Source organism: Cygnus atratus, chromosome 3, assembly GCF_013377495.2.
Source record: "Cygnus atratus isolate AKBS03 ecotype Queensland, Australia chromosome 3, CAtr_DNAZoo_HiC_assembly, whole genome shotgun sequence".
NCBI lineage: Eukaryota > Metazoa > Chordata > Aves > Anseriformes > Anatidae > Cygnus > Cygnus atratus.
This window is the reverse complement of record NC_066364.1, coordinates 3669456-3806511: the sequence shown is the minus strand read 5'-3', so window position 1 is coordinate 3806511 and position 137056 is coordinate 3669456. Positions and strand designations below refer to the sequence as shown.

Genomic DNA, 137056 nt, shown 5'->3' with positions numbered 1-137056 from the left:
CAGCTGCTGAGTTACAGACCCTTCTGGCACAAACTCATCTCTCCTCATGCGTGTGGCTGGGATTTACACCCGCTATTCGGAGTGGGGATGCTGGAAAGCCTGGAGGCCAGCAGCCAGCTCCCTGCTCATCCCCCAGGCCCCACCGACCAGCCCACGATCTATAACCATCCACCAGCCCCAGCAGCTTTCCTCCAGGGTTTCCTCTCCCCTTGTCAGCAAAGACCCTTCCCCAGGGTCCTGATCAACTGCAAAGGGCCTGCACAGGGAGGGAGCTGACTACTAACCGTCGCAGGCCATAGGATGGGAAAATAAACCTGAGGTTTGCCTACCCTGGAGCTCCCCCTGGTGCCTTGTCCTGGGAAATACAATATTTCTCCATCTGCAGGGACAGGGAACACGAAGACCGTAAGGGATGGAGAAGGGGAGGTGGCTCTGAAAAACCACTTTCACCACATACTCTCTGCTGTGACCCACAAGGAGGAACAGCCTCCAAACTTCAGGGGAGTAGTGGGGGGATAGGAAAGAGATGAACGTAACCCCAGGCCTACAACAAGGCAACATAGGCGCAGCAGAAATCACCAGGGAACATTTTACGAGCGCTGAGGCAATTTTCCAGGAGAGAAAAGCTGGGTGGGTGTTGTAACCCTCCGTTGTGTCACAGGGAATTTGTGTACAGTGCAAAGGCTGCACAGATTGTGTTTTAATCAAGTGTGATAGCTTATACTAGAAAGATTACACAGCTAAACACCAACAGCTTCATCTCAGGCCCAGTCTCTCCCTTCCCAGATAATATGGGGACACCTCCACGGCTTGTAGGAAGCTGCATTTGTCAGGTTAAGTTTCCAAAATTCTGGATTTTTATTTTTTTCAGAGCATGCAGGTTATTTGTGGTTCCCAGTCGGGGAAATGGTGGTGTCGGTGCAGTGAATGGTTTTGGATGTCACACAGACATGGAAACACACGGCTTTGTAGCTGCCCTTTCACTTGAGCTGGAAGAGGCTCACATTTCAGGCTCTGAGGATCCTCTTGTGTTGAACAACCTGGTGATCATCACAGGCAAAAAGGAAGGAGATAACTGCATCAGGCATTGCTCAACTCAGAGAAATTCATCAGTCAGGGGACTAGCCCAGCCTTTTTGTCCTGTGTTTGGTCCCATCTATTATTCAAGGTCTGAAAAAAGCAGGACTCTTACTGTAGTGTCATATGTTTCTCATATGTCATATGTTCTCTCGTATGTCTCATATGTTCATGTCACATGGACTTCAAGATTCAGGTTCGGAGGATGCCCCAAGGGCTTAGCAGCCTCCCCAGAGTACCCAGCAAGCTTTTCCTACTGGTATACATCAAAACCAGCTTTGTAGATTTTTTTTCTTTGCTACAGCTTCCCACATGCTTAAAAACTGCTTCCCCTTTGCCTGGTCATGCTGCAGGGAGGACAAAACCACACATTTCACTTCCCTGTTTTTATTCTGGCACTGCGAGATATATATATATATTACTGGCAAAGAGATCAAAGCTGGCTGGATGCTTGCAAAGGGTGGAAACGGACACCCTTTGAAGAAAATAAGGAAAAGGAAAGCACTTTCCCCAGCACATTTCTGTGCTAGTTGTGGATTTTGGTCCCCAAAATACACGTGGAAATACGCCGCCAGTTGGTGTTTCCTCATTTTCGGTCTTTAAGAGTGTGTGTGTGTGTGTGTGTGTGTGTTGTCTTTTTTTTTTTTCCTCCAGCCTGTACACTGGAGCTTTCCTTACAGCTGTGCCATCAGGCTTTCTGGTCCATAATCCTCATGTGGATCCTGGGGCACCTGGACACCATGTACTATACCCCCACATGATGCCCACAGGGTAAGGGCTTGCATAAGCCCCAATTTTTTTTTCCCCCTTATTGAGAATAAGGCATCCCCCTTCCTTATTGCATTTGCACCCTTACTGGTGCATAAAGATGATCTTTAAGGTCCTTTTCAACCCAGGCCATTCTATGATTCTATGATAAAGCTTGAGCCCTCAAGACCTTCTTATCCAGAGCTATTTGTGAGCAGTAGGATTCCCTGGACATCAGGAGTGGCTTTTAAGGAATGAGAGGCATGCTTGGAATAAGGTCTTAAACTGTTTTTTTCAAACTGCAGCAAAGCTGATCTGCCAAATCCTGCACGAGGGAGCAGACAGTTTTGGGAGGGAGCAGACATCTTACAGAATTGCTGGCTTTGGGGATTTCCTGGAGGGTTGAGGCATGTAGATTGGATCTGTGGAACCAGGCAAAGGCTAACAGCAGATTTCTATCGTCATTTACCAAATTTTTATCTAGGAGTGCATGTTTCCTGCTGCTGAGGGTGCTCAGTTGAAAGCACATCCTCGTTCATGCACAAGTCGGTAAGAAAGCCAGATCTACCTCCAGCAAAAGGTGTCTGGGTACATTTGCTGCATTGCTCCTGGCCGGGGAATTGCAACATGGAGCCAGCATGGCCTAACCATGCAGGAGCCGAATGCCCTGGTTTAAGGGGCAAGAGGGGGTCTGCATTCATCAGCCACCCACCCCCAGGACAGCTCTGCAAGGTCCTGATCCACCAAGGTCCCTGCAGAGGCAGGGTGGTGGGGCAATGTGCCCCAACCCACCCCCGAACCCAGAGTCAGGCAGCAGCCTGAAGGCTTTTTATGGCAAATCACGTGAGAAATGGTATCTAGATGCATTTTATTATTCAAGGTGATATTTATGGTGTCACTGACACAGAAATGAAGGCACATGAACCACGCAGATGCCCTGAGAAGGGCAAAGACACCAGGAGAAGCCTATGGCGCTCAGGGCCTTCTCCAGAACTTAACATCAAATTCACCAAGACAAAGTTTAAAAAAAAAAAATTAAAAAAAAAAAGTTAAAATCCCAAACCTTCAACAGCTCTGATGACAGAGACAGGTTTGACCACGTGTTCAGCTTTTCTTGAAAGCCAGCCCTGGCCGTGAAAGCATGCTGGTTTCTAGAAATATCCCATCTCCAGGAATTAGTCACCTAGACATTCCCAGAAAATGAAACAAACAAATTGCCCAAGGGCGAGGGAAGGCTTTCACGGTTGAGTAGCTTGTGGTTCTCTTCCACGGGACTCGGGAAGGGTTGCAGCAACGCAGCCTGGGCAACATACAGGGGATGTAGGATCCTAGGCCCCAGAAATGCTTCTTAAAACCCTGACCTTTCTTAGCTACAGGTTTCCTCCTATTTTATATTCATACAGGAGCCACCCCAGACTAGAGAAGGACTGGAGACCTAATCCATATGCAGTGGGGGCACAGCTGGACAGCTCAGAGCATCCCAGGTCCTTCCCATCAATTCCGGGCTAAAAATCCCAGCAGGGCTGCAGAATCCAGCAATGGAGCTGACCCCCAGGCAGTGGAGCAGATCAGGGTGTACTTGCTCCTGCATGGCCAGAAATTGTCCTCCACAAGGCTGCTCGCTGCCACCAGGACAGGCATGAGGTGTCTGTGCTTGGGAGAGAAGCAGATCTAAGCTACGTAATTGGGGAAATAAAGGGGTGAAAAAAGTGGGGGAAAAAAGCTTCACTATTAATAGTGAGTTTCCATACTGCTTCTTACCACCACTGCTATTGTATGTTGGATTCCTAAACCCAATTTTTTTTTTTATTCAAAGGCTGAAACCATTACCACCAACTGGGGAGCTTGCACATTACACTGAGGGGGGGGGGGGGAACATTTTTTTTAATTAAATGATAAAAAAAAAAAAGGAGGTAAAAAGGCTCCTTCCAGTCTGGGAAGTTCATGGTAGAGTAAAAATATAAAAAAGGATGATTTACATGGGCAAAAGCCCATGGGAGCCCTGCACTAAACCAAACTGTCCTTGAGTAAAATCAGCCTGAGCTCCCCAGCTTGCATAACCAAGACCAAATCTAAAAACGCTTTAAAACCATCAGTAATGTGCACATAAGTTCTTCCTTTTGGCTACTTGCCAAACCAAACCTCTTTCCAAATACTCCAGCAGCTCAGAGGTGGCATGTCAGAGAGCTTTCAGATTTCCTGGCTTCTTTGGTGCCAGCAACGCACAGTGAGGAACAACTGAAGTGCACAGGCTCAAGCTCCCCAAAGTTCAGCTCAGCCAAATGAAGCATTCAGGAGAGAGATGAAGGTCAATACGAAGAGTCTTCAGGCTAAAAGTCCGCGAGAAGTCGGGTTCTTCCACCTAGAGGCTCAAATTAAGAAGATAATGTCATCGGACACCATGATCTGGTTGTCGTCTTGCATGTGGGCCAATGCCAGTTTCACTTCAGGCAGCGAGAAGGGCTCGGGGTTGTCGCGGTTGATGGACTCCATCACGCTCTTCAGGCCCACGGACTGGGCATGGGAAGCTTTGAAGACCTCCAGGAGCGCAGCCTTGAATGCTTTCAACCTAGGTGAGAGGTAATCCCCATCAGAGACCAAACACAGGCCCTTCCTCTCCCTTCCCAGCCACGGATATCGCAGCCCTCGACCATCCCAGAAGATCACCCAGTAGGAAAACCAAAGCTAGAGCTGGGAACACCCACCAGAGGTCTGCTCCAGAGACCTGGGTATGCCCCTAGAGCTGCTGCGCCCACCCCGCACATCTCCAGCCCATGGATACCAGCTCCAGGCCTAGGGCTAACCCAGCCCTGCCTCCCTCCTGCTCCCTCTCTGCACCCAGTCGTCCACATCCAGCTCCAGCGTCTGACTTGAGGCATGGTTTTATCATTCAGAGCACCCTTTAGACCAGCTGGGGTGCAAGTCCTCTGGCTGAAATCCAGCTCTCCGGGATACAAACCAACGTTTTGGACAAGAGTTTGGACCCACCAGCTCAGCTCCAAGCAGCATCAGAGTCTAAGCAGCAGCCTCGTGACTGCAGGTAAGAAGGGAGCTGACTCTGCTCGCATCCCAAACAAAAGGCAGCAGCCTTGAGAGCTGCAATTACCAGCACCTCGGGAGGTATTGAGCAGAAATCCCCTCTCCAAATCTAACTCGGGCTGCCCCGGCTTGGCTCACACAGCTGGGAAGATGCCACCATGCAACCCAACAACACGCTCACGGCTTTCTGCAGGAAAAAAACCCTCCCACACCTGAGCTCTATGGGTATCAAAGCAGGGAAGGCCCAACCAGCTCATCCCTCCATGGCCCAGGCAGGACAAACACCTCCTCCTGCTGCTTCTCCAGCCCCCACTCACCTCGGATCAGCCAGCTCTGGCTTCTTCGCTTCGTCAGAGGCCGAGGCTTCGGGCGTCTTGGGTGTATGTGCCTGGACTGGAGGAGGAAGAAGAGTTATGTTCAGCCTGCCCGGTGCCCAGACAACCAGAGAACCAAAGGACGAGCTGCAGCAACCAAACCAGGCCGTGCTCAGCCTCTTCGGATGGGGTGGGTGAACCCAAACTCCCAGGAGATACCACATGCCAACGAAACCCCACTGACTCACCCTCCGGCATCTCCTGCTCGGCGTCGCTGAAGTCATAGGGGTCATAGGACTCTTCCTGGCCCTCCGTGCGTGCCTTCTTCCTCCTGGGTGGGGGAAGAGGATGTCACCCGCGATCCAGCCCAAGCACACAGCTCAGGAGACCTCGCCCCCCAGAGCTCTTGCAGGACCACACGGGGTAGTTGTGGCCTGCGGGTAAGCCCAGGGCTCATCCACCACCCCCTAGTCACAAATGTTGAGTTTTAGGGCTGTCGCCCGTGGTTCCCCTATTACAAGTTTGGGCCAAACGATCTGCTGGGTTTAACAAAACGTGGAGTATTTCCCCAAGGCCTGCCGTAACTACCTTTGCTTCCTGCCCTCCTCCTTTGGCTGTGTCTCCTCGTCCTCCTTCTCAGTCTCCGAGTCATCCTCCACCTGTTTTTTGCGCTTCTTCTCTTTCTCCAGCACCTGCACAAGGATGACAGGCAGGACTCAGCCCCCTTTCGAGGTGGGCAGGATCCCATCCCTCTGCTCTCCAAGAGCATCACCCCGTTTGCTCCCAATGCAAACTTGCCCCCTACAAGACCCATCCTCCCGAGCTTCATCCATCCACACGGACCTGCTGTGAGTTTTGGGGCTCACCAACCTCCCACAAAGCCTTATTCCACATTGCCAAAGCCTCCTGGAGGTATTTTTGGGGTCTCTCAGCAGTGCATGCCAAGATGCATCCCTTCCAACCGGGCAGAAGGACACCAGACCCCACCAGCAGCCCCATTTGCTCAGCCTGCACTTGTTCACCGTCCAAATCTGCCCCTTCTAATGACCCCTGCGGGATCCCACAGCCACTGAGGGATGCTTTCCCCCACCTTTTTGAAGTAGGCGAACTGCACCAGCTCCAGAGCCGCCTCCGCGTCCTGCAGATCGACCGTCTTGTTCATCCTGGCCTTGGCGTGGGCCGTGGAGAGGCGGATCAGGGTCTCCAAGGTACGGGCCGTGACCGGGGAGGTCTGGGGTGAAAAAAGAGGCGGTGGTGAGACAGCAGAGCCCATGAGGCCGTGACCCCCTAACGCAGCATCTGGTTCACCCCTTTTACGACCCCAAAATGGTCGCATCCAGATGACCTTCACCAGCCCCTTCCAACCTCAACCACTCCGTGGTTCGAGGTGGAAAACACCCGTAAGGGGAGAGGTTTCCCTCCTCCTGGCACGAGTAGGAGGAGCTCACCCTGGCGATGTCCGAGCCCATCTGGTTCTGGCTGCGCAGGCGGGAGTACTCCTCCGCTATGTAGTTCGCCGACTCCTGGGTCAAGACGGGCTTAATCATCTTGGCGACGTGGATGTACTTCCTCATGAACTCCATGCTGACGATCTTCTCCCTGCGGGGGACACACACACACCCATGTTCTTCAGGGGAGCAGAGGGGACGAGCAAAGGGTGCGTGCAGAAGCAAGGCGGCACCCCAAGGAGGGCACTGCCCTTCGTGGGCATCCAGGCACGTGGAAAATTCAGCTCCAGATGTTCCCCATCACCTGCCTCACCATCATTCTGACCCCACGCCTTGCTGCGGACCACCTCCAGCACCCCTGTCCCCAGCAGTAAGCCACCAGCTGATTGCTCCAGCCAAACCCGTAGCGTTTTGGCATCAGCTTGTCACCCCCAGAGAGCTACGGGGGCACGGGACAGGGACTCACTTGCGGCGATTGGGGCCATGCAGGAGGTCATCGTGCTTCTCGTACACTTGGAGCTCCTGTTCCTCCTCCTGCGCGAAGTCGGGGTCATCCGTAGCCAGGATCTCCACGGCGCTGCCCAGGGGCATGGCTGGAGAGGGGAGGGTTCCCAAAAACAGAGTTTTAGCTTCCCGTAGCCAGAAGCCACCTAACTTGTAGCACTCAGCAAAACCACAGACACCGAACCCAAAGAGCTGCCAACAGGTGACAACGCAGAAAGGACAGCTCCAAGCCTGGGGAAGAAAAGTTCGCCAAGGACTTCCAGCAACGTGGTGCTGCTCTTCTGATCTCCCTCTCAAGACAGACTCAACCCAACAGCTCTTCTGGTGCTCCCACCCCGAGAAGCTTGGGTTGTGCCTCAGCACAAGGATTCCAACTATCTGCTCCCCCGTCACCTGAGCCACACCGCCCAGGACAGAGATGGGCACCAGCTAGAGGAACGACGGACATTCTTTACCTCAAGGTCGCAGCAAAGAAATGACCAACAGCCCACTCAGAACAAGGGTCTGGTCTCTTCTTGCCCCAAGCGAGAGAGAAGCAACCACAGGCAGAGAAACCCCCTAACTCCTGGGCTCGCAGACACCAAGGGTAACTCACCGTCCCCGTCCTGCTCGTTGGGGTTGCGGTAGCGGTGCATCCGCAGGACGTGGTCCGAGATCTCCCTGTCCTGCTCGGGGTCCATCTGGTCCAGCACGATGAAGAGCAGGTCGAAGCGGGAGAGCAAGGAGTCCTGCAGGCCGATGTTCTCCATGGGCGTCTTGTACTGGTCGTACTGCAGGAGGTTGAAGTAAGGAGATGAAATAAGGAGATCCGCGAGACTCTCACAATCCAGACAGTTGAACACTGAAGATATCATGCTAACCCCAGCCTGCTGCAGCACTAAGGCCGCTTTTCCCCATCCACGAAGATGGGCGTAGCTCTCACTTGCAAGGAAATCACCTATTTTTTGTGACCCTAGGTCAAACACCACGCCTGGATGTGACGCATGACACCGAGGCAGCACTAAGCTGGGGCGAGAAACCCCACAAGCCCCAGGAGATCCAAGCAAACAAGTCCTCTGCCCCAAGCATCCCAGTCCCACTCAGAACCACAACACCGGTCCTGGGGGACCTTTGGGGTTTCGCCAGCTGCCTCTTCCACAAAGAGGGCCCCCAGCAGCCTTCCCCACGGCGGGGGCCCAGCACTCACCCGGCCGTAGACGGGGTTGGCCGCCGCCAGGACGCTGCAGCGGGAGTTGAGGCGAGCGTGCATGCCGGCCTTGGCGATGGTGACGCGGCCCTGCTCCATCACCTCGTGTATGGCCGTGCGGTCGATGTCGGACATCTTGTCGAACTCGTCGATGCACACCACGCCCCGGTCTGCCAGCACCATGGCCCCCGCTTCCAGGCGCCGCTCACCTTGGGGTGGGGGGGGAGAAAAAAGGGGTCAGGACGCCGCGGATGAGAAGCAAGCCCCCAAGGAAGAAGAAAAGCCCCAGGCTCCTGGCTGTCAGCCAGGCCCCGCAGGGGGTACACCTGGCAGAACAGGAGACCACCACCCATCAGTGGGGAAGACACCCCTAAAAACACCATTATCCTTGCCCTCAATCATCCAGACAAAGCAGGTCCTGCATATGCCACCGCAGAGAGGACAAGTCTTACGAGGAGCGGCTGAGGGAGCTGGGATTGTTCAGCCTGGAGAAGAGGAGGCTCAGGGGCGACCTTATCGCTCTCTACAGTTACCTTAAAGGAGGCTGTAGCGAGGTGGGGGTTGGTCTGTTCTCCCACGTGCCTGGTGACAGGACGAGGGGGAATGGGCTAAAGCTGCGCCAGGGGAGGTTTAGGTTGGATATTAGGAAGAACTTCTTTACTGACAGGGTTGTTAGGCATTGGGATGGGCTGCCCAGGGAAGTGGTTGAGTCACCATCCCTGGAGGTCTTGAAAAGCCGTTTAGATGTAGAGCTCAGTGATATGGTTTAGTGGAGGGCTGGTTAGTGTTAGGTCAGAGGTTGGGCTCGGTGATCTTGGAGGTCTCTTCCAACCTAGGTGATTCTGCGATTCTGTGAAACAGCAGGCCTGGACCTTGTAGAATCCCTCCCGGGTTTTAACCAGCATCCCGCCACCAGTTCCCACTGGGAGCCAGCCCACTCCTTACCGGTTTCTTGGTCGGTGGTGATGGCAGCAGTCAGGCCAACGCCGGAGGAGCCCCTGCCGGTGGTGGCAATGGCGCGGGGCGCGGTGCTCAGCACGTAGCGCAGCAGCTGAGACTTGGCGACAGAAGGGTCTCCTGAAACAGAGAAGAAGATTTGCTAATAACCACCACCTCGATCCCATGAAACCAACCTCAGCCTCTCCTCTGCCCAGCCAGACCTATCAGCAAGATGTTGATGTCTCCTCGGATGCGGCTCCCGTTCTCCAGGATTTTCTCCACCCCTCCCAGCAGCATGCAGAGGATGGCTTTCTTGATGAACTCGTGCCCATGGATGCTGGGCGCCAGGGACCTCGCCAGCTGGTCAAAGATATCCTAAAGCAGAAGGGGTAAAGCACAGCCCGTAAGACAGACTGTAGCAAATAAGAACAGTAAGAGCAATTCTTCACAAGTGCATTTCAGCACAAAAAAAGATATTATTCCTATCACAGAGCCACACTGGAAGAATATTCCAACATTATTCTGTTAAATTATGCTTATCAATGCAGCTCTGAAGCCCTAGACCATCCAGCAAGCACCAGAAGCAGCAAACCCCATAAGAATAAGGTTTTATCCTTTCCACACTATAAAGCAAAGAGCTGAACAGAGGACCAGGCTGGGGCTGACCCCCATTCCCTCCTTAGCCCAAGGACTGGAATTTTGCTGCACTTCCTTTCAGATACCCATGCTGTCATCTCATTCCGTTCTTGGGTTTAAGGAGGGAAGATGGAATTCTTCTGCAGGGGAACTTTTCTGGCAGCCAGCTAGCAGAGTCAGGGCGCACACAACACCGCCGGATCTCCATCTCGACAGCTATGCACAGCAGAGCTGCCAGCAAGCTCTGCTACCACAGTGGAAGCAGCAACAAAAACCTAACAGGAATTGGCAAAAGCCTAAGCAGAAACGCAAAGAAAGCGAGTGGAAAATCCTAGAAGGCAGGCTCTGAAATAAGACAAATAAATACCTTGGATCGATTCTTGCTGAACCTCTTGATCTTGGCCACATCAGTAGCGGAGTAGAGAGGCCGAGCGTCTTTGCTCATCTGCTTCACGTGGCAGGCAATGAGGATAGTCCTGGGAAAGTGACACAGCCCTGACCACACACCTGCAAACCTCACCGAGCCCATGGGGGCCACAGCAACAACAAAGCAGAAACTTCCAGGGGATCATCTTTGGCTCTAGGAAGTCACGGAGAGGGATGGGAAGCTCCAAGAGCCGTAATCCCTCTGTCTGACTGCACTGCTCCATCCATGGAGCATCTTTAAGAAAACCCAGCCCACCCTGTGGGCAGCTGGAGCTCAAAACTCAACACTGACCCTAAGGAGCAAACCATTTCCAAGTGATTTCAACCAACACTTCACCCAGCTCTGTGGTGGCAACCTGCCTGCCCCGTATCTCCTCCTCCAGAGGCGCGACCCTACTAAAAAGGGATGCTCACCTGAACGTCCCCGAGGTGTAACCACCTTTCTTTCCCGGCAGGCAGCGGTACGTGCCGACCACCTGGATGCGGTCCCCAGGCTTCACCTTGTCCACCAGGTCGTCGTCCAGAATGACATCCACCGAGCGCGGCAGCTGCCCGGCTGGTGCCTTCTCAGGCATCTCCTGGATGGTGATGGTCTGGTGGTCCTTGTAGACCGAGAGGCCAAACTCCGTCTCCAGGGGGTTGTTCTCTTCATCCTTAAGGAGGAAGTAAAAAGGTTAGCAACGGTTTTTTGGGAGCACAGGGAAAAGGGACTGCATCACCCAGCACACAGAAGACCACTGCAAGGGGCTGCTTTACCAGGCCTGCCAGAGCCCGGGGTTCACCAGCTCCCCCGATCTAACGCTGCCAGCACTGCTGGTCCATTAAAAGTCCCTCCAAACCCTGTCCCTAGTGCAGGTGGTGGTAACACATCACCCACGCAGAAGGTGTGGGCAATGCGGACAATACTCAGGTCATCCTTTTCCTTCCTCCACTCCCCCTCTGCCCGAGGGTCCGCGTACACCCTCCGGGGCAGCACAGACATGCTCGCAGGTCCCAGAAGGCACAAAACTGGCTGACATCCCACCGAGAAGCCAGCTGAGCATCCTACAGCAGAACTAAGATCATAATTGGCATTTGCGAGTGAGTCTGGTGACCAGCAAAAACCTTCGTCATCTGTTCCTAGCAGTTTTCTCATGACCACCACACTTCGCATGTGATGTGTCCTCTCTGTACCCCAAGGCCACGTTAGATGAAGGAGCCCAAAGGCATCTGAGACCCTCGGCTCAGAGCAGGAATGTTCTCCCCAGAGGAACCTGCTGACACCTCCCACGAGGCCACCTCACCTTTGTGGGGTAGACAGAGCTGGACGGGAAAGCATCCAGGGACGTCAGGTCCGTGTACCGGCGCTCGATGGTCTTCTTGGTCGCGGGGCAATAGTGGACGCTGCGGACGACCTTGGGACGGACCAGAGAGCCTGGGTTGGGAAGGAAGAAGAGTTGGGGGCAGGAAAATCCCAATCCACCTGGTTGTCAGCAGGCAATGCCCAACAGGGTTGCCACCACGTGGGACACGACCTCTGGCAACCAGGGTCTGTTTTGTGACAGGATTTGCCGAATTCCTTCCACAAAGACCACCCCGACATCCAGATCTTCCGCAAGTTCCCTGTCCCCCTCGCTCAGGTTGTCCACCACTGGTGGATTCCCCATGGACAACCCTTCCAAACCTGGTGGTAGAACCCCTCCAAGCCCCTCCACAGCAAACACCTTGACCTCCTCAGCCTGCACAGCTACACCACGTGCACGCGGACAAGTCCCCGGGCTCACATTTCGTCACGATGCCCTCCACGCAGACAATGCAGCTCAGGAAGCAGGCGGTCAGCGTTCGCGGCGAGACGTGCTTGGAGCCGAAGCTGCCCTCCAGCCCGATGTAGAAGTCCTCGTACTGCTTGGCATAGGTGGCGTCGACGGAGGCCACGAAATCCTTCAGAGCACGCTGGAAGGCGACGAGCTCCTCAAAGGCGTTGTTCAAAAGCCTGCAACAGAGGGAGGGGATGACCGGGAGCTGCAGGTATGCTGGCAGCCCCTTTCTGCCCTCTTCCACAAGCAGCTCAGGCAAAGCACTCAAAGCTCTTCCAGGTGCCTCAGTGCACTCAAAGTTTACCGAGAGCGTGAGGCAAAAATAATCTGAGTTCCTAGTCACTAACAGCCAGGAGCTGAAAATGAATCAGTCCTATCTGAAAGGCTTCTGAAGAAGTATCAGTCGTATCCGAAAGACTTCACGTGTACTTAAACAGACCTGCAAGCTCACTCAAGAACACCCCAAAATTGTAGAAACAGGACGATCTGCATCATGCAGGCAACTGCTGCTCACTGCAAACACTCAAAGTCTTTCTGCCAAATGAATGAGCAGCAAGCTTGGAAGGGATAGATGCGACGGGGAAGGAGAAGGCCCTTCCAAATTTCCAAGGGCCCCCAGCTGCCCGTGGAGCACAGGACGGGGTCTGGCCCTTCTTGGCCAAACCTCAGGGACCCGCAAAGCGGCGGTGTGCCCGGCCCCACGCACCGGCTGGCCCTCTTCTCGTTCTTCCGCCGCAGGTCGTTGATGCTGACCAGGAGGCGGTACTGGTTGTCGCTGATCATGTCGCGCACCTTGCCGTGGTAAACCCCTTGATCTTCCTGCGGGAGAAAAAAAAAAAAACAAAAAAAAACACCAAAACCCCCCAAAATACAGGTTTGCATCAGCTGTGCTGAGCAGAAGATGCGGGGGGATGGAGGGGGGGGAGGGGGAAAGGAGGGGAAGGGGGGTAATCCCCACCACCGGGACGAAGGGATGCACCACCCCTTCCCCCCCCCCCCATCCCAAAGCACCCCGCTCCTCACCTCATCGTCCAAAAAATCGAGGTAATCGCGCTGCGCCTCCCGCAGCTCCGCGTCCTCCAGCCCTCCCGCCGGCGCCGCCATGCTGCTGCTGCTGCTGCTGCTGCTGGGAAAGGCCGGACGGGCGCCGGAGCCCCCGCCTCCGGTGTTGCAAGGGGAAGAAGAAGCCGGGGAAACCGGTAAAAAATGGGGAGAAATGGGTAAAAAGCGGGGGGGGCACCGGCTAGGACCCGGCCCGGCCCCAAAGCGCAGCACAGCCGCCGCGCTCCCCTCTTGGCGCCAAACCCGGGAGGTTTCCCGCCAGCTGCCGGGCGCCAGCCAATGGGAGCGCAGAGGGAGGGCGCGGGAGATGACGCGCCAAAGCGCCAGCCAATCGGCGGCGAGCAGGGGGGCGGGCGGGGGCGCGCTTTGGGCTGCGGGAGGGGGTTGCGGGGACCGGGATCGGGGGTGGGGGTTCCGGGATCTGGCACTGGGGATTTGGGATCAGGGATCCAGGATCCGGCCCTGGGGTCCCGTCCCACACAAATCGATATTTTGGGGGGAAAACACCGATTTCTTCTTTTATTACTTTTTTTTTTTTTTTCGTTGTGTCTCCGGAAAGCCCCGTTTCCGGGTGTTTTCGCCCCAAAAGGTGCCGGCTGGGCGCTTCTTTCCCCTAATTTTAGTTGTAGGTGACGTTTTCCTGGGCTGGCTGCGTCTTTTGGGAAGCGTCAGAGGCAGGGACAAACGCCGAGACCTCTCCGTGCGCAGGAACACGCTGACACCCCTTCAAAAGGAACATATGACATATATGACGTATATTACCCTCTAAGATATACTATAATATTAGCCCTCAAAAATAATTAATCCAAACCGTGATCAAAAAAATAAGAAAAAAATGGAAAAGCTGGGAAACGTCAGCAGGTCACAACAGGCGCCCCACCTGGGCTGTGTCCCCAGGTGGTGTTTTAGCCAGAACCAGCTTTTGGGGGTCTGCTGATAAATACTGACCTGGGACAGAGGCGTCCTCCGCAATTCTGTGATCTGCAGGAGATGCTGGAAACGGTTACTCCCCCATCTCTCCTTTTCCTTTCACTTACCTGCAGCAGATCCCTCTAAAATGACTGGAAAGATTATTACTAACCGATGTGGCTGGTTTAGGACACGCATAGCACAAGTCCTCCTGGAGATGTGTCCTGCTTTTGCAAGATTTTTTTTTTTTTTTCATGTTGTTTTGCGTCAGAGTGGAAGCTCAGATTTTCCTCCGCAAGTTTTTGGGCCCTCCTCTGGAGTAACTTGATGGAGTGTTATTGCATTCGGCAGGGTGGCAGGAATGAAGGATCTCATGCTCTGTTGCTGTTTTCTCTATGTTTTTCTCCACTCTCTCTCGCTGTTCTGGCTCCAAAGTTGCTCTCCACAGCAGGAGCAGCCTCCCTGCTGCCTCTCCTCAAAGCCAGCCCTTCCCACGATTTTCTGGAGATTTCTCCTCTGCATTGCAGGTGACGTGAGACAGGGCAGCAGGAGAGGAGTGACAGCGACCAGAGAAAGCCTTCGGTGTGCCCCTGTGTTAGCAAGGAAAGTCAAAGTACATAAACTGGGGAGGAATCAGTCCCAGTGTAATTCCCAAAAGGAAGCATAATGTATCCTACAGATGTCAGAACCCGGCATTAAATTGCAGCTCTGAGATGTTTTCTCTCTCCCTGCAATAGGTGGTGCATTCAATCCAGCGATGGGTGCAGCCTGCTGGCTTCGCTGCAGGTAAGAGCTGGATGGAAGGGCAGAAACCTCGCTCAGAGGGCAGTTCCTCGTGCCCCTCTGGCCACAAAACACCCGAGGAGTTCAGCTGCCAGCCAGCGCGTTCCAAGCCAGAGCAACCAGGGTCGGATTCAGACCCGTGGATCTACATCACAAATGAATCTCGCCCACGTTTTGGTTCCTTGCTCTCCAAACAAGTCCCAGCCCGAAGACGCTGAGCAGGTGGAGAAGGGAAGAGCGGAGGGGAGCCGCCAGGAACTGTCGCTCCAGGCCGCAAGGTAATGAGAATTAGGGCTAAAAATAGCTGCCCCTTGTTATTCATGACCGTGCCGTATAGCAACTGCTGCGGTGTGTGGCTCTTGTGTGAATAATTAATTGTGACAGGGCAAAGACAATGGGATGGAGAGGTGGAGGTGGCTGCAGGCGGGCTGGGACCTGGGCACGGCCACAGAACCACGGTGGGTGGGGAGGGATCGCATATTCGAAGCCCTTGTCAGCCAGGAGCCAAGCAGGACCTCGCAATTCTGATTTAACTGTACCTGTGGTTACCAAGAAGTTCCAGGTTTACGATGCAAAATATTAAAAATAAGCATTCTTGGGGGGAGGAATTAAAATAACAAAACTGAGTGCAAAAATAACGAAACTTGTGCAAATCTCTGCCCTTCAGGGTTCAGTTGGGTTCTGTCCCAGATCTCCAGGGAATCACCGCCCCGATGTCGTGCCGCATCTCAGCTGGTTCTGAGCAGGCGAAGCAGGCTCACAGAGATATTTAGGCTCCTCGCACCCACTAAAAAATAAACAGGAATTAGGCACCTGAATGCGTGGAGAGCCTGGGCTGCAGAGCTCGCAGAGAAATGAATGAAAGCCCAGAAGAATCACAGGTGAGTACAGGAATAATTTCCAGGGGTGAGTTGCACCCAAGGGGTGCTGAGCAGAATACCCCAGCTGTGCCTGTTTACAGGGTGCGTTTTCCTTACATCTCTGCACGTGCACAAGGTTTCTGAGATCCCTTTATGGGATCTCCGTGGTCCCTCCCATGCTTTGTTTTTCCCTTGGTTTAACTAAAAATCAGTTTCCACACCAGAAGTCACTTTTCAAGTTGCCACCTATTAGCTTTCCCTCATGCTGAGCACCATTATCTCACCCATATTGGGGAGAGGCTTGTGGTCCATTCACAGCTCCAAAAATGAGGAGTCAGCACCCCACATCCAGCGGAGTGTCACCTCATCATCAAGCAACGCTTTGGAGTGGAGATTTTTAATGTATTTGTAATAAAGCACAAGTGTAGTGACGTGGAATGAACGGGAAAAAATGCTTTTTATAATTGTAACCGTATGGGAAAATTAAAACTACCTGTGACATGGTTTCGTCGGTGTAAATTTTAAGTTTTCCAGGGGATGTAAGGGGTTTGTCCGCTCTGGCTGCCCTCCAGCTGCGCTTGCAGCAGCTGACCCCAAATCAGGGAATTTGCCCTTGCAAGAGGAGAGCCATCGTGACTCTCTCCCCTGCAGGACCGAATGTGGAAGGCGTAACTCGGTGCTGGAGGAACCCTTCTTAATCCTCTGATCTGACCTTCCACATAACATAGGTTGAGGAATTTCACCCGCTCGCATCTGCACCATCTGAGGCATTTCCAACGTCATTTTCTTGAAGTATTTGCTATTCCCATGCGCTCTGGTAAATCTTTAAACTGATCTGCCTCTTTTTTTTTTTTTTTTTTCCTGATGTCTGGGCAGAAAAACACTGAAAACAACTATCAGTGTAGCTGAATGGGATATCTTTACTTAAACACACCGGGAACTCCTCGTATCTCCCCCGGAGAGCGCAGCAAGTAGGTAAAAAGCTAAGGCTCTGACCTTCAGCATATTGGCACGCATCGTGGCCACCTCCTTGCTTCCAGGAGCAGGAAGCCTGGTGTGCCCAGCTCTGCTTTCCCTGCTGGGAGCAGCTAGCACAGTGTCAGCACAGCCTGTGAAATCTTGTGGTCCTGCGTCTGATGCTCAGCTACCCCAGCGCCTCCCGGATCCCGTGGGTGAATCGCTCTCTCCTGTTGTGCAGGAGGAAAATACGGCAATGAAATGAAAATTAATAATAAATAAACACATTGTAAAAAAAGCTACCCACAGGCCACGATGGAAAATGAATCCCTGAGGAAACAAAGCCGGAGGAGAGGCTGAAGCACCGGCCAGGAGCGCGTCTGCAGAATGTGGCAACCCCGCCGCCTTTCCAGGGAAGTCCGGGTGGCCCAAATATAGATCCCCGGAGGTTGTGCCTTGCTATTTCTGTCTGCTCATCTGCTGTCATGAGTTCTGCCCGTTCCTACAGACAGTGACAGCTGGCTCTTTTTATTCCTCATTTTCTTTCCTCCCCCCCCCCCCCCCCCGCCCCAAGCCTGGAATTCACCGATCTGTATGCAAAGCCACAAAGCAAGGATGCTCCCGTTTATTGCTGGTGATCTCAGGACCTGGTTCTGGCCACGAGGCAGGATCCAGTGGTCACTTCTCCAAGTGACGCCCAGTTCTGGGAGACAGGGAGCTGCAGCAGCACATGGGGCAATGGGGTTAGACCCCATTAGCAATCCTCATCTGACTGTCACGACTTATGCTCAGCCCCATCAGGCAGAAACGGCCTGACCCCGCTGGTTGTGCAATGAGGTCTGTGGCGGGGGGAACAAGGGAAGGTGGCAAAATGAACCGTGCTCAGTGCTTCCCTCTGACTGCGTGGGCTCGGTTTGGTAACCCGGGGCTTTTAGGGCTGTTTTTCGGAATTACTAGTTACAGAAAGCACAGAAACAGGATTCAAAACTATTGCAAAGGATTCATGTAGGCCAGCACCCTGAGACTTGTACATGTTCTTACAAAGGAAGAAGAAGAAAAAAGAAAAAGAAAAGGAAAAAGAAAAGGAAAAGGAAAGAAAAAGAAAAAGAAAAAGAAAAAGAAAAAGAAAAAGAAAAAGAAAAAGAAAAAGAAAAAGAAAAAGAAAACCCTCTGTAAGTTACGGACTCCTATATCAACAAAGAAATTTCCTTCCTGAGACCCATAAACTGGAGATTTTGTTTTGAGTCAAGGTTTATATCCTTTCCAAAATTGTCATTTTTTGCCATCTTTAATAATATCCATCTTGCCTAAATCCTGCCAAACGACGAGCGAAAATTCTGTGCAGAGGAAAGGCATTTGACAAAGCAAAGCCTGGTGTGTAGAAGTCTCTTTTACCCAGTTATGATTCCACACCTTGATATTATTCATTGCAACCTCATACAGGGAAAAGGTGGCTCCTTCTGCTTTCTGCATCCCATTTGGGGTGAAGATCTCAGTTGTCTCCTGTGCAAAGTTGCTGTGTTCTCCCTGATCAGCACAGTGCGGACACAACGTGTTTGGATGCATTTTGGTGAAAAGGCCTCCCTAAAATATAACAGGAGGGGTTCACACCCATTTTACTCAGGGTTTACACCCTGGAGAGATGGCTGGTGCAGTTCTACGTCCTCTGGGGCATTGCTGCTGTGCCGTCAGGTCCTAGCTTTGGGGGGATAAGTCACAGCAGCCAAAATAATGGCAGGACCGCTTTGCACCCTGCAAAAATAGGGTTCGTATTGCACGGCAGTGAGGGTGTATGTATGTTGGGGCAGGGAACGGAGGTGTACGGGGGCTGTTTGAGGGCACCAAGCCTGCTTGGATCGTATCAGATGAGCGCCAAGGGCTGGGAGAGCGCAGGCTGGCACAGCTCAGTCTAAACCTGCTGGGAACAGTCTGCTGGGCAAACACAGCCACACCTGGGCTTTGCCTTGGAATGAACCGGGTGATTCATTGCAGGGTGTGAAATACCAAAAGCAGGGGGAGCGCTGAGCAGCACCGCTGGGCAGGTCCCTGCCGCCTGGGAGCAGGTCACGGGGCAAGCAAATAAAATGCCCTGAAAGGTCTCGCTGCAAGCACCTGCCAAGCCTGGAAGATAAGTGGGGGAGAAGTCTGTTGTCGGAGCAGAAACCTGGCAGCGTCGCAATGCAAGCGTTGCAGCAGGGATGTCCTGCCCTGCTGCCCCCTTCACCCTGCCCTGCTTGGTCCTGACCACCATCTCTACCTGGACTTGTGTGAGGCGTTTGGCACTGTCCCACAGGACATCCTGGTCTCTAAATTGGAGAGACATGGATTTGACAGGGGGACAACTCAGTGGGTAAGGCATTGTCTGGATGGTTGCGCTCAAAGAGTTGTGGTCAATGGCTCAATGTCCAGGTGGAGATCAGTGATGAGTGGTGTTCCTCAGGGGTCAGTATTGGGACCGACACTGTTTAATGTCTTTTTCAGTGACACGGGCAGTGGGATTGAGTGCACCCTCAGCATATTTGCCAATGACACCAAGCTGTGTGGTGCGGTCGTCACACTGGAGGGAAGGGATGTGATCCAGAGGGACCTCGACAGGCCTGTGAGGTGGGCCTGTGTAACCTCATGAGGTTCCACAAGGCCAAGGGCAAGGTCCTGCGTCTGGGCTGGGGCAATCCCAAGCACAAATACGGGCTGGGTGCAGAATGGATGGAGAGCAGCCCTGAGGAGAAGGACCTGGGGGTGCTGGTTGATGAGGGAGGGGATTCTCCCCCTCTGCTCTGCTCTTGTGAGACCCCCCCTGCAGCCCTGCGCTCAGCTCCGGGCCCGGCACCAGGAGGACGTGGAGCTGCTGGAGAGGGCCCAGAGGAGGCCCCAAGGATGAGCAGAGGCTGGAGCCCCTCTGCTCTGGAGCCAGGCTGAGGGAGCTGGGGGTGGTGGGCCTGGGGAGGAGAAGGCTCCGGGGAGACCTCCCAGCGGCCTGCCCGGGCCTGAGGGGCTGCAGGAGGGCTGGGGAGGGACTCTGTGTCAGGGGTAGGGACAGGACAAGGGGGGGCGGCTTTAAACTCAGAGGGGAGAGCTTTAGATCAGACATTAGGGAGAAATTTGTCACTCAGGGGGCGGCGAGGCCCTGGCGCAGGCTGCCCCGAGGAGCTGTGGGTGCCCCATCCCTGGCAGTGCCCAAGGCCAGGCTGGATGGGGCTGGGGGCAGCCTGGGCTGGGGGCAGGGGTCGTGCCCATGGCAGGGGTCTGGAACAGAGGAGCTTTAAGATTTCTGTCAGCCCAAACCGTCCTGTGATTGTATGGTTCTGTGCGGGAAATGATGTAAAAATGGGTGAAAGAGAAAGAGCAGTGCCGTGACCACCACCTCCCACCCTGCGGCTTTAAAGAACAGACGGAGAGGAAGGAAGCAGCAGTAGGGGTTTTACAGTGGGAGATGACTTAGAAGGGCAGAAAACAAGCACGAGATGTCACCAAAGAAGCCAGGAGCTGCTGATCGCATCCCAGGCACATCACTGAGCGAGGTGACGAGGAGGAAAGGAGGTCACCCGCCCCGCTCCTTCACCCCGGAGATGTCCCCACCCGCACGCCCACAGCTCCCTGCCGATGGAGCAGAGCCGCCCAGCCCCGAGCGCTGTTACCAGAGCCGGGAAGCCCCATTCCGGGGCCGCCTCCCTGCCATCCTCTCCCCCATCTCCTCAGCAGAACAACCGCTCCCCCCCCCCCGTGGCCGTCAGTACCCGCAGGGAGGTGCGGAGAGGCCGGAGCCGGGCTCTGCTCAGCGGTGCCCAGGGCCAGGCCCAGAGGCCCCGGGCCCAGCCCGGAGCCCCGGCGGCTCCCCCTGCCCCGTGCCCACTCGGGGACCCCCCGGACCCCTCCCGGTCCCCCCGCCCCATGCCGTGTCCCCTCCTCCCCTGGCTGTCCCCGCCCGCTGGGGACACCCCGGGGCGGAGCCGGACGCATGCGCTCGGGGCCCGGCGGTGGCCGGGGTGGCCCCGGGGACGCGGAGCCGGCGGTGGCGGCGCGGTGAGTGCGGGCGGTGGCACCGCGGGGCCACCTCGGGGCCACCTCGGGGACAGCCCGGGGACAGCCCGGGGCTCGCAGGGGCGGGGATGGGGAGCGGGGTTTTGCCCCGGTCCGGGCTCGCCGAGGTGCTGGGGCGCGGTGCTGAGCATCCCCCCGCGGGTCACCCGCTGAGGGCAGGGGGATTCGCCGCCGGGTCCCCCGGGTTTGTCTGGTCCGAAAGGGTGCTGAGAGCTGGTGCTGCCGCTCCGCCGGCGGCTGTGGAGAGCCACGGGTGGGTTTCGCACGCTGGGGCTTCGGGACACCGAGTCCCACGGGGCCACCCAGCTTTGGTTCGTCGCCAAGCTGCCACCCACCCGTTTCCTCCGAAATGCCCCCAAAATGGCCAGCGAAGGGCTTGTTCCCTCCTCACACTCCCCAACGCTCTCCTGGCCTCACCGGTCACCTTCTTTTTATTGCCCACCTGGATTTTTCCCCCGGAGGAAAACACCGAGAGCATCTCGCCTTTGTTTTTTGCAGACCCCTTTCCCCTGCCCCTTTGGAGACCCCGCTTTGTGGGACTGCAGCTGGCCAACGATTCCCCGTAATTCCCAAATCCCTTGATCCTGCGAAATTCCCCTCCGTGCTACGGCTGCAGGTAGCGGGGGGAGTGCTGGCCCCGGGGGGGGGGGGGGGGTGAGGATGAGGATGTGGGCGCCGCCGCCCCGGCAGCGGTAGTTGAAAACGAGTGAAATCAGGGAAAGGTCACGAAAAAGGGTGAAGGGCGCAGGCGATGCTCTGCAGGAGTGAAAACCAGGCTGCTGGGTCTCCTTTTGCTCCCTTCCAGGGCAGGGAGGGGACGCTGAGCTGTGAATCGCTGCAGCACCCGCTCCCATCCCGAATCGGAGGGGGGACCGTGCACCGCAAGCAGTTCCTAGAAGGGCGCAGCCTGGCCAGGCCAAACCACACGCAGCTACACCGTTTCCTCCTGCGAAGGCATCGTTCACCCGCAGGAACCTCCTTTCTGCTTTGCTTGTCTTTATTTCCCCTCAAGCTGTGCCTGGAGGGAGGCTGCGTCCCTCTGGCGCGGGGAGATGTGTGGCCACGGGCTGAGCGAGCAGCCCCGAGCACAAAACGGGGCAGCGGCTGAGGACCCCTCACCTGCTTGTGCTCGCAGCTATTTATCCGCCTTCACTGACTCACGCACCGGCTTAATGTTTAGCTGCCGATGTACTTTATATGCTCTGCTCCAAGGGTCAGCCCGGTATTTAATCGCGGTGCTGTAAGAAAGTCCCCGAAGCAGTAAATTGCCCCAGGAGGCTGCGGTTTGTGGGGCTGCGAGCTGTGCGTGTGTGGCCGTGCCGTACGTCCCCTGCCCTTCAGGCACAGCGCTTTGATTTCTTCCCTGTAAGCCCCTGGGACGAAGCAGGGATTTTAGCATGCAGATGCCGCCCAGCATCCCGCATTTACGGGGCGAAATCTGCCCTCTGATCCTTGCTTGCCATTGCTGGGGGCTTTGTACCCCCCACCCCCACCCCGAGGGGCAGCGCTGCTCGTCCCGAGGCTCGCTCGGCCAAGCAGGAGGATGGGGACACGGACAAGGACGAGAGCTCGCAGCTCCAGGGGGCTGGCACGGAGCTGCAGGCTCTCCCCGGCAGCCCGCATGATTTATATGCATTTTTTTCTCATGACCGAAGCTCTAAAACGCGCAGCCTTCAAAATGTGTGCGGGCAACAGGCATTGGTGGATGACAGCGTGTTTGCAGCAAAGCCAGGCAGCCTCAGCCCGGAGGCTTTGGGACATCCTGGCAATGCTCCGGATCCCCAAAAACGCACGGTGGGTTTGGTTTGGGTTTCTCTGCCTCCAGGCAGAGTGGTTGTGGGGTTGTCCCACCAGCAGATGGATCTGGGCGAGGAGGGATTTGGTGGCTTGTTGAGGTTGCCACTGAAAGGTTTGTCTCGTCACTGGTGCTGGGGCTGTTACCTGGGCTCCTGGGGCTTTAGGGATCAGGGCGGTGACCCCATACGCGGGCAAACTGGCCCCAGAGATGCTGTGTGCACGGAGCTGCGCAGCGATGGAAGGGAAGCGCCCCGTATCCCACGGACATCACAGGAGGAAATTCAGGATGTGAAAGCAGGATGCAGCTGAAACAAACCCCAGCTCCCTTTTCAGTCCGTGGGGAGAGAAACGGGCATTTCTGTGGCACCATTCATCTCCTTCCAGCGTTGGCATCCGAAGCAGGGCAGGTCACTCACCCCGCTCCATCAGTGGTCCCGGCACGACCGAATGCAGCAGGCAGGGACGGATCTGGTGCTCACTGGCAGCGGACAGCTCGCAGCCACATACCTAACCCATCTTTGCCCCAAAACAGGGCGGATTTACCCCAATCCCATTCACAAAGCTGGACCAAAACCATGCTGGGAGCGTGCTAACACTTCGGCAACCTGACAGGCCAGGTCCTTGATGGGGAATGTGCCCTGGTCTTCACAAAATCGCAGAATTTTAGGGATTGGAAGGGACCTTGAGAGATCATCTAGTCCAATCCCCCTGCCGGAGCAGTCTTGTTTGCCTGCCGATGATCACCAAGCCGGTAGGGCTGGGTGCTCCACCCGGCCGCGCGCCGCACCCCGGCATCACACACCTACCCGAAAGCACCTAGCATCACTGGGCAGGCACTTCTCAGGGTCTGCGGATGTTAATTGGTTATTAATACCAAATATTAACACTTTTAAATACCAAATATTAACACTTCTGCATCTGCTGAGTGCCAGAGTTGGGTTTCTTTTCCTTCTATTTTTTTTTAATTCACGCGTCGCATGCATCAGCTGCATTATCAATACAATCAATGCAATCCAATAATTATCAATATCAACGAAGCAGAGACTCGGTGCTGCAAAAATCAGAGCCCGGCACGCAATATCTGGCTCCGGGTTCAGTCCGCAGCCCCACAGCCTCTCCAGGTCTTTGCTTTCCTAACCGTGGGTGCCCAAAACACCGCAGGACCTCGAGAGCCGCGGCAGGATGCTGTGTCCCCGTTGCCTTTGCTGCAGGGACGCGGGTTTTTGCCCGCAGCTGTGGTTTTGCTCTGTTCCCTGCGAGCTCATGGTGCCGGCGCCGCTGCTCTCATCCCCTGGACACAGCCCAACGCGCAGGCAACGCCGAGCTCATGTCAAGAGGCACTTGCGGCTCGGCTGGCGGCTGGCCCGGCCGCTTGCCTGGCCACAAATCGCGGGGGAACGGCCACCACCACGGCTTCAGCAGCACAGGGATCTGCCATCTCCTGGGGCTGGTGTCCTGGCCTCGTCAGGCGTTAAGTTCCTGATTAACACACGCTCGGTCAAAGCCTGCTCCAGCTCCATGCTGCGAGTGTGTATGGAAAGGTAGAATCGGGGCTGTGTTTTGTTATTTGAAAATTTTCACAAGGTTGCTTTGATCCGTAGCAGAATTGAGGTTATTTGTAGGCTCTCCCTTCAAGGTCTTCAGTAAATCACATCCCTAAGGGACGTGGTTTAGTGATGGGACTCAGAAGGTCAGGTTGTGTAGGGTCTTGGTGGTGGGGCTCTGTGAGACCCCCCCTGCAGCCCTGCGCTCAGCTCCGGGCCCGGCACCAGGAGGACGTGGAGCTGCTGGAGCGGGCCCAGAGGAGGCCCCGAGGATGAGCAGAGGCTGGAGCCCCTCTGCTCTGGAGCCAGGCTGAGGGAGCTGGGGGTGGTGGGCCTGGGGAGGAGAAGGCTCCGGGGAGACCTCCCAGCGGCCTGCCCGGGCCTGAGGGGCTGCAGGAGGGCTGGGGAGGGACTCTGTGTCAGGGGTAGGGACAGGACAAGGCGGGGCGGCTTTAAACTCAGAGGGGAGAGCTTTAGATCAGACATTAGGGAGAAATTTGTCACTCAGAGGGCGGTGAGGCCCTGGCCCAGGCTGCCCCGAGGAGCTGTGGGTGCCCCATCCCTGGCAGTGCCCAAGGCCAGGCTGGATGGGGCTGGGGGCAGCCTGGGCTGGGGGCAGGGGTCGTGCCCATGGCAGGGGGCTGGAACCAGGTTCCCATTCTGTGGTGCTGTAATTCTTGACAGAACTTGATGATTTTAAAGGTCTTTTCCAACCTAGGTGGTGCTGTGGTTCTACATCAGCTGTTTCCTTCCAGACCCGGGCAGTCCGTGTTGGGTGAGCGCTTGTAACTCAACTGTTGGGCTGATGTAGGTGTAACGGGGCACACAAGCATGTCAAGGAAAATGAAATATTCCGTGCCATGTTCTGTTATGTAGTCCCAGCACTGCCTGGTGCATTTGAGCAGTGTGTTAAGAGCACAATATCTCGTTCTCATTAGGCAGGTGGAGATTTGTATCCTCATTTTATAGACTGGGAGGTGGAAGAGCAACTGACAGGAGTCTCGAGCACCCGAGGGACTTCCACCTCTCCGAAGCTGGAGCATCGGTCAATTCTTCTTCTCCCTGGCACAAACCATCAGATGTCACCTCTCCCAGCGTGTGGCTGTGGTGACACCCACCTAAATCCCAGTAACTCCCTCTGGGGATGGCATCAGGAGGAAGGTTAGCACGGGCAGGTTTATGTGCCAACGAGGGAGGAAGCAGGTAGTGCCAGGAGGACACAGGAATTACCGCTGTGAGGCATTATAGGGTCTCCTCTTCATTTCTTTTCCCTGCTGGAGCCTCTCCAAAACACCAGACAGCGTGGGACTGAGGATCTGGCATCCTGGTCCCAAACTGGTCTTCCGAAGCAATCCCCAAGCAAGGGGGAGATGCCCCAAGTTGCTGGAGGAGATGTGGGTGCTCGGGGAGGACCAGGAGGGCTTTGGGGTTGGACCTGGGCTGGGTGCAGTTTGCAGCCCCTCCCTGACCCCCTGCCAGCCCTGGGGAGGCGAGCAGAGCTGCTTTCTGCCGTCCTGCTGCTGTACAGGCTGCGATGCCAGACTTGATCCCATGTAGGAATGACAGATCCCATGTAGGAAGTGGTCAGAAGAAAAGCCCGGGGTCCAAAATGACCCGTGGTCCTTCTGAGGCGCCTCTGCTCGGCTCCCAGAAGAAAGGAATTCAGGAATTAATCACGTGCAGCTCTCCAAACTGGCTGCTGCGAGATCCCTGCGGTTATTTTCATGCCGTCCACAACCACTTTTCTTTTAAAATGTGTTGCATTTATTAAAGACTTCCCCGCAGCTAGGATCCCCAGGCCCGCCTGCTTTGTTTACCAGGAATTGCTGCCTTTCTGGAAGGAGATACACGCCCGGTGCCTGCACGCTATTCCGCAAGTAAATATTATCACGCTGCTACAGCCTCACTTGCAGAGAGTTAACGCTGGGGCCAGGCTGGTGGGAAAATCAGCTGTACCCCGCAGGAAAATTTCTCATTCAAACCCTTCCATTAGCCTGTGACCAAAAAGCAAAAGAGCTGGGAAAAGCTCGGGTTTCCAATTACTTCAGAAGAAAGGGAGAGAAAAAACTGGAAGGGGATCGTTCCTCCTCTGTGCCGCGGTTCTTATTGTGGCTGCGATGATACAGCCTGGCCACCGTCCACTCTCCTCCTTCCCTCCTGGCAGCTCCGGCCCCGAACAAACGATACTTGGTTGCTGTTAATTGGGAGCAGCCAAAAGAACTGAATCCCCCGGAGATGGGGGCGAGGACGGAATCGCAACGAGACGCCCCGGCGATGAATGTGGCTTTCAGCCGCCGCGACGCCCCCGCCAAAGGGAAAGAATAGGGGCTCTGTGAAAGCAAAACAGCCAGTCCCGACCTTGGGGGTTCTTTTTTTTCCTTTTTTTTTTTTTGTATTTGTGTTATTATTATTCCCCTTCTTTCTCCCTTCTCTAACGTTAAACGCTCGTCGCTTTGTGCATCACATGATCGCTGGAAACTGCCAGCTTGCTCCTTCGTGTCACAAGCTTGGTTTAAAATAAGCGGCCTGCCGGATTCCTGCTTTACTCGCTCTTCGAGTATCAGATGTGTTTTCGTGGGATTTCGGGCTGCTATTTTGAAAATCTCTGCACCTCCCTCCTCCTGTTAAAAACCGGCGTTTTCCAGCTCCGTGAGCCTGCCTGGAAGAATCCCTGCGGTGTCAGGGGGATGAGCAGCATCCAGCCTCTCCCTCGCTCTGCTCCAGGGCGATGCTCACTGTATCTGAGATGAGAGACTGGGGCGAAATCCTGGCGTGAGCAAAATCCTGGCTCTGTACGAGCCAGAGCCAGCCTGTGCCTGGTGCAGCCGCTGCCGTCCCTCCCGTGTGCTCATCAGCATGCAAAGCAGGCACGCCGCGGTGGTGGAAAACACGACGTGACCCCCGTGTCGGCACGCATCCCTGCGCCCAGCCTCCATCGCCGTCTTCTGGTTGCCCTTGCTCCTTGCAGCAGCTTGCAGCGTGTTGCTGCTCCTCTGCAGGAGGTGAATGTCCTGACCCTGCTCCGTTGCGCTTCACTTGTTTCATCTGTGCAATATCTGAGCTGTTTTTCTGGTTCCTGGTGTCCTGGGGTCAGCGCTAGCGAAGCTGGGGGGCTTGGGGAGCCCTTTTCCCTCGTGCCTCGTCACCGTGAGCCCCATCGCCAGCTCTGGTGGAGCTTAGGACACCCAAAGCACCGCAGGGTCCACGCTCACACCTTTCCACGGGGCAGCCGGACCAGGAAGCCAAGCGTTGTCTCAGTAGAGGCACAGCCATAAAACCTCCCTGCAGTTCCCACCGCATCGTGCTCAGCCTCAAGCCAAGTTCTGGCCACGTCATCCGAAGGAGACACGGGGCAGCAGAGAGGGGATACCACAGTGCTGCATAGCCAGGGATGGTCCTGCCTGGACTTTGCCTTATCCTGAAGCTGAAGTCAAGAATAAGGTGGATGAATTCTTTCTCCTTCAGGCATAAGGAGCCAGAACAGACTGCCTCAGGCGAACATACCTACATTAGAAGTGGAGAGAGGGAATGTTGTCCCGTTTTGACGCCATCCCCTCACAGGAGTGCTTCAGAGCCCACATTTTCCTTCCCAAATGCTGTCATGTAACCCCATGGGGATACACAAGCCGCTGAACGAAGCGTGTGCCCCGTCACGGATCCAGGCCTGCAGACGCGAAGGAGAGAACTAACGTCCTTGTGACTGTGCAGCATCAAACCCCAGCGAGGGCCCTGCCTTCAGCCTTGCACAACTGTGAAAGTAAACTACCACGTGCGGGCACCACCTTCCCTCCCACCTCCTGCAGCCAAGGCAGCTCCGCCCGAGTCAGCAGCCAGCTTCCCCGGTGGCAAAGAAGGAAAAAAGAACAGTCCTGAGAGGTGCTAACGGAGAAAGCCTGGAAAGCAGAAGGAGAGAATTGGCTGGAAAACGCTGTCGCTGTCAGTTGCAGCTCCCATCTGCTAGAACGAGGAAGTAACGTGAAAACAGTTCGTGTGTTATCGGAGGGTTGCGAGGGGAAGTGGGACTTGCGACCCGGCGCGTGGCCTGCTCTGACTTTGCTCTTTGTGCTCTCTCACCCCGGGACTGTTTGACGGGTCCCGTCTCTCTGCTTTCACTTCCTCTTGGTGGGTGACACCGGCCTCCGTGTCGCCTGTCGCCGGCCTGCTCTGGGTCTCCCGTCGTGCACCCGCTCTCTCTTCCTCTGCCTCGCCTCTTGCAGCGGATGCTACGGAAGAAAAATAAGACGTTTCCCGCACTCGGGCAAAATACTCACTGCCGTTTACTTATTTCGGGCCAGCTCCATGCACTGCAGGTCTGTAAGGGTGTATGTAAGCGTAGGAGCCAGGCCCCGGTCCTACAAACATGCCTGTGGTGTCTGGGGAGGAGAACAGAGCCTGGTGGGGCTCCATCAGCATCCAGTTCAGTTAAAGTGTGGTCATGGGTGATGAGTTCTTTATTTTTTTTAGCGTTGTGTAAATGCCAGCAGGGAAGGGAAGCATCTCGGGTGGAAGAGGAACAGAGGGTATTAGGAGTGAACTCAACACCGTGAGGTTATCTCCAGGCATTAGGGATCCTGCCTGTGGATGCTGTCCCCAAACTGCAGTCGGCTCTGGGGGCAGCCCCTTGTTTCTCCACCGCCTCCCAGTCCTGCTGCCTCTTACACGTGGAGGGATGAGGGCTGCGGCTTTGGGACCGTGGACTTCTCCCTCTGCCCCATGTGTAAATTGTGCAGCAGGGAAGCCAGGCTTGTGTGCACCCTCCACGATTTGGCTGCAAATCCCTGTTTACTCGGTTGAAGAAGGGCAAGTTATCCTGTAGAGGAGTCATTACACCCTGATTTCATCCCCGAGTGGTTTGTTCGGGGGAGAGGGGTGACAAATCCCCTCCACGGGTGCTTTCTTGACATCTAACTGCTTCTCGCACCCACTTATTGGCAGCTACTGCCTACTCTACTCCTAGACATGCTCCAAGGTGGAGAGGAAGGAGGGCAGGCTTGTAGCATTGCAGTGCCCATCTGCCACAGGCTGAACCGCCAGGACACGGCAGTGCCATCCTCCTCCACGCTGAATTTAGGTCTGCCAAGTCAGAAGAAGCCCCTTGCCTCTGAGGGCAGGGCCAACATCTCCGCATCCCCGTGGTTTATCCCCCTGAGGATAAATCCCCCACGCTTTGCTCCTGATGTTAACGTTTCCTCCATCTCCTCTCCCCTCAGGGCACGAAGACGACGTCCCGCAGGGCACGAGGACGACGTCCCCCAGAGCCGGGCTGCCGGGGGCCTCACGCCGCGAGATGACGGCCATCCTGGAGCGCCTCAGCACGCTGTCCCTCAGCGGGCAGCAGCTCAGCCGCCTCCCCCGGCTGCTGGAGGACGGCCTCCCCAAAATGCCCTGCACCGTCCAAGAGGCCGAGGTGCCGCAGCTCTTTCGGGAGCCGTACATCCACGCCGGGTACCGTCCCACCGGCCAGGACTGGCGGTACTACTTCCTCAGCCTCTTCCAGAAGCACAACGAGGTGGTCAACGTGTGGACTCACCTCCTGGCGGCGCTGGCCGTGCTGCTGAGGTTCAAGACGTTCGTGGAGGCTGAGCAGCTGCCCGTGGACGCGTGGTCCTTGCCTCTGTTCATCTTTGTCCTCTCCTCCGTCACCTACCTGACCTGCAGCCTCTTGGCCCACCTGCTGCAGTCCAAATCGGAGCTGTCCCACTACACCTTCTACTTCGTGGACTACGTTGGAGTCAGCATCTACCAGTACGGTAGTGCCCTGGCCCATTTCTACTACAGCTCCGACCAAGCCTGGTACGACAAGTTCTGGCTTTTCTTCCTCCCGGCTGCTGCTTTCTGCGGCTGGCTGTCCTGCGCCGGCTGCTGCTACGCCAAATACCGCTACCGACGGCCCTACCCCATCATGAGGAAGATGTGCCAGGTGATCCCAGCCGGGCTGGCCTTCGTCTTGGACATCAGCCCCGTGGCTCACCGGGTGGTCGTGTGTCACCTGGGGGGCTGTGAGGAAGACGCCGCTTGGTACCACACCTACCAGATACTGTTTTTCCTTATCAGTGCGTATTTCTTCTCCTGCCCGGTCCCCGAGAAGTACTTCCCTGGCTCCTGCGATATCGTCGGCCATGCCCACCAGATCTTCCACACCTTCCTGGCCATCTGCACCCTCTCCCAGCTGGAGGCCATTTGCTTGGATTACAAGAACAGGCAGGAGATTTTCCTAAAGAGACACGGGCCTTTCTCCATCTATCTCTCCTGCGTCTCTTTTTTCGGCCTGGTGGCTTGTAGCGCCCTCACAGCTTACGTCCTGCGATGCAGGATCAAGGCCAGCCTGGTGAAAAAGGACTCCTGAGGGTCGTGGAGGCGACGGGCACGACACCACCGGGGTGGTGCAAACCAAGAAAAGGGGCATAGCGTATTAGAGACGTAACTGGCTTATTTGCCTAACACACTGTGACTAACCTGCACCTTGGACTTGGGTGGAGGGCTGGATACTTCGTGCTGGATGCGTTCTCACAGCAGGGGCTGCCTTCTGCCCTGCGGGGGGACGGGGAGGGTTAAGCCAGAACAAGTCACTTAACCAAGGATGCTGGAATAGGCAGAGGTTTCTTGTTCACTCTGGCAAACCTAGGGGAGTTATCTTGCTGAATGTCAGGGAAGGCAGCCTGAGGGCTGTGAAGCCATAGCGGGGTCTCCCAGGCTCACAAGGCGGTGGAGAACCCGCCATGAGGCCCAGAGGTGCACGTGGTGACCTCTTTGGGTTTTGCTGTCTCTGCTGTCTCTGAGGAGACCTGTTAGCATCAAAGGCAGTAGCAAGGTTTCGGGAGGGGTCCACACTTCTAGGGTTCGGTTGCGAAGGGTATGTGTGGTACAGTGGCTGCAACAATCCTTCTCCTAGCTGGGCTAAGCCAGGTTCTCTCTACGACCTCCTTCTCAAGTATCTCAGTGCCAGGTTGCTGAGGTGGCATCAGCAAAGCATCTAGACCTGGACTTGACCTTCTTTAGGATGAACTGGGTCTGAACTTGCGTGTCTGCCAGGCACTGGTGTGGGTCCAGCCACCCCCGGCCCAGGTGGGGATGTCAGCTCATCTCCATCTTCTCCATCTGCATGGTTGCACCATCTGCAGCGGAGCTGTCAGGCTGTCCCAAGTCTTCGAAGGCTCCTCTCTTCCATTTTAACAGCTTACTTGCCTTTGAGGAGCTGCTCGTGGCTCAGGGTGGAGCTGGTTTTCGCAGCCTTCCTCAGGAGCAGTGGTAGAGGCTGAGCTCCCCGGCGGCCACCAGCGTTCAGGGTGCGGGCGCTGGGAGGGGAAACGCATTCGATGCTCAGCGCCTCATTTTAGAGCCACAGAGCAGCTGGTAGGGACCTTAAAGATCATCTGGTCCCAACCCCCTGCCATCTTGGCTGCCTGTGTGTGACATGTTCGTGAATTCCTGCGTAGACTGACCCCGTATCATCTGCCACACGAGTCTGGCTGACTTCCAACGCTGCCCACATGGTGTAGAAGTAACTTGGGTGTGATCGGTCTGACAGGGGAAAGGCTCCAGGCCCTGGGCCTCCAGCAGCCCTAGGATGGTCGTGGCCAACAGGGGATGAAAGTGAAGTGGATGTGAAGCCTTTGTTCCCCTCTTAATGGTTCTTTTCGGGATGCCAAGCAATCCTTGGTGGGCCTCGAAGCTGACCGTGAAGCTTCAAGGTTGCTCTTCTCTGACCCATAGGGCTGTGGATCGGGCACGTTTTTATCAGCACTAGATGAAGGTAGAGTGGCAAAAGGCAGGAGCAGGTTGACAGAATTAAGGTTCTTTGTAATCCCGGGATGGGTTTGTCCTTGGAACATGGTGATTCTCGTGTGGGGTAGCAAAGACAGTGGTCAGGGATACTCGATGTCCATGGCTCACTCCAGTCCAAGGTGTAGGAAGGGTTGGTTTATGGTGTCCACAAGTAGATGAGTCTCTTCTGGGTTTGCGGAGGGGAATATCAGGTATGGAGCCACATATCTGCACGGGAGTCGGTAGCACTTACAGGACTGATGCTGAGAGCCCTCGCAGAGACCTGTTCCATTCAGACCAGACACCTCCTCTCTGACCCACTGCTCACTTTCCACACTAAGCTCTGGGTCCTCCCAGCTGTACGCTACGCAAGACCTGAAGCCTCATATGCCCTGACATCTCCAGGAGGTACAGATCTTTGCTGAAAGCCAGGGAGGCGTGGGATCTACTCCAGCCAGGGATCTCTCTCACTGAATCCAAGGGCAGGCAAACGAATTGTGGTTGCTGGTACTGAGCAGGCAGGGTTTAGGGTTGGGGATATGATTTATCATGACAAGCACTGATTTCTGCACTTGATCTGTTTTTTTTACTATTGAGATGTGTTTATGTATGTGTGTGCATGCCTGGTTTAACATCCAGGAAGGCTTTGCCTTTGGCTTTTTTGTCTACAGAGCTTCCTAGTTGTTTCAAGATTAGTTTGAAGGAAATACCACCACGCTGCTGGAGGAGCACGGTGGGCCAGACAACAGCATCTCTGAAAGCTCAGCTATTAACGGGTGCTTTGCTGCAACCTGCGTTTTGTGGACAAACCTGGAAATCTGGCCTCCTCGACAGCCTGGATACAAAGGAGGAGGGGAGAAATTTTTGATGACAGGAGAAGAAACCGTAGGAGAGACTTCAAGAGGTCTTCTAGTCCACCCTTTCTCATCACTCTAGGCTTCCAGTTCCAGCAACGGCAGCGGGTTGCTCAGGGAGTTCGGCCACACCGATGGACTTCTCCCTCTGTGGTCTTTGCAGCATTACGTGTGGGTCTCTGGCTTCTGTGCAGGAAGGGGAAAAAACCATGGTGGTGCCCAGCTCCTTTTTGGGCTAAAACAGAGGGAGTGGGCACCGCTAGCAGCCAGCCGTGCTCTGCTCTTACCTGGTTATACCGGTACCAAAAGACAGGGATCACACAGGCATTTCCTTCTCTAAGGCTTTGAAAACAGATGAGATGTTCAGCCCCTGGCTAAGGAGGATGACTACTGTAACGCCACCCAGTTCACAGCGGGGTAGGAGGTGCCCCATGACTCTCCCGAGGTATTTCTGGCCGTATGTCATCTCCTGCCTGGTCCAGCAGAAGTGAAACTTCTCCTCGTGGAGCAACCGTTGTGTGACAGCGGTGGTGTTTCTACATCCTCCCACGTTAGCCCTCAGCTGAGGCCACTCCTGTCCCCGTGGGGCCCTGCGCTCGGACCTGGAGCTGACCTCCTGGTCACTATGACGGGTTAATTTAGCAGGGAGCCACCACACGGGTCGCTGCTGCTGTGAGGATGCACCCTTGGTGTCACAGGGCGCTTGTCTCCACTGGAGCTTCCTCCATCCCCGTCTCCATCCTCCTCCTCTTCCTCCAACGAGCGTATCTCTTTCAGGACTTCATCCGTGTGCCTTACACACCTGGTCACCTACCTGCGCAGGCTCCACACGCCGAGCAGTCTGCAGCACCTCAGCGGGGCCGGGAAGTGGCTGCAGACCCTCCTGAAAGCCGTGCCATTGATCTAGGGGAGAGCAGGGCTGCGTTTTGAGGGAGTAAAAGTGCTGCTGTGCTGAACGGTCAGCCCATCTGAGGGCCTGTCGGGGTCTTCTCCTTGGGCTCGCTGCTTGGAGCACGCCTTCCTCCATCCTGGTGCTCCTAAGGAGGCGCGGCTGGGAAGGGCGAACCGGTGGCAGGGGTTTGGTGAAGAGGAGGCCGTCAAAGGTTGATCACGAAGGGACCCAAGTCCTAACCCTCACCCCCAGGAATCTCCACTCCTGAGATAGTATTTTAGCAGATCTTGCAGCCTGGATCTGTACAGGTCAATTGAGAAGTCATCCCAACGTGCCTTACGCTGTCACCTCCTGGGTTTTCTGCTCTCTGCTGGTCCATGGCTGCTTTTACCGGGGGCTGGCTTTGCCTGGTGTACGGGGCAGAAGAGGAGGATGGAGAAAGGTGCCTTAAACTTGCCTTAAACTTGCAGTTATGCCTAGTGATTTGTGTAGCAGGGCAAGGACGGGTTCCTCATGTGCCTTGCAATTTACAGCTTTTACTGACGAGATTATTTTTAAGCACTGTTTTTTACTAAACAGAAGTACAAAAGAGTTTTTTGTTTTGTTTTGTTTCGTTTTTTTTTTTCCCCTGGGAAACAGGGAAGGATATGGGTGTTAGATACTAACCATCCCCTTCCCACCTCCCATCTGCTGACTTTGTATTGGTGAAAACATTGACAATATTTTAAGCTTTGTACTGTACTGATCATTATTTAAAAACCTTAGTGAAAAAAAAAAAGAAAACTGTGAAAGGAAAATGATTGGTGTGGTGTGAAATTCCCAAATGCACAAGTACAGAAGGTTGTGAGTCACGAGGAAGAAACTTTGGCCTTACAGGAAGAGTGGGCAATAATTATAACAATAATTAACACCAGGGTGTAATTTTATCTGTGTATTTCAAACCACCTTCCAGGTTTCGTAGCAATTCTGTGATAATTATGCCCTGACACTGATTAGAGGGATTAATTTCATCATCCACAAGAGTATTTGGGTGCCCAGTTTTCCTTGATTTCTGCCAGAGGCGAGTATCTGAAGCGCCGTGGTGGCCTGGCCCAAAGCAGTGCAGCTCCTGTGGCCGAGCTGTGAATACAGGAGCCTGTTCAAGCAAGCGATGTAAGTGTGTGCTTAAAATTAAGCCAAAGAGATGCAGCCATCGATGGCCAGAAGGACATCCTCTTGCAGAATCGCTGACTGGTTGAGGTTGGCGGGGACCTCTGGAGGCCGTCTGGTTCAATCCTTGCTCAGACAAGGCCACCCACAGCAGGGTGCCCGGGACCATGTCCAGGCAGCTTTTGAAGATGTCCTCTGGCACCCACATAAAAAGAAAATGGCTCCGGCCTCTCCGCACCTCCCTGCGGGTACTGACGGCCATGGGGGAGCTCCCCCGGAGCCTCCTCTGCTCCAGGCCCAGCAGCCCCAGCTCTCGCAGCCTCTCCTCACAGCACGGGGGCTCCGGGCCTGGCAGCACCCTGGGGGCCCTGGGCTGGGCTCTGCCCGCTGGGCCCAGGTCTCTCTGTGCTGGGGGGCCCAGGACTGGTCCCAGCACTCCAGGTGCAGCCTCACCAGGGCTGAGCAGAGGGGCAGGATCCCCTCCCTCAACCTGCAGGCGATGCTTTGCCTAAAGCTGCCCTTTTTTTACCCAAGGGCCTACTGTTGTCTCGCGTTCACCTCAGTGCCCCCCAGGCCCCCAGGTCTGTTTCTGCAGAGCCACTTTCCAGCTGGGTGCCCCCAGCCTGTCCTGGTGCTGGGCCTGTTCCTCCCCAGGGGCAGGGCTTTGGGCTTCTCCTTGTCGAGCTGCAGGTTTGTGTCAGCCCCCCTCTCCTGCCTGCCCAGGTCCCTCGGGATGCCAGCACGGCCCTCCGGCATATCCACCGCTCCCCCCAGCTGTGTGTCATCTGCAGCCTTGCTGAGGGTGCGCTGTGCCCCATCATCCAGGCTATTAATAAAGGTGTCAAACAGACCTGCACCACCAGCAGCATTCATGCAGCAACAGGCTCCCATTTTCCCTAGTCTTCCTTTTGTCTCTGTTGCACTTACAGAAGCCCATCCTATAGCCTTTGACATCCCTGTCCGGATTCAATTCCGTCCGGGCTTTGGCTTTCCTAACTTCATCCCTGGATGCTCAATCATATTCCCGTGTTCATCGCAGGAATACAGGAACCTGTCCGTGCTTTCACCCTCTCTGTGCTTCCCTTTCGTGTCAAGAGTTTTGTGTTGAGGTTTTGGGGATTTCTCCATACTACTGCACTTCCTCGCTTCTATGCAAATGCTGCGGGTGCCCCCGCTTAAACTTTGTTTTGTTGATTTTAATATCCGTTTCTGGCACAGGTCTCCAAGCTATTTGCTTATCAACCCCGTCCATCGCTCCCTTGCAGGGGCTGGTAACTCTCCCTCACCTGTTATTCCTAGTTCAAAGCCCTCCTTACCAGCAGGGCCATGTGCAATCACATACATACTTCATCCCTAGGATATACACTCAGTGTGAATTTCAGTCCCATTAAAAAACAAAAAAAAATCCTTTTATTAGCACCATACGAATAATTTTAGTCATTATTTAAGAGGATGTGCAGAGCAAGGCTTCCGTACAATTATGTTTTCACCCAGCAGAGGGCGAGATGTCTTCATCTGTAGCCCAAAGAGGCCTCCGGTGCCACGAAAGCAGAGCCTTCAGGGCTCTGCTTCAGCTCTCCAGACAAGCTTAGGAAAAAATGCTGCCCTTCAAGCGGGCGCGCAGCCAGCCCTGCGAGGAGATGCATTTCTTTCTGAGCGAGGGATGTGCTTCGCTAACGTCTCGCCCTCTGCGTAAGCGACAGGGATTTTGCCAAATGAGTTCGGGCAAAGTTTTATGTTTCCATGAAGCAAAAACTGAAGAGGAACGGGACAAAATACCAAAACAGGGCTGTTAACCTTTTTAACAAGAAGCAAAAATAGAGACTTTTGGTATGCTGAGAAATTGCTTGGCAATACTGTTTTAGGGAACGTGTTTACTACATGCCCTTTACTCTTTGATTTTACATATACAAATCCTTAATGCATGAAAAGCTAGATATGGTTATTAGCGAGAGTGAACTGGCTTATCCCAAGCAGATGAAGTCAAATGCAAAAAATAAAAGAGCTTCCGTGTCAGAGGAGCAAAGTATTTTAATCTGGTTATTTCCTGTGTCACCGGCCACAGAGGGGAGAATGTGAGGGAAGGTATGATTTTTACTTCAAGCCTCAGATGTTGCAGCAGATATTCTGAGTTGCCTCAGAAGAGGTTCTGTTACCCACAGGCAATCTTTGCCTGGTTTTATCCTTGCAGCTCTCTGGAAACAATGGGCTAAGAGGCAGAGCGTTAGCGAGCAGCTCTAAGTGAGATGTTTCCTCTGTTCCGTTAAGCAGCTGTTGAAGATGGTCTCAGCAACTAGGTCAGGGGAAGAATACTTCCCAGTGTTGACTGCTTCTCCTGTTGACTCCAGAACAGAGAAGTAGAGCTTTAACAGCCTGAAAATCAGGATTGAACATACCTGAAATAAAGCATTAAGCTACCAGCTGGGCCTTAAACTTTGCAGCTGTCCCCAGTGATCTCCTTTTCTTTATCCTGTAGTTCTTTGTTTTCTTCTGGTTGAAGGTAAGACCTACTCTCAATCAAAAACAGTTCCTCCAGATATGAAAAGCACTAACCTCATTCTTTAGCAGTATCCTAACATACCTCTATCAAATACTTGTCTATTGAGGGCCAATAGATGAGGTGGAAGAAAGGAAAAAAATCCAAGCTTGCATTGCTTCAAGGTGTCAGTTGGACAAAGGCTGGGCATGACGACAAAGCCGTGTAGAAAGTGGTGAGGGAGAACAGATTGATTTCTGAATCCCTGATTTTGGATACTCGACTATCAAATTTCAGCCTGCTGCCAACAAGCCTGTGCTTCCAAGTGTTTTTTAACAGACCCACTGGAAGCAGCCCTCAGACCTTTCAGACCACAGATGGGGTGTGCTGAATCATTGTCCACTCTTAGCATGGGATTCACAGGTCAGACTTCTTGTAACCATACATGACAGGGGCGTAAGTACACGTAACAGCACAGCCTTTGCTCCAAAATATACGAGCTTTAAGTAGATAAGAGCTAGGAAATCTTGATATAGGAAACACTGATCCTTCTCCTTTTTAGGAGTAGGGCTGTAGAGATGTAGGAAGCTAAAGAGGCTCGCCTTAACCTTTGCAAGTCTGACTCACCTGTAACAGAAGCAGATGGGTGTCAAAGATGCAGCTGGATCAAGATGTTCTGAGTTCAATTCTTTATTCCCCATTTCTCCCCTCTCCTGCTTTATGGTCACTATTTCTAACAAAGTATTAGCTTCTGCCATGGCTTTGCTTAATTGTCATTTCTTCATTCCCATCTCCCCAGAAACACTCAGGGGGAATATATTCACGGAGACTAAAGTGTTCTGATCCTCTCCTTGCTCACGTCTAGAGCCTAAAATCCCCCTTTGTGATGGCCTCTCTTTGCTTTAGTCCCCCTTTCATGCAAAGTGGGGGACAGCAGCTCTCCCGCCCCATTGCTCAAAGGGCACACTGCCACACAGCCTTGTGAAAAAGCTGCTGTCTCTTGCTTAGAGGATGGTAAGAGGATAGCAGGCAAGTTTCCTTCTCTGAGGAAGGTTCTGGCCCTTGCTGAGTTCAAGACACCTGCTAAATGGTGCTTGGATACACCAGGAGAAATCAGAGAGGCGCTTGGGTCTCAGCACCCGCATCCGAGTCCACAGCCACGCTAGCTGCTCGCTGTCTCTCAGACCCATCTCTTTCAGCCCTGCTTGGCCTTCAGTCTATTATTTTCCTTTCTAGGCTCATCAGAGCCATTCTTTATCTCTCACTGCCTGCTTTTCTTCTCTCTCCCACAGCATGCTTAGAGAGACTGTGTTTCTCTCCGCCTGACTTCTGCTTACAAAACTCCCAGGTCCCGCTGCCTGCCCTTGAATTGCAGCCTGGTCTGTCTTGTACGCTGATGATAAAGACACCAAGGGAAAGAAATGCAGAAAACTTTTTTACTGTGGCAATTACTTGGCTTTCTTTTTATCTGTTATGCTTAACAGCGACTTTTGCCCAGCAACTTTCTTCTTGGTGACCCTCCTGCTTTTTTTGCTGCTTCCTTCTGGAGTGAAAAAATCATGCAGAGAAGAGGGGAATGATGTCAGTGCTACAATGCACTGCTAATATACAAACTATATACATAATAAATCAGCACAGTCACTTCTGCTGAAGTATTTTGAGCACTCCGGGTATGGATTTGCCCCCTAAACTCCTTCTCTCCCTGGGCACCCCACAGTGCACAACTCCCAGAGGGGAAGGCTGGGCTCCCGCCACCCGTTGGGGACATTTTAACAGGGGGGGCACAGCCCCAGCTGCGACCTGAGGGCTCCCAAACTAAAACACCCCAGGGCCCTGAGGCCTCCCAGGGCCGCAGCCAGGGCCGCGGGCCCGCCCGTTGCCATGGCACCCGCTCCGGGTCGCCCAGCGCGCACGCGCGTTTCCGAGGGCGGGCGCATGCGCACCGAACGGGGGGGGCGGTTGCCATGGAGACGGCGTCGCCCCGGGGAAGGAGCGCGGCCGCCGCCATGAGCTCGGAGCGGGGCCCGGCGCTGCCCTTCCTGCCGGGCTGCGCCTTCAGGGACCCCACGGTGAGCCCAGCCGCCCGGCAGCACGCTATCCCGGGGCCCCCGGCGTCCCTGCTTCTGGTCCCGTCCTCCTGGGACGCCTCCCCCGCTCAGTAACGGGCTGGCTTAGGGGGTAAACACCCCCCCCCCCCCCCCCCCACCCCGGGCACCCCCTCAGGGACCCCCTCAGGGACCCCCTCAGGGATCCCCAGCGCTCCCTCAGACCCTCCCCTGGCTCCCTGGCAGCGCTGCTGGCCCCACATCCACCTGCTGTCCCTCCAGGGGACGTGTTGTCCCTCCCTGAGCCCAGCCCCAGGGAACCCGCTGGTCCCGCAGACCGCCCGCTGATTCCCCCGAGGGATGTGGTAGCTCCCCAGTTCACCGGCGTCCTGTCAATCCACGCCTGGGGAGCTGGGAAGGCCGCAAACGCGCTGGGCACCCTTCTGGGGTACCCACCGAGGTGACACCCGCTGAGGTGACACCCACCGAGGTGGCACCCAAGGGACCTGGTGCCCTCTAAGCTCACCTGGTGCTCCCCAAGGGACCGAATACCCACCGAACCTCCGTGTCCTGGTGTTTCCCAAAGCCAACAGGTACCTGCCGATCTCACTCCTTGGGACCTGAACACTCTGACCCCACCTGGTACCCCTGAGGTCGCCCACAGGAGACCTGGTGCTCCCTGAGTGCCCCCAGTGTGGTTTCAAGCCTGTTCACAAGGAACTGGGTATCCCTGAGCCTGCCCTCCTGGGGATTTGGTACTCTTAAACTCATCCCCGAGGAACCCATTGCATCCTGCATCCATCTGGTAGCCCCTGAAATTGTCCTGGTAGCTTTGCAGAGTTAGGTTTCCCCTCCCAATTCATGTGATACCCCAAGGGAAGGGGTACCCTCAAAGTCACTCTATAAACTCCAACCCCCCCAGGAAAACTACAGCTTCTCTGCCCCATCTCAGGACCTGATACTCACTCTGATACTGCCCTGAACCAGGCCCCATGCAGGCACCTGATAGCTTCCACAAATGCCTTCTCTGTATCCCCTGGAGAACTTAATCAGACCACAGGGATGCTCAGGAACCTGAGAATCCAATACTCTGTTAGACAACTGGGATCCCTGCGCAGAGCTGATGCCATCACAGCTTCCAGGATCCTCGCAAAGAAGCAAGACCCACTCAGCTGTGCCCAGGCTCCTTGGAAGAAGCAGCCTCTTCCTCATCCTCTGCACTTGAATTAACACCTAGGCAAAGAAGCAACTTTTCCTTTTCCCCATTCCCAACGGTCCACGCGCTGAGGTTCTGATAACCCCAAACCATCCCGATAACCTCTTGTGAAAGCAGTAGCACAGAAGAAAATTGATACTCCCCGGGCTCCTTCCAGTGCTGTTTTGGAGCAGCTTCCTTCTCCCCAGGGAACTAATATCTCGAGTCTTGACGCCATTACTCGTCTTCTGATGAGAATCCAATATCCTTGAATTTTCCGGAGTGCCTCCCTCAGAAGCAATGCTCCCAGACTTCAGCGGGGAGCAGATATACCAGGGCATGCCTGACGTTCCCCTGGAGCTTAATATCCCTGAGGATGGCCTTAATATCCCATCTCCAGAGAGCTCAGTACTCAAGCGAGGCCTGTTTGTCCCCTCGTTTGTCCCCTGCTCCCTCCCAATGCATTCAAATTTCCTGGCAGGGCCCCAGCATGCTCTGGTATTGCAGGATAAAGGAACCTCATGCATGGGGACCTTTGTCATGGGACGTGCTCCGCTGAAAAATAATCAAAAAAGGGAGAGAGAGAGATGCCTGGAGATGGTACTCCTGGTCCTTGATGCTCCTGTTGAACACCGACCCTCCCAGACCCAGCACTTCCACAGCTTCTTCCCTAGGTCGCTTCCCCTCCATCCCCTGCCACCACAAAGTTATTTCCGGAGGAGGCTGCAGCGTTTCCCAGGTGCCCTCACGACAGAAACTTCTATAACTCTTTAACTGCTCCTCGGGAGTGGGGAGGAAGCTCTCTTTTCTTTCTTCTGCTTGTGTGTGGGTTAGCCCGGGACGCGTCGTTGTTGCTGTGCAGTCTCAGTGGTGCCCTCCAGCACCGTCGAACTGGTTTCGAAGTCAGTGATGAGTTCTTCAGCAGTAAGTGGAGTCACTTGCTCGTAACAAACACTCTCGATCGGGCAGCTATAGAGGTTGTCTCAGCGCTATTCTCACAGGACTTAACAGAGGAGATAGTTCAACAGTTCCGGTTACCCTAAAATAACAACTGGTAACTTTTTAAGGGGATCCGGGCTCCGGAAATGGCTTTGCACTGCTCCTCAGGACGAGCCTGAGCGAGTGAAATCACCTCACTTTGCCAGCCTATGAAATGAGCATCGTGATACCGGTTTTCCAAGTGAATTTTGGGACGTGCAGAAGAAAATCTCGGTGTTTGAGTGAGACTGTGGTTAGTTATTGCTTTGCGTGTGTGTGCGTGTGCAGAGACACCGGCAGGGGAAGCAGCATTTGTGCGAGGCTTTATAGACTTAGCCAAGGACTTAATTCAGCGGATTTTCTCAGATAGCGACCGGCAGCGACTGAGATTAGGAGTTTACATTCTGGGCTTTCCCTTTCAAAGTGACATTAGTTACCTGATACTGCGAGATGCAGGCTGGCCCGGCGACGTGGGAGCCTTGTTCATTCATGAGGTGTTTTCTTTAGGCAGCTGTGGCCCTTAAAAGCCCGTCTGCCTCTGACAAACACCGCTGTTGCCCAATTTAAGGCCAAACTTCTTGGTTTTCCCTTGAATGTTTTCCCCAGAGCTTTCCCTGTATAAAGGCACTTAGTTCCCGGGAGGAAATGGCAGTCCTGTGGCAGGGCTAATGTTTATAAAACACTCAGTTAACAACGCGTCTTCAGTAAATTCTCTTGTTTTCACCTGAACCTCTTTTCCTAACTGCTCTGCCCACAGCATTGCGAGGTGCACAGCGCCAGTTCAGAGAGAAAACAGGCAGCTACTTGAAATCCAAGTGGGGCCTTGAAGGTATGAATAAGATCAGAGGCTTAACCATGGGGGGCGAAGAGGGGGAGGAGGAGAAGCGGTTCACATGCCTGGGGTTGGACCGATCGCACGTCTAGGTCTGGAAAAGGAGCTGAAGAAAATCTGGAAATGCCTACAGTTCTGTTTTATTTGGCAAAACTCGAGGTAAAGTCAGAGACTTTATTATCAGGGACTCGCAGTTTCTCCTGTTTTCCCTGGAACACTGCGTGCTGAAGGCCTGGTGGGAGCAGCCAGCCCTGTGCTGTTTCAGATGGTTTGGGGATTGCAGGTGAGGTACCAGATGTGCTGGTCTGTGAGGGGACTCACGTCCGGTCTTCATCTTCAGCAGTGACGAACACGACTGGGCAGGCAGAGATCCCATCCTGTTTTCAGCTCTGATCTTCTCTTGTTGTGCATCTGTAAGCAAAGCAGGGACCTTCCTGTGCCATCTGGATAACGATTTAGCTTCAAGAACGGCTCAGGAGCTGGCGTGAAGCAGGGAGCAAAGACAGGTGAAGGGCTCTAAGAAGGTCAAAACCAAGAAGAAACCATCAAAGCAAAAAATATCAGGTGATTCCCACAGACAACGTTATTCAGTGCTCACAAAGACAGAATTCTGTTTGTCTTATCAGGCCTCACAAGTCTGCTACAGGGCCTTACGCTGTGGTTGTGGCTTTTTTCGTGTGTGGACCTCTGCACAGGCTGTGGGGAGACGTGGTGGGACAACTGCTGTGCTTTGGTGTGGTTCATGACTGCAGTTCCGTGCGCACGACACGCCTTGACTCAACGCAGCAAGGAAAATCCTCTGAATATCATCCCCGGGAGAGGTTTGACAAAATATCAACAGAAGACGCAGCAGGTGCACAACCATCCTTGTGCGATAGCCGAGGGAGCAGCATGAGGCATAACAGTGAGGTGTTGTACGGCAGGAACACAGAGAAGGGAGCAGAGAGTTAGTGAGACAAATACTAGGGCAGATAGAGTGCTGTTTCCCCATTCTGGACACCGAGGCTTGTGGTCAGTCTGCGCCAGAGCTAGATTTGAGATCACTCTGCTGCTTTGTTCCTCCGGTCACTGTTTTTTTTCAGCCTTTTTGATCTAAGCATAGAATTTGATTGTAATTCACTGCTGCAGTAGGTTATAATAAAACGCCGTGGAGGCATTCTGCATGTCCGACTCTTACTGTTTTTCTGTGCTTTCAGTAGCCATCTCTGCTGAGTGCGTGTAGTATTTTCACGTCTGGTTTTTCTTCCCCAGAAAACATCCTTTCATCGCTCTCAGACCCTGGGCTACAAAAATGGCTTTGCCTTTTCTCGGCTGCCAACAGTGGGGATCGGCGGGGAGCGACTGCACGTGAATCAGCTTTCGCAGGCTGAATTAGATGAATTATCCAACACGAGACCCGCGCTGACCTACGGGCAAGCCAGGCAGGCTCCTCCTTCGGACTTCATTCCAGCACACGTGGCTTTTGACAAAAAGGTATAAAGAAGTTTATTCCAGGAATATCAGCTGGCCAAGCTCGGAGACATAAACAGTCAGCTCCAGGGTTCACGGGACAGCGTGCAGCAGTTTTCAGATGCCATTGCCCTTAGTCAGAGACAGCTGAACCCCAGCCTGAAAGAGGCTTTCTTTGCTCAGGAGGAGCATTATAATACGTAAACGATGTAAGACATTCCCCACGAGTTATGCCGGAGCATTGCCAGCAGGAGTTTGAAAAGAAGTTTGATTAACTCTGAAAAGCTTCAGTTTATAACTGTTGCTCTGTAAAAGCCAGCCTGCCCCTCTGCATTTCCAGGACTATATTGAGGTTGTAACCGAGCTTAGACTGTAAAAGTCACTCTGCAACGGAGTGCTCGCATACTGTCTGGCTGTGGTCTATCTATTTATGCTCGTGCTTGTCACCGCAGCGTGTTAGAGCCTGCACTGCCCCGTTAGTACTTCCTGCGTTACATCTTGGTGATCGTATCGGTCTAGGAGGTGGCTGTGTGTCTGCCCGGAGCAGTCCTGAGCTGACCCTTGATTTCCAACGTTGCACAGGCTGCACGAGGGCGTGTGCAGCCCCAGGCGGAGCAGTCCCTGCAGAGTGCGCAGGGCTCAGCAGTCCTGAGCACACAGCGGGAGCTGCACGCTGCCAGGCAGGCCTGCAAAGGCAGCCTGCAGCCAACCCTCAGCCCATCTGTGAGACAGCCTGGGGAACAGATGTGCTGTGTTAATTGCTGCTTCAGAGGCCATTCTTTCAGAGTCACGTCGATGTTGCCATTTAATCTGTCAGACACTTCTCAGCCCCTTCGTTCAGGCCAGAGGAGCAGCCACTTGCTTACCTAGCTCTGTGGGCTGACGTAGGCTGGGCGTGCGAGGCTTGGTTAGCCGCCTACGTCCTCTTAGGGGCAGTGAATGTTCTTGGAGGGAATACCTGTGCTTCTTTCACGCACAGAAACTGTGAGCGACTGGCTTTTGGCCGGGTATGCAGCATGCGTTTTCTCTGGGCCCTGATTTCTCTCCTCGTTTCTCCAGCACGCACTGGCTCTTCCGTTCAGTACTGCATGGATATGAGTTCCTGAGCCGTGCAGGTCCTAAGGTCCACAGATGTGGTGGAACTCAGCTAAAATCACCAGGTAGCTTTGTAGACCCTGGTTTAAGGAGGCTGACTGTTAAAGAAAGTCACGAGATTACTGGCAGCAACCAAGCACCTGGCAGGAGGTAAAATAGCAGGTGATCAAAGGAAGAGGGAAAGGACTACGTTTATTACAAGTGTCTCATGCCTACCAAACTAATAAAAGGCAAATGCTGATAAAAGCCCTCATGATGCCTCCACCATTAGTCACGGCTTAGGCTACAGCAGGCTTTGATGATTCTATAGATTACAATCCACTAATTTTGCACTGTCGAAACACCTTACAAATAAACTATTCGGACTAATTATGATGTTCAAATCGTTTCTTTCTCTCTCCCTTTGGGATGCTGTCCCAAACAACAGATTTTGAAGTTCGATGCCTATTTCCAGGAAGATGTTCCTCTCTCTACAGAAGAGCACTACCGTATTCGCCAAGTGGGTATCTATTACTATCTGGAAGACGACAGCATGTGTGTCATAGAGCCTGTTGTGAAGAACTCTGGTCTCCCTCAAGGCAAACTTATCAGACGCCATCGCGTGCCCAAGAATGACCGTGGGGAGCATTACCACTGGAAGGACCTGAATCGGGGCATGGACATCACCATGTATGGCAGGACGTACCACATAGTCGACTGTGACCCGTTCACCCAGGTGTGTTGCTTGTACAGAGAATACTGACACGAAGAACCCCAGGAGTTACAGGTGGCAAGAGCTGCTGGAGTCCCAGTAGCCTGTACCTGCAGCTTTCACACTGAGGTTGCCTGAGATCTTTCGTTTTGTGTTCTGTGGAGACTTCTTTCCTTAGATCAATAGGTGGTTCAAGGTATGATACTTGCTGAGGGCACAATAACTGCTCAGTATTTTTGCCCCAGGGCTGCTTTGACTCCGTTCTCTGTCCTCAAGATTCGGTACAACAAAAACTCGAAGCTCATTTCTGTGTTAAGAAAATTGGTCTAAGTTCATTTCTATGTGTACAGCGGTTTAACTGCTTGGAGTCCTAATGAACCATTGTGCATATATGACAGGGAAATTACTGATCTTAGCTCTTTTCCAGCTTAATACTCCTTTGGTAAGAACAGGGCAAGGGAATGCTGTCAGTAACTGCATTTATCTACAGCCAGCCCAGAAGAGCACTCATGGGTTGAGAATCGTGGTACAAACTGAGCTAAGAGCGCTTACTCATTGCTTACTTTTCTATTTCTGGCTACTTCTGTACAAGTAAATTAAATAATAACAATGCATTAACAAAAATAACAAATACCAATGTACTGGTATACTCTTAGTTTGTCCCCAGTGTAATCTGGGCCCTGGCTAACCACTATTCTTCCAAGCACTTCCCAGGAACAATCCAGGAGTTAGAATGCTCCAGGGACCATTCTCAATAGATGAATTGCACGCAGCCAGCTCATCCTGGAGGCTGAGAGAGTTTAGATAAGGGTTATTCCTTGCCAGTTGGCCTCAGTGCCCAGGAATGTTCCCAATCGTGTGTAATATATTAATATATATCTGTCAAGAGCACGTGGGGCCTACTCTGCTGGAACTGGATGGCCGTTAAAGTCAGTTGACATCAGATGAAGAGCTGGTTCACCTGTTAATCTTGGTTGCTCGACGGAAAACATGAAATGAGCTACATGGGTCTACATCTCAAGGTCTCCGGTCAATTTTGTCATTAACTGGCATCCTCTAGACCAGAAGAGTCTGAAAACGTGAACCTGCCTTGTGAGTTTTCAGGGTGATCTCACAAGTCTGTTGGAGATGTTTGCACAGGTGCTTTCTGGGTTGAATATTTTCATGGGCCACTTCCCAAAGCCAAACAGGGAAGAGGTCCATTGACTTCAGAGGTTGTTTTAAGTGACAGAGTGCACAAGCAATACCCTAGAGTTTGTTTATGCATCCAAGGTAAGCCAAAAATTCCCTTTTATAAGCAAACAGATTGTTCTCCTTCTGTGGGAAAAGTGCTCCTCCTGGAAGAGGAGCTAAAGCTGTTACTCTAGACACATATCCTTCTGGCCAGAGGGGCCTCAGTGGGGCTGGAATGGGTCACACTAACTTCCATTGTCTGATGGAATGGAGAACCCTGTGTCTCTTGCAAATTTAGACTGACGACATCCATGGTTATGCATTTACTTAATCTTTTTGGTTTACGTAAAATAGATCAACCCACCTGTTATCCTCCATTTAAAGTCCCTAAGGCCAAGGAAGATGGTGCTTAAGTAAAATCTGACTTAGGACACTGAGGGCAGGACTGCCCTGAGCAATGAAAAGGCAGACAAAGTCACCTATCTCTAGTCACCTCTTATCTTTAGAACTCATGGCAGCAGCTAATATCTCAGGTGACTTTCCTAGGTGTTCCTGGAGAGCCAAGGAATTGAACTGAACCCTCCAGAGAAAATGGTTTTTGATCCTTACACAGAAATGCGTCGGATGCCCATGCGCATGTACATCACACCATCAGATTTCGACCAGCTGAAGCAGTTTCTGACTTACGACAAGCAGGTGAGTGAGCTGGCAGCAATCACCCACGTTATAGTCTATACGTGTCATAGAAACCTGGGTCTTATGAGTGCCTGCAACTCTAATCATTCTAAAAAACCTCAGTCCACTGGACAGACTCAAAATTTGCTCCTTTCTTGCTGTTAGCGAGAAACAAAATCATTTTTTTGCCCAACTTTGTGCCTTGTGTACAGTTTCTCTTTGGACTGCAGAGCCCGTTCTCCAGATCCTTCATCTCTTTCTTGCTTTCTTTTGGGATGCTGTAGGCCACCTGCCTTGGAAAGTTAGCAGACAGGAGCAGATGCAGTTCTAATATGAGTGGGGATGATGCAGTCACGCCTGGGCCAGCTCTGCCTGTGACAGCTGCACCTTGGGGAACTTTTGAGCTGGTCCACTGAGTGCAGCGCTCCCAAAGCAGTGCCTGCCACTTGAATTTGTTAGATTGCCATTAGGTCAACATGATCCCACAAAGCTAAGCAGGCATTGCACCAGTAAGCGATGGACTTGGAAGCGCTGCAATATGAGGTGTTTGACTTCTGTGGCATTAAAACATATTTCCAATAGTAAGAAATAAGTTGGGGTCTACAGTTAATGCTCTTAGGAGAGCTCCATACCCTCTGCCTTCCTCATCATGAAAGTAGTAAAGAATTGGCCATGAAACCTCAAAGAGGTTTAAGAGTCAAAACTATATTCTGTCCTACTTTGTTAAGTTTCATTAGAAAAATCACCTCCATTAAGAGGACTTCCCTACTCACCTTGGGTAATTATTTTCTGCTAGTTTTTAATCACTTTTCCCCCCATTTTTCCTCACACTTCCGGAACTAAATTTCTTGCCTTAGCACATATTGTTCTCTCTCGTGGCTGCATTCAAGGTAAGCCAGGCCTGTTCAGCTCTCCAGGCCCTTCCCTCTGCTGCCTCAGCAGCCCATGCATCCCAGTGCCCACAGTATAACAAGGGCTTGGTTCTTCTGTTCCTGGTAGAGAAGAGTGCTGAGTTGTCTCCAGTCACCCCACCCATTTCAATCAACTTCATTTGGACAAAGTGTGTTAGTAATTCTAATCCATGTTTGTTTTCTGTGCCTGTTTTTTATCCACCCCAGGTCCTTCGCTTCTATGCCATGTGGGATGACACCAACAGCATGTTTGGTGAGAATCGGCCTTACATCATACATTACTACTTGGCAGATGACACGGTGGAGGTTCGGGAGGTCCACAAGCACAACGATGGCAGAGACCCATTCCCAGTACTGATAAAACGCCAACGCTTGCCCAAAACCTTTGTGGAGAAGAAAAGTAAGTTTAGACCAGCCAGCACATCTGCTTGTGCTAAAGTGCCTCAGTGGGTGGGTGTAGATGTGGAAGCTGTGTCAGGGATACATCAAGTCTGGAGCATCTGTGATGAGAACACTGCAAGCATCATCAGCTTTTGGCCAAAGAAAAGTTCTTTCAGTGATCACTAAAGTCTTTATCTTTTGGGAAGCAGAGCAATACCAACAGCTCCGTGGAGATTTTTATACAACTTGCTTTTGTACTCCTTTTTGCAATGAAATATTAATATCTACCTGATTGATTTATTTTTCTTTTTGCCCCCTTGTGCTTTAGAGACCTTCCCAAGCTGTGTGCTGGAAATCTCTGATCAGGAGGTACTTGAGTGGTACACAGCTAAAGATTTTGCTGTTGGCAAATCCACCACCCTCCTTGGACGCACTTTCTTCATCTACGATTGCGATGAGTTCACACGAAACTTCTATCGTGACAAATTTGGCATCACAGACTTCCAACCAGTGGAGATAAAGGAAAAATCACCTGAGGAAGTGCCCCAGGTACTGTAAACAATTTCCCAAAGGAAGGGAGGGAAAGCTGCAGTCTGTGTAAGCTCTGGTTTTAAAGTATAGGTTCAGCTTAGCAAGAGGTTGTAAAGAGGTTCAGCATAAAGAAAAGCTGTAAGCAAGCACCTTGAGGAAGACAAGGCAAGGATGGTCATAAGTCATATAACAGGGAAAACCCTCTGAAACTGTCAACTGTGAATAGCATAAAGGACAGAGCACTTGCTAATGGTGATAGAAAGCACTCTGGTTATGTCTATACTAGAAAATGAAATAATGTCAGGGTTTGTTTTCTGACTGGGAGGCTAACTGGCACAGTCTGGCTGTACTCATACCACTAAGCTCTCCCTCATTCTCCAAAAAAGGGGTGCTAAGTCCAAAGTGCTTGCTGGGGATAGTCATTGCCCATGTTATCTCCCAGACTGAGCCCAGGAATAGTGCAGAGTGTTAGCTGGCCTAGCTCACAAACGCGATGGGGCTTTGGTTAGCAGTGTAACCGTTTAGATGACTGAGTTCCTCTGCACAGGAAGGGTTAAGTTATTAGCATACCGTTAGTCTCTTTATTCAAAGAAATTACCTGGCTTTCCGACTAAAATTTTCTTAGCTCTCTTAAGTGTTTCTATAAATAAGGGGTCCAACACATGACTGGGCTAGTAGCGTCTTTACTGGGCAGGGTGGCACAACTGTTGCCACCTGGTGACAGAAGAGGTCTTTCCAAACAGATGGTTTCTGGTAAGCTGTCTTGCAAACATTGTCTTGTTCTTAGTTTCAGCTGTTTCTGCTTGGTATCTCCCCTGGCTGCAGGTAATTCCTCCCTATAATGGTTACGGCTTCCTTGAAGACTCTCTTCAGAACTGCTTTTCTCTGTTTCCAAAGCCTCCCCGGAAAGATATAATTAAGATGCTAGAGAACGACCACAAAGTGCTGCGATACCAGGTGGCCCTGGTAAGAGTTTTCCTTGATGATATAGTGCTTGCATCAGTTCATGTTGCAGAGTCAGAAGGATGGGAAAAACAGGCTGCTCAGACAAGGCTGCTCGCAAATTTTCTTCTGTGCTGGTGGGACAAGAGATTTCCCTGAGCCAACGCTCATGACCCTTAGGGGATGCCCCTGGGTTACTGTGTACTTGCTGTGACAATTAGTAGCACGCAAAGGTAGGAAAAAAAAAACAAGGCCAGGCAGTGCAAAATAGACGTGCTACAAAACCACAGCCATTTATGGAAAAACTCCCACTGACATCAGCACGTGACAGATGGCCCTCATTGAAACTGCATTGCAACTGGGCACCGTGCCTCTGCCTGCCTCCAACTGCTGCCAGAAGCGTGAGCTTGCTGTCTCTCTGCTGCTGGCTCTCAGCACCTGCCCTTCCCCAGGCCAGTCCCAGCTGCAGCAGCCAGCAAGGGGCTGTGCTGGCAGAGCAGCGAAGTGCCGGTGCAGAAGCTGGGGGCAGACCACGGGGACGGCGCTTTCCACCCGCGGCATTCAGGCCCTCGCCTTCGTGCCAGCTTTGCAGCTGGTTTATGCAAGGAACCTCTGGCACGTCCAGCAGCAGCAATGGCATTTCCTGTGCTGCCTGGTGCCTGCCCTCTCCAAACACTCAGGGTGAACAAGGGCTGATTTCTTTTCTCTTTTGTGCAGGAGTTCCTAAAGGTCACAGCTGACGAGTTAAGATCAACTTAATTTTAAACTAAGCAAGTAAACCCACTGGTGTGTGAGGGGAGTGTCTTCCTGTGAGTAAGAGCACCAAGCAGCACCGGCCCCTCTCAGGCAACCATTAGAATGAAAAATATAACTTTAATGGTAAACTTTACAGCTGGAATTCCTCTGGATGAATCATTCCATATAGGATATTCCTTTCTCTTGGATTACTCAGTCTGGAAACACTGAATGCATTTGGTCACTGCATCCCAAATTCTGCTTGTTAGCCCAACAGGAACAAGTAACCTTTGAAATTCAGGTATTTAATGCTGTCTAGGGCGTCGTTACCTGGTGTCAGTGTATCTGCAGCTTTTGCCTGTATCAACTGCCTTGTTTAGTCAGCTAGAAAAAAAGCTATGAACTCTGGGCGCTTATTATTAGTAGGTTACATTGTAGGCCTCAGCTCCTCAGGAAAAGAAGAAACCTGGTTCAAATGTTCTTTTCCAAAGCTACTACCTTTCTTCTAGGAGTCACCAAACCCCGAGGACAGAAAGCGCCGTTTCATCCTCTCTTATTTCCTCTCCAATGACATGATCAGCATCTACGAACCCCCAGTCCGTAACTCCGGCATCATTGGGGGCAAGTACTTAGGAAAGACCAGGGTCGCCAAACCAGGCTCTACTACAGACAAGGCCACGTACTACGGGCCCTCTGACTTCATCATAGGTTCTACGATTGAAGGTAAGATCCAGCCTGGCTTAGGAATGCTCTGAGCATTGGGTTTCCAGTGCCTGACCTGTCCTCTATGACACAGACAGTGCACAAGTCTTCCTGCATTTGAGAGACCTGCTCCTTCTGGATCTGGTTGCATTGAGTTACCAGGTCACCAGCTGGTGTGAATGGATGTAACTCTGCTACTGTCGGTGTTCGGACCTTAGACATAATTAGGAAAAGAGAGATGTTCTTCATTGTAGGTGTTCACATTTTGGGAGCTGCCCAGATTCACAGGGTTAAAGCTCTGCCAGTAACTTTGTTACTGTGGCCAGTAACAAAGGCCATTAACCTATCCTGTATGGAAAATAAAGGTAATACTGAAATGTTCGAAACACACCAGTGCTAATGGGGGAGTCATTTTAAGCCCAAGCATGGTGTCTTTGCTTTCAGCAGCTGCTCTTGCGACAGAATTCCCTGTGGGTGAGTGAAACCCTTCACACTGTAAGGATTGCAACAAATAGCCCAGTCAGCTCTGACCCTAACCACAGGGGAGAAAACATGCTCCCTCCTAGGTGATGAAGTGACTTAGCCACGCTGAAAGGCAGGTAGCACTGCTTGCTTTAATGCCTCTTCCACAGTGTTTGGCCACAGGTTTGTTATCACTGATGCTGATGAATACGTGCTTAATTACATGGAGAGCAATGCAGAGAGCTTTCCTGCAGCAACACTGCAGTCCCTGAGGGATCATTTTCGCCCACGGCAGGTGGTGGAGGAGACTGCCAAAAGGTAGGCTTCAAAGGATGGTGTTGTGGAGCTAAATGAGACTCAGGGCTGACAACGAAGGGGATTTCCAGCAGCCTCCATGGGCTCCAGCCTGCTGTCTAATGGCTGCTCAGCTATAATTCAGCTCCAAGATCCTGTGTCTGAACACATACAGGGGGTATGAGGTGTGTACAATATAATGTCACGGCTGCCACTGACCCCAAAGCCTTGTGGGACAGCTCTGGCTCAGCAGAAGAGACACTTTCAGCTAAATGGATGCAGTCATCTTTTTTTTCCAAAAGAGAGCAGTAAACTGTAATAGGTGCTGCTAACGCTGTCTGCATGAGCCACCATCTGGCTGCGAGGGCAGAGGAGGGTCGGTGGAGTCTTTTTCTTGTTTGCTCTGGCCTGTCAGAGCCTAGACCACGTACCCTTTTTAGGTGTCTGTCTGGAGCCATTTTAGGTGTCCTAGTAACAATCCTATAACCTCACAAAGAGTCAGCTCATGGCATGGTATTTCAGAAGGTCTGGTTGAAACTGGAGTTGCACTGCAGTTCCTCAGACTGTATGAAGCATACAAGAAAATCCTCCTTGTCCCAAAGTAATCGTAGGCATAGGGTGCACAAAGCAAATGTCATGCAGATGGAAAAAAGTGTTTACCTAATGTCCAAGATGAAGATTAAGCTTCATCTGTAAGTCCAAGCTGAGATGAGCTTGCCATATGAACCAAGTGCCCCGGAAGCCTGCTCTGTATTCAGAAATACAGTCTGGCCAGCCATGGTGGGCAGCCAGCACAGAAGCATCACAGTAGGGCTGCCAGAAATAGCTTCTACATGAAATCCTCTTCTCCCTTTCCTTCTACAGTGATGTCCCTGCACTAGGGACCAGCCAGCAGGAACTGGATGAATTAATCGTGCGGGTTCAGGAAGAGCTGAAGCTCCATAATTACTTGAACAACAGCAGCATTCGGGAGGCGTTTCTTCAGTGTGACAAGGACGACTCTGGTGTCCTCGACAAAGCAAAATTTTTCTCTCTTTGCAACAGCTTAAGCGTGCCGACCAATGCCGTCCTGGTTAACAAGGTTAGAGGGAAGGGGTGCTGTGCATGTTGAATTCCCCTCCTGTGGGTGTTCCAAAAGAGCTCTTCTACAAACCAGCCCGAGCCAGGCTAGGCCAACAGCTATTCTATCCTACAAAGGGGAACAGCTTCAAGAAAGGGGTGAGATTCAGAAAGGCCTCTGAGCTGTTGGACTGAGCCTTTCTTCTCTTAAAGGATGAGATAATGATTCATGTGTGCTAAGCGAAGGGAAGAAATGTAACCCAGGTTGCCCCCAACATGAGCAGCCTAGTTTTCAGCTGCACTGTTAGGTGAAGCTGAAAGTGCCTGCTGGGTCAGGTCTCAGATAGAAGCAGACGAGGAGGTTGTAAATCATGATGGAGATGAGGAACAGGCTACTGCAGAGCTCCTGAGCGTCTGTCGTGACTTAGGCACGCCTGGGCCTGAGGGGAGTTGACACCGAGGTGCTTGGGGGATCAACCTTAGGAAAGCATAGACACATTGTGAATTTAACAGCAACTGAATCCAAGATTTGAGAACTAAGCGTAGTCCAAAAATATAGTAATAATCATATCCATTACTAATCCTTTCCACATTCAGCTGGCAGCCTGACCCCTCTGTGAGGAGTCAGCCTGTGATCCTTCATTCTTCAGGTTATAATGTTTGTGCCCATTTGTCACTGAAGTTCAGCAAGCCCACAGCTCACAAGGCAACCCAGCTTCCTCTGCTGCCCATAGCTCGGGCCACCTGTGGCCTCTTGGTTAACCCAACTGAAACAGACTTGCTGGGCACAATGAGCAAAAACAGGAAAGAAACTAAAGAGAAAAATTCTTGCAGAGGGGAGGGAGAACGCTTCCAGGAACATGACTGGCAAGGATCCTTGCGTAGCATAAGGAGATATACAATAGATTAGGGGCCAGGAAAGGCAGACTCATGCTTTAAGGAAGCCTAGAAACCAGAGAGATTATTTCCCTTGCTAAAACAACATGTTCTAACCCACAGATGTGAGCATCACAACCGTGGTTAGAAAGGTGCGCAGGCAGGGTAGTTAATTCTCTGAATGTGCACTGAGTAAAGGCCTTTAACCAGTGCCCTGAGGAATTTAAAGTACAAGGTGGTGACCACCCTTCCTTCTCCCACTCCAAGAATGGGAGGTGAAGCGGCTTGCCCGAGAACACGCAGGGAGCCTGCGACAACTGTGGCTCAAACCTTGTGTCTGAATCCCCACCTAGGACCTGAACACTAAATGCATTCCTCTTCTCTCCTGAAATCTTAATAAGAACGTGCCCACAGCCCTTGGGATCGTGACGGCGCTATAAATTAAGCATACGGCAGATAGTTAACTACTGTCTGGCCCGGAGAGGAGCGCAGCTGTCAGTCACACAAGAACAACACTAGTAAATCTGTCTCCAGGCGACAAGGGGAAGAAGAATCCTTTCAAGGAACTGTGATATTAGACCTTTTCCATCTCCCTGGGTGTCAGAAGGAGATTAGTTATGCAATTAAAGAAACAAAAGCCCTCTTTCTTCCCCGTAAGCATACAAAGGCTATAGCTCTGTAACACAATGCAGGGTCAGGCATGGATACCAGAACTGGCTCATTAGCAGGGCTGTCACTGAGCTCAATTATCTGTGTCTCCACTTTATGCCATGTGCACACAGCAAGCGACACCACTGAACGGTGACTGTTCAGATATGCTGCCTCCATCACACTTTTGGCAGGGATTTCTATGGGGTTTCTGAAGGATTTGCTGTGACCTGTGTCAGTCTGTGGTCACACTTCATTTTTTGTGGCTCTGTTGTCACTGTGGTGACACTTAGAGGGCAATCAGGAGTAAACTCACACACTTTAAACTCCTGTCTTTGCATAGGTTACTGTCACCCATAAGCACTCGAGGTTACCTGTGATGCAGGTCCACTAAGGTAGTAGGCTCTTCCACACGGGGGAACAAGATCTTCTGCTCTGTCACATAAGGCGTACCTCTGGATACTTTTCCCTAACAAAACATATGTTTGCAGCTTCTTCCAACTCTTTATGGTGTTGCTTTTTTTTTTCCCCAGCTTATTGACCTATGTTCTTGTGGAGAGGACAAGATAAATTACCGTGACTTCCTCAGAGCCTTCCCCTCGTGAAGCTGAAGCACAAGACCAGCAGTAATATCCTTAGCTGAGTTGACTGGAAGACATCATACTTCAAAAAGGATGCTCTAGTTTTCACTGTTGCTTCACTTACTCTTCCCCTTCCCTCCTTACTAATTTTGCCCTGGCTTGGTTAACTTTTTTCTTTCCCAACCTCTCCCTGCCCTTTTTGCTACCACCAAACTCAACCTCAAAACTGCTGGATATTGAAATGAAACTCACAGGAAAAAAGTTTTGGAGAACCAAAAGCCGGGTTCTTCAGTTGGCCCCTCAACTTTTCCATGCTTGTACTAGCAAGCAAGGCTTGCTAGAACAAAAGATCTCTAAAGCCTGGAGTGATGAGCACTCTGGATTTCTCTTACAGAGTTGAAAGGTGCCTTTCACCTTCAAGCAGTGACAACTGCCAGTTTAATTTTTTATTTGCATTGCAAGAAGACCTAAGAGCCCTGCCATGGACCACAATAAAACTCATGCTTGCTAGTCTGAATGTAAGCAAGTCACGTATGGCTGCTATAGTGTTAACAAGTCCCCTTTAAATAAATGTACCTCTATGCCTCGAGTAGCTAAGGATTAAAATGAAAAAAAAATACCACCACAGAAACAATTCTGATTCTGGATTTACTTGAAATGGAGTAGTGGTTTAGCTCTCACATATCTCATGGAAGTTGCAGGGTTTGTACACAGACCTGCTGACAGCAGCTTTGCATTTTTTAACAAAGGTTGGGAGAATGGCTTTCGAACCGAGATGCTGTCTAAACCCATCTCAGGCAACCTGTCATCTTACAGGATAGGTCCGATGAAAAGGAAAAACTAACAGTTGGCATAGTAATAGAGCTCTGACTCTTTCGCTCAGATTGCACATCTCGTCATGAAGGTAAGTGGGGCAGGAGCCTTCTCAGCCCAGATGACACCTGCCAGGTATTGCCATTGAGCACAGATGAAGGGCAGCTATCACGCACGCAGCAGAGAACAAAGCTCTTTGGAACGAAGTGCTTATTTAAATCAGCTTTTGTGCTGTCGATTCCCACTTCCCCTCAGCCAGCTGAGTCTCCACACGACAGCTCCCTCCTGCCTCCCCTTGTTAAAAAGGTCACCGCTCTTCCCTTCTGGGCCCGTTTTGTGCTGCTCTTCACTCCGACCGAGAGTCGCTCGAGCTATCTTGGGTCCACCTCTGATTTCAAAGCATGGCTTGGCGTTGCATGAGGTGCCTTCCAAGCAGCTGCTGACAAAGGCTAACTTCTAAAGGGCACCCTAATCAGCTTTTCCAGAGGCCAAAAACTTACAGATGAAATTACTGGAGCTGTAGGCTGTAGAAAAGAAAGTCGGAATTTGTTTTCTGCACATGCTATGAAATGGTAACCTAATACTCAACCAAATCATGTAGCGTGCCCAGGGCCAGCTGCGGGAAGTATACAATTTAGCTCACCAGAAAGCATGCACCAAAGCCACATCAAATAAATCATACCCTCCAAATGCCCTTATCCTCCACTCCCAGCAAGCGAGGCAGCCACAGATAACTAACTCAGAAGCAGCTGCCTATGACACGGAAAATTCAGGAATGGGACCCATAGCTGGGGGGAATATGAGGACAATAGATGCCACAGCAAAGGGAACAGACTCATCTAGCATGGCAGGAGGAGGAGAAGTACGACCCATCCCAGCCTGCTCTGTAAACCCGTACAACTCAGCACCACGATAAAGCATCGGTGAACAGCAGCAATGGAGGAATCTATGCCTTTTATTTATTTATTTCAGAAAATACTTTTGTTGAGTTTATCACAAAAGTCATTTAACAACAAACGTCAACAAACAAACAACAACAACAACAACAAAAAACGTACAAAAAAATTGAAGTGACAGGAAGGATGAAACAAATGAGATAAAATATCAGAGGCTGTTACTTCCCCCACACCCCCTCCAAAATCATGAACTTTGCACTAAATATGGAAGAACAGAATTTTTCCTTGGGTTCCTTTGCTGAAGTTTGGTCCACAGAGCCCAATGTATCCAAGGAAAAGCTTTGTGCCTCCGCCTGGCTTTTACAACAACTGTTCCCAGTGCCAGCAACCACCCCCCCCAGCCCCGAGGCTAAGTAACATACTTCACAGTTTGAGTGTAAAGCCTGCCAAACCGTCTACTACACGCTCCTAGAGCTTACGGGAAGGCTGTAAATCGGACCCCAGAATCTCCACCTACTGCTGCTGCACGTCGGGGTCCATCTACCAAGAGTTCATCCGAGGCAAGAGGCAGGTGCTGCTGTAAATCCCCACGCACCGCAACAGAGCCGGGGTATCTACAGGCTTCTGAGTAACTTGGGGTCGGGGGAGGCATCCTAGAGCAGTCCTTCTCCCCTCCAGCAGGGAAGCCTACCAAAAATACATCTTAAAACAGTGAGTTAAGGGTAAGGGGACCTACGGGGAAACTGGAACTTGTCTTCTTTACCGCTAAACCAAAAATGAGTAAGAAGAAAGAATCCTAAACAAAAAAACATAACCGTAATGCCCCATAATGTAAGAGTCACTCAAACATTGTAAGTGAAATGCTACATCTGTTCTTCCTCAACCCCCTTCTCTTCCCAAGCCCATTCCCCAGCTATCTAAGACAAAAAGAGAGAACTACTGTCGGTTTTTCAAAGCTTTCCTAGGGTAGGGCAGGAAAACACTATGCTTCACACCAAAAATCACGGACTACTCAGTCCCCGACCTTAGGTCTGTAACGGACACAGACTACAAGAGCAGTCTCATGCCCGCAGGAAGGGTGCAGAGCAAGCAAAAGTGTTACACCAGAAGTAGGAACTTGCAGTTTTGCATGGTCTCTACCAGTTTCTGCACTGTGGCAGACAAGAGCTCCTGTTTGGGGTTGGGTTTGCTGGTTTTTTTTTTTTGCAGAAGACACGGGGCTGGACTGGATGGGGTGCAAGAAGAGCATCCACTCAGTGAAAGGGGGCCCTCAGCATCTCTGTACCGCAAAGCGGTCAAGGACTGCTAAGGGCTTGCAATGGAAATTCCCCATCTGGGGGAAGAAGTAGTTCTTTGGGCTGAGAAGAAGGCTTGGTCTGCTGAGAAATGCCGTGGACACAGAGGAGTTACTGCAGGCTCGCAGCCCGGGGATGGTGTTTGCACTACAAGACGGAGACAGAAGCAGACAGACTGGAAACCTCTGGGACGAGGGCGAGTGTTGCCTTACAGCAAAGGCTCAACACAGAAAAACAACAGGGTCACGCCACGCTCAGGCACAACAAGAGGAGATTTCAGAAGACTAAAGACAGGAGGGGAAAAAACAAACAACCAACCAACAACAAACATCAGCTATAGGTTTAAAAAAACAAACCAACCCAAAAAACAGCATGGAGGTGTTTCCAAACCAAACCGTCCCTTTTACTGGTAGCTCTATCAAAAACAAACATGAAAAAAAAAAGAAAGAAAAAAAAAGACAACACAAAAAACAACAAACAAACAAAAATACATGGATGTGGCATATGCTGTACATACGTTGTAGAGAGGGAAGGCTTTCAGGTGCAGCTACAGCACACCGATCTAGCACACGAGGCTACCTGGCAACCTAAGGCACTTGGGATACAACGCGCAATTAGCGGCTTCATGAAGACGCAGGGTTGTGCAAGTGGGAAAGCTGCCTGAAGCGAAGCAGGCAGGAGGAGGAATCATTCAGCAGCCAGTTTCTGGGGGGTTGTACGTGTCATCTGTTAACAGAGCCAGAGCCCCAGCTGCCGCGAGGCACCGGCTTCGCAGAAAGGGACCGCCAAGGCTCCCGAGACGCCGACCGCCGGGTGCTCCTGGAGGGCACGTGGCAGCGGGTGGCTGGGGAAGGAGGAGGCAGCGGAAAGGAGAAGGCACCAGACCTTTTCCCCATCTTCCCTCACATCAAGCTCTTTCTCTGCCCTCTCATCATGTTGCACTGCAGGTGCTGCCTCTGCTTGAGCCAAACGCTGAATTATCTGCCCAGCAAGGACTACGAGGAGCGACTGCATGGGGCCAACGGGGCCAGCAAGGGCTCTGCTCCAAGGTCTCCTTCCTCAGCTCTCTTGAAAAAGGAGAAATCCTTCCCCCTAGAATCCTGCTGGCATCTCGTTTGACACTCAGAAGTCATGGGGATGGAGGAACAAGTGGAATTTGACCGACTGTACTCGTGTCCCTACGCATTTTCTCCCTCCGGTGCCCAGCATTAGCTGAGGCTCAACACGGAGAGGAGGAGGAAAGGAAAAAAGACACCTACAAAAAGAGGGGGAAAAATAACAAAACTCAAAGAGTGGCAGAGAATCAACTGTCTCCCATTCCCCAAAACAGGTATGGAATAAAAAAGGTACAAAAGACGACTGTGCCAGCCTCACCGCAAGAGAGCCCAAGCTCGAATCGCGCTCGGATTCAGCTCAGCCGCCCGCGGGGCTGAGCGAGGGACACGCCACGAGACCACGCGTCCCCCCTGTCCACCAGGAAGGTGGGCTTCGATCCCGGCTTGCACATCGAAGGCTTGCCAGGCTCTCCCCGATCCCGCGCACCACTCGCCTGCTCCTGCCGTAGCTATGCAGAGCGAAGCCTACAGCCGGCTTTGCTGCACAAAAGGCACCAACAGCAAAGCCCGGCTACAGAAGCATCCCTGGGGGAGAGCTACGGGGTGAGAGGTGCCCCTCCAGCGCCTGTCCAGTGCCCATCTGCCAAATCCAGGCTGGTGCACGGCACCCAAAGAAGCCCACTGACCGGTGAAACCCCGGGCAGAAGATGCTGCCCACCAGCAAAGAGGCAGCAGGGGACCGAGCCGGTGGGATTTGGGCTTCTCCCGCCAACACGTACGGGTGGCAGCGGGCAGGAGCAAGAGGGAAGAGTGGTCTGCAGCAACAGATGGCCTCTGAGGTAGGTTTGAGACAACTCTATCTGCCAACAGCTGTGCGTCACAGGTCAGGCCTTTCCTAATGTACGAGCTGCTCCTTGCAGCCCCGGCTTCCTTCCCCTTCCATGTCACCTCATTCACAGCTCAGAAAGGGATGAAGGGGCTAGGTTTTTTGGAAGAAACCCTGCATTTGATAGCACCTTGGGCGGATACAGGCTGTGTATCCTCTGGAAACAAAGAGAAGCTGGTGGCTGCAGATGGCACGGCGGGACCGGTACGGTAGGGACGAGGAAGGCTACGGCGACAGCACGAGGGGCACAGTCCCATAAACGCAAAACCCTTTGCAGCAGCCAGTTTGCTCATCTGGACGTGGTTACGAGCCATGAGAACACCAGGTCCATGAGGCACACGAGGCTGATGAGAGCCAGGCCAGGGCTCAGAGCGGGGCAGGACTCCAGGCTTCACCCGGACCTGAGGATGCCACTGCCCCACGACAAGGCACGACGAGCTGCGGCGCCCCGAGCCCAGCTCTCGCTGCTGGGAGGTCCAAACAACTATGGGGCAGTCAAGAGGATAAAAGGGACCCAGCTGTACCAGAAGAGCTAGGGCAAGCAAAGGCTAGGATGCGGGTCCTATAGGAAGAAGGATCCTCTCTCCCTTCTCTGCTGCCCAGATCTCCAAAATTAGCTCAAAACCAGGAGCTGGAGGAACCCTACTCAACCAGAAGTCCCTCGTGAGGCAGGACACAGCTGAGGTTCCTCCCTCAGACCCTCATCCCTATTTGCAGCATCAACATCCTGCAGCACGTGCCAAGTGCTGGCCAGATGTGCCCCAGGAGAGGCAAACCTCAGCCGAGAGCACCCCTGAGCCTCAGGGTCACAGAGCCCCAACGCTTTTCCCCAGGAGCCTGTTCCCGTAAGAGACAAGCGGAGCCTTCACACTGCCATGGCCCTGACGCAGGGGCTCAGGGAAGCAGCACAGAGGGAGGGGAGAAACATGCTGTAGAATAAAAAAAAAAAAAAAGTAATGTTCGGAACCACCTACAATGCATTTGTAACAAAAAAAAAAAAATAATCGAACAACAAAATAACCAAATACTAAAATAGAAAAAAAAAAAATTGCACGCTTATTTACGATGAAAACGAGGAAGGCAAAACCAGGAGGCTTGGAAAAGGCTCCTATGAGGGGGAGGGAGCAGGGGAAAGGGACCTTTTTGGTTTTATTGCAAACGGTTCGAGAGAGCAAGAAAGGAAGGGAGGAGAGCGAGAGACACCTTGGGAAAATGACCTGTGTGCCAGCCGCTCAAGGTGACGCTTGTGAGGCCCGGGAGGCCGGGCTGGTCCTTAGTCCTGGTATCTCGCCCTCCTCCCCAGGAGCCAAGCCCTTGCTCCTTACGGCGACTTCAGCTTCTTGGTTCGCGGTGAGGTGCCGTTCTCCGCCTTCACCACTCCGTTTTCGTGGTAACCTGGGGACGGAGAGAGAAAACTTCATCCCGCCTCACCCTGCACGGCCCCAGACCTCAACCCTCTCGGGGCTGACCCACAGACGGAGCCCCACGGCGGCCCTTGCGATGTCGCCCTGCGCTCAGCAAGAGGCAGCACCGCAGCATCACCTCCACGGGCAGCAGCTGCCAAGCCACAGATACCAAATAGATACACACGGTGCCACCCCAGGGCACATCGATGCTCACCCGAGTCCCTCTTGAGAGGCTTGGCTTGCTGCTTGGCGCCGGCGGCGGCCGCGGCGGCTCGCTTCCGACTGCTCTGCTCGTTCCAGTACTCCCGCCAGCGCCGCAGCTGGAAGTGGATGAAGCGCCACATCACCGAGGCCTGGAAGAGGCACACCAACAGCAGCACACTCATTCTGGCAAGGGCGGAGAAGAGGCAGGCTGAGAAAAAAGGAGCAGGGACGCAACAAACCCGGCCTTTGACCTGCAGCGGGGGTCAAGGTCCTCCAAGGAGCGGGTGGGTAGGTTCACCTCGACCAGCACTGTCCAACCCACCTTTGCCAGGGGAAGCCAACCCCAGCTGCGCTGTACAAGTGCACTGCCTTCAGTGCATCGTTAATTAAAAGCTGGATATGGTTGGAAGGGAGCTTGGGGGTCCCCCAAATCCTTAGGCATGACAGTAGCCCATGGCTTGAAAAAGCTTGGGAACGGCTGGATGGACACCAGGCACCAGTCCTAGCAACTTCGGAAGTGAAGCTGCAGCTGCTGCCCGGGTGAGAAGGGCTCCCAGCCTCGGTGGGCAGATGGCAAGGCACAGGGAACCCACCCCATCCTCTGCTCCCCCCGTCAACAGGCATCAAACACACCCAAGCAGACGGCAAAACTCCTTTCCACTGACCGCATCCACACGAGCGCAGTTATGGGTGCAGAAGGGAGAACCTGCGAGTCCTTCCCTACAGTGCCTGCTTCCACTCACCCTTTGCAACTGGTTACCTCCCTCAGTGAACAACTTGATTTCATTGCTGCCGTGGCTCAGGAGCCTTCACCCCTGCTGGCTGCCTGCACACCTTCCCTGCTCACCAGGACTTTCCCCTGAGGGAGTTTCAGATCCCCTCCGGGGTTTCCAAACTCAGCTTTTTTCACCCACGCTGGGAGAACAACCAAGGAACGCGCGGGGGAGGTTTTCACACGACAGTGTCCGCGTGAAACGACGCAAAGAGGGAACAGGTATGGGACATCCCTACCTGAAGAGGATGTTGTTGAAGAGAAAGCTGAAGAGATTCCCCTTCTCTGGCTCGAGGGCCTGGTTCTCCACCCGCGGCAGCCCGAAGCCGATGACCAAGATGTACAGGGTGAGGGTGAAGAGCCTGGTGACCACGAAGACAACAGCCCAGACGTTAAACCTGGGGGGGGGAGGCAAGCAGAGGTGTCGGCAGGAGCAGCTGCCATGCCCCGCGGCCACGTTCTCAGCAGGTCACTCCATCGGCACAGCCCCTCGACGGCAGCACAACGACACAACACGCTGCAGAAGCATTTTGTAGAGCTCTCTCCTAGCACATCCCACCTCCCAGCCAAGCACAGCCAGCTCAACAGCCCCTTCCTCCTCTGGACTCTCCCCATCCCACCCCTAACCCAACCTCTGCTGGAAAATGAGATGAGAATGAGCGTGCTGCCCTCCCGGTGCCCCCCATGCTGAGCTGGATGGTGACAGCGAGCCCCCCCGGCTCTCCTGGGCACTGGAGGTGGGACGCCAGGGCCAGCTCGCCCGCTTACAGCTTCTCGTTGTTCTCGTCGGTGAAGTAGACCAGGCGGGCCATGTGGAAGAAGAATTCGGCTAAATACTGCAGCAGCAAGAGGATCAGCCCCAGGCGGGTTAAGCTAGAAGGAGGGAGAGAAGAAGTGAGTATCACTGAGCTGGTCAACTTTGATCCTTCACACCTGCCATCCCTTTGCTGCAGCAAGCACCAGCCCAAAGCTGTACACCTCCTCAAAATCCCTGTCCCGAAAACATTGAAGCAACGAGGAGATGAAGCAGCCCAAACCGGTAGCTTTACCACCCATAAAGACATCTTGTTTACCATTCCACAGCTGGGAGTTCAGCTTCAGCAAGCCACCTTTCCTCCCTTTGACCCCCATCCCCGGCTGAAGCTTTTGGGGCAAAAAACCCAACAATTCTGCACAGTCCCAAGCTCGGGGTATGGAGGCAGGGACTCACTTGAGGAGGTACGCGCCGGCGATGTGCGCCAGGTAGAGCGCGATGCACTGCAGCTGGCGGGGGACGTCCTCCTGGCAGGGGCAGAAAGCAGAATTAATCCCTTCGCCCTTCTCCATCCCCTCCTCTCCCAAATCCCGCTTGCCCTAAAACCGGAGGGCGAAGAGCCTCGGGTCCCGATCCGGCTCTCACCTTGCGGACTTTTTGGAAGTAGAGCTCCGGCAGCGCGTGCAGCCAGTAGGCCAGCTGGCACAGGTAGAAGAACTTCACCTGGAACCTGAAAGGCACGGGGTGAGCTGTAGGGGCACGGTGGGATCCCCGGCCGCGCCGCACCAGGCAATGCCCCTTTCAGAGGCATCATTTCTGGGCTGAAATTACCCATTTGGCCGAGTCTGGGCTTTATCCAGATGTTTGTGCCCACGCTCTCAGCAAACCACACTCTTGCAAAAACCCCAGAAGGGAGAATTATCCCCCCACTTGGTTTCTACCACCAAAAAACCAAAGAGCAAAGCAACCTGCCCAAGGTGCTGCGGCAGCCAGGATGAATAACCAAGCCGTGAAGACCTTCTTCACAAAGGCAGCCCTCCGGGAACACCCTCCCACGGCCACAAAGGAGACGTCCACCCCCGGGATGCGTGCGAAGGGCGCTGCGCCGTCAGCACCCCGCTCCCAGCCGCAGGGAAAACCGTAAAGAGGAAGGAAGCGGTCAGCCCGAGAACAAAATGCCCTTGTGAGTGCTTACGGAAGATAAACATGCGGGTAGTTTTCCCACAAACTCCGGGGGTTTGATATGTATCCTTCCTGAAAAAGAGAAGAGACGCGAGCCTTCAGCAAGAGAAATTAGGCAGCGCATGGGTACGATGGGGTGGGTTAATGCTGGAGTGAAAACAGGAACTGGGGATGGCCCAGAGGAGGCCCCGAGGATGAGCAGAGGCTGGAGCCCCTCTGCTCTGGAGCCAGGCTGAGGGAGCTGGGGGTGGTGGGCCTGGGGAGGAGAAGGCTCCGGGGAGACCTCCCAGCGGCCTGCCCGGGCCTGAGGGGCTGCAGGAGGGCTGGGGAGGGACTCTGTGTCAGGGGTAGGGACAGGACAAGGGGGGGCAGCTTTAAACTCAGAGGGGAGAGCTTTAGATCAGACATTAGGGAGCAATTTGTCACTCAGAGGGCGGCGAGGCCCTGGCGCAGGCTGCCCCGAGGAGCTGTGGGTGCCCCATCCCTGGCAGTGCCCAAGGCCAGGCTGGATGGGGCTGGGGGCAGCCTGGGCTGGGGGCAGGGGCCCTGCCCATGGCAGGGGGTTCAAACTTGATGATCTTTAAGGTCCTTGCCAACCCAAACCATTCTCTGATTCTCTGAGTCTATGCCCGAGTCCTTTTAGCATGCAGTAAAAACTGCGTCCCTGGAACAAGCCAAAACTGAGCTCTCCAAAGCTCAGCCACGTTCACAGGTCTCTCGTTTCATGAGGCCCCCGTGTTTGGGCATTGAAAGCTGCTTGCTCGGTCGCACAAAAGGCCCTGAGCTGAGGGCAGGACATTTTGGGGTTTGGGAAGGGAATGCTCTGCAGGCGTGGGAGCAAGATACCAGCAGCAGAGCTACCAGGAACTGTGTGTGTGGTCCAGGGGGCTTCCTCCCCACCAGCCTTTCTGACCCAAGCATAACTTAAGCAAAAAGGAGTGCTTCTGGGGAGAAAAAGGAACAGAAAACACCCACAAAAATAATTAAATATGTACTGCATAGTTTAATTTTCCAGCCACCTGCGTTCCCCTATCTTTGCAGAGCAGATTCCAGGGGCTCCCCTCTTGTTCCACACGAGCACAGCTCCTGCCACAGGGGTGCTGTGCTGGGCTTTGCCAAGAGGGCTTGGCATGGAAAATTCATCCTGCCCAAGACCTGTTGTCACTGTCACCTGTGCCCTCACTTCCCTAAGTCCTTTTTATGGCTGGCATGACTCCTGAAAGCCCAGGGAAGGCGCATGTGCTGCACAGGATGTCCTGTTCTGTGCAGCGTGGGGTAGAAACAGAGCCTGCAGATCCCCAAAAGGCCGGTCTGGAGGTGACAGAGGTCCTCCAAGGAGGGCTGGCAGGACCCCCGAGCAGCAGGAGAGGACCTCTCCCCGAGCATCCCCAAGCCAGGGACCACAGCTGGACCCCAACCGATAGCAGAGCATCCTCATTGCTTCATGCTGCCAAAACAGCCCGGTCCTCCCGATGCCGTCTGTTGTTTTTCCCTCCCTTTCTCCAAAAAAATACGAAACATTTCCACTCCAAGTTTTTCTCCCGTCTGTTTTGGGCTGAAACATCCCCAAAACAACCCGAGGCACTGCATGTTTTCCCTTTTTCTCTGCGTTCCCCCCATTGCCGCCTCGCCGAGGGAGGGATCACGGACATCTGCCCGTTTGCCCCAAATCCCTTCAAAGGTCAGCGAACACAGAAAGACCCACAAACCGTGGCCAGAGTAACTCATCCCACCCAGCCTTTCACAGGGCAGAGAGCAGCACATTTTTTTCCACGATTTTCTTGTGCTGGTCCCCACACCCCACGGGGACCCTCTGTCCCTGCTACTCTTCTGCCGTCCCGTTCAAACCTTGGTCCCGTCCACGCTCCCACTCCCCCATCACACTGCTTAGGACCAAAACCACGTGGTTTTTTACATCTGCGGGCGTGGGAAAGAGCTCTCAGCAGCACAAGGCTTCGTCGTTACGCTGCTTCTCCAGCCCTGCTGGCATCGGTGGGGTGAGCAGATCCGTGAGCAGCATCACAGGAACCAAACCCCAGGTTAAGCCCATTCCTTCCCCTACTTCTCGCAGGGATCCTGGGTTAGCAGAGAGGCTTTTGCTAAAATGTGCCCATCTCAGCCCATGGGCTGATGTGGGATTCTTTGCTCCCATGGGAGTTTTGTGCTCCAGCCACCCAAAATTCCACCCAGGGAACCCCAAGTCCAGCCGGCACCGCGCCCTTACCGTCACGACGACGTACAAGCACCAAATCAAGGAGGTGAGGTGGAAGGCGACGAGCTGCCCCGACTCATTGAACTTGCTGTGTTTGACCTTGGAGAGATGGAGACGCCTGTTGATTTTCTGGGATGGGCCCGAGGGAGAGAAAAGGAAAAAGAAAACGTGAGCCGTCGAGTCAACAACTCTCCTTCCTCCTCTTCCTCCCCGTCCCAAGCAGCCCCCAGAGATGAAGGCTCACACGTGGCCACCCCAGCCCATGGATCACACCACAGCTATGTTTAACTGCAGCAGGACCACGTCCCCATCACGATATTTGAGATATTCAATGAACCCAAGACACCAAACACACTCACGTCCAGGGCATACTCCTGCACCACCGCGTGCAGGATGATGGCGATGAAGATGTAGAAGAGGATGGTGACCAGGTCCTTCAGCCCGTAGTGATACTGGACCAGCTCCCCGTCTGCAGAGAGACCAAACCTGGGGTCAAATCTCCCAACCCAACCCATTTCCAAGGGCTTAAGTCTTCTGGGGTGGGGTTATTCCCGACACAGCTTGGCTGGGGCTGTTTTGGAGGCAGAGAGAGGTCAGGACTGTGCCAGGGGCTGCTGGGCTTGGAAAAAGGGCTCCAGCCTGGGTTAGGTGATCAGTAGAGGGGGGACAGCTTCTCCTCTAATTGTCACACGTCCAAGCAAGGTGACACTCAGGAGCAGGACTCTGCTGCCTGAACAGAGGTGCCTTTAAGAGATCCAAGACAGCAGCAGGGGCTGGAGGATACGAAATAGCACCCATGGGAGGCCCTGCTCTTCCAGAGCAAGAGCACCCAAAATACCCCCAGCGTCTGCATTTAGGTAACCATTTGCAGCCTCGCAGCTTATGGGCAAGAAGCAGATTTGGGAAAAAGCTGCCGTTCCTCGTGGCATGCTGCAGAAACCTCTGCAACGTGAAGCTGAGCCCCCACCAAGCTGCTGCTTCCCCTGATCCTGCCTACCTGATCTCTCTGTCACCAACCCTGTTCATACACAAAGCTTCAGGCCAGATTTTTTTAAAGGTTTGAACCTGCATAAGGTCGGAATAGAGTTTTTGAAGACACCTGGAATAAAGCTGTGCGTTACCCGGTCCCTAGGAGCCCCCCTGCTGGGTGCTGCGCAAAACCAGAGGTAAAAATATCGCCTCTATCGGAGCTTATAACCCCAGTATAAACTAATACGGCAAGGCTAATGAAAATAACATTATGCACGTCTGCAACTGCTCTGCCTCCTCTCCTCTCCAGAGGGGAGATGAGAGCGAGCTCTTGGTATCTCTGGGGGAAGGGAGGTAAAAGCCCTGCAAAAACGCAGGGGAGCAGCCACCCTTCCCGCAAGGCAGCTCGCTGCACTCAGGGCTCTCTCCCTACGGCCTCAGCCAGCCCATCATCGCCCACGGAGAGCTCAGCACCTGGGCCTGGCGAGGTGATTACAGAGCCCCTGGGACTCCTGGCAGCAGGGAGGAATAAATCACCCGGCGCACGGGCAGCGGAAACCGTCTGGACCGGGCTCTGGGGGAGCGCAGACCACAATTTAATCTGGACGCAGGCTGAGTTCCTCAACCCTGACATTCGGAGATTTGCAGGGCAGACCTTCCGTCTTCCCTCGTCTTATTTTCATTAAGCCCAACCGCCCTGATCTTCAGCTGGATGATTTCTTGGCCTCAGGGGCAGCTTTCTGCTGCCACGCCAGGCTTTGTGCCCCAAATCTTTGGCCCACGCCGGTGCCCGAATCACTGCCAGGCTGGGAGGCAGCAGCCAAAACACAAGCAGGGACCGAGCCCTGCTTCCCCCTGTTTCTGATTTTACACGTCTCCTGTACCACCAGGCAAGACCCAAGCGGTGTGCGTTGGTGGAAGCCGAGCCGGCAGCGAGGATTTGGGGCAATCGCAGGGGGCAGCAGCACCTCTTACCTGCCGCGGGCACGCTAACGTTGTACTGAGGTAAGATAAACAGGAAGGCAGTCTTGGCTGTGACCTGTCAAAAACACACGGGGGGGGGGGGGGGGGAGAAAGCAAATTCCTCGTTAAATTAATTAATTAATTCATCTGCCAACCTTTATTCCCCTTTCCTACCGTGCTGGGAAAGGGGATGCGAGCAGGGCAGAAGGGAGACGCGCAGGCATCAGGTGATGGGAGAGGGGATTTGGGAAGGAGAAAGAGGTGGATAAAGGAGGGAGAGAGATGGAGAAGCCAGAAAAGCCTGACGGGGGAGAGCCTGCTTCCTACTGAGGACGAGCGTCCCTCCAGCAGCACCCATCCTCGCGTGACCCTTGCCGTGGCCTCACCGAGCTCTGCGTGCCCCCATCCCTCGTTCCCACCTGCTCTCGCCCCCCCCCAAACAAAATCAAACGAAATAGAGCCCTTGGGATGAGACATCAGGTCCTCTGCAAAGCCGGGCTGCGCTGCTCGCTCTTCATTTATCGCTTTTAATTGAAGGCAGTGAACCCCCAGCAGAGAAGCAGGAGGATTCATGGCAATGGGGCAGAGCCGAGCATCCCGTCCCGGTGCCCCAAAGGAGCATCCCCAAGACCAGCACATCCCAAAGCCGAAGCTAGATCAAAACCCTGTGCGATGCAGACATCCCGCACCAGCCTCTGACTGTGCCCTCATCCTGCCTGGCCAGGACACCGTCGATTTTTCCTTCTCTCCAACAAAAGGGCTCTGCCTCGCGCACAACCGCCCCCCAAAATCCCACAGCTGACAAAGAGGAGAGCTGCGCTTCCCCCAGACGTAGCTGCAACTGCTCGAGAGCTGCAGGCTATTAAAAACCCAGCTGGAAATATTGCTTCACGTCTTGCAGGACGTAGCTGGAGCGGGGGGTGGGGAAAAAACAACCCCGGGGGCTTTGCCAAGTGCTCCCGTCCCACCCCCAGGAGCACTGAGCAGGGGGCTGGTGCTGGCGGCACCAAAACGCCCGCGGAGAAACAAGAAGCAAAGTGCCCGAGGAGAGGGAGACCACGGGCAGAATTCGGGGTGGGAACGGAAAAATTGCATCGCGTGGCTGGCTTAAGGAGACGCTCCCGGCCCCTGCGAGCCTTGCTGGCGAGGGAGGCGAAGTTACTTCACCCCGGAGCAGTACGGCACGGCCGGGACCGTGCAGCCAAACCCCACGGCGAGCTGGTGCGGGGCACGAAGTAAAATGCATGGGTTCGGCGGTGGCCACGATGCTGCAGGGACGGGTGGCTGCCTCGCAGATGTGCCCACGGCACCAGGCGCTGGGGGTTTCGCCTCCGTCTGGGCTGCCACCCAGAGGTGGAAGCAGCTGGAAGTGAGGCAGCATCCCCGGGATGAAGCCTCCTAGCCAGCCAGAGGGGCTGTAACCAGCCCCGGGGGTGCTGGCGGGCATCACGGGAGCCTCGTCTGCAGTTTTCGGAGGCGGTCCCGGGGCTTTCTGAGGGCTCAGAGCATCCTTCCCACCACTTCGACTTGAAGGGCACCTCCAGAAAGGGCACCTCCGGCTCCCCTGCAAGGCAGAGCCGAGGTTTTCTCGGCCCGGGAAGCCGCGACGAGCGCCGGGGCTGGCGGTGCTTTTTCAGCACGCGGCGAGCTCTTGGCCAGAGAAAGGAGAAGCTGGTAAATGGGAAGAGCAAAGCGAGCATTATTCAGAGGCACAAGACCTGCGGCGGTGTTTGTTCTGAAATGAGAGCCCAACGAGGGAATTTTTCAAAGGTGGGAGCGGGATTTGTCTGGCCAAGCCACGTGGGGACCATATGGGAAACGCTCTACGTTCCTTGCTTGGTGCTTGCTCTAGGCTAAGGGCACCCCTGTGCAACCCAACCCGAGGCCAACGGGGTGAGGAAGATGCTCCTCATCCTGCCTGGCACGAGGGATGTGCTTACATCAGCTGGATTTGGGAAGGTGGGATGCTCAGAGAGGCCCAGGGATGCTCCTCACGGGGCGATGCAGCCACGCATCCAAGCCGCACATCGCTTGGGTTTGGTCTCTGAAGCACCGAAGCTTCCCTGGCCCTTTTTCGATGGTTTTTTTTTTTTTCCCCATGACACAAGAGTCCAACCAAAACCCCAAATTCACTTGTACAAGCACGCGAGCTGCTTTTAATAAAGGCCCCTGAGCACGTGAAGCCAAGCACCTATCCCAAAACCCCAGAATCGTGGCACGGCTGGGGCTTGGGGACATCCCTGGGTGCCCCTGTAGGGTGCCCAGCCCCAGATCCTGGCGGCTCGGGGAGCTCTCCAAGGAGTCCCCCCGGGCCCGTTTCTGCAGAGCCGCTTTCCAGCTGGGTGCCCCCGGCCTGTCCTGGTGCTGGGCCTGTTCCTCCCCAGGGGCAGGGCTTTGGGCTTCTCCTTGTTGAGCTGCAGGTTTGTGTCAGCCCCCCTCTCCTGCCTGCCCAGGTCCCTCGGGATGCCAGCATGGCCCTCTGGGGTCAATCGACCACGAGCATCCTTCCCTGGGGAAGCACCAGGTCGCTCTCCAAAACCCGTCCCCACTGCCCGCACCCCAAAACCTCACCCCGGTGGGACCTGCGGGGTCCCAGCCGTGCTCCCGTTTGGGTTCCAGCTCCTCCCGAGGAAGGAAGCGGCTCCAAAGCTCCGGCGGGGGAGGCCGGGGGAGCTGCTGCAGCCCAAGCTGGGAAAATATTTCCCGGGCTTGAAAAACAACTTCTAATTACAGATAAAACGCCGTCGGGAGATTTTTCTCCGTTTTGTTCCCCTCCGCCGGCCGGAGCGCTCGCTGAAAGAAAACCACATTAGTCCCCAAGTCGGGATGGCTCGACACGGGCCCTGTATGTACACTGAAGACCAAACTTTGGACCAGAGCCCCGGAAGGTAAACAGCAGCCTTCACAGCCCCCCTCGGCGGGCAGCAGAGCACCAACACCCTCGTCCCGCAGCGCGGCACCGCCCGCGGCACCCCGTCCTCCCTCCTGCTTATTCCCTTTCCGAACGGGACCTAAACGGGACCTAAATTCCCCTTCGTTTCTTAATTCCCCTTCCTTTAAGCCTTCCCCTTCCAGTGGGAAGGACGTATTCTCAAAGCCCTTTCCACACGTGGGGAGGGGAAGAGTTTGTGTAGCAGGGTGCCTGGAAATAGCGCCCGGTTCGTCAGCTGGTGCTGGAGTGTCGCAGCCCGGTACGCCGTCGGTCACCAGCACGGCCGTGGCGGCCGGGGAAAAGTCACTTCTGCACGAAATCCCGGCCTGTGCCCCTATTCCAGGCAGCCTCGAGCCTTTCCAGCTCCGATATTAAACCCCAAGTACCCTTAGCACACATCGAGCCCTGTCCCCACAGGCCCCCAGCGGCAGGTTCTGGGTGGGAAGGAGCGAGAGGACCGTGCCTCAGTTTCCCCATCATACACAGACTGTGGCATCTGATAGAGAAATCCCCCAAAACAACACGATCTCCCCCAAAATTCAACCCGTGAGGATGCTGCCCGGCCCCGCACCGTGCGCCCTGACGCGAGCTGGACAGCTGCGGGCTCAGCCGAGCCCGGCTTCGGTTTCATTTTTCTGCCAAAAGGGGTGGGAAAAAAAAAAAAAATAAATAAAATATGCAAAGCGAAGACGGAGAGCAGCTGTTTCGCGTTTCCAAACTTAAAATGGTTTGGGAGAAAAAAAAAAAAAAAAAAAAAAAAAAAAACACGGAAACTTTTCACGCTGGGTTTCGGCACTGCCCTCCTGAGCATCCCCGGGAGGCGCACGACACCCCAATAACCAGCGCCGCGTCCCCAAAACAGCCGGGGCAGCACCCCAAAAATTGAACGGGCTCCTTGTGCCATCGATCCGCTGGGAACGGGAAGAGGTCGTGAGCCAAAGAGGACGCTGGAGGTGGATTTCACGCCGCGCTGCGAGGCGGGGAGATGCTCGGCGAGCCTTCGAGCATCCCCTCCGCCCCGCCCGGCGCGGGGCCGCCTGGGAAAAGGTTAAAAATCCCGTTTGCGTGCCCCACGAGCCCTCCCCTCTGCAGGAAACGGCCCCATTGTGAGCAGGACTCGGCCGTTTCCGCCGTCGGGAAGGTGGGAACCCAGCGGGACGAGGGGGAGAACAACGAGGAGGAAGGGCCGGGGATGTCACGGGGAGGTGACACGGCCGAGCTGACACCGAAACTCACCGCGGGGGCGGCGCGAAGAACCCCAGAGGGGCGGCTCGGGGGGGGCCGGGGAAGAGCAGAGCAGGATTTCTCCTCCGGGGCAAGACAAAGCAGGAGGAAATCAGAATATAACATAATAGTAACGGCAGTGATAATAACGATAATGACACAAGAGCCCCACGGGGGGGGTCACTGCTCGCATCGGGGAGGTTTTTGGTTTTTGGAAAAACAGCCCTCGGAGCATCACGGCCCCTGAAATCCCCCGAAAGCAGCGGCACCCCGAAAGCAGCAGCTGTGGGGAGAGGAAACCCCGTGGGCGACGCAACCCCGATGATTTTTCTTTCTTTCTTTCTTTCTTTTTTTTTTTTTTTTCTTTTTTTTTTTTGCTGAAGTACGACTCCGAAACTCGCAGCCCAACTTCGGAGCATTTGCATGCGGTTTTGGAGCGGCGCCGGCCCTCCCGCTTGAGCTTTAGAAGCCGTCCCTTACAGAAATCCACGCCACGCACTCAGCGCGAGGGTTTCGCTCGCTCATTCAATGCCTTTGCAGGAAAAAAAAAAAAAAAAAAAGTAAGGAAAAGGAAAAAAAAAAAGAAAGAAAGAAAGAAAAGCTTGGGGGGGGGGTGCTGCCAAGGAAATGGATTTCCTCCTCCTGCGATTTGCTGGAGAAGGAGCCTTTCCTCCTCCGCCAGGCCCCCCCCAAGGCCACCCCCTTTTCCCGTCCCCGGATTCCCTTTTGAAACGTGGCACTGGGCTGGAGGGGAGGGTTTGGGCAGGGGAAGGGGGGATCCTGCTCCGGCCGCTGACCACCCGAGCTGCCTCCACGTAGGGAGGCCGGAGAGGCAGAAAGCAGCGCGGCGGCCTCCAGCCCTCCCCCGCCTCCTCCCCGAAAAGAGGAGAGGAAAAAAAAAAAAAAAAAAAAAAAGGAAAAGAGAGAGAAAAGGGAGCTGGGAGAGGGAAGGAGCAGGGGGAGAGGCGGCGGTGATCCCGGCACCGCTCGGCCTTCGTGGGGCTCTCGCCGGCCCAAAGTTTCCCTGCGGAGGACCAGGGGAGGCTGCGGGGAGCCGCACGGGGCCCAGGAGCCCGCGGTGCTCGTCCCACGGCGCGGGGTCGGCTGCCTGCGGAGAGAGCACCTGGAAAGGGGCAGAAGTCAAGGAAAAGCCCCGAAACGAGACCTGGAAGCACCCATCGGGGCTCGAGGTTTCCTCGCAGGAGGCCGGGGGTCGAGGCAGCCTCCAGGCGCGGGACGGGAGGCCGACGGTGCTCGGGGTGCTGTGCGGGGCAGGGACCGTCCCCAGCAGGGGTGGCAGATTTGGGGGGGGGGGCGGCAGGAGAAGCGGGGTTGGCGAGCGCCCAGCAGCAAGCAGTGAGCCTCAGTGGTGCTAAAGGGTTTTATTTGGGGTAGGGACGGGGCACCCCAAAAGGCAGCGGTGGGGTCCTGCGCGCGCCTGGGTCCATTTTTTGGGGGGGGGGGGAGGTCGGGGAAGGGGGGGGGGGTCCCAGTGCCGGTGGGAGGGAGCTGTGGGGTGAATGGGGTGCCCCAAGGACGGAGGGGGTCCGGTGCCCCAAAACCAGCGGGGGTCTGCCCCATAGCCCCCCCAGAGCTTGCTGGGGTGGTCACCCGTGGGTGCAGCACCCACGGCTGGACTGGGGGCGGGGGGGGGGGGACGGGGGACGGCGACACATGGCGATGGGTGGGGGTGTCCTGGGGGGGGGGGGGGGGGGACACGCGTGGGAAACGGGCCCGAGGAGGGACGGGGGAGCCGTGGGGGGGGGGGGGGGGGGGGGGCCTCACCTCGAACATGAGGGCGATGAGGACGCTGAGCACCAGGCAGAAGCCGATGTCGGCGTGGTTGTGGATGAGGAACTCCTGGCTGAAGAGCGGGTGGCTCTTGGCTCGTCGCCGGAAAGCCATGGCCGGCCCGGTACCGGCTACCGGTACCGCCACCGGCACCGGGACAGCCGCCGGGCACCGGGAGCCGCCTCCCCCGCAAACTTCCCCGGGCCCCGCACAACTTCGCGGAGCTCCGCCGCCGCCCCGCGCAGGCGCCGCCGCCCCGCAAACCCCTCCCCGGTCCCACCCCCGGCTGCTGGGCCGGCCCCGGCCCCCCCCGTCCCCCGTCCCCCGGGTCCCCCTCCGGCCCACCCGGGTCCCTTCCAGCCCGCCCGTGTCCCCTCCGTCCCCACCCGTGTCCCCTCCGTCCCCCCCCCCCCCGTGTCCCGCGCCCCCCCCCCCCACCCGTGTCCGCGCCCCCCCATCCCTGCGCCCCCCCCCCCCCCCCCCCGCCCCAGCACCCACCCGTGTCCGTGCCCACCCCACGAGTGTCCCGGTGCCCCCCCCCCCCCCCCAACCCGGTTTAGGGCCGCTTTTAGGGTCCCCCCTATTCGAGCAGTGCCGGCTCTTTCCACCCGCAGCATCCCCACGGACCCCTCGCCCCCCCCAAATCCCCCCAAAAAGGGAGCTGAGCGGTCCCGGTCCCGGTGCTGGGTGCACACACTTGGTTCCCCGGGCCCAACCCTGCACACCGAGCGCGGTCCTTGGGGTCTCATCAAGTCACGGCCCTCATTAGGGGCCTGACGAACCCCCAGCTTCCCCCTGCCCGTTACGGGAATAGGCAAAGCACCAAAAAGGGAACCAAAAACTGTCCCGAGTCACAGCCTGGAAAAAAACAAACAACAACAACAACCGGGGGCAAATATTTTTCTCTAATTCCGCCGTTTCGGTATTTTTGGAAGTGAGAAGATTTTTTTGTTTTGTTTTTTCTTTGTGGGTAAATCATTCTCGGGTTGGCTCAGGGCCTTGCGTCACCTCGGAGCTGGGTGTTTCGCGCCGTGCCTTGACCCAAAGCAGCAGACGAGCGACGCCGGGACGTCTCCCATCGAGGGCAGGATCTTCTGGACCTTCTCCTCTTTAAATCCCCACGGGTGGGCGAGGTCGGACCCCAAACCCGCTGCCGGATGGGCTGCAGCCACCCCTAGTGCCCTGCCACCTCCTTCCAAGCCCACTTTATCTTACCCCACCTTTTGACCGCGCTCAAAACCACCCGAGGAGGGGAGCGGGGTGGAGGGGACGGTGCCGGCCACGTCCCCAAGTCCCGGTGCTCCCCTGGGCATTGTTTGCGGCGCCGGGAGGGACGCAGGCTCCGTTCGTGCCCTTTTTTCCTGCTCCTTTTTTCCAGGTGAGCGACGAGCGGCACAGGCAGTTCCCGCAGGTCGCTCCCCGCAGTGTCACCATTTGTCACCCCGTTCCTTGCGCCCCGCCGCCCCGGGGCAGGTCCCCGCCACGACGGTGGCGCTGGGGCACGACCGAGGGCTTCCCAAAGAGCCAAGCGAGCAAAACTTGGGCTCGCCAGCCACAAACGAGCAGAAATCCTTTACCCTGGGGCGTCGGAGGGCCTGGCTGAGCGGGGTGGAATGGGGAACGTGCCGAGCTTCCAGCCGTTCTGCGGGTGAGAGACCCCAGCGGAGGCTCCCCAAGTTCCCCCGAGGCCCGGCGACGTTTGGGGAGCTGGAAGGAGGCTCCTGCAGCCACGGCCAGGTTCCTCCAGGCGCCCGCTGGGCACTCAAATCAGCCACCCCCAGCACCCCAGGGCCCCCGTTTCACCCCCACCGGCTCCCATGTGGGATGTCGAGGCGGTGACAGTCCCACGCACCCCTCCGCTCCCGTCCCATGGGTGCCAGCACCCGCAGCGGGGCGCCTGCTTTGGAAGCCTTGAGCAGCATCTCCCTCTGGTGGCCGAGGGACACGGAGCATCCCCGGCTGCCCCGTGGGCTGGTTGCTCACCCCCTGCTCGGTGCTGCGGGACCTTTGCTGCAGGACGCGGCCCTCCCCAGCCTTCTCCTGACCCTTGGCGAGTTTTGTGATCACATCTAAAGCAGATCTGAGGCTGTTCAGGGCAATTCCCAGCGGGTTAAATACATTTATCGCTCACCAGTGCGGCGAGGATGGTGTAAGTCCTTCTGTGGACCAGGGCAGGACAGCAAACCTCGAATGCATTTTCTTTCCCAACCTCGTTTTGCCTGGTGACAGCCAGCACAGGTTTGAGGGCAGCCCCACCACCCGACCTACAAAATATTTGGTCTTCCGTCTCCTAGGTCTGGTTTGGTCATGGTTTGGGGACGGGGTGAGCAGCCAACCACTGCCTGCTCCAGCATCGCTCACCCTAATAATTCATTAACAGACCCCAATCAGCCCGACCGTGGACACGCAGATACGGCTTTGGTCTGATTCAACGTCCCGAGGTTGCCACCTGCAGCATGCAGAGGGTCTGGGCTCCGGCGTGGCCCCAGCAAACAGAGGGGTAAAGCTCTCACGAAGGAATTGGTGGGGGAAAAATGAACCGAGCGGCGCTGAGCCTTGACTTGGGCCTTGCTCTGCCCAGAAGGAAAGGCACCGAGGGGGTAAAGCCCGTCAAATTTCTGTTTTAGGCACTTGTTTGTCCTGAGAAGATTCCTGCTTTGGCCAGCCTTGCAGCCCAGGAGACAGCAGCCAGGTCCCCACGTTGGGCAGACCCGCAGCTCCTACAGGCACTTGCTTCAGGTCACCTTTCCCCACATCACCCCAAAATACCTAAAAGGCAGGATGCCCCAGCTGCCTGTCGGGGTTTTTACATAAATAAGTTTAATAAATACCCAAACCCAGACTTTTAAGCTATTCCAGCTGCTGAGGCTCTCCAGAAGCAGGAGATGCTCCAGGAGGGGAGGCGATTTCCTCACCACGTAGGACCACGTCTGCCCGGCAGCAGGGTTTAGGGTCAGCCTTGGGGGTGGAGGTGAAGCGCGGCGGCCTCAGCTTGCTCCTCGGGGCGGTCCCCTGCTGGGTGTCCTGAAGGTGATGCCACCCCATGGGGGTCCCGGGGGGCCCTGCTGCCCCGCAGCCACTTGTCCTGCAGAGGGAAGAGCTGCTCTGCAGATGCCGGTGGGCGCAGGAGCCCAGGATCGGGCTGATGCTCGCCATCCCGAGGGATGAATCCTCTCCTCTTCCTCCTCCTCCTGCCAGGCAGCCTGGGGGAGGCTGGGCTTCCTCGTCCCCTTGCAGCAGGGTCGAGGAGGTGGCCGTCGCCGTCACCACACCGGCAGAGGTGATGCCTCTAGCGTCGGCAGTGAAGTACACGGAGGAAACCTCGTCCGGGAGCGGGGAGGAGCTGCTGGGCAGGGAGGTGGCAGGGCGAGGACCAGGCTCCTGCCCTGCTCTCTCCTCCCGTGCTGCTCCTTCAGCACCGACCTCGCCTTTGCTGCCTCCTCCGTTTCTCACCACCACCAATTTCGCATCGGTCAGATCGGATCCGAGACGCACGGGAGCGATTTCCCTCGTGGGGAGGCACAGCTCTGCCCCAGGCCTGGCTTTGCCCGCGTACACCTCTCCCACGCCACCATCCCCAAAAGCTGCGTTGATCTGGGACATGTCCCCCGTCTTCAAGGCCAGCCTCACCAGCAGCCAGTGGTGATGGTTTGTCCACCCGTCCTCCAAGCACCCTCCAACATGCAGGAGCGACGAGCCATTCTCCTTTTTGGGAGCCACTGTGGTCCCTTCCACCTCCAAGGACTCGCCATCTCCCGAAATTCCCAAACTTTGCCCCGTCTGGGAGCTGTTCCCAGCAGCCCGATCGTCACCGGCAGCCGCGGCCCGGCAGGATTTCTCCAGGAAGCCTTCCCAGATCTCCGCGGACTTGGGGTGGAGCAGGCTGTAATAAACCACCAGAGCCGCGGCGCCTGCAAAAGAGCAGAAAAGCGTCAAGGGACGAATCCTGGCCGCGTTTTGGTGAGGGGCGGAGGAGAGCCCAGGTCTCTCCTTCGCGGGGATGTGGCTGGGCGTCGTGCGAGCACGGTGCAGGACTCCTTCCCCCCTCATCTCATCCCACTTCTCCAGCCACCGAATGAGAGCCACCAGAGGGTTTCACCCCACATCCACGTCTCATTTTAAGGTACCCGACCTTCCTCCTGGAGGAGCAGGACCAGCACCAGCAGCCTCCCATTCCTGCCGGACGCCAGCTCCACAAACACCTCCTGCAAGCACCCGTGCCCTTCTGAAGCTTCAAACCCGCTCCCCCATCACCGTTCGCTTTTAAAAGCTCATCCGATGCCACTCGGAGCCAACTCTTCCCACGTTTAGCTCCCCGCCAGGAGGCTGCTCCAAACCTCACCTCTCTGATGTTACAGCACCCGCTTACCTCCACCCCAAACTGAGAAAAGCTGAGAAATGAAACTCCAGGTGGATTCGGGTACCCCCAAATAAATCCAGAAGCTTAAGCTTGAAGACATAAAGCAAATATTGCCATGCAACTAAAACAGGTGATGATGCTCGTTTGCTCGAGCTGCTCTCCAAACACGCGATCCAGGCGCTAAATCCAGGGGGTTTTTTACCTAGGGCAGACCCCGACAAGACGGCCCCGGTCACGCCCAGGCTGTGCCTCGTCTCTGCCTGCAGGAACTCGGTGGCCAGCAGCAGCAGGAGGGTGTTTTCCACCAGCATCACCTGCGGAGCAGAGGGGAGAGAAATGTCACTCGGGTCCTTCGGAGGGCTTCAGATTGCTTAAAATGACCAGCACCAGGTCTCATTCGAGACGTTGCTGATTTCTTTTGCACCTACATTGCAAGTTCCCTTTTTGTCCCGGCCCAAAAATAAATAAGTAAATAACCCCCCCCCCATGCTTAAAAATAAAAAATAAAAGAGGATTTCCATGCCCAGGGTACTCACCAGGTAAAACACAGCCACCCTGTGCCTGGAGGCACCCGGCTGGACGTTGACGTAGCAGAAGACGTACACGGCTCCCACCAGGGCATTGAACAGCCTCCAGCGGCACGGCTGGGCCACGATGTCCGTCTGCTGGGCCACCAGCCAGAAGGCCATGAGCAGCCAGTGGATGCCTGCGAGGGGATGGCACCGAAGGGGCAAAAGGGCCCCGGAGGCGGTGGGAGCAGCTCCCCGGCTGCCAACGGGACGGGGCGAAAAGGCTGAGGAGCGTCGGTCTCACCTGCCACAGCCAAAACCCAGCAGGAATAGAGCCTGGTGAAGAGCACCAGGGCCAGGACGCGGGTCCCCAGCATCCCCGTCCTCCAGAGCAGCAGGCAGAGCAGGGCTGCGGCCGGCAGGCGGACGTGGCCGGGTTTCAGCAGGCAGGAGAAGCGGCTGTAGGACACCAACGCCCAGGAGAGGGACAGCAGGGACAGCCCAGCGCTGACACCTGCATGGGGACAGGGGTGCTCAGAGGATACCCGACCGTCTTGAGGACCCCGTTTCTGCTTTAAGGAGCCACCCACAGCATGGCATCCATCCGAGCTAGACAACAGGTCCTCTCAGCTGGAGGATTTCAAGCACCTCACCCCCAAATCTGGTCTCCGCGTCATGCCAGTGCCTGCCCAAAGCGTGAGCCCCCAGCTCCATCTCCGCTCGCCGCGGTCGGACCTGAGCCTGCCACGACTTGGAGACTGGCCTTGCACGTGTCCCAGCTCCATGCCCCAGCTTCTCCCTTTGCAAAACACAGCTGGAAATTCCCCTTTTCTATGACGCAGCCCCCAAACCCTAAATGCTCAGCGCCGCACCACGATTCGGCTGGAGCTGAGGAACGGGCGTTGGGTCCAAACCCAACCGAGGCACCACGGAGATGCTCAGTACGATGTGAGGAGTGGCCGTGCCAGCTGGGAAAAGCCACGGTTAGCCCAGAAACTCCTCCAGGCTCAACCACAGCGGATTTTTAAGCCGTATTTATCCCTGATTGCCTTGCATCAGGGCTTCCTAACCCCCCTGCAGCACGCTTCTCCATCCAGAGCCTGCTCTGCGCCCTGCCGGGTGGGAACACGTCGCCCACCCAAACTCATCCCCCCCTCTGCAACACGAAGCATCCTCCGGGGAGGTCCCCGCTCACCGGGGACAACGCTGGTGGGCTCGACGGCCACGACGACGTACGCCTGCAGCAGGAGGTGAGGCAGGGTCTGCAGCAGGGCCTCCAGCAGCCTCAGCACGCAGACGTCCCCGAGCTGCAGCAGCACCTCCCCGGCACCGGCGCTGCCGCCCGCCTTCGCCTCCAGCCGCGAAACATCCCAGTACCTGCAAGAGGCAGCACAACGGGACGTCCACCCCGATTTTTGGCAGGCGTAGGGAGGCCGGGCGGGTCGTGGGGTGAGGATCTCACCGCTTCCAGAGGCCCAGCTGCAGGACGTGGAGGACCAGGAGCCCGCAGCCGGGCGGCTGGCCGTCTGCCCTGAACCAGAGGATGCTGAGGAGCTGAGGCACGTAGCCGGGTGCCAGGCAGGCGATGGTGAGCCAAAAGCAGCCCAGCTGCCCCCGCGCCAGGTAGTGGATGATGGTGCTGAGCCCTGGAAAAGAGCGGAGAGGGCGCTGGGGGATGCCACCCTAAAGATGCTACCCACAGCCTCCCCCAGGATCTGCAGCCCGCGCCTTTATCTCGGGCTTCCAGCTCCTGGGCTGCTTGTCAGCAGCAGCGCAGCCATCGCCGCCGAGGGGCTTGGCCGAAGGCGGGCCCAGATAAAGGGCGCCGGAATTCGAATTTAAAAAGAAACAAAAAATTCAAATAACTCCTTTTTTTTTAAAAAAAAAAAGGGAGAAAGCGGTGTCCGGATACAGAAAGCTTTTGTTCGGGGAACGGAGGGGGCGCAGCGCTCTCTCCCCTTTTTCTCCCCTTACTCCCACTTTGTCCCCCCCGCGCGCCCCCTGCGCGCCCCCTGCGCGCCCCCTGCGCGCCCCCTGCGCGTTCCCTGCGCGTTCCCTGCGCGCCCCCTGCGCGCCCCCTGCGCGTTCCCTGCGCGTTCCCTGCGCGCCCCCTGCGCGTTCTCTGCGCGCTCCCTGCGCGCCCCCTGCGCGCCCCCTGCGCGTTCCCTGCGCGCCCACTCACTCGCAGCGCGCTCCGCAGCCAGCAGCGCCAGGGAGAGCCCCGGGAAGCCCCCGCGCATCCTGCGAGGAGGAGGAGGAGGAAGAGGAGGAGGAGGAAGAGGAGGAGGAAGGAGCCTCCGGGGCGCCTCCCCCCCCCCCCCCCCCAGTTCCCCCTCTCCCCCTCCCCGGGGATGTGACGTCACGCTGCTGACGTCACGCGGGCTCTTTGGGGTGCAGCAGGGAGCACTGGGGGGTGTTTTGGGGCGATGGGGGGGGGGGGGGGGTTGCAGCATCCCGGTGTCCCCAGATCTCTGCGCGCAAAGCCCCCCCGGTATCCCCCGGCTGTCCCCGCGGGGCTGGGCGCTAGGTGGCGGCCGGGAGGCGCGAGGGGGAGCCATAAATTAATTCGGATGTGCCCATGGGACGGTCGGCTGCCTAATGAAGTCCAAACATCACCGACGGCTTTGTTGGGGCCTCCGGAAAATCAAACAGGAGGCTCCCGAAGCTCTGAGATCCCCTGGGCTGCCGGGGCGGTGAGGGCGGTTCGAGGCTTTCACTCATTTCCCAGTGTTTTGGGTTATTTTATTTTACTGTTGGAAGTTGTACCGAGTTGCTTTGCCACCCTGGGAATTAAACCTGGACTCTGCTGTATTAAAAGGAGCCAAGTTTGTCACCCAGCTCCGTTTCCAGGGTTCTCTGCAGGTCCCCAGCACTGCCCGTACCCTATAAGCTCCCCCCTTGACAGGTGCAGGTGAGCGACGAACCAAAGCCCCTGCGTGTGCTCAGGGATGTGCCAGGGAGCCAAATCCCACTCCCGAGGGATCTGGGACCTTCCCAGGTCTCTGTTCTCTGATTTTTCCAGATGAACAAAATCTTCGCTCACAAATCCAGCAGCGAGGGAGCTGCGGGGGCTCCCACGGGAGCGAGGAAGGCGAAAGGGACGAAGACGAGGCTTCTCCTGGAGAGCAGGTGGGGATTTCACGGTAAGAAACCGGCCAGAGAACATCACTTGGTGGCCTGCGAGCGCTGATCTTTGCTCGGCCCTGCAGAAAGCCGAGATGCTCCCAGGGCTGAGCGCCCTCCCTGGTTTCGCAGCCTACTCCCAGTTGCGCTGGCTGCCTTCCAGCCACTGGTTTGGCCGCGCTTTTCTCTGCCGGATTTCAGCGCCCGGGAGCCCGTCCTGCTACAAAGCCCCGCGGGCCTCCAGCAGAGCTAAGAGCAGAGGACGGTGAATTCCTCTCTCCACATTTTCTCCAGCGAGCCTAGCAGGAGAAGGTTCTCCAGCTCCTCTATGCAAAGCTGTTTCTCCAGTCTTCGAATTATATATATATTTTTTGGTGGCTTGCTGCACTTTCTCATATTTTGACCCCTTTTGGAAATGGGAGCACAAGATGTGCCGAGACCTGCTGGATGTGCTGCTGGAGCTGCACCGAGAGGCAGAACAGCTTGCTGGGGCTGATTCTGGACTCAGTCTCCATGTGGCGTTGGGATTTTTTTTGGAACAAACGCTCCCTTCTGTTCAGAATCAGAACTTCTGGAGGCAAAGGTGCGTCTGATTGAGATTTGAGTACAAAGGCCTCGAAGTGAGCCCGCCTGTACGTGGTGTTGGCAGAGGAGATGGGGCTTCGGGTCAGGGCACGGGAGCCAGATGTCAGTGCTAAGAGGATAATTCCTCTCGGGGTGGGGGCCTCTAGGGCCATCCACACGGGAATTTGTAATTAGAGATTACAGCGCGCATCCTTTAAGTACTTTATTTATTCGATTGCTAAATCCCCGCAGATTGCATTAACCAAGGCCTTATAAACAGGTCCTTTCCTTCCTCTCGCAGTCTCTCTTGCTCTCAGCAGCTTTGGGGTGACAACCCCAATGCCAGCCCAAGCCATGAAGGTGATGCTCCTCCTGCTGTTTGTTCTCCTCGTGGCGTGCCAGGCTGCCACAGGTAAGTGCAAACACAACCACCGGGCACTTTTTAGGTTGACTTGTGCTATCTGCACAAAGACCTGTTAACATGGGGACAATCTTTCTTCACGTGCAAAAATTCAAAGAAAGGTGCTTACAGGCTCTTTTTTTGCAATTACAGTGCCAGACACTGTCATGTGTCGGAAGATCAAGGGCGAGTGCTCCTTCTTGCTGTGTTCCTTGTTCAAGAGATCCATCGGTACCTGCTACAATGGCCTGGCGAAGTGCTGCATACCCTTGTGATGACCATCCGTGGTCCATGTCGGGGCTGGTGGCTTTGGTAGGGTCAGCAGCGGTGACACCCGCAGTGCAATGTTGTCCGGCTTTACCTGGCTGCTGTTTGTGGTGCTGTCTATCCCTGGAGCTGGTGGAAGTCACTTTTGTCACCTGGGTGTCCCGAAGGGAGAGCACAAGGTGGAGTTCTCACCTCTAAGAGGTTTATTTGGGAAGGGGGTCCCTGTTATGGCCCCGCTCCTTCACCTCGGTCAAGCCCATGGAGGGGTGAGGTGCAGAGGGCTCGTGCCAGTCAAGCCTCAGAGGTCACAGTACAGCCCTGCGGAGCCTTCTCCAGCTCATGGACTTCTACACTGCCCTTTCTACCAACCGAAGTCAAAGAGCTGCAGGACGGGGACGCCTTTGGAGTCTCACTGCTCTCCTCCCTCCTTGTCCCTGCCTGTGACTTGTCTCTCTGCCTTTGTCCTCACCAGCTGGCTCCTGCGTGGTGAGGTCTGATCCAGCCCCAGCTCCTCCTCTCCAGGTCTGGCCAACTCTCATTTGGTCTCTGTTGTGATACAGCAAGGGCTGGACACTGAAGTCTTCTGCTGTCTTGCAGACACTGAAAAATATCACAGCCTTACAGTATGGGAGTGATTTGTGCTCCTTTTCTCTCCTCTAACATGTATTCACCACGTCCAAAGAGTCCAGTCTGCAAATTATCTGAGTTGTGTAAGTATCTAATAAAGTGTGGGTATTAAGGCCAAGCTTCTTAAGCCATTAATTGGTGAGGAGTGTTTTGATCGCTCTGGTTCCCAAGGCCTAGGACCACACATTCTGTGGGCCTTGTGTCCAGCCACAGCTTATGGGCAGGCACCTACAAACCTGGGCAAGGTTTTCTAGGCCATCTAGACCTGGGTCCAAGTCCAGAGGAGGTTTGGTCAACTCCACATTTGGGGAGCTCAGATTCATTCAGCCCAGAAAGACGGCTTAAACATCTCATGAGACATCTGTGCTGGTTTTGGAGTAGCAGCTTCTGCAGGCACAGCTAGTCCTGCCTCCATGCTGCAGTTGACGTTATTGCGTAGCACGTTGCCACCACCAAAGGAGTAATCATTAATAACAACCAAGCTCTCCAAGCCCAAAGGTGGTATTTGAACCTTAATCGCTCCTTCCATCTAGGGATTTGAAAGTCCTTTGTACTCGTGAACTGGGGCTTGCACCAGCCGTAGGAGGTAGCTGAGCAAACACAAGGTACCTGCTGTTCTGATTAAGCCGTGCTTTTCCACCTGGATTAATTTTAGCTACTGCAGTTCAGGAAGAAGAAATAACAATAGCAAACAAAGCAGGTATTTGGTGGAATGCCAAAAAGTTGCAGTGACTCTCTCATGGGGCTGGCTTTCAGGAATAATGATAATTGAGACACCGTAGTGGTTGTATAATCATTGAAGTCAAGTGCTTTAAAGAGAATGCAAAAATCTCCACTCGTCTTGCACAGATGAAGAAACTGGGGCATGAACTGGGGAAGTGTCAGCAAGGTCTTTGTCTCCTGGTCTCCTGCCAGGAGGAGGAGGAAGATCTTGAGATGTCCTAAATTGTTCATTCCCTTCCAAAATAAGTGCAGGAATCACTGAGGAGCATATAAAATCATTCTTAATTGTGACCAACAAATGGAGACAACAAATCCTTTTGTGTAGAGCACAATCGCTGACCACATCCCAGAAATCTGAATTGCTTTGTCGTGGCTATGATAGGGCAGGTATGGAAAACCTCTTTTCCAGGAAGCTTCCCTCCATCGGAAAGAAGGATAATGTAAGATTTGGGATTGTACAGAACTGGAAATACCTTCATTGTTTGAAGGGGGTAATAATCTGAAGCTCAACAAGATGGGATGGTTGAAGGCACCACTCAACCAGTGAATGAGGGCAATGGGGAGCATCAAAGACACCTTGCAACCCCATACCCCATTTAGCACTGTCCCCATGCATAAGAAATCGGGAGGCAAAGGCAAAAGGGGTCTTGGCTTGCCTACAGATGAGATGTCACATGGACCTGGATGGCCCTCACGTGTTGAGCCCTGTCTGTGTACTTGTTTCAACCAATGTTTTGCTACACACCCGAGCTGCAAGTGTCTGTCAACACCTTGGAGATGGGTTTAAGCAATAGTCCCTCCCTGATGGGCCCGAAGAGCAGGTCACATCTTCTGCACGTAGTGCCTGTCCTCCAGATGATGCAGCAGAGCTGTCGTGAGGGGTGATTATATATATATATATATATATATATATTAGGAAAAGGCTGATTCTTAGAAAAATTGGTCCTGGCACCCACAAGAAAAGTTTCTTCTGGATTTGGTTGTGAGTGGTGCAAAGGGCCTAATTCAAAAGTTACTTGGAGGAGAGCTGCTCTGTAAAAATTTACCACAGTACAATTAGGTTTAACTATATTTTGGGACCAAATATATTTAACGTGCAAATATTCAATCTCAAAAAAGCAAAAATGAGTAGAGAAAAGCACCAAAAGGAGCAGCCCGGAGGAGCAAGAAGCCTGCAGGCAGCCTGTAAGCTGTTAAAAAGGCTGTGCTGGAAACCTCAGTAAAATATTTGCTTTGACTCAAAAAGAAAACAAAGAGGTCTAAGAAAAATCCCTGCAAGGCATGAAAGGCACATCAGGGGAGGCTCTCACAGGGTAGAGCTGTGGTGAACAGGCGGCTGACAGAGAACAGCAGCTCCCGTACAGCGTGGCAGGTCAGGTTCTGATAGGAGTCAAAGAGGGCTACAAAAGAAAGCAAAGATCCCTTTACAACAGATACCTGAAGGAATAGTAGAAATTTCTGTAAATGGCAGAAAGAAGGCAAAAAGAAACCAACATTCATATTTAACGCATGCTGACTCTGTGCCCTGGAGCAGGGCCTACTCCACGAGGTGTTGAGGCCTGGGAAGTCCAAGGGGTGGACTGGGAGAGTCAGGCACGGCCTCTGTGACCCTCACACCCCTTTTTCATTGTGCAGGACGAAAGCTGAAGGGAGTTTCTCTGTCTCTCTGGGGGTTGTGCACTTAAGGGTTAGCAGAAGGCCGGGCTTGGCCTTGCACTGCAGGACTTTTGCCCCAGCAAGACGCGCCTGGCCCGGTGTGAGAGCTGAGTGTTACCACAAGGACTCATCACTCTCACAGCCTAAGCTACGGCTAAAAGAGCAAATGCGACCAGATTTTCCTACAGGATTTCCTACAGGAAAATCTGCCGCAGGTGTTTCGAGGCAGACCGTTTTCTCCTCAGCTCTGGCGATATCGCAGAGGCCCAGGAGGCTGTGCTGTAACTGCAGGGATGGATTTTTCCTGTCCTCCAGCAGAGGGTTGCACAACCTCTGTGTCTGCCTCTGAGCTGGCCTCCAAGGTCTCCCAGCGCAGAGGTCACTTGCACCACCACATCCGGCACAGATTTGGGGTTGCAGGAGGACCTGAAGCCACCTTTTGGCCCTCTGTGGTGACACCACCCTGCTCGAGCACAGAAAATGGGCAGTGTTGCCTGGTCCCTCAAATTAATTGAGGAAAGCTGATGTAGCCTTGCAGATGCTTCCAGGTGTATGGTATTGGGAGCATCCCAGCACGTGACAGTCCTTACTTCTAGTCCTTAAAACACAGAAGACAGCAACTCCTGCTCAAGTATCTCCTTGAGAAGGCAGACCAAGAGAAGCTGCTGAAGGGTAAATGCAAACTTCTGCCCCTCTCTGACAACTTCACCCAGGGCTGGCTTCTTCTTCAGGTTGACCTGGGCTCATACCAAAGAGGAAGGTCCTAGAAAACCAGCATGAGGGGAAAACAACAACAATAAAGATGTAAAACATCATGTTGGGGTGGTTCAAGTAATGTTTTCCACAAGTCGGTGGCTTAAAATATCTTGCATACAGTGGAGGTAATACGTACTGAAAATATTTTAGTGCAGAAGTTATATAAAAAAAGTAAAATAAAAACAACCAAAGTTTTCCCTTTTTTCTTGTTTTACTCATAACTATTAGATTTCTGTTTTACTTCCTCACTCCCCCCCACCTTTTCGTATTGCAGATCTTTTTAATTTCTGTTAATCAAAGTAGTGTTAATCAAACCTGTCAAAATTTTCCCTTCTGACAGCAGAAATGATGTAATATTAACAACAGCTCATTAATCCTGTTTCTGAATTTTCACAGAAGTGCTAACTTCCCATTTCACACAGCTATTTTTAACCTAATTCCAGCTGATTATTATTTTTCTTTCTGCGGTGACCTATTTTTTACCTTTGTAAAGAATTCAAAGGGAAGCACTGAAAATAAATGGAGTCCATGGTTCCTCATTAATGAGTTGTGGGTATTTTGGGAGAAATTCTTGCCGGGATTTATTTGGTAGATGAATTAACTGGCCAGATCATTGATAGCACTCCGATGCACATGACTGCCCCCATCAAAACCCAAAGCACAATGCTGCAGAAGGCAAAATTAATACTTAGAGCTGGAAATCTTTGCATATCCCTCAAATATCTGGATGACAATATATTAAGATCTACTTTTTTTTTTTTTTTTTGAAGTTACAAGAGCAAAGGCAAGCTTAGGCCCAACACCTTACCATTATTTAGCCATCGGCTCCTAACATACCTACCATATAGCTCTGGCAGTGAATCAAACAGGGCAGAACCTGGGCGTTGGAGCACAAACATTTTTACTGTGCAATCCTCAGAGGTCCCCGGGCACAAGTCTGGCTCTTGCATTCTTCCAGAGATTTCCAGATACGGTCTCAAAGCTGGCAGAGACCGGGGACCATTCCCAGCAGGAAATTTAGATGAAGTCACTCCATGGCGGAGGCTGAGATTAGAAGTGCTCTGCCTTTTCACCTGGGGATAAATCTGATGCAGGTAAGCAAAGATATGATTATCAAGTAGAATATACTTCTGTGCTCATTGAGCAGTTAAATTGAGTAACGCTAAATGGCGTTGCTCACACTAACCACAAAGCCTACCTAAACAGCAGCTTTAAGATAGCTTCAGGATTATGATTTCCTTCCATGTCATGGGGATGTGAATGAAGGGCATGCCTTTGAAAGACATCTGATCTGTGGCCATCTGAGTGGACACGTGCTGGTTAAATCCCACCAGATATTTGATCTGGAGGTGGCCCAACGTGGCTTGCAAGAAGCTCAGTATATTTCTCAAGGCAATACTGCAATATTTTGAAAGCAATACCTCCGTTCCTCACAGGAGGACGCTAACAGAGAGGATTTGTTGGACTGCCTTGATTCTCCCCAAAACTGCAGGGATCTTCTGATTGGCCCCTGGATGGTTGTGAAGAGCAAGCATCCTTCACCAGCCTCCAGAAACCGCATAAAGCCAAGCTCTGCTCCTTCATCTTAACGTGTCTGGGTGGCTGACACTGATCCACGGGACTGTTCCAACCTAGAGCCTCCTCTTACCTGGTAACAACCAAAATCTTCTCGTTATTCAGCCTCTCTTCTAACCTTCTATCCTTCTGAAAAGTGGTAGAGATTTCACATCTTTCATGTATTACATGTGTTACACTGTTATAACCTTACCTGTGCAGTAACTCTGGTCTATCAAGTGCTAGTTCAAGCAGTTCTAGAAATTTAAAGTATCGATAAGAAATAAGAGTTTTTGTTGGCTGCAGATAGAGATTTAAGAGGAAATTTTGCTGGAAATCAAGTAGCTCTTGAGTTGAATGAAAAGCAACAGCCTCTAAGCAAGAAAGTGGAGAATTTTAAGCTAACCGTGAAGAAGCTTTCTCCAGTTTTTTTTTTTTTAGAAAAGCTTGAGAACATGCTTTGTGTTGCTTTGTATAAATACATAAAAATTGTCTTAGTTTGCTTTCTGAATTTACAACTTTAACTTCTGTAAAGCAAATTGAACTTACTGCAATGTGTTGCAAAGTATCAAGCGACCTAGGATAAACACTGGTTAATTAATACAATAATTAAAAGGAGGATTTTAAATTGTATTTTTTTCTGCACAGAAGCTTCTTCCTGTGCCATGGTCCTGTGCATGCTCCAGGGAACACTTAAGACCATGGACATTGTTATAGAGAAAGTGTGTTCTAGATGACTCTTGGTCTCGAAGAGCATTTTTGTATTTCTCTCCTCAGCCCACGATGCCTGTGGAGGGACAAACCTCTTATTAATGTCTTGGTGTCATTTCTCCCTAGTGACGGCACCTCCCAGCCCGCCTTCTGCCATGAAAATCCTTTGCTTGCTCTTGGCGCTCCTCTTTGTGGCATTTCATGGAGCTGCAGGTACGGTGTAAATGATAAAAGCAGATACTGATGTCTCATAAAGGTCTCTGGTCCCCTTTGGGAAGCAGCCAAGCTGCCTCCTGCAAAGTAACTTCACTCATATCATCAAACCTCGCTGGCAGATTACAGCTGATGCATGAAATTAGCAGGCAAGCGCTCTGACCAGCAGTTCAGTGCCTTTGCTACTCCTCCAAAAATCCAGTCTGAGTTGAAAGCACGATGGACAGCCCCCTAATTCCCCTTCAGTGCCTGCATTTCCCCCATTAAAGCTTGCCAACTCTTGGAGCACTTTCATTGTCTCTGGCTCACCCTACAACAAACCACCCCGAATCAAATATTCTTAAGCCACATAGAAAAAAAAAAAAAAAAAAGACATTGGGTCCCGTGTTTTCCAAATATGCTTGAGGACCTTGCACATGGGTTGGGGAGGCAAAAGATCACGAGTCAAGGTCAAAATGCTGCAGGTACCCTCTGCTTGGTGGGGAATCCTATGCAACCACAAGTGTTTTAGGAAGGATTAGGGCTTGTTGGGGGGACCCACAGGGTGCTGGAACCCCAAACTCACGTTATTGTCCAGCAAAAGGAGCTTTTTTTAAACAGCATCCTTGAAAATGGCAAAATTACAGTGCAGGGCACTATGAGCACAAGTGTCAGTAGAGTTTTGGGGTTGATCAATGTGGGAATAGGATGGTAAATGTTCTCTGGGGTTTAAGGATGGGAAAAGACCAGGCAGGCCCAGGGAACATGCTGTATTAATTGGTAGTCTGCTCCCTGGGGCAATTTTTCACCCCTGACAACTAACACTGTCACTGATAAAACCCAGACATCCTTCTGGGAATAGTACAAACCATTCCCAAAAGCAGTCTGAATGGGGATATCGTATTTTATGTGGGAAAGATAAAAATAGATAATAGATAAGAAAGATAAAAAGATAAAGATTTTATGTGGACAAGAGCAATGCTGTGCTGCTTGGCCCAAGACCTAGAGGGCAACGCCCGGCATAGAAGTGGTCATTTTGCATGTGCTGATGGGTTTATCTGTACACAGTGGCCATCTGTATGGACCTCTTGACACCAGGATCTGCTGGGAGACCTGGGTGAAACCTACAGCGAGGACAATAGGCCAGATCTGTGGAAATCCAGGCACACAAAAATAAATCCTCGTCATTCTGCCCCAAGAAGTGGCAGCTTCCCAGCTGAGCTGGTGCAGCTCTCCTGGATTGCAGTCCTAAGCAATGTTTTCTATCCCGTCTCTGCTGTCCGTTCCTAAAATCTGAGTTTCTAAGGGAGTCCTGGGCTTGGAGATACAATTCTTGTATTTGAAGAAGGAATTAGAGCATGTGTTTGCTTGTACTGCCCATAGCCCTCCTCTGGACATTGCGTTAGCACTGTAATGGCTCTGGGTACTTTTTTTTTTTTGTATGGTACAGGCTTTCCCCATCCTCCAAAGAGTCTTATGCGATGTGGCTATCGTGGGACCTTCTGCACCCCTGGGAAATGCCCTCGTGGGAATGGTTATCTGGGGCTGTGCCGTGCTGGGCATTCTTGCTGTAGATGGTAAGATTAAGATTGGACTGGGACAAAGCTGACTTTCCAAATTTTCATTTAACTTCTGTATGGTGGCATTTTCCCCATCAATTCAAGCCTGAAAACCTTGAAATATTCTTTTCTTTGTGTAGGTTGTAGTGTGACCAGTTGCCCAGGATCTCCAGGGATCTGGGAATGATCTCTTCTTGCATCGCTGGATTCAGGGAACCATTGTACTGGTTATTCTTTCAATAAAGATTGGTCATTCTTTCAATAAAAGCAGTATCCAGGGAGATTGTATGGCTGCCAGGTGTGTTGTTGTTATTTGTTTCTTTAGAAATATTACTCATCTTTAGAAATTTGAACAAGAAATCTGAAAACAGGTTACACCTACCAGGAATGTTTACCAAAATAATTTTCCCTCCTGCTGGGATCAAAGCTGGAGTCAGCCATCACTTCCACAGGGAGTATGAGGAGTCACTTCTCCAGTGTGATTCTTCCGAGCACCTCTGTTCTGAAAATCTGGGGTTTCCCCTCCTAGCCCACAGCTTTCAGAGCCGAGAACAGCAGTTGTTACGGGAACTGAGGAGGAGACCCTGAGAACAAAAGGAGGCCGGTGACCTCATTTTAAGATTTAAAGCCTGGTTTTACCCTTGGTTATTTTGGGCTATTTAAATTTGGAGTCAATCTGCAAAATTCATGTCAGATGCAGTAGCGAGTCAGGTGAGCAGAATTAAACCCACGACATTTCTTTACAGTTAAACAACCCGTATCGAAGGCCGATACCCCTGCTATTCAACCACTCCTCTTGCAAGAGGTTTCTCCTGCCCCACCCTGAACCCTAACAGAAAACTCAGAAGGTGCAGGTTGCTCTGTGAGCACTTCTTCCTCCACAGTTGGCCTGCCATGGTCAACAGCATCCTTGTGCAGATAAATTGGCCTCGAGCCCAGCACTCAGAGGCTACAGCCCGTGAGTAACTTTCTGTTTGGAGCCCAGCTGGCCCGGCAGAGCACATGCATGTAGAGCCACGCGCAGCCTCCAAAGCAAAGCAACCTCAGTTAAACGCCTGTTCACAACAGACACAGACACAGACACAGACACAGATTTCTAGGTTGGAAGAGACCTCAAGATCATCAAGTCCAACCTCCGACCTAACACTAAGTACTCCACTAAACCATATCACTAAGCTCTACATCTAAACGTCTTTTAAAGACCTCCAGGGATGGCGACTCCACCACCTCCCTGGGCAGCCCGTTCCAATGCTTAATAACCCTTTCGGTAAAGAAGTACTTCCTAACATCCAACCTAAAACTCCCCTGTCGCAACTTTCGCCCATTCCCCCTCGTCCTGTCACCAGGCACGTGGGAGAACAGACCAACCCCCACCTCGCTACAGCTTCCTTTAAGGTAACTGTAGAGAGCGATAAGGTCGCCCCTGAGCCTCCTCTTCTCCAGGCTGAACAAGCCCAGCTCCCTCAGCCGCTCCTCGTAAGACTTGTTCTCCAGACCCCTCACCAGCTTGGTCGCCCTTCTCTGGACTCGCTCGAGTACGTCCATGTCCTTCCTGTAGCGAGGGGCCCAAAACTGAACACAGTACTCGAGGTGCGGCCTCACCAGAGCCGAGTACAGGGGGACAATCACCTCCCTAGACGGGTTCCAGCCAACGGGTTCCAGCTGTCTCCTGAGTCCTGCCCAGGTGAGCCACGGGTTGAACCCAGGCAAATGAGCACTGTGCCAGAATAACCCTAACCCCAGCTCTCCCACAGCTCAGGGATGCCCAGCACTGATGGTTGGCTTTTAAGGGAAGCAACCCGAGAGCCTACAAGGGACTGACTGTAAGCCAGCAGCCTGCCGTTTGTCGCAGAGCACCTGGCCTCCCTGCAGAACCAGATATTGCCGCAAGTGATTCAGTGCCACCAGTGAAACCACAGCCTTGTGAAGGGCAGGAAACTGGGCCAACGGCCACCTCGCAGGGATTCCCCTGGATGGAGACCTCAGGAAGTTGCCGCGTGGAACCAAACCAGCAATTTGCAGTTTATGTCCTAAGAAGCTTTGCACAACCCACAGCAGCCGAGTGCTTCTTTCACAAACTGGAATGGCACAAGATGTTTTGCACAAAGACCGAGGGCTTTGTGGAGATGGTTCAGCCTTCATGGCACAAAGGTTCCTGGCATAAAGGTGTGCAGGACAGGAGATCTGCTCACCCCAGGGCCCCAGCAGCCCTCCCTGCACACAAAGTTCTCTTTATAGACCATGGGAGAGACGCAGGATTTTTTCAGGTGGGATTTGTCAGGATGATCTGGGACATCACCACGAGGAGGACATGATCTGTAAGGAGCAGGAGGTGAGGAGCTCAGCCCAACAGCTTCATCACTGCAAAAATCTGCCTGTGGCCAGGAGAGTCCTGCCCATGGCAGCTCCTTAAAGAGCTTCATTAAGATGGTAATTAGCTACATCCCTGTGTTGTTCCTCTTCAACAAACGTCCTAGTTCAGTTTTGGGGTGGGGGAGAGAACAGAAAGGGCCCTGCTCCTGAGCAGCATGGCTGTGTCCCCCTGGAGACACAGCTCCAAATGCCTGGTGCAGCTTCCCTCAGCGGGGAGAGAAATTCAGGCAGGAAAGAGCAAAGAAATATGATGAGGGGTTGGGATGCAAGGTATACGGACGTAACCACTCGGAACATACATTATGTATGAGTACATTTTTATGCATATACATATTTACACACGCACACATATACACACGATTGATGAATCTGAAACGGGGTTATAAAAGTACACCACCGATCTGCTGAGAACCAGCAACAGATTACATACAGCAAACTCTTACGTGGCAGAGTCATAATTAAAGCTTGTCTTTCAGAGGACTGCCAGCTGAGCGGAGATGTCATCCCGCGTGGCGTCTTCCCAGCAATTTTCAAGCGAAGCATGGAGAGAGCACGCTTCACTTGAGGAGAGGAATACAGAGCTCCTTTGTGTTGTGAAAGCACATTGCTTGCCAAGGCCTAACAAACAGGGACGCAGTGTGTGTGTCCCAAGACGTGTCCAGCAAACCACAGCAGCAAACGCCTCTTTCGCAAGGTGGGATGACACAAGACCCGGGGCTGAAGGCCTGGGAATCCTTCTCAGAGCTGTCAGAGGAGGAAAGCGATTCCTTGTCCTCTCTGGCAGGGGGAGAAGAGGAAAAAAATGCTTCTTGGCCAGGCATCCTGAGGTGTCAGCGGTCCCAAGGGACACTGCCTGCGTGGCAGAAGCTTTGCAGGAGAGGCTGAGGAAGCCGCTGGCCTTTGCCACGTGGTGGGAGCAGCTGGGATCAAAGTGCTGCTGCCGCTGGAAGCAGAGAGGTGAGGGAGGAGGCTCCTCCAGCCAGCACCCAGCAGCATCTCCTCCCGGATGGGCTGCCCCTGATCCTCAGTCCTGTCCCTTTGCAGGTGCTGCGTGACCCACGGGCAGGGGCTCTCCTCTTCCTCTCTGCCCTGCTTCCTCTTCTCCCAGGGCTGTGACCCTCGGGGCATCTCCCAGCCATGCGGATCCTGCCTCTCCTCCTTGCTGTCCTCCTCCTGATGCTCCAGGCAGCAGCAGGTAAGATATGCATGAAAAGGGGTGTGGAGGATTTGTCCTTTGTAAATGTTTTGTGGGGGAAAATGGAGAATTTGATGATCACAAATCATGTGGCTTCTGTTACTGCGGAACCCCGCTGGGGTCCCTCACACCCCAGATCTTTAAGGAAAGGCTCCCGTTGCAGGTCCTGAAGCAGGAACCTTGCAACAAAGCTCTCGCACTCCTGGGATGAGGCTTCACCACCTTCTCCATACCCCCAGGGCACAGCAGCACTCCTGGAGAGGGGAAGAAAGGAAGCAGGTCCTGCTTCTCCCCATGATGTCCTCCCTTGTGCCAGGAGGGAGCCAGCTCACGTGTTGGAGACCCTCTCCCAGAGGCTGCTGTGGGATAGTGGCGAGCGTCTCCCATCCACGTGCCAGGAACATCGCCCTGTTTCCATCTGCCTGGGTCTTCAGGGCCGGGGACAGTTGTGGTGGGCAAACGTTGGACATGCAGGGGGCAGGACTGTGCTGAGATGCTCTCTTCCTGCTCCCTGTAGGGCTGTCCCTTCCTCGAGGGTCGCCCCAGGACTGTGAGCGCCGCGGGGGCTTCTGCTCCCAGAGGTCGTGTCCTCCAGGGATCGGTCGCATTGGCATCTGCTCCAAGGAGGTCTTCTGCTGTCGGAGGTGAGGTCAGGGCTGCCTGGTGGAGGCTGCTTGCTGGGGTTAGAGGTGATGATGTTGGAGAAGGGGGGGGAATACACAGCCCAAGGGCATGGGGATGTCCCTGGGTCTCAGCCCGGGAGATGCTGCTGGGGCTGCAGAGACCTGGTGTCCTCCAAAACTTCCCACCAGCTCAGCCTGGCCACCACCCACGGAGAGTGTGGGGGCCCTTCCCATGCTGCCACCAGCCCCAGAATCACTCTTCAGAAACAACCCCAAAGGGAGATGGGCATTTCCCTTGAGAAATCCCCACAGAGCTGGGATGGACACTGCCAAACTTTTCCTCCTGCAGGCGATGGTATCCCTGACGGCCTCTGGGGCTCCTCACGCTCATCTCCACGCGGCACATCGAAGCCACCATGTACCTTCGCAGTGCACCGGAGGCACTGGTGACCCTCGACAGCCAAACCACGGCCCCACGAGCACTTCTCTGTCCCCAATAAAAGGCGGTAGTCTGTATTCCCACTGCTGAGGAGTCTGTGTGTCCTGGGGAATGGTGTGCTGGTGTGTGTCTCTTTTCTCCATCTCCTTCCCCCCTGGGGGCACAACACCACTGAGTCAGAGCTGGTCACCCCCAGGGCATCTGAAGCCCCAGAAAGAATGAGAGGAAAAGGATAGTGGAGGAGCTGTCCCTCTCCCTTGTGGGTGTTTTGCGTTGTTCCTTTGAAGCTATTTCAAGGGACGTGCCACTCTGAGGGTTGTGGCGGCCTTGGTCCATCCCTAGCTGTGGAGCCCGTATTTATGCCACCAAGGAGATGCTGTGGGGGGAAATCATCCTGCCCCAGAGGAAATAAGGACTGGTGGCCAGGCCAGGGGGTCACTCGGGAGCTTGGGGCCAGGCTGTGGGGCAGCACTGTGGGCAAGGCTTGGGGCAGACCAACAGTGTTCATCTCAAGGGAGACATGGGGGTGGCCACTGCACTGCCATGGGGCTGTCCCCATGGGAGCTGGTGGGGCAGAGGACATCCCTGTCCTGGGCCAGGGAGCAGGGCAGGGCAGGGAGGGGCTGGGGCCCAACCTCAAGACCCTTCATCTCTTCAGGATGAATGTCCCAAAGCATTTGTACATCGGAGCACTGGGACAGCCCTCTTGGAACTCAGCTCCATAGGAGAGCTGCGGACTCACCCAGCTGGTGTTCCTCTGCTCACTACCTGTTAATCACAGCAGCCATCAGAAAGATAGTGTCCTATTTGTCACATCTTGGCCTGCCAAACACAAAACTGTACCTGTAACGTTAACGGTAGAGAAAAGAAAAATATTATACATGATCCTGCATGTCATGCACAAGTTGATTACTAAGTAAACTGAGAGGAGAGGGAGAGACAAATATTTTACCCTTTTAAGGGACTGTTTGCTGATGGGATCTCCCCCAGCCCACCTGCTTTGCCCTTGGCGGGCGGTTCATGCCCAGGCACCGCAGGGTGCGTGCCCGCTGTGCCCCCGGGTGTCACAAGCTGTGTTGCGTGAGGATAACGGTGACGATTGCAACAGCCCCAGCAGGCACCTCAGCAGCCAGGAGGGACAAGGAGCAACCCCACCATGCCCATGCCCATGGGTCTCTGACTGATTGGCCAAGGGCAGAGGCAGCAGCAGGAAGAAGCCCAGCTCCCACCCACCAGCAATGGCATAAAACCCTCACGTTTAGGGCAAAGCAGCACTCCCTGGCTGCAGGGGCACGTGGACACGAGGGATTCCTGTTGGGTCTCTTTGTGCCTGAGCACCAAGACCTTCATCAGGTAGGTGCACACCTCACAACTCTTCTGAAGAGAAAGGCTGAGGAAAAATCTTTTTCTCGTAGGTGCAGCTAGCCCCTATTTGGGTTCCTGAAAGCTGTGCCCAGTCTCCTGCAGCACCACCTGGGGTTCTCCCCTGGGTCCTTGTCACATTGGTTTGTCTTCTCTGCAGCAGCCCCGTGAAGACCTGCTCCGGGCATCAGCCATGAAGATCCTGTTCCTGCTCTTCCCCTTCTTCCTCCTCTTTCTCCAGGGCGCTGCAGGTGAGAGGAGAAGGAGGGAGATGGGCTGAGGTGTGGACAGCAGTGTCCTTCAGAGGGACCTTTTGGCCTGTGCAGGGATGGGAGAGAGCCCAAGGGGGATGTTGGCTTGGTGGAACGGCTGGAACACAAAGTGTTTTTGTTTTGACCTCCAGCACAGCATCCCAAAGCCCCCTTCTCTCGAGCCACAATCCCTTTGAGGGCTGGGTAGGGACTTTCCATCAGAGCTCCCTCAAACTCATGGAGCAGCTGGGACAGGGCTGTGGGCTGTGATGAGTGCCCCACTTGACAGCTCCGCTGGTCCAGGCACAGCTGGACACGCAGCTGGGCAGCCAGCACGCCTTTCCCTTCGTCTTCTTGCTGGTCTTCCTACCTCTCTGCTCTTGTGTGCACCTGTAGGGGTGTGAAAGAGCCCTTCTGGGTGAGACACCTTGCGTTGGAAGACACACATATGGCAAGCGTGAAGATGATGAGCCCAGATGTTGGCCTGGAATGCATGGAGAGTGTCAGTGCACACACTCTGCACGCACTCACAGCTCACCCAAATTACCGCTTCAACTGTTTTTGTGTCTATGATTTCCCATGGCCCCAGGAAGCTCCCGTGCATGCAGACGAAGAGGGGGATTCTGTACCTTTGGGAGATGCCGCTTCCCTGCCAGACCCATTGGGAGATGTTCATCTCTAGTTCCCTGCTGCAGAAGGTAAGGTCTGGATTCCTGGCTGAGGAAAGGAATTCCTCCTTTATCTACTGAAATGGTTGTTCCAGAACTCTTTCTAGTCAATGCCTGGTAAATACTCTGCTGAATTTATGCACTGTGGGAGAGTCCCAGGAAGGGAGGGAAGAGTCCTCATAAATTTTAAACTAACTTTTTGGAGGTTGAAACAGTTCCAGCTCCCAAGACCAATGTGTCACTGGTCCTATGACACTTTTAATGGCTTTGCAGAGGGCATATCCCTGCTGCACAACAGTCAAGGTTTTCCCTGGGAGAAGGGTCAATGCCACAACCCTGTTCTCGATGACAATGCAAAGACTTGGAGGCAGGGCTACCGCCCCTAAGCATAACGTGTCAGTGGTGTCTGCAGAAAGGGCTGCTGTTTACATCCATGGAGGCTGATTCTTTTGCACCATGTATTTGGTTTTCATAACGGAGGAGGTGGGAACAACTGGGAGCAAGGAAGAAATAAGTTGCAAGCCAGTGACATGCTTTCTGCTTCCTTCTTACAGCACATGGGGTTGATGCCGTGAATTCTGTGAGCAGGATGTCCCCCTCGCTTCTCGCTCCTGGAAACAGCTCCTGACGTCCTCTCCCCTTCCCGCCCCTGCAGTCTCCGCGTGGAGTGCCCGTGGGAGTGGAAGCACTGCTCCTGCTGGGTGCGAGGGCACCCGTGTGCTGGAGACATCCTGCCCCAGGCCTGCTGTCGTTTGGCCAGAGGCTGCTTTTCCCTGCTCGAATAAAGGCGTGCAGTTTGGCATTGCAGCTGGTGGGAAGCGTGAGCGTGTCCTTGTGCCAGAGGGTGCCCAGGGGTGCTGTTCCCCACCAGCGCCGTGGGGACACCGGGGCTGGCAGTCCCTGTGGGGCTGGGCTGTTTGCTGTGGGTGAGGAAGGCGCTGTGCGGGCGCTGCCTGCTGGGGAGGGCGAGTGGGAGCCCTGTGCTGGTGCTGCCGGGCACGGGCATCCCTTGTCCCGGGCAGCCACGGGTGACAGCAGCGCTGGCTGCATGCAGAGGGCTGTGCCTTGGTGGGCATGGCCAGGGCTGCCCACCCAACCTGTTCTGATGGCCCCATGTTCCTCCTTGTCCTTCCCCAGCATGCTGGAGCCCTGCCCGCTAGGGGCTGTGCTGGGAGCTTGGCTGTGCTCTCCCAGTGCTGTGAGTTAGAGCTCTTCTGACACTGTACAAATGAGAAAAAAAAAAAGAAGAATATTGGTCATGATCATAGAGTCAAAGAATCCATGAATATCCTGAGTAAAAAGCGACCCACAAGGACCATCGAGTCCAAATCCTGGCTCCACAAAGCACCATCCAAAACCAATCCCTATGCCTGAGAGCATTGTCCCAACACTTCTTGGACTCCAGCAGGCTTGGACACCAGCAAGATCCTGTCCAGGTACCTGACAGCCTCTGGGTGCAGAACCTTTCCCTCACACCCAGCCTGACCCTGCCCTGTCCCAGCTCCATGCCGTTCCCTCAGGTCCTGTCGCTGTCCCCAGAGAGCAGAGCTCAGCGCCTGCCCCTCCGCTCCCCTCGTGAGGGAGCTGCAGGCCGCCATGAGGCCTCCCCTCGGCCTGCTCTGCTCTGGGCTGAACAAACCAAGGCACTTCAGCTGCTCCTCACATGCCTTCCCCTCCAGACCCTTCACCATCTTTGTAGCCCGCCTTTGGACATTCCTCAGTAGTTTTATGCCCTTCTGACACTGTGGCGCCCAAAACCGCCCCCAGTGCTCGAGGTGAGGCAGCAACAGGCAGAGCAGGGCGGGACAATCCTTTCCCTCCACTGGCTGCAGTGCCAGGCCTCATGTACCCCAAGTTATTTGGAGCACAAGTCCTGTGAGGAGCGGCTGAGGGAGCTGGGGGTGTTTAGTCTGGACAAGATGAGGCTCAGGGGAGACCTTATTGCTCTCTGCAGCTACCTGAAAGGAAGGTGTGGGGAGCTGGGGGTCGGCCTCTTCTCACAGGTACCCAGTGACAGGACTAGAGGGAATATTCTCAAGTTGTGCCAGGTGAGGTTTAGGTTGGAAGTGAGGAGACATTTCTTCTCAGAAGGAGCAGCCAGGCATTGGGACGGGTTGCCCAGGGAGGTGGTGGTGTCACTTTCCCTGGGATTGTTCAAGGAAAGGTTGGACGTGGTGCTTAGGGACATGGTTTAGGATGTGACACTGGTAGTAGGGGGATGGTTGGACCAGATGATCTTGGAGGGATTCTCCAACCTTAATGATTCTGTGATTTCTGGCCCTCCTGGCTGCCAGGGCACGCTGGTGCCTCAGATCCAACTTGCTGTCAGCCAAAACCCCCAGCTCCGTTTCCGCAGGCTGCTCTCAAGCCTCTCCTCCCCCATGCTCTACATCTAGCTGGGGCTGCCCCGGACCGGGTGCAGAATCCCAGCTTTGCTCTTGGTGAACTTCATGCCCTTGGTGATGGCCCAGCCTACTACTATGTCAGGATCTCTCTATAAGGCCTCTCACCCCTTGGGGGAATCCACAGCTCCTCCCTGTTTAGGCTCATCTGTGAACTTAGAATGCGTTTGAGTCCTGCATCCAAACCAGTTAAAAAAACACTGATGAGATCTGGCTCTAAAATGGAGCCCTGGGCATCCCAATGGGGACTGTCTGCCAGCTTAATGGAACTCCTTTTACTATAACCCCTCGACCCCGACCCCTCAGCCACTTGTTTGCCTATGGTCTTTTGTTCTTACCTAGCTTGATGTGTGGCATTTTTCTCCAGAAGGACACTGTGACAGCCAGTATTAGAAGCTGTACTGATATCAATGATCCTCCCCATTATATGCTAGCTGACAATTTCAAAAAATATGCGAGAATGCCTGAGGGGAGCCTCCTTCTCCTTGCAGGGTGCCCGTGCTGCCATTGCCTGCCCCAGCCCACCTGCTTTGCCCATGGCGGGCAGTTCATGCCCAGGCACCGCAGGCTGCGTGCCCGCTGTGTCCCCGGGTGTCACAAGCTGTGTTGCGTGAGGATAACGGTGATGATTGCAACAGCCCCAGCAGGCACCTCAGCAGCCAGGAGGGACAAGAGCAACCCCACCATACCCATGCCCATGGGTCTCTGACTGATTGGCCAAGGGTGGCAGCAGGAAGAAGCCCAGCTCCCACCCACCAGCAATGGCATAAAACCCTCACGTTTAGGGTAAAGCAGCACTCTCTGGCCGCAGGGGCACGTGGACACGAGGGATTCCTGTTGGGTCTCTTTGTGCCTGAGCACCAAGACCTTCATCAGGTAGGTGCACACCTCACAACTCTTCTGAAGAGAAAGGCTGAGGAAAAATCTTTTTCTCGTAGGTGCAGCTAGCCCCTATTTGGGTTCCTGAAAGCTGTGCCCAGGCTCCTGCAGCACCACCTGGGGTTTCCCCCAGGTCCTTGTCACCACGGTTTGTCTTTTCTGCAGCAGCCCTGTGAAGACCTGCTCTGGACATCAGCCATGAAGATCCTGTTCCTGCTCTTCCCCTTTTTCCTCCTCTTTCTCCAGGGTGCTGCAGGTGAGAGGGGAAGGAGGGAGATGGGCTGAGGTGTGGACAGCAGTGTCCTTCAGAGGGACCTTTTGGCCTGTGCAGGGATGGGAGTGAGCCCAAGGGGGATGTTGGCTTGGTGGAACGGCTGGAACACGAAGTGTTTTTGTTTTGACCTCCAGCACAATTTTCCAAAGTCACCTTGTCTCGAGCGTCTCCATGTGACTTTTGAAAATCTCTCAGCAAGTTGACTCTAGAATCTCTCTGGGCAAGATGTGCCAGTGCTCTGACCCGTGTTGCAATTATCTTTACAATGGCTTCTCTGTGCATGTCTTTCTATTGCAACAGGAAATTCTGTCCTCTGCAGAATAAGAGGGGGAAGTTGTCGTGTGGGGGGCTGCTTCTTCCATGAAAGACGTATTGGGAGATGTTCAGGTTTTGAAGCCTGTTGCAGCAGGTAAGGTCCTGGCTGAGGAAAGGGATTCCTCCTTTGTCCATTGAAATGATTGTTACAGAACTCTTCCCAGTCCACATCACCTGCAGAATGCGCTCCGCAGGAGAGGCCATGAAAGGAAGGGGATTGTGGGTTCAGATGTGTGGGTTCAGCCCTGTGTGGGGCTGAAGGACCCTAAGCTTAACCAGCACCTCCCTATTCTCCTCAGCCCCACAAGACTTGCCCAGCCTTTGCAGAGGACTCTCCCATGCTGGCAAAGGGTTAAGGTTACCTTTTGGAGATGGTCAAGGACACGGTCCTGTTCTTGATGCTTCTGCAAAGACTCGGAGTCAGGGCTACCAGCACTAAGGAGGGCACAGTTCTAAGCCATCAGCCATGAGTTCACCTCTGGGCATTTGACTCTTATGTCTCAAGACTCGTTTGTCCTTGGAGAGGAGGTGGGAGAGAGTGGGAGAGAGGCAAAAGGGAGAAGTTTCAAGGAGGTGCCATGCTTGTCTGCTTTCTCTGTACAGGACATGGGGTTGATGCCCTGAATTCTGTGAGCAGGATGTCCCCCTCGCTTCTGGCTCCTGGAAACAGCTCCTGACATCCTCTCCCCTTCCCGCCCCTGCAGTCTCCGCGTGGAGTGCCCGTGGGAGTGGAAGCACTGCTCCTGCTGGGTGCGAGGGCACCCGTGTGCTGGAGACATCCTGCCCCAGGCCTGCTGTCGTTTGGCCAGAGGCTGCTTTTCCCCACTTGAATAAAGGCGTGCAGTTTGGCATTGCAGCTGGTGGGAAGCGTGAGCGTGTCCTTGTGCCAGAGGGTGCCCAGGGGTGCTGTTCCCCACCAGCGCGGTGGGGACGCCGGGGCTGGCAGTCCCTGTGGGGCTGGGCTGTTTGCTGTGGGTGAGGAAGGCGCTGTGCGGGCGCTGCCTGCTGGGGAGGGCAAGCGGGAGCCCTGTGCTGGTGCTGCCGGGCACGGGCAGCCCTTATCCCGGGGAGTCCTGGGTGCCAGCACAAAGGTACAAAGGGACCCATAAGGACCACTGAGTCCAAATCCTGGCTCCACAAAGCACCACCCAAAACCAATCCCTATGCCTGAGAGCATTGTCCCAACACTTCTTGGACTCCAGCAGCCTTGGACACCAGCAAGATCCTGTCCAGGTACCTGACAGCCTCTGGGTGCAGAACCTTTCCCTCACACCCAGCCTGACCCTGCCCTGTCCCAGCTCCATGCCGTTCCCTCAGGTCCTGTCGCTGTCCCCAGAGAGCAGAGCTCAGCGCCTGCCCCTCCGCTCCCCTCGTGAGGGAGCTGCAGGCCGCCATGAGGCCTCCCCTCGGCCTGCTCTGCTCTGGGCTGAACAAACCCAGGCACCTCAGCTGCTCCTCACACGTCTTCCCCTCCACACCCTTCACCGTCTTTGTAGCCCTCCCTTGGACACTCTCTGGTAGCTTTATGCCCTTCTGACACTGTGGCGCCCAAAACCACCCCCAGTGCTCGAGGTGAGACAGCAGCAGGCAGAGCAGAGCGGGACAATCCCTTCTCTTGACCGGCTGCAGTGCTGGGCCTGATGTCCCCCAGGCTATTTGGAGCACAAGTCCTGTGAGGAGCGGCTGAGGGCACTGGGGGTGTTTGGTCTGGAGAAGAGGAGGCTCAGGGGAGACCTTATTGCTCTCTGCAACTGCCTGAAAGGAAGGTGTGGGGAGCTGGGGGTCGGCCTCTTCTTGGAGATAACCAGTGATAGGACTAGAGGGAATGGCCTCACATTGTGCCAGGGAAGGTTTAGGTTAGAAAGCAGAAGACATTTCTTCTGAGAAAGAGCAGTCAGGCATTGGTATGGGTTGCCCAGGGAGGTGGTGGAGTCGCTGTCACTGGTGACCATCAGTACTGGAAGCTGTACTGAAATCAATGATCTTGTGCATCGCATGCTAGTTGTCCATTTCAAAAAATATGAGAGGACACCTGAGGGAAGCCTTCTTCTCCATCCAAGGTGCCTGTGCTGCCATTGCTCTCCAGGCACCGCAGGCTGCGTGCCAGCTGTGTCCCCGGGTGTCACAAGCTGTGTCGCATGAGGATAATGGTGACGATTGCAACAGCCCCAGCAGGCACCTCAGCAGCCAGGAGGGACAAGGAGCAACCCCACCATGCCCATGCCCATGGGTCACTGGCTGATTGGCCAAGGGCAGAGGCGGCAGCAGGAAGAAGCCCAGCTCCCACCCACCAGCAATGGCATAAAACCCTCACGTTTAGGGCAAAGCAGCACTCCCTGGCCGCAGGGGCACCTGGACACGAGGGATTCCTGTCGGGTCTCTTTGTGCCTGAGCACCAAGACCTTCATCAGGTAGGTGCACACCTCACAACTCTTCTGAAGAGAAAGGCTGAGGAAAAATCTTTTTTCCTGTAGGTGCAGGCAGCCCCAGTCTGAGTTTCCCAAAGTTGTGCCCAGTCTCCTGCAGCACCACCTGGGGATCTCTCCCAGGTCCTTGTCACCACGGTTTGTCTTCTCTGCAGCAGCCCCGTGAAGACCTGCTCTGGGCATCAGCCATGAAGATCCTGTTCCTGCTCTTCCCCTTCTTCCTCCTCTTTCTCCAGGGCACTGCAGGTGAGAGGGGGAGGAGGGAGATGGGCTGAGGTGTGGACCCGTGGCAGTGTGGTCCTCCATGTCCAGGGAAGCAATGCCACTTGTTGGAGTGATGCAAAGGTTAGGAGGGACTGTTGAAAAGAAGCCTTCTGAGTGGTCTTTCCAAGAGGACATGGAATTGGGGTGCAGAAAGAGCTGAGAACAAAAGGCCTGGCTTCTTGTGGGGTCAGGAAGGGGTTTGGCTGCAGGCTGTAGCCTGTGTCCAGCTGCTCCTCTGCTCTTGTCTCTGCAAGAGCTCCCGTCAGCAAGGCTGAGGTTAGCACAGCAGCGTCTTTCAGAGGGACCTTTTGGCCTTTGGGAGAGAGCCCAAGGGGGATGTTGGGTTGGTGGCTGACACTCAAAGTGGTTTTGTTTTGACCCCCAGCACTGTGTCCCAAAGCCTCCTTGTCTCGAGCCTGGCTGTGTGACTTCTGAAGATCTCTAAGTAGGCTGTATCCAGAACCTCTCTTGACAAGCAGTCCCAGTGCTCTGACCCATGTTGCAATTATCTCTACAATGGCTTCTCTGTGCATGACTTTCTCTTGCAACAGGAAATTTTGTCCAATGCAGAATTGGAGGGGGAAATTGTCGTTTTGGGGGCTGCCAGTTCGCTGAAACACAGATTGGGAAATGTTTCGGTTTCGTACCCTGTTGCAGCAGGTAAGGTCCTGGCTGAGGAAAGGGATTCCTCCTTTGTCCACTTAAATGATTGTTACATAACTCTTCCCAGTCCACACCTAACCACCAGCATCTGCAGAATGTGCTCTGCAGGAGAGGCCTGGAAAGGAAGGGGATTGTGGATTCAGATGTGTGGGTTCAGCCCTGTGTGGGGCTGAAGGACTCTAAGCTTAGCCAGCACCTCCCCATTCTCCTCAGCCCCACAAGACTTGCTCAGCCTTTGCAGAGGACTCTCCCATGCTGGCAAAGGGTTAAGGTTACCTTTTGGAGATGGTCAAGGACACGGTCCTGTTCTTGATGCTTCTGCAAAGACTCGGAGTCAGGGCTACCAGCACTAAGGAGGGCACAGTTCTAAGCCATCAGCCATGAGTTCACCTCTGGGCATTTGACTCTTATGTCTCAAGACTCGTTTGTCCTTGGAGAGGAGGTGGGAGAGAGTGGGAGAGAGGCAAAAGGGAGAAGTTTCAAGGAGGTGATAAGCTTTCTGCTTTCTCTGTACAGGATATGGGGTTGATGCCCTGAATTCTGTGAGCAGGATGTCCCCCTCGCTTCTCGCTCCTGGAAACAGCTCCTGACGTCCTGTTCCACGGGCCTACAATTGTTTGGCCAGAGGCTGCTTTTCCCCGCTCGAATAAAGGCGTGCAGTTTGGCATTGCAGCTGGTGGGAAGCGTGAGCGTGTCCTTGTGCCAGAGGGTGCCCAGGGGTGCTGTTCCCCACCAGCGCCGTGGGGACACCGGGGCTGGCAGTCCCTGTGGGGCCGGGCTGTTTGCTGTGGGTGAGGAAGGCGCTGTGCGGGCGCTGCCTGCAGGGGAGGGCAAGCGGGAGCCCTGTGCTGGTGCTGCCGGGCATGGGCAGCCCTTATCCCGGGGAGTCCCAGGTGCCAGCACAAAGGTACAAAGGGACCCACAAGAACCGTTGAGTCCAAATCCTGGCTCCACAAAGCACCACCCAAAACCAATCCCTATGCCTGAGAGCATTGTCCCAACACTTCTTGGACTCCAGCAGCCTTGGACACCAGCAAGATCCTGTCCAGGTACCTGACAGCCTCTGGGTGCAGAACCTTTCCCTCACACCCAGCCTGACCCTCCCCTGTCCCAGCTCCATGCCGTTCCCTCGGGTCCTGTCGCTGTCCCCAGAGAGCAGAGCTCAGCGCCTGCCCCTCCGCTCCCCTCGTGAGGGAGCTGCAGGCCGCCATGAGGCCTCCCCTCGGCCTGCTCTGCTCTGGGCTGAACAAACCCAGGCACCTCAGCTGCTCCTCACACGCCTTCCCCTCTAGACCCTTCACCGTCTTTGTAGCCCTCCTTTAGACACTCTCTGGTAGTTTTATGCCCTTCTGACACTGAGGTGCCCAAAACCGCGCCCAGTGCTCGAGGTGAGACAGCAGCAGGCAGAGCAGAGCGGGACAATCGCATCTCTTGACCGGCTGCAGTGCTGGGCCTGATGTCCCCCAGGCTATTTGGAGCACAAGTCCTGTGAGGAGCGGCTGAGGGCACTGGGGGTGTTTGATCTGGAGAAGAGGAGGCTCAGGTGAGACCTTATTGCTCTCTGCAACTGCCTGAAAGGAAGGTGTGGGGAGCTGGGGGTCGGCCTCTTCTTGCAGATAACCAGTGATAGGACTAGAGGGAATGGCCTCACATTGTGCCAGGGAAGGTTTAGGTTAGAAAGCAGGAGACATTTCTTCTGAGAAAGAGCAGTCAGGCATTGGTATGGGTTGCCCAGGGAGGTGGTGGAGTCGCTGTCACTGGTGACCATCAGTACTGGAAGCTGTACTGAAATCAATGATCTTGTGCATCGCATGCTAGTTGTCCATTTCAAAAAGTATGAGAGGACACCTGAGGGAAGCCTTCTTCTCCATCCAAGGTGCCTGTGCTGCCATTGCTCTCCAGGCACCGCAGGCTGCGTGCCAGCTGTGTCCCCGGGTGTCACAAGCTGTGTCGCATGAGGATAACGGTGACGATTGCAACAGCCCCAGCAGGCACCTCAGCAGCCAGGAGGGACAAGGAGCAACCCCACCATGCCCATGGGTCACTGGCTGATTGGCCAAGGGCAGAGGCGGCAGCAGGAAGAAGCCCAGCTCCCACCCACCAGCAATGGCATAAAACCCTCACGTTTAGGGCAAAGCAGCACTCCCTGGCCACAGGGGCACGTGGACACGAGGGATTCCTATTGGATCTCTTTGTGCCTGAGCACCAAGACCTTCATCAGGTAGGTGCACACCTCACAACTCTTCTGAAGAGAAAGGCTGAGAAACATCTCTTTCTTGTAGGCACAGCTAGCCCCTATTTGGGTTCCTCGAAGTTGTGCCCAGTCTCCTGCAGCACCACTTGGGGATCTCTCCCAGGTCCTTGTCACCACGGTTTGTCTTCTCTGCAGCAGCCCCGTGAAGACCTGCTGTGGGCTTCAGCCATGAAGATCCTGTTCCCGCTCTTCTCCTTCTTCCTCCTCTTTCTCCAGGGTGCTGCAGGTGAGAGGGGGAGGAGGGAGATGGGCTGAGGTTTGGACCCATGACAGTGTGGTCCTCCATGTCCAGGGAAGCAATGCCACTTGTTGGAGAGATGCAAAGGTTAGGAGGGACTGTTGAAAAGAAGCCTTCTGAGTGGTCTTTCCAAGAGGACATGGAATTGGGGTGTAGAAAGAGCTGAAGAAGAAAGGCCTGGCTTCTTGTGGGGTCAGGAAGGGGTTTGGCTGCAGGCTGTAGCTTGTGTCCAGCTGCTCCTCTGCTCTTGTCTCTGCAAGAGCACCCATCAGCAAGGCTGAGGTTAGCACAGCAGTGTCCTTCAGAGGGACCTTTTGGCCTGTGCAGGGATGGGAGAGAGCCCAAGGGGGATGTTGACTTGGTGGAATGGCCGGCACACAAAGTGGTCCTATTGTGAGACCTTGTTGTGTCTCAGCACAGTGTCCCAAAGCCCCCTTCTCTCGAGCCATGATCCATGTGAGGGCTGGGTAAGGGCTTTCCTTTGGAGTTCCCTCAAACTCACGGAGCAGCTTGGACAGGGCTGTGGGCTGTGATGAGTGCCCCACTTGACAGCTCCGCCGGTCCAGGCACAGCTGGACACGCAGCTGGGCAGCCAGCACGCTTCTCCCTTGGTCTTCCTCCCTCTCTGCTCTTGTGTGCACCTGTAGGGGTGTGAAAGAGCCCTTCTGGGTGAGACACCTTGCGTTGGAAGACCCACATATGGCAAGCGTGAAGATGAGCCTAGATATTGGTCTGGAATGCATGGAGAGTGTCAGTGCTTCTTCAAGCACTCACAACTCATCCAAATCATCACCTCAACTGCTTTTGTGTCTATGATTCTCCATAGCTCCAGGAAATGCCATAGAGTGTGGACGATATGGGGGATTCTGTACCTTTGGGAGATGTCCCTTCCCTGCCACGGCTATTGGGAAATGTGCAGATTTCGTTCCCTGCTGCAGAAGGTAAGGTCTGTGAGAAATACCTCAATAATGTTCTCAGGGAGGGTCTTGTGTGAAGCTATTTTACTCGTGATTGCAATGGTGGGCATCCTGCAAGCAGGAACACTCAGCAAACGTATATCATAACCTTATATTCCCTATTACCCTGCACTTGATTCCTCCCATTTCCTCACTGGCTTAGTACTACAGGTTCACAAACTATTTGATGCTTATTACTGTATCATATATGTACAATTTTATTTGACCAACCTTTAATTTCTCCTCTTCCTTTTCTTTCCTTCTTCTGTCATGACTAGAGGCCCGCAATTTTCTGTTTTTAATGATTTTGCACTGTTTGCCTTGTTTTTCTTACCTATCCTCCTTATTCTGGGACAGTGAGACCTTCCCCTTATCTGCTTAACATACTCCCCACTGCTATGCCACTGTCGTGCCTGCACAATTACTTTTGAATATGCAAAGTTAATGGAATTTTCCACTGCAACACCACGTTCTACTGCAAAAACACAACTTTGTTTCTCACAGGTCTAGCATCCTGGATGTGGAAAGGAATTCCTCCTTTATCCATTGAAATGGTTGTTACGGAACTCTTTCCAGTCAATGCCTGGTAAATATTCTGCTGAATTTATGCTTTGTGGGAGAGTCCCAAGAAAGGAGGGAAGAGTCCTCGTGGATTCGGAAGTGCCCTTTTTGGGGCTGAAACAGCTCAAACTCCCCAAAACAACGATACCACGCAGTCCCGTGATACCTTTCCAGCTTTGCAGAGGGCATATCCCTGCTGCACAACAGTCAAGGTTTTCCCTGGGAGAAGGGTCAATGCCACAACCCTGTTCTCGATGACAATGCAAAGACTTGGAGGCAGGGCTACCACCCCTAAGCATAACGTGTCAGTGGTGTCTGCAGAAAGGGCTGCTGTTTACATCCATGGAGGCTGATTCTTTTGCACCATGTATTTGGTTTTCATAACGGAGGAGGTGGGAACAACTGGGAGCAAGGAAGAAATAAGTTGCAAGCCAGTGACATGCTTTCTGCTTCCTTCTTACAGCACATGGGGTTGATGCCCTGAATTCTGTGAGCAGGATGTCCCCCTCGCTTCTCGCTCCTGGAAACAGCTCCTGACGTCCTCTCCCCTTCCCGCCCCTGCAGTCTCCGCGTGGAGTGCCCGTGGGAGTGGAAGCACTGCTCCTGCTGGGTGCGAGGGCACCCGTGTGCTGGAGACATCCTGCCCCAGGCCTGCTGTCGTTTGGCCAGAGGCTGCTTTTTCGCGTTCGAATAAAGGCGTGCAGTTTGGCATTGCAGCTGGTGGGAAGCATGAGCGTGTCCTTGTGCCAGAGGGTGCCCAGGGGTGCTGTTCCCCACCAGCACCGTGGGGACGCCGGGGCTGGCAGTCCCTGTGGGGCCAGGCTGTTGGTGAGGAAGGCGCTGTGTGTCCCGGGCAGCCACGGGAGCCAGCACAAAGGTACAAAGAGACCCACAAGGACCATTGAGTCCAAATCCTGGCTCTACAAACCACCACCCAAAACCAATCCCTATGCCTGAGAGCATTGTCCCAACACTTCTAGGGACTCCAGCAGGCTTGGACACCAGCAGGATCCTGTCCAGGTGCCTGACCACTCCTGGGTGCAGAACCTTTCCCTCACACCCAGCCTGACCCTCCCCTGTCCCAGCTCCATGCCGTTCCCTCGGGTCCTGTCGCTGTCCCCAGAGAGCAGAGCTCAGCGCCTGCCCCTCCACTCCCCTCGTGAGGGAGCTGCAGGCCGCCATGAGGCCTCCCCTCGGCCTGCTCTGCTCTGGGCTGAACAAACCAAGGCACCTCAGCTGCTCCTCACACGCCTTCCCCTCCAGACCCTTCACCACCTTCATAGCCCTCCTTTGGACATTCTCCAGTAGTTCTCCAGTAATCCCTTCTGACACTGAGGCACCCAAAACCGCCCCCAGTGCTCGAGGTGAGTCAGCAGCAGGCAGAGCAGAGCAGGACAATCCCTCCTCTTGACCGGCTGCAGTGCATGGCCTGATGCCCCCCAGGCTATTTGGAGCACAAGTCCTGTGAGGAGCGGCTGAGGGAACTGGGGGTGTTTAGTCTGGAGAAGAGGAGGCTCAGGGGAGACCTTATTGCTCTCTGCAACTGCCTGAAAGGAAGGTGTGGGGAGCTGGGGGTCGGCCTCTTCTCACAGGTAACCAGTGACAGGACTAGAGGGAATGGCGTCAAGTTGTACCAAGGGAAGTTCAGGTTGGAAATCAGGAGACATTTCTTCTGAGAAAGAGCAGTCAGGCACTGGTATGGGTTGCCCAGGGAGGTGGTGGCGTCACCGTTCCTCGGGGTGTTCAAGGAAAGGTTGGGTGTGGTGCTTAGGGACGTGGTTTGGTGGGTGACATTGGTGGTAGGGGGATGGTTGGACCAGATGATCTTGAGGGTCTTGGCCAACCTTAATGATTCTATGATTATATGATTAAATGGTGGACTTGGCAGGGCTCGTTTCTGGGTTGGACTTGATGATCTCAGAATTCTTTTCCATCCTAAATGATTCGGTGATTCCATGTTATGACAGAGGCACAACCAGTGTTGCTCATTAGCTCAGCTCTGGCCACCAGCGAGTCCCTTTTGGAGTGGGCTGGACCTGGCTCTTGTCTGACATGGGGCAGCTGCGGGGCTCTTCTCTCTGAGGCCATGCCCGCACCCCCCTGCTTCCAAACCCTCTCCAAGGAATCCCAAGATGTCGTATCATTAACAATATGCGAGGACACCTGAGGGAAGCCTTCTTCTCCTTGCAGGGTGCCCGTGCTGCCATTGCCTGCCCCAGCCCACCTGCTTTGCCCATGGCAGGCGGTTCATGCCCAGGCACCGCAGGCTGCGTGCCCGCTGTGCCCCCGGGTGTCACAAGCTGTGTTGCGTGAGGATAACGGTGACGATTGCAACAGCCCCAGCAGGCACCTCAGCAGCCAGGAGGGATGAGGAGCAACCCCACCATGCCCATGGGTCACTGGCTGATTGGCCAAGGGCAGAGGCAGCAGCAGGAAGAAGCCCAGCTCCCACCCACCAGCAATGGCATAAAACCCTCACGTTTAGGGTAAAGCAGCACTCCCTGGCCACAGGGGCACGTGGACACGAGGGATTCCTGTTGGGTCTCTTTGTGCCTGAGCACCAAGACCTTCATCAGGTAGGTGCACACCTCACAACTCTTCTGAAGAGAAAGGCTGAGGAAAAATCTTTTTCTCGTAGGTGCAGCTAGCCCCTATTTGGGTTCCTGAAAGCTGTGCCCAGTCTCCTGCAGCACCACCTGGGGTTTTCCCCCAGGTCCTCGTCACCTTGGTTTGTATTCTGTGCAGCAGCCCCGTGAAGACCTGCTGTGGGCTTCAGCCATGAAGATCCTGTTCCTGCTCTTCCCCTTCTTCCTCCTCTTTCTCCAGGGTGCTGCAGGTGAGAGGGGGAGGAGGGAGATGGGCTGAGGTTTGGACCCATGACAGTGTGGTCCTCCATGTTCAGGGAAGCAATGCCACTTGTTGGAGAGATGCAAAGGTTACGAGGGACATGACAAAAAGAACCACTCTGAGCGTCTTTGTAAGAGGTCATGGAAGTGGGGTGCAGAAAATGTTTTGGAAAAAAAGGCCTGGCTTCTTGTGGGGTCAGGAAGGGGTTTGGCTGCAGGCTGTAGCCTGTGTCCAGCTGCTCCTCTGCTCTTGTCTCTGAAAGAGCTCCCGTCAGCAAGGCTGAGGTTAGCACAGCAGCGTCTTTCAGAGGGACCTTTTGGCCTTTGGGAGAGAGCCCAAGGGGGATGTTGGGTTGGTGGAATGGCTGGCCCTCAAAGTGGTTTCATTTCGACCCCCAGCACAGTGTCCCAAAGCCTCCTTGTCTCGAGCCTCTCCGTGTGACTTCTGAAGATCTCTAAGTAGGTTGACTCCAGAACCTCTCTGGGCAAGGTTTGCCAGTGTTCTGATCTGCGTTGCAATTACCTTTACAATGGCTTCTCTGTGCATGACTTTCTCTTGCAACAGGAAATTCTTTCCAATGCAGAATAAGAGGGGGAAATTGTCGTTTTGGGGGCTGCCAGTTCGCTGAAACACAGATTGGGAAATGTTTCGGTTTCGTACCCTGTTGCAGCAGGTAAGGTCCTGGCTGAGGAAAGGGATTCCTCCTTTGTCCATTGAAATGATTGTTACAGAACTCTTCCCAGTCCACACCTAACCACCAGCATCTGCAGAATGCGCTCCGCAGGAGAGGCCCAGAAAGGAAGGGGATTGTGGATTCGGATGTGTGGGTTCAGCCCTGTGTGGGGCTGAAGGACCCTAAGCTTAGCCAGCACCTCCCCATTCTCCTCAGCCCCACAAGACTTTCTCAGCCTTTGCAGAGGACTCTCCCATGCTGGCAAAGGGTTAAGGGTACCTTTTGGAGATGGTCAAGGACACGGTCCTGTTCTTGATGCTTCTGCAAAGACTCGGAGTCAGGGCTACCAGCACTAAGGAGGGCACAGTTCTAAGCCATCAGCCATGAGTTCACCTCTGGGCATTTGACTCTTATGTCTCAAGACTCGTTTGTCCTTGGAGAGGAGGTGGGAGAGAGTGGGAGAGAGGCAAAAGGGAGAAGTTTCAAGGAGGTGATAAGCTTTCTGCTTTCTCTGTACAGGACATGGGGTTGATGCCCTGAATTCTGTGAGCAGGATGTCCCCCTCGCTTCTCGCTCCTGGAAACAGCTCCTGACGTCCTGTTCCATGGGCCTACAATTGTTTGGCCAGAGGCTGCTTTTCCCCGCTCGAATAAAGGCGTGCAGTTTGGCATTGCAGCTGGTGGGAAGCGTGAGCGTGTCCTTGTGCCAGAGGGTTCCCAGGGGTGCTGTTCCCCACCAGCGCGGTGGGGACGCCGGGGCTGGCAGTCCCTGTGGGGCCGGGCTGTTTGCTGTGGGTGAGGAAGGCGCTGTGCGGGCGCTGCCTGCAGGGGAGGGCAAGCGGGAGCCCTGTGCTGGTGCTGCCAGGCACGGGCAGCCCTTATCCCGGGGAGTCCCGGGTGCCAGCACAAAGGTACAAAGGGACCCACAAGGACCACTGAGTCCAAATCCTGGCTCCACAAAGCACCACCCAAAACCAATCCCTATGCCTGAGAGCATTGTCCCAACACTTCTAGGACTCCAGCAGGCTTGGACACCAGCAAGATCCTGTCCAGGTACCTGACAGCCTCTGGGTGCAGAACCTTTCCCTCACACCCAGCCTGACCCTCCCCTGTCCCAGCTCCATGCTGTTCCCTCGGGTCCTGTCGCTGTCCCCAGAGAGCAGAGCTCAGCACCTGCCCCTCCACTCCCCTCGTGAGGGAGCTGCAGGCCGCCATGAGGCCTCCCCTCGGCCTGCTCTGCTCTGGGCTGAACAAACCAAGGCACCTCAGCTGCTCCTCACACGCCTTCCCCTCCAGACCCTTCACCACCTTCATAGCCCTCCCTTGGACATGCCCCATTAGTTTTATGCCCTTCTGACACTGAGGTGCCCAAAACCGCCCCCAGTGCTTGAGGTGAGGCGGCAGCAGGCAGAGCAGAGCGGGACAATCCCTTCCCTCGACTGGCTGCAGTGCCAGGCCTCATGTACCCCAAGTTATTTGGAGCACAAGTCCTGTGAGGAGCGGCTGAGGGCACTGGGGGTGTTTAGTCTGGAGAAGAGGAGGCTCAGGGGAGACCTTATTGCTCTCTGCAACTGCCTGAAAGGAAGATGTGTGGAGCTGGGGGTCAGCCTCTTCTCACAGGTAATCAGTGACAGGACTAGAGGGAATGGCCTCAAGTTGTACCAAGGGAAGTTCAGGTTGGAAATCAGGAGACATTTCTTCTGAGAAAGAGCAGTCAGGCATTGGGACGGGTTGCCCAGGGAGGTGGTGGCGTCACTGTCCCTGGGGGTGTTCAAGGAAAGGTTGGACGTGGTGCTTAGGGACGTGGTTTGGTGGGTGACATTGGTGGTAGGGGGATGGTTGGACCAGATGATCTTGGAGGTCTTGGCCAACCTTAATGATTCTATGATTATATGATTAAATGGTGGACTTGGCAGGGCTCGTTTCTGGGTTGGACTTGATGATCTCAGAGTTCTTTTCCACCTAAATGATTCGGTGATTCCATGTTATGACAGAGGCACAACCAGTGTCGCTCATTAGCTCAGCTCTGGCCACCAGCGAGTCCCTTTTGGAGTGGGCTGGACCTGGCTCTTGTCTGACATGGGGCAGCTGCGGGGCTCTTCTCTCTGAGGCCATGCCCGCACCCCCCTGCTTCCAAACCCTCTCCAAGGAATCCCAAGATGTCGTATCATTAACAATATGCGAGGACACCTGAGGGAAGCCTTCTTCTCCTTGCAGGGTGCCCGTGCTGCCATTGCCTGCCCCAGCCCACCTGCTTTGCCCATGGCAGGCGGTTCATGCCCAGGCACCGCAGGCTGCGTGCCCGCTGTGCCCCCGGGTGTCACAAGCTGTGTTGCGTGAGGATAACGGTGACGATTGCAACAGCCCCAGCAGGCACCTCAGCAGCCAGGAGGGATGAGGAGCAACCCCACCATGCCCATGGGTCACTGGCTGATTGGCCAAGGGTGGCAGCAGGAAGAAGCCCAGCTCCCACCCACCAGCAATGGGATAAAACCCTCACGTTTAGGGCAAAGCAGCACTCCTTGGCCGCAGGGGCACGTGGACACGAGAGGTTCCTGTTGGCTTTCTTTGTGCCTGAGCACCAAGACCTTCATCAGGTAGGGACCTGCAGGGCCCTGTCTCTTCTGGTACAGCTGCTCAGCTCAAGTCCATCATGCTAGAGTCCCTGCATGGACCAACTGTAAGATCCTCCCTGCACTCTTGCTCCCGTCTGGGGAGGGGCTGCTCAGGTCTACGGCAGTAAGTGTGGGGCCAGGGAGGTTCCTTGCTGCTGGTAGAGCTGGCAGTTATCTTGAGTTGTTGGTGGGGATGCCCAAGCCCATCTGGGAGGTCTGTCCTGAGCCTGGGGAACACAAGGTGATTGGGCAGGGTGGTTTCAGTGGCCACCTTAGGGCTGTTTGGGGTGGTTGTCAGCACCGATGAATCCTTCATGCAGTACAGTAGCCTCAGGTCCTTCTTTTCCATGACTTGCAGAGCCTGGATCCTTTCTTGACCCTAACCTTATGAGGGGCTTTGCAGTTTTGCAGTGAGACTTGTCAAGAGCATGTCCTGTTGTCTCTAAGCCTGTTTTCTTTCATCCCTTGATTGGGATCAGCTCTGGGGACAGCCAGTTGTGAGGCCATAGATATCGAACCCCTCTGGGGAACCCTTGTGATTTGTGTCTTTCTGTCCATCCGGGAGTCTCATTTCTTTTAATTACTGGGACACCCTGAAATGCTCCCAGCGCATGCAGGGTGGTGCACACCTGAGAACTGTTCTGAACAGTCAAGAAAACATCTTTTTCCTGTAGTTGGAGGCAGTCCATTTTTGGATTCCCGAAAGCTGTGCCCAGGCTCCTGCAGCACCACCTGGGGTTCTCCCCCAGGTCCTTGTCACCTTGGTTTGTCTTCTCTGCAGGAGCCCCGTGAAGACCTGCTCCGGGCATCAGCCATGAAGATCCTGTTCCTGCTCTTCCCCTTCTTCCTCCTCTTTCTCCAGGGCGCTGCAGGTGAGAGGGGAAGGAGGGAGATGGGCTGAGGTGTGGACAGCAGTGTCCTTCAGAGGGACCTTTTGGCCTGTGCAGGGATGGGAGAGAGCCCAAGGGGGATGTTGACTTGGTGGAAAGGCCGGCACACAAAGCGGCCCCATTTTGAGGCCTGGTGTCTCAGCACAGTGTCCCAAAGCCCTCTTCCCTCAAGCCACAATTCCTGTGAGGGCTGGGTAAGGACTTTCCATCAGAGCTCCCTCAAACTCATGGAGCAGCTTGGACAGGGCTGTGGGCTGTGATGAGTGCCCCACTTGACAGCTCCGCTGGTCCAGGCACAGCTGGACACGCAGCTGGGCAGCCAGCACGCTTCTCCCTTGGTCTTCCCGCTGGTCTTCCTCCCCCTCTGCTCTTGTGTGCACCTGTAGGGGTGTGAAAGAGCCCTTCTGGGCGAGACACCTTGCGTTGGAAGACCCACATAGAATCATAGAATCATTAAGGTTGGAAGAGACCTCCAAGATCATCTGGTCCAATCATCCCCCTACCACCAATGTCACCCACTGAACCATGTCCCTAAGCACCACGTCCAACCTTTCCTTGAACACCCCAGGGACGGTGATGCCACCACCTCCCTGGGCAACCCCTCCCAATGCCTGACTGCTCTTTCTCAGAAGAAATGTCTCCTCACTTCCAACCTGAACCTTCACTGGTGCAACTTGAGGCCATTCCCTCTAGTCCTGTCACTGATTACCTGTGAGAGGAGGCCGACCCCCAGCTCCCCACACCTTCCTTTCAGGCAGTTGCAGAGAGCAATGAGGTCTCCCCTGAGCCTCCTCTTCTCCAGACCAAACACCCCCCGCTCCCTCAGCCGCTCCTCACAGGACTTGTGCTCCAGGCCCTTCACCAGCTTCGTAGCCCTGCTCTGGGCACACTCCAGGTCCTCGATGTCCTTCTTGTAGTGAGGGACCCAAAGCTGAACACAGCACTCGAGGTGCGGCCTCACTAGAGCAGAGTACAGGGGGACGATCACCTCCCTGAGCCTGCTGGCCACACAATTCCTGATACAAACCAGGATGCTGTTGGCCTTCTTGGCCACCTGGGCACACTGCTGGCTCATGTTGAGGTGAGCATCAATGAGCTCCCCCAGATCCTTTTCCTCTGCTCAGCTTTCCAGCCACTCTGCCCCAAGTCTGTAGAGCGCTTCACGGGATTGTTGTGGCCAAACTGCACAACGCGGCACAGCCGTGTTGAACCTCATCCCATTGGCGTTTGCCCATCGACCCATCCTGTCCAGGTCCCTCTGCAGGGCCTTCCTACCCTCCGGCAGATTGACAGTTAGCCCAGTTTGGTGTCACCTGCAAACTTACTGAGGGTGCACTCAATTCCCTCATCCAAATCATCAATAAAGATATTAAGGAGGATGGGCCCCAACACCAACCCCTTGGGGAACGCCACGGGTGACCAGTCACCAGCTGGATTTCACTCAGTTCAATACCACTCTCTGGGCCCAGCCGACCAGCATAGAGCAAGCTTGAACATGATGAGCCCAGATGTCGGTCTGGAATGCATGGAGAGTGTCAGTGTTTCTGCAAGCGCACACAGCTCACCCAAATTATCGCTTCCACTGTTTTTGTTTCTATGATTCTCCATGGCTTCAGGAAATGCCATTCTCTGCGCACAAAGAGGGGGAATCTGTAGCTTAGGGACATGCCTCTACCCGGCCAAAGCGATTGGGAGATGTTCAGTCTTCATTCCCTGCTGCAAAAGGTAAGGTCTGGATTCTTGGCTGAGGAAAGGAATTCCTCCTTTATTCATTGAAATGGTTGTTACGGAACTCTTTCCAGTCAATGCCTGGTAAATATTCTGCTGAATTTATGCTTTGTGGGAGAGTCCCAGGAAGGGAGGGAAGAGTCCTCATGGATTTGGAAGTGCCCTTTTTGGGGCTGAAACAGCTCAAACTCCCCAAAACAACGATACCACACAGTCCTGTGATACCTTTCCAGCTTTGCAGAGGGCGTATCCCTGCTGCACAACAGTCAAGGTTTTCCCTGGGAGAAGGGTCAATGCCACAACCCTGTTCTCGATGACAATGCAAAGACTTGGAGGCAGGGCTACCACCCCTAAGCATAACGTGTCAGTGGTGTCTGCAGAAAGGGCTGCTGTTTACATCCATGGAGGCTGATTCTTTTGCACCATGTATTTGGTTTTCATAACGGAGGAGGTGGGAGCAACTGGGAGCAAGGAAGAAATAAGTTGCAAGCCAGTGACATGCTTTCTGTTATCTCTGTACAGGACATGGGGTTGATGCCCTGAATTCTGTGAGCAGGATGTCCCCCTCGCTTCTCGCTCCTGGAAACAGCTCCTGACGTCCTCTCCCCTTCCCGCCCCTGCAGTCTCCGCGTGGAGTGCCCGTGGGAGTGGAAGCACTGCTCCTGCTGGGTGCGAGGGCACCCGTGTGCTGGAGACATCCTGCCCCAGGCCTGCTGTCGTTTGGCCAGAGGCTGCTTTTCCCCACTTGAATAAAGGCGTGCAGTTTGGCATTGCAGCTGGTGGGAAGCGTGAGCGTGTCCTTGTGCCAGAGGGTGCCCAGGGGTGCTGTTCCCCACCAGCACCGTGGGGACACCGGGGCTGGCAGTCCCTGTGGGGCTGGGCTGTTTGCTGTGGGTGAGGAAGGCGCTGTGTGTCCCGGGCAGCCACGGGAGCCAGCACAAAGGTACAAAGAGACCCACAAGGACCACTGAGTCCAAATCCTGGCTCCACAAAGCACCACCCAAAACCAATCCCTATGCCTGAGAGCATTGTCCCAACACTTCTTGGACTCCAGCAGCCTTGGACACCAGCAAGATCCTGTCCAGGTACCTGACAGTCTCTGGGTGCAGAACCTTTCCCTCACACCCAGCCTGACCCTCCCCTGTCCCAGCTCCATGCCGTTCCCTCGGGTCCTGTCGCTGTCCCCAGAGAGCAGAGCTCAGCGCCTGCCCCTCCGCTCCCCTCATGAGGGAGCTGCAGGCCGCCATGAGGCCTCCCCTCGGCCTGTTCCGCTCTGGGCTGAACAAACCAAGGCACCTCAGCCGCTCCTCACACGCTTTTACCTCCAGACCCTTCACCACCTTCATAGCCCTCCCTTGGACATGCCCCATTAGTTTTATGCCCTTCTGACACTGTGGCGCCCAAAACCGCCCCCAGTGCTCGAGGTGAGGCGGCAGCAGGCAGAGCAGAGCAGGACAATCCCTCCTCTTGACCGGCTGCAGTGCTGGGCCTGATGCCCCCCAGGCTATTTGGAGCACAAGTCCTGTGAGGAGCGGCTGAGGGGACAGGGGTGTTTGGTCTGGAGAAGAGGAGGCTCAGGGGAGACCTTATTGCTCTCTGCAACTGCCTGAAAGGAAGGTGTGGGGAGCTGGGGGTCGGCCTCTTCTTGCAGATAACCAGTGATAGGACTAGAGGGAATGGCCTCACATTGTGCCAGGGAAGGTTTAGGTTAGAAAGTAGGAGACATTTCTTCTGAGAAAGAGCAGTCAGGCATTGGTATGGGTTGCCCAGGGAGGTGGTGGATTCACTGTCACTGGTGACAACCAGTACTGGAAGCTGTACTGAAACTAGTGATCTTGCCCATCGCATGCTAGCTGTCAATTTCAAAAACAAAGAGAGGACACCTGAGGGAAGCCTTCTTCTCTGTCCAGGGTACCTGTGTAGCCATTGCCCTCCAGGCACTGAAGGGTGCATGCCTGCTGTGCCCCCGGGTGTCACAAGCTGTGTTGCGTGAGGATAACGGTGATGATTGCAACAGCCCCAGCAGGCACCTCAGCAGCCAGAAGGGACAAGGAGCAACCCCACCATGCCCATGCCCATGGGTCTCTGACTTATTGGCCAAGGGCAGAGGCAGCAGCAGGAAGAAGCCCAGCTCCCACCCACCAGCAATGGCATAAAACCCTCACGTTTAGGGCAAAGCAGCACTCCCTGGCTGCAGGGGCACGTGGACACGAGGGATTCCTGTTGGGTCTCTTTGTGCCTGAGCACCAAGACCTTCATCAGGTAGGTGCACACCTCACAACTCTTCTGAAGAGAAAGGCTGAGGAAAAATCTTTTTCCTGTAGGTGCAGGCAGCCCCAGTCTGAGTTTCCCAAAGTTGTGCCCAGTCTCCTGCAGCACCACCTGGGGTTCTCCCCCAGGTCCTTGTCACCACGGTTTGTCTTCTCTGCAGCAGCCCCGTGAAGACCTGCTCCAGGCTTCAGCCATGAAGATCCTGTTCCTGCTCTTCCCCTTCTTCCTCCTCTTTTTCCAGGGTGCTGCAGGTGAGAGGGGGAGGAGGGAGATGGGCTGAGGTTTGGACCCATGACAGTGTGGTCCTCCATGTCCAGGGAAGCAATGTTATTTGTTGGAGTGATGCAAAGGTTAGGAGCGACTGATGAAAAGAAGCTTTCTGAGTGTCTTTGTAAGAGGTTTGGCTGCAGGCTACAAGCCTGTGTCCAGCTGTTCCTCTGCGCTTGTCTCTGCAAGAGCTCCCATCAGCAAGGCCTTCATAGGGACCTTTTGGCCTGTGCATGGATGTGAGAGAGCCCAAGGGGGATGTTGGCTTGGTGGAATGGCTGGCACACAAAACTGTCCCATGTTCAGGCCTGGTTTCTCAGCTTAGTTTCCCAAAACCTCCTTTTCTTGAGACTCGCCAGGTGGCTTTTGAAGGTTTCCAAGCAGGTTGACTCCATAACTTCTCTGGGCAAGGTGTGCCAGTGCTCTGACCCATGTTGTAATTATCTTTACAATGGCTTCTCTGTGCATGTCTTTCTATTGCAACAGGAAATTATGCCTTCTGTGGAATCAGAGGTGGAGTTTGTCGTCCAGGGGGCTGCCGGTTCCCTGAAAGGCATAATGGGAGATGTTCACTTATCGTTCCTTGCTGCAGCAGGTAAGGTCCTGGCTGCAGAAAGGGATTCCTCCTTTGTCCATTGAAATGATTGTTACAGAACTCTTCCCAGTCCACACCTAACCACCAGCATCTGCAGAATGCGCTCCACAGGAGAGGCCTGGAAAGGAAGGGGATTGTGGGTTCGGATGTGTGGGTTCAGCCCTGTGTGGGGCTGAAGGACCCTAAGCTTAGCCAGCACCTCCCCATTCTCCTCAGCCCCACAAGACTTGCCCAGCCTTTGCAGAGGACTCTCCCATGCTGGCAAAGGGTTAAGGGTACCTTTTGGAGATGGTCAAGGACACGGTCCTGTTCTTGATGCTTCTGCAAAGACTTGGAGTCAGGGCTACCAGCACTAAGGAGGGCACAGTTCTAAGCCATCAGCCATGAGTTCACCTCTGGGCATTTGACTCTTATGTCTCAAGACTCGTTTGTCCTTGGAGAGGAGGTGGGAGAGAGTGGGAGAGAGGCAAAAGGGAGAAGTTTCAAGGAGGTGCCATGCTTGTCTGCTTTCTCTCTACAGGACATGGGGTTGATGCCCTGAATTCTGTGAGCAGGATGTCCCCCTCGCTTCTCGCTCCTGGAAACAGCTCCTGACGTCCTCTCCCCTTCCCACCCCTGCAGTCTCCGCGTGGAGTGCCCGTGGGAGTGGAAGCACTGCTCCTGCTGGGTGCGAGGGCACCCGTGTGCTGGAGACATCCTGCCCCAGGCCTGCTGTCGTTTGGCCAGAGGCTGCTTTTCCCCACTTGAATAAAGGCGTGCAGTTTGGCATTGCAGCTGGTGGGAAGCGTGAGCGTGTCCTTGTGCCAGAGGGTGCCCAGGGGTGCTGTTCCCCACCAGCGCCGTGGGGACGCCGGGGCTGGCAGTCCCTGTGGGGCCGGGCTGTTTGCTGCAGGTGAGGAAGGCGCTGTGCGGGCGCTGCCTGCTGGGGAGGGTGAGCGGGAGCCCTGTGCTGGTGCTGCTGGGCACGGGCGTCCCTTGTCCCGGGCAGCCACGGGCCCAGCAGTGCTGGCTGCGTGTAGAGGGCTGTGCTGGGCAGTGTACTTCCATGTCAATCTCTTTCTGTTGTGTGTAGCACTCTCTTCATTGGATGAGTGCTCAACCCATGTTTCCACGAGTGCCGAGGACTTACAGTCCTGCTTCTTGGTGGGAAAGAAGTGATCTTGTATGCTATGGTGTTGCTGTCTGTGCCCAAGGGGACGTGGACTGTGCTCCAAGAGGAGGGATCAGATTGCACACTGGTGTTTGCCCATGTGTGCGTGAGCTCTGAAAATTCACCCTCAACCTTATTGGTGCTGTTTTGGAGGCTTCCACCACCCTTTCAGTAGCCTCTTCTCATCCCCAAGGGCTTGATGAGTTCCTGCAGTTCCAAGGGTCCTGTTCCCAGGGTCCTAGGGAAAGAATGAGGCTGGCATGAGAACAGATAGTGCTGCTGCACAGTATAGACAGTGGCTGGGCTGTCAGCAGCAATGGTGCGAGATTTTTGAGGACATGAGCTTGCTGCCGCTCCAGCATCAGCTCCCAGGCTGAGCAGTGCAGCACTGGGGACCCAGGGGTGTTCCTGTGCCCTTGGGCTGCCTGTCCTCCCCTTTCTTCAACAGCCACGGGAAATTTTACAATGGGAATCTGGGCGAGGTTCATGGCATTTCGATGGGAGATGCCCACTACCATCCCACAGCAGCCTATGGGAGAAGCTGCTGACACCTCAGGATATCTGGCCAAGAAACATTTTTTCCTGTCCTCCCCCTGTCAGAGAGGACAAGGAATCGCTTTCCTCCTCTGACAGCTCTGAGAAGGATTCCCAGGCCTTCAGCCCTGGGTCTTGTGTCATCCCACCTTGCGAAAGAGACGTTCGCTGCTGTGGTTTGCTGGACACGTCTCGGGATACACACACTGCGTCCTTTGTCTTTGGAAACTGGCACCAAACTGCTGCCATACCACAAAAAGGAACTTAATCTACTCTTTAAGAAGCTGTCCTAGCAAAACTGTGTCTTCTGGGTCTTCTGATGGACATGGCCCCTCTGTCCATCCAGAACCTGCCTAGACCGCTAATCTGCTTCACAGGTAATCTACTCACTTGCTTAAAGTTTGCTGGTGAGTACACCCTGCACCCCCACACACCTGTTGTGGGGCACACACAGACACTCAGTGACCCACAGCCCTGCTCCAGCTGTCAGTGTGGAGCCCGCCCTCGCCTCCCTCACGCCGGTCCCCCAGCAGCTGGTTTGGGGGCACACACCGCTCCTGCCCCATGGTGGGGGGTAGCAGGCCCTGCTGGATCCAGGACCTGATGGCAGGACCCCTCTGACTCCGGCAGCTGGCACCGCAGTAACCACAGGGCCTGCACCCGCGACCTGACTGGTAGCTGGCCCTAAATTCATTCATGCACACCCCCAGGTCTCACCAGTCCTGGCACGCACACACACGAGAGAGAGAGTGCAAATAAGCAGACAGAGTTAAGAAAAGATTTAATGAGGAAATATAAGAAGATTGGACAGAGTGCGGTGATCAGGCACAGGGCTTGGTCAGACAAGCGTACTGACCAGCCCCAATTTACACACAACTGGCCCTTTTATACCCTTTTCTCCCTATCCCCCATTTTTATCTCCTATTTCCCCTTCCCCTGCACACCCCATGTTTTTGCAGAGATCTGCAGCTTCTGCACTGGAGGCCATGGAACTTTAGCGGACCTGGGGCGTGTCCAGAGCAGGGCTACGAAGCTGGTGAACAGCCTGGAGCACAAGTCCTGTGAGGAGCGGCTGAGGGCACTGGGGGTGTTTGGTCTGGAGAAGAGGTTCAGGGCAGACCTTATTGCTCTCTGCAACTGCCTGAAAGGAAGGTGTGGGGAGCTGGGGGTCGGCCTCTTCTCACAGGTAACCAGTGACAGGACTAGAGGGAATGGCCTCAAGTTGTGCCAGGGGAGGTTCAGGTTGGAAGTGAGGAGACATTTCTTCTGAGAAAGAGCAGTCAGGCATTGGGACAGGTTGCCCAGGGAGGTGGTGGCATCACCGTCCCTGGGGGTGTTCAAGGAAAGGTTGGACGTGGTGCTTAGGGACGTGGTTTGGTGGGTGACATTGGTGGTAGGGGGATGGTTGGACCAGATGATCTTGGAGGTCTCTTCCAACCTTAATGATTCTGTGATTCTACACTCTCCCTTGCCCAGGGACCCTTGGCTCACACCTTATCAGCAGTAAGGTTCAGCCTTTCTGGAAGCGGTGCCCGTAGCTCATTAGCCCACCAATTAGTGTGGCTGGGAGGATTGTTTCTGGTGATTACCCCTCAGCCTAGAAGTCCTCCATCAGATAACCCTACTGGAATGAACGTTCCCACATTCTCAGCACCAGAGAGACCTAGGAATAACAAAAAGTGTTCAATGGACGACCACCAAGGTGCTGCCGGGCCCGGAGCCCCCGTGCTGTGAGGAGAGGCTGCGAGAGCTGGGGCTGCTGGGCCTGGAGCAGAGGAGGCTCCGGGGGAGCTCCCCCATGGCCGTCAGGACCCGCAGGGAGGTGCGGAGAGGCCGGAGCCGGGCTCTGCTCAGCGGTGCCCAGGGCCAGGCCCAGAGGCCCCGGGCCCAGCCTGGAGCCCCGGCGGCTCCCCCTGCCCCTCAGGCAGCACTGCTGGGCTGGGCGGGTGCCGGAGCCCTGGCACGGGCTGCCCCGAGAGGGGCCGGGGGCTGATCTCTGGAGAGCTCCCCAAGCCCAGGGACGTGGGGCTGGGCACCCTGCTCAGTGGGACCCTGCTTTAGCAGAAAGGAACCTCCAGAGGTTTCTTCCAACCTCAACCGCAACTGTAACCAACCGCCTCCCTTTCTTATTGTCCCTTGTTGCATTGGAAAAGGCCTTGATGATTACCCATAGAGGAACTGACACTCTCCTCTATACACCCTTACAGTTATCTTGCCTTTATGACTTGACATCCCTGTGGTGTGCAAAGAGACCAACCTCTACTACCAAAACTCCCAATAGGTATACCCTTGGAGTCAGGGTACCAGAAAAGCTCTTCCAAACACCTTGAGAGGCAATCACTGAGTTGAATGTGCAGCACAGCTCCCTCCTTCCATGCAAGGGCTGCCACTTGTCCCAAGGTATGGCTGCAGAAGCCATGACTGTATCAGTGGTTTATTTATTTACCTGGAATGTTCTGGGAGCAGATGCAGATGGACTGGGTTGGTTGGTTTACTGACCTTAACATGTATCCTGGTGTTACTCTCTATTTGAATAGTCACTAGACAGAAACTGTTATGGGTATGACCTTTGGCATGTCAGGTGCACAGACATCTTGCCACAGATGAAAGTGTTCTTTCAATGCGTACAGGTGAGAGGGTTTTCAATATTCTGCATGTTCTTGCACATCACATATGAACTGACTGTTAATCACATGGGAGAAGGCAAAGAAGAATTCATTTTTTTTTTTTTTTTTTTTTTCTGGGATCAGACTGCTGCTTGCTGTCTGCACCAACCAATTGCTTTGTACATCCTGAAAAAATTTCAACAAGCCACTGCAGCCCGTGTGTCTGCTGTGCACCAGAGTGTCACAAGACGTGTTGCATGAGGATAACGGTGAAGACTGCTGTTGCAATGTTGATTGCCCCCAGCAGGCACCTCAACAGCAGGGAGGGACGAGGAGCAACCCCACCATGCCCATGCGGATGGGTCACTGACTGATTGGCCAAGGGCAGAGGTAGCAGCACGAAGAAGCCCAGCTCCCACCTGCTATAAAACCAGGGTGTCTGGGGCAAAACAGTACTCCCTGGATGCACGTAATTCCTGGTGAACCAAACCCATCACCAGGTAAGTAATTCCAGGGCCTCTTTCAGGAAAGATGCCATTCAGTCTCTCTGTGCAAATCCATCTTCCTGGAACCATCTAAATTGCAAACTGTTGGAAGAATCTGTGAATATAAACAAGAACTAGAGGAGGCTGGGAAAGAAAATAAACGTTCATATGAGTATTGGAGCCCAGAGCATTTGGAAGCTGGAGCTGGGGTTTCCTAACTGCAGGGGAGACTGGTAAGGTGCCTTGATGCTGGAGGAGACACCCAACATCTTCTGTTCTGGGGGGAGCAGGGACTTCACGGGGCAAAGTTCAGGTAGCAAAATATATTTTTCATCTTCTCAGGCTTCAGACAACTCAAAAGGTTGAATTGTGTTACTGTTTCTGGTCACCAAGAATTTCCTGCCTTCTTGCTCCTCCCTGGGGCTCGGCTGCATGGAGCGCTGGCAGTAAATGTGAGGCTGGGGAGTTTTCTTATTGCTGAGAAACCTGGGAATTAATGTGAGTTGAGGTGGTACAGTCCCTGACTGAGCCAGGATGACCTTCCTGAGCCTTGGGAAGCAGAGGTGATAGAGCAGGGTGGTTTCGGTGGCCAGCTGTGGACCACCTGAGGTGTATAGCACCAACTAGCCCTTCGTATAGTGTGGCATCTCCAGGCGCAAACATTTCTCTGACTTCCAGAGCCTGGATCTTTTATTGACCTAACTATTGGAATTGCACTGACTATTGACACAAGCATCTCCTGATGTGTAAACCATCTCTGCTTTGGCATTTGATTAAGAAGAGACAGAAGTGAGAGAACAAATGCACTAGTGGTACTTCTGACCTGCTGACTGTGCTAGAAAGTGTATCTCGTGTCACCCCTTGATTCTGTATCGCAGGAAAATTATTTAATTCTGCTCAGGAGACAAACATGCCCTGTGAAAGTCCTGAGGGACTATAAATATTAAAAGTAATTTTTCTTTCCTTATAATCTGAGTTTCAGTAGATGCTGTTTTGAATAAAATGGCAACAATTAACCATGAGTCTTCTAGTCTGTGTTTTGGGGAAAACACCAGGAAGAACTGTGAGGAATCATTGAATCATAGAATGGGTTGGAAGGGACCTTAAAGATCATCTAATTCCAAGCCCCCTGCCATGGGCAGGGACACCTTCCACTAGGCCAGATTGCTCAAAGACAGTGAAAAAAACTCTAGTTTGTCCAACAGGCTGGTACTTCCCCAAATGCTTCAAGAATATCCATGAACTTGTAATGCTGAGTCTTTATTACCTCCTTTTGTTGGTGATGGTGCTTCTGCCGTTTGGCACGCCATGTGTGCCCAGCCTTCTCCTTGCCCTTTCTTTGTTGCCTTGTTGTCTCCCCTCTGCAGCTCCGTGAAGACCTGGGACAGGCGCAAACCATGCGGATCCTGTACCTGCTCTTCCCCTTCATCCTCCTCTTGGTCCAGGGTGCTGCAGGTGAGTAGAGAAGAGGGCAGTTGGGGTGAGGTGTGAACCCCCATGAGTGGGGTTCTTCATGTCCTGGGAAGTGATTTGCCAGAGATGGGTAACGATTAGGAGGTGTTGGTTCCGATGAACGGCTGGGCTTTTGTGTTTGATGCTTTGTGCACATGGTTGGCTGAGATCCACGGGTGGTATCAGCCCCTCTAGACCCACACACAATTTTTATAGGTATCCCATACTCATGTTCTTTAACTTTTGCTCTGTGCAGGATCCTCCTTGGTTCCAGGAAACAAGGAGCAATGTCATCGAGAAAAGGGCTTCTGTGGATTTCTGAACTGCCCTTTCCCCTTTGGCATCTCAGGGAAATGTTCAAGATTTTTCTTTTGCTGCAAAAAGTAAGCTTTGGGATTGGAGATGAAGTTGGGCTGCGACTGTGATAGCAGAAATAGCTGCTGTTGTGTTTAAGCCCCGAGCCTCGCTGCTGGCTTTGTGCTATACATGCTCCAGGGCAGAAACCAGGGGAGGTGGAAGGATCTAAGGAAAGGAGAAGGTGCCCTGTGAGGGGCAGGAGGAGCCATAAGTCAGACAGCACCTTCCCCATTCCCCTCAGCTCCATGGGGCTGCCTGACCTGGGGGCTTTCAGAAATCCTTCCCCGGGCTAGAAAAGAATGAAGGCTGTCCTGTAGGTAGTGTGAAGCTGAGGAACCACTCCCTCCTCTGCAAATCCTTGGAAACAAGGTTGCAAACAAGCCATCTGCAATACAAGCTGATTATCTGCATTGGGATTAGTCTTAATATGTCATTACCATTGTTATCCAGGAGAAGTGATATGCACAGGGAGATAAAAAAAGAAGGAAAACAGAATAAAAGTAGATGACTTCAAAGCGTGCTTTCTCTCTGCAGATTATTCGGTTGAACAGCTGGACTTTCAAAGCAGGATGTCCCCCTCGCTTCTCGCTCCTGGAAACAGCTCCTGACGTCCTCTCCCCTTCCCGCCCCTGCAGTCTCCGCGTGGAGTGCCCGTGGGAGTGGAAGCACTGCTCCTGCTGGGTGCGAGGGCACCCGTGTGCTGGAGACATCCTGCCCCAGGCCTGCTGTCGTTTGGCCAGAGGCTGCTTTTCCCCGCTCGAATAAAGGCGTGCAGTTTGGCATTGCAGTTGGTGGGAAGCAGTGAGCGTGTCCTTGTGCCAGAGGGTGCCCAGGGATGCTGTTCCCCACCAGCGCCGTGGGGACACCGGGGCTGGCAGTCCCTGTGGGGCCTGGGCTGTTTGCTGCGGGTGAGGAAGGCGCTGTGCGGGCGCTGCCTGCTGGGGAGGATCAGCATGGGCATCCCTTATCCCAGGCAGCCACAGGTGCCAGCAGCGTGCAGAGGGCTGTGCCTTGCTGGGCATGCCCAGGGCTGCCCATCTGACCCCATCTGGTGGCCCTACAGGTCCCACCACACAGCAGGATGGGACCCCCATCTCCCTCATCAGCTGCCACATCCCTTCTGGAGGGGTCTGATCCCCCAGGCAGCACACAAGGAGTCCTTTATAGTTCTTGGAGGGAATATCATACAATCCTAGAATGGCTCAGGTTGGAAGGGACCTTAAAGATCACCCAGTTCCAACCCCCTGTCATCAGCAGGGATGCCACCCACTAGATCAGGTTGCTCACAACCTCATCCAACCTGGCCTTGAACACCTCCAGGGATGAGGCATCCACAACCTCTCTGGGCAGCCTGTTCTGGTGCCTCACCATCCTCTGAGTGAAGGATTTCCTCCTCACCTCTAATGTAAATCTCCCCTCAAGCAAGGGCCAAGGCAAAGGGCTCAAGCTTAAAAGAAGTCCTCCAATGATGTTTGGGAGGGTCCTGCTTATCACAGCTGTTTCTCATGCAGCACTGTGATTCAATGCCATGTAGCAGCTCCACGTGAATTCTGGCTTTGAAAACAGGCAGCTGAACCTTGTAAAGGGGTGGGACGAGCACATACCATTCCCTGTGTCTCTCCTGAGATGGCAACCCTGTACCTGGAGGCCCCAGGGCTTGGCACTTTCCCTAGGAGGGACTTTCAGTCTTGTCAAGATGGAAAGGAAGTGCTTCTCTATGTTGTACTTGATGATATGTATGAGTCTGCTTTCCTACTGTACTCAAAAAGCAGACTTGTCTCAAGATGAAGGTTGAAGCTCAAAAAATCACCAAAAAGAAGCTTTCTGCTCGAATTGAACTCTAGGGAAACCTTGACAGCTGGTGCCTGGCTGCCCACCAACTCCTCCTGCGTTATGAAATAACCACAACTCTTGTCCTTCATGTTCACAGTTTGTGCTTTGTCCACAGACCTAACCATAGAAGGTTACCTTGTGGAGCAGCGCTGCTCAAGAGAATATAAGCACTTTGGACAAGCTTATGTAGTTCAGGCAGAACTGCAGGGAGGAAGAAAGAGGTCAAGCCAAGAAGAAATATTTCAATACCAAATATAATGTGATCTGTGCAGTACGTACTGCTTGAACACCTACATTTCTAGTGCCATCTGATATTGCTCTTGGACTCTGTGTGCTGTTGTAGAAGAGTGAAGGTCTCTTGCAAGTCCTGCCCGTTGAACACCTGTAATTCTAAATGTTATAAGTAAGGTTTAAGGATCTTATCTGTATGGTGTGTTAACAGCGTTGAACGCTCTTTAGTGTAGGAAGTTGTAGCAGAAACAGCAAGCTAGATGTTGCTTTTTCATATTGTATTTGGTCTAATAATGAATACAGCATAATTATCCTGCTTATCTGCTGGTTAAATAGTAAAAACTGTTTTTTTTATAAGACAATTCATTTCCACTCTTGCATTTCTCAGCACCTGTTATGGTGACTACTGAAATCACCCTGATGCTTTCAGACAGCTTTGTTTCTGTTCTGGTGTCTTTTTTTTCCCCATTAATACAGAGCGCTGGGCTTGCTTTCATCCACAGCAGCGTGGCCAGCAGGGCAAGGGAGGGGATTTTCCCCCTCTCCTCTGCTCCGTTTTTTTGTTTGTTTGTTTGTTTGTTTGTTTTTTGGGGGGGGTTGCAAGACAAAGAGAATTTTTTGCTTCTTTTCATTTCCCATACTTGCTTCCTAGCACAGTGTTACAAGGCCAATGGGGGGAAAAGGAGAAAGGAATCCTTGCCCTATTTAAGGGTTGCCCTAGTCACCATGCTACCCGAATTTGGCATGACAGCCCCTGCCTTTGGCTATGATACAGAAATGATGGGGGAAAAAAATCAGGATATGAATTTTTATACCACTACGTAAGAAATTATGCTACAGAGGATTAGAAATCAGATGGGACACCTGAGGATAAGATTGTTCCCACCTAAGAAGTGCAAAGAAAGTCACAGGACATATAAGTGCTGTGTTTTTGGCACACAAACAAAATCACCTCCTGAGCAGCATTTCAGAAATGTATGTATCCCAGTTAAGAACTGGAGGCAGTGTGTCATGGGGTGGCAGAGGAACTAATGAAGAGAGACAGGCATAAGCTATAATTCTCCAGCTATTGGCTTTTATGCATCTTCTCAGAGGGACAGGTGAAAAATAAAAGGCAAAACTTACACCTTTTGCTGTGAAGCTGCAGGACAAACAACTTCCTGGAGAGCAAAGAAGTGGCTGAACCTGTTGCACTATTAAAAAAAAATAAGGAAATAGGCCTACATCTTTCCAGGAATGATCCCAGGCAGCTTCCAGCAGCCACAGCATTGAGTCCCATGTGCTGATGTTTTAACAGATTGTGGGTATCTCTTTGTTCAGTTATTTCTATTCCTCTTTCCCAAAAGAAAAGAAAGGGTTTCTGCATGTCTTTGTTTGTTTGTTTGTTTTGCTTTTTTTGTTTGTTTTGAAGAATTTTGGCATCTGAGTACCTTCCCACAAAGGGAAGCTGAGTTCTTCCAGCCAGTTTATCTCTTTGTACTGAAGGGTAAGGTATTCAGTCCATGTCTATCTATCCCTTGACAGCTACATGTCTCAGAAAAACCCAAATTAAGGAGCAGTTGGCACACTGTAAATTGATAACCTTTGGAGTTTAGGTATCAAACCCCAGGTACAGTCGTCACCCTCAGCCCATGCAACAGACACCCACGTTTCAGCAATGTGAATGCTATGCAATGGCAATTTATTCAAAATGAGGGAAGGCAATGCAGAATACCTTTGGATTTACTCTATATCGTAAAGCTTTTTGCATTAAAAATGAGAGGTGCTTGAGACTTTGTTGTAGCAGTATCCAGTGGTTGTAGCAGGAAGGGGATTCAAAGAAAGTTCCTGGAAGAAATTTTCATAGCTCTTGAATGGACAGTCCACGAAGTTTTTATACATCCCATGGCCTGCACAAAGAGAAAAAAGAAATGTATTTGCATTCCTTCCCTACTTACTCGCAGTCCATGCATATTTTCCTCCTGGGTATATACATTCCCAAATACCTAATGTCAGGTGCAAGTCAGGCTGGAGCAGTCTTGTGCACTCACACCTGTGAGTGGGAATGGTGCTTTCTGATTGCCCCAGGAAAAGCAGGGAATTAAATTGCTGTCCCTTGATATTGGGGTGAGTGCGTTCATTCCCGAGTGAAAATAGAATAGGTTATCTTTGGTATGAGAGTTTCTTTTTATGACATAGTTGCATTTTTTTTTACACACGTCCGATAACACTCAGATCTCTGTTCACCCTGCAGTCAAAACTGAATTCCCATTTGTTCCCCACACACCACAGCAACCCAGCTCTGAAAATATTAAACTCTGCTGTTTTGCTCCATCAGGGGAGTTATAAAGTGGTCAAAGAGACCTGGGGCAGCACATGCCTGACATCTCTGACTATACTTTGCCCTTCTTGCTGAGGCACATCATGGAGCACATCTCAGGAGAAAGAGCACCACGGAGCTCTGCTAGCAACCTACTTCAAGACCAGACTGTCCTCATGACATCTTATTTTTTTTTCTTATGTCCAGTCTGAACATTCAATGGCACTTTGGGGTTAAGGACATGGGCAATATATTTGTCTGCTATGGATGAACCTCAGTGAATGGCAAACTCACGATTTGCAGCAGGAGCGGAACCCAAAGCAGTTTCCAACTCTGACCAGGTGGATGGGACATCTTCCAAAGTGGCAGGACCCTTTCCTACAGAGAAACATGTCCCGCTGGGGTGAAGACAATCCTGCAACAAGAAGAACAAAGTTACTTCCCTCCGATTCTGCAGGGCAGGGTGAATGCAGTCTCAGTGCCAGCAGGATTTCCCATTCGTTGAGCTGCCTTCACCAATAACTGTTCTTAAGGACTGTTGCCCAGATTTGGCCACGTGGAAAGGACAGGTAAGAGCAGAGCTCACAAAGCAGATTTACAAATCCTTCCCTGCTTTATCCTCCCGCGTATCGATTTTTGCATGGACTCTTCTGCATTCCAGTGTGTCCTGGTTTCAGTTAGGACAGAGTTAATTTTCCTCCTAGTAGCTGGTAGGGTGCTGTGTTTTGGATTAGGATGAGAAGAGCGCTGATAACATGCTGATGTTTTAATTGTTGTAGAGCAATGCTTACACCAAGCCAAGGACTTTTCAGCTTCTCGCTCTGTCCTGCTAGCGAGCAGGCTGGGGGTGCAGCAGGAGCTGGGAGGGGACAGACCCAGGACAGCTGACCCAAACTGGCCAAAGGGGTATTCCATACCATCTGACGTCATGCTGAACAATATATAGGGGTGGCTAGCCGGGGTGGGGGGGCGGCTGCTCGGGGATAGGCTGGGCATCGGTCAGCGGGTGGTGAGCAATTGCATTGTGCATCACTTGTTTCGTACACATTATTAGTAGTAGTACTGTTATCATGATTATTATTATTGTTATTATTATTTTCCTGTCTTAATAAACTGTCTTTATCTCAACTCACAGGCTTCACTTTCCCGTTTCTTTCCCCCATCCCGGAGAGGGAGGGGGGAGGGTGAGCGAACGGCTGTGTGGTGTTTAGCTGCCGGCCGGGTTCAACCACAACACAGGGACAGCATTTTCAGGGAGGAGGTCAGACTGATAAACGCCTATGTGGCATTGCTGAACACTTAGGGGGAGGTCTCCCAAAGTCCCAGCCCCGTATCTTGGTCATGGAGGCAGAATATCTAGCATTAAAGCACAGGTTAGGAAAGATACAGACCTCCTGGCTCCTTGTCCTTTATCTTATGGAACAGAGACATGCCTCAGAGCCTTCATTACTGGTTCCTATCCAAAAATAGTTGGCTAATCTTCATTTTTGCCCACATATGCACCACTTTGTTGTTTGAAAACCACGGCCAGCACAGGCAGAGTCTCGGGTGTCTAACTCCAGAACATTTAGCATGAACATTTTAGGAAGGCACCAGCAAAGAGGATTTTTTTTTTTTCAGCAGTCATCATTTCTCCAACTTTGAAAGAGTTTTCACAGGAGACATGGACAGCACAGGCACCAAGCTGAGTATTTGATTAACTCCTGTTTGGTTTCTATTAATTTTAACTAATAGTGTTTAAAATGCACCAGGGAGCTTGCTTCAGGTGCACAAAAATCACTTCCTAGCATCCTTTCATTTCTTTTCATCTTACCTGGAGAAACCTGGAACGCCAGGAAGAGGAGAGAAAAGAGCAGGTAAAGGATCCTCATGGCTGCAGATCTGCTGAGCCACTACAGGGAAGAGGACCAAGAAAGGTGTGACAGACAGCCCTCAAACTTACTGTCTTCCGAACTGTACAAACATTGTAGTAATCAAAATGGCACTTATATTACTTTTTCTTCAAACTTTCAATAAACCTAGTAATGCCTATGTGGCCTCATGACTGCTGTGTGAGCATTTCTGGGAAAAGGAAAGACATATGGGGCAACATGCTTTCGGGATATGTGATTATTAAATTATTTTAATTCAGATTTCCTCTCACATTTTGCAAATAGCCCTTAGCCAAAATGCAGACATGACCTTAGGTTTGGTTAAATGTTTTATCTAATAAATAAACAACACTAAGCAGAAAGAGGTGATCCTACAGACAAGCTTACAAACTACAAGAAGAAACGTTCATTTTGCAACTTTAAAACTTATCAAGAAATAGCAGCTAAAAGCTACTTGCTCAAAATCATCAGTTTTATTCTAGAATGATTGAAATTTTAAAAAACAAACGTGCAATGACTGCATTAAAGCAGTCAATGATTAATGCAACTAATATTGGTAAAATGGGATAAGTTAGCCTAGAGGGGGCTTCTGGATAGAAAGGAGGTATTTAATCATATATTCTGATCCATCATTTCTGATCCATACATTCTGATCCATCACAAATTATTTTCTCTTAAGCAATGCAGGGAAACGAGGTTGTGATGGAATACTGTATTTCTGCAAATAGAATGACAGAGAGTAGCCCAAAGGGGATTTGCAATTAGTATCAGAAGTCCGCTCCAAATATTTGAAAATTATTTCCATATTTCCGTATTTGAAAATATCAGGAGAAATGAATAAACAAAGTTAACTTAATTCTGAAAATGAAATAAAGTTCTTAACATAGATACCAAATATATTCTGGTTTCTGCCTAAGAAGCCAGCAACTTCTCTGGACCTCAGTCCTTTTTAAAACAACCTGACCCAGACCCATTTTTTCCTAGGAGTTAATAAGCAGAGTATCTTTATCAAAGCCTACTAGGTATTAGCTCTTATTTGAACTGCTTACTCAATCTGTGTAACTGTGTAGATTAACATTTTTAGTAACTTAAAAATTTAGGTTAATAATGCAGAGGGTTTTTTTGTTTGTAAAAAAAAAAAAAAGAAAAAGAAAAAAAATACATAACAGGAGAAGATATTAAAAGAAAGACTGAAAAGAACCGAGAAGTTACCAGGTACTAGATGAGCTCAGAGGTCAGATGAACTCTTCTTGGTCCCTTCCTTCCACGGGGCTTTAGTTGTGAGATGAAAGCGTCTTTTATAACATCTTTGCTATGGGTAGTGACGATTGCTTTCTCTTTCCACCAAGTATACATCGAGCCAATCAAAATGGGACTCATCTTTTTGGTGACTTCTAATCCAACCAGAATCAAGTTGCTTCTCACTTCCCAGTCAAAAAGCAGGGTTTGCCTCAGCCTACTGAAGATTTGCTCCTGGAAAATCCCAGGTTCTCCATGCAATACCTCTTGTGACACTCCGGTTTGTGTAAGATGCGTTAAACCACAGTGGTATGTGTCAAACATCTTGGGACATATGTCGAATCATTCCTGGTTGGGAGCAACAGAAGGCACTGCAATACAGAGCATCTGTGTGTTCTCCCCATTAGTTTATTTTCTGTTCCATGAATGCAGAATATAAGAACATAGAGCCTTTGGGAATAGTCTAGCTACAATCTCATGCAATAACCAAAATGCACCTTGGATTTGTATAGTGCTTAATTGTGTTTATTCTTTTGTTTCCACATCTTCATTTATATATTTTTTTCAGTTCCTAACATCTGTCTTGCCTGTTTGTTCATAGGTAAACACTGACGTTCCTAGAGAAGCACCCACAATGAAATTTTAAATTGCCTTAGTATAGTTTTGAAGTAATACCCTGGTGGTCTTCATGCTGATTCAGGTTGCGCAGGGGTTTTCATGCATGCAAACTATATTCCCTAGGAGGAAAGTGAACAAGACGTTTTACTTCAAAGGTGCTCCAAAGGTGCTCTGAAGGTATTGCAGTGCCTAGTGTGGGCTATACCACCGCCAGGTCCTGTAGTGTGCATCCAATATTTCTTTCTCTTTTAAAGCTGGAGAATTTGTACCGGAGGATCAGCAATATGAGGAGAGGCTGAGGGACCCATCTTTGTTCAGCTTGGAGAAAAAGATAGTTAAAGGGGAATCTAATTACTGTTCATAACCACCCAATAGTAGCTATAACGAAGATGGAGCCACACTCCTATCTGAGGTTCACAGTGATGAGAGGTAACAGACACAAACTTTAGCTGGGGAAATTCCAATTAGATATAAAGTTAAAAACCTCACACAATGAGGGTTGTCAAACACTTGAACAGGGTCCCAGCAAATTTGTAGTATCTT

At 53.6% G+C, this 137056-nt stretch overlaps 9 protein-coding genes across 12 annotated transcripts; 5 read left to right on the top strand and 4 right to left on the bottom strand.

Annotated features, from left to right (window-relative positions):
- Positions 1-2675: 2675 nt before the first annotated feature.
- On the bottom strand, positions 2676-13457 carry MCM3 (minichromosome maintenance complex component 3). The gene is made up of 17 exons (XM_035563707.1): positions 13136-13457; positions 12819-12931; positions 12080-12288; positions 11600-11730; positions 10731-10969; positions 10258-10366; positions 9476-9629; positions 9261-9392; positions 8316-8524; positions 7725-7899; positions 7092-7218; positions 6626-6776; positions 6268-6408; positions 5766-5869; positions 5426-5508; positions 5181-5256; positions 2676-4393 (listed from the first exon to the last, which is right to left on the bottom strand). Exons 1-17 carry the CDS (start codon positions 13214-13216, stop codon positions 4195-4197), a joined length of 2433 nt encoding a protein of 810 aa, XP_035419600.1. The 5' UTR covers positions 13217-13457; the 3' UTR covers positions 2676-4194.
- Positions 13458-20092: 6635 nt separating this feature from the next.
- Positions 20093-34305, top strand: PAQR8 (progestin and adipoQ receptor family member 8). 3 transcript variants are annotated; one of them, XM_050709893.1, is made up of 2 exons: positions 20093-20204; positions 29276-34305. In XM_050709893.1, the coding sequence occupies exon 2, from the start codon at positions 29353-29355 to the stop codon at positions 30409-30411; it is 1059 nt and encodes a 352-aa protein (XP_050565850.1). In that variant the 5' UTR covers positions 20093-20204; positions 29276-29352; the 3' UTR covers positions 30412-34305. The 3 variants fall into 3 exon arrangements, with proteins under 3 accessions (XP_050565850.1, XP_050565849.1, XP_035419587.1); XM_050709892.1 differs by lacking the exon at positions 20093-20204 and adding an exon at positions 20631-20706; XM_035563694.1 differs by lacking the exon at positions 20093-20204 and adding an exon at positions 21293-21340.
- Positions 34306-39154: 4849 nt separating this feature from the next.
- On the top strand, positions 39155-56052 carry EFHC1 (EF-hand domain containing 1). Of its 2 annotated transcripts, XM_035563605.2 has the most exons (11): positions 39155-39269; positions 43502-43723; positions 45222-45509; positions 47205-47354; positions 48452-48644; positions 48954-49174; positions 49982-50122; positions 51343-51556; positions 52168-52315; positions 53156-53372; positions 55408-56052. In XM_035563605.2, exons 1-11 carry the CDS (start codon positions 39165-39167, stop codon positions 55477-55479), a joined length of 1971 nt encoding a protein of 656 aa, XP_035419498.2. In that variant the 5' UTR covers positions 39155-39164; the 3' UTR covers positions 55480-56052. The 2 variants fall into 2 exon arrangements, with proteins under 2 accessions (XP_035419498.2, XP_050565640.1); XM_050709683.1 differs by lacking the exon at positions 55408-56052 and having other exon boundaries at positions 52181-52315; positions 53156-53303.
- A 5438-nt stretch (positions 56053-61490) lies between these two features.
- TRAM2 (translocation associated membrane protein 2) lies at positions 61491-75078 on the bottom strand. The gene is made up of 11 exons (XM_035563607.2): positions 74804-75078; positions 68875-68938; positions 67290-67399; positions 66943-67059; positions 64732-64790; positions 64182-64266; positions 63993-64063; positions 63551-63655; positions 63022-63180; positions 62021-62193; positions 61491-61795 (listed from the first exon to the last, which is right to left on the bottom strand). Exons 1-11 carry the CDS (start codon positions 74921-74923, stop codon positions 61722-61724), a joined length of 1137 nt encoding a protein of 378 aa, XP_035419500.1. The 5' UTR covers positions 74924-75078; the 3' UTR covers positions 61491-61721.
- A 2581-nt stretch (positions 75079-77659) lies between these two features.
- Positions 77660-81918, bottom strand: XKR5 (XK related 5). The gene is made up of 7 exons (XM_035563606.2): positions 81861-81918; positions 81141-81324; positions 80874-81055; positions 79983-80192; positions 79706-79875; positions 79372-79483; positions 77660-78720 (listed from the first exon to the last, which is right to left on the bottom strand). Exons 1-7 carry the CDS (start codon positions 81916-81918, stop codon positions 77660-77662), a joined length of 1977 nt encoding a protein of 658 aa, XP_035419499.1.
- A 20282-nt stretch (positions 81919-102200) lies between these two features.
- Positions 102201-103268, top strand: LOC118256561 (gallinacin-3-like). The gene is made up of 3 exons (XM_035563641.1): positions 102201-102258; positions 102577-102645; positions 103195-103268. Exons 1-3 carry the CDS (start codon positions 102201-102203, stop codon positions 103266-103268), a joined length of 201 nt encoding a protein of 66 aa, XP_035419534.1.
- A 1937-nt stretch (positions 103269-105205) lies between these two features.
- Positions 105206-106534, top strand: LOC118256562 (gallinacin-3-like). The gene is made up of 3 exons (XM_035563642.1): positions 105206-105259; positions 105833-105941; positions 106461-106534. The coding sequence occupies exons 1-3, from the start codon at positions 105206-105208 to the stop codon at positions 106532-106534; spliced, it is 237 nt and encodes a 78-aa protein (XP_035419535.1).
- A 21476-nt stretch (positions 106535-128010) lies between these two features.
- LOC118256563 (ostricacin-2-like) lies at positions 128011-128452 on the top strand. The gene is made up of 2 exons (XM_035563643.1): positions 128011-128068; positions 128322-128452. Exons 1-2 carry the CDS (start codon positions 128011-128013, stop codon positions 128450-128452), a joined length of 189 nt encoding a protein of 62 aa, XP_035419536.1.
- Positions 128453-132213: 3761 nt separating this feature from the next.
- Positions 132214-134656, bottom strand: LOC118256529 (antimicrobial peptide THP2-like). The gene is given in 3 exon segments (XM_035563608.1): positions 132214-132375; positions 133076-133200; positions 134599-134656. Coding segments are annotated over 3 exon segments (345 nt in total).
- Between the last annotated feature and the right edge of the window lie 2400 nt (positions 134657-137056).

Coding starts and splice junctions, on each gene's coding strand:
- TRAM2 (XM_035563607.2), bottom strand. CDS start 74,923: ATGGCTTTCCGGCGACGAGCCAAGAGCCACCCGCTCTTCAGCCAGGAG. Junction 67,400..68,874: donor CGTTAGCGTGCCCGCGGCAG/GTAAGAGGTGCT, acceptor GTCTCTCTGCAG/ACGGGGAGCTGGTCCAGTAT. Junction 64,791..66,942: donor GCTTGTACGTCGTCGTGACG/GTAAGGGCGCGG, acceptor TCTCTTTTTCAG/GAAGGATACATATCAAACCC.
- LOC118256561 (XM_035563641.1), top strand. CDS start 102,201: ATGAAGATCCTGTTCCTGCTCTTCCCCTTTTTCCTCCTCTTTCTCCAG. Junction 102,259..102,576: donor CTTTCTCCAGGGTGCTGCAG/GTGAGAGGGGAA, acceptor CTATTGCAACAG/GAAATTCTGTCCTCTGCAGA. Junction 102,646..103,194: donor CTGCTTCTTCCATGAAAGAC/GTATTGGGAGAT, acceptor TTCTCTGTACAG/GACATGGGGTTGATGCCCTG.
- MCM3 (XM_035563707.1), bottom strand. CDS start 13,216: ATGGCGGCGCCGGCGGGAGGGCTGGAGGACGCGGAGCTGCGGGAGGCG. Junction 10,970..11,599: donor GCTCTGTCTACCCCACAAAG/GTGAGGTGGCCT, acceptor TTCCTCCTTAAG/GATGAAGAGAACAACCCCCT. Junction 9,630..10,257: donor TCAGCAAGAATCGATCCAAG/GTATTTATTTGT, acceptor CTTCTGCTTTAG/GATATCTTTGACCAGCTGGC.
- LOC118256563 (XM_035563643.1), top strand. CDS start 128,011: ATGCGGATCCTGTACCTGCTCTTCCCCTTCATCCTCCTCTTGGTCCAG. Junction 128,069..128,321: donor CTTGGTCCAGGGTGCTGCAG/GTGAGTAGAGAA, acceptor TGCTCTGTGCAG/GATCCTCCTTGGTTCCAGGA.
- PAQR8 (XM_050709893.1), top strand. CDS start 29,353: ATGACGGCCATCCTGGAGCGCCTCAGCACGCTGTCCCTCAGCGGGCAG.
- XKR5 (XM_035563606.2), bottom strand. CDS start 81,918: ATGCGCGGGGGCTTCCCGGGGCTCTCCCTGGCGCTGCTGGCTGCGGAG. Junction 80,193..80,873: donor GCCCACCAGCGTTGTCCCCG/GTGAGCGGGGAC, acceptor GTCCCCATGCAG/GTGTCAGCGCTGGGCTGTCC. Junction 79,876..79,982: donor CTGGGTTTTGGCTGTGGCAG/GTGAGACCGACG, acceptor ATCCCCTCGCAG/GCATCCACTGGCTGCTCATG.
- LOC118256562 (XM_035563642.1), top strand. CDS start 105,206: ATGAAGATCCTGTTCCTGCTCTTCCCCTTCTTCCTCCTCTTTCTCCAG. Junction 105,260..105,832: donor TCCTCTTTCTCCAGGGCACT/GCAGGTGAGAGG, acceptor CTCTTGCAACAG/GAAATTTTGTCCAATGCAGA. Junction 105,942..106,460: donor TTCGTACCCTGTTGCAGCAG/GTAAGGTCCTGG, acceptor TTCTCTGTACAG/GATATGGGGTTGATGCCCTG.
- EFHC1 (XM_035563605.2), top strand. CDS start 39,165: ATGGAGACGGCGTCGCCCCGGGGAAGGAGCGCGGCCGCCGCCATGAGC. Junction 50,123..51,342: donor TGCGATACCAGGTGGCCCTG/GTAAGAGTTTTC, acceptor CCTTTCTTCTAG/GAGTCACCAAACCCCGAGGA. Junction 53,373..55,407: donor ATGCCGTCCTGGTTAACAAG/GTTAGAGGGAAG, acceptor TTTTTTCCCCAG/CTTATTGACCTATGTTCTTG.